The sequence below is a fragment of the Staurois parvus genome, unplaced genomic scaffold (genome assembly GCF_062004578.1).
Source record: "Staurois parvus isolate SC_StPar_1 unplaced genomic scaffold, SC_StPar_1.0 ptg000003l, whole genome shotgun sequence".
In the NCBI taxonomy this organism is placed as follows: domain Eukaryota; kingdom Metazoa; phylum Chordata; class Amphibia; order Anura; family Ranidae; genus Staurois; species Staurois parvus.
This window is the reverse complement of record NW_028317799.1, coordinates 3,348,423-3,492,601: the sequence shown is the minus strand read 5'-3', so window position 1 is coordinate 3,492,601 and position 144,179 is coordinate 3,348,423.

The following is a 144,179-nucleotide window of genomic DNA, read 5'->3' as shown; positions in this document are numbered from 1 at the left end:
GCATGGAATATTTTTTTCACCTTTGATATTGTCTTGTTCACCTATGGCATATATCATTTATGTATAATTTAGACACCATTGTATGTGGCCAATATTCTGTTTTCACGTATATATATATTCTGTTCATTATATTTGATTTATGCACTATATATTTAGTTTCCTAATGTGTGTTATTTAGCTATTTTGGTTGACACTATTTTTTCTTTTCACTAGAGGGAGTCAACACACATTTATTATATATAGTGGTCACTTTGATTTATAATTACACTATATGGAGATACATGATTGTATTCATGTGATACAAGCGCTTCACTAATTTTTAATTTTATAAAAGACAATATGTTTTGGGGGGACACATTGCTCCCTTCATCAGGGCTATAACACAAAAAGATGATTGTAGATCAAAATAGCCTGGCTCTTTCTATGGAAGCATTGGTCTCTCTGAAGAGATCTGACAGGCCACCCGCTGATTCAGACCTATAGCTCTACAATGTCAGGCAGCCTGAGCCATGCTGTCTCTTCTCACCAAGAGAATATTTTTTATAATTTTTTTTAACAAAGGATGCATATAAATATAAATTTAAAAAATACATATCATAGACCTACAAACTTTTAATAAATAAATAAAATAAAATAAGATTGACCAATACCATTATAGTTTCCCTTTAAGGACACCAATCAAGAGGAAGCATCTTGGTAGATGAATGCACTTTTTTAATTAAAAAAAGAGATATTAAAAAAAGAGAAGAAAAAGGAGGAAACAATGCCAGTGGGTTAGTGAATTTAAACTTGGCAGTGTAGATTTCACAGACTGAATTGCTGCTGGAAAAGAAACAATTTACAGACTTTTGAAACATGCAAGCCCACCATTGCCACTATCAAACATATAGCAGAACTTAACTTTGTCTGTTTACGACAGAACATTTCTGCCTTCACTAAATAAAGTTGTCAGAACCTAATAATTAAAGTTATTCTGCATTCATTATGATGATTTTAACATTATGGCACTCTGTCATCGTTTTTCAAGATTTGTATTTCGCACAGACCAGACGGCTGATAGGGAGCCCAACTCTACACTTTTGGCATCAAACAGATAAATACATAGCTGCATTCTCAATGCCCCATCTGGCTGGAGGAGAAAGCAAAATGTTGTAATGAATAAATTAATAGGAAAAAAAGAAAAGCATTTATGTAAAATCTGTTACACATTTTTGTGATTGAAGACAGGGTCGGTTAAATGAAATTTGTTTTGTTGTCAAATAGGCAGCTAATGAAACCTTCTTGGTGTCCTCTACTGCTAAAACAACAAATAAAAAAAATCAAGTGTAAAGCATAACTTAAGCAATACATACAGTATGTATAATGTATATATATATACTGTATGTCTATCTATCTATCTATCTATCTATCTATCTATCTATCGCACTACCTCCTTAGGAGTCACTGAGTTTTGGGTCCCTCTAAAGCTCTGCACAGTCAGGCAACACACATTTTCTTCCATACTCAGAGTCAGTAAACAGTCCTTGCGCTTTATTTTGTGATTTTATTAGGAGGTTTAGAACTTGGATGTGGTTGAGGGGTGTATGGGATGCCCAAGCACCTGCAAACTTGAGGACAAATTCATTAGCAACTATGTACAAATGTGGACAAAATAGTCCCTCCTTTGAGAGCCTCCCAGCTATCTGGTGTACCTCCTCAGGCCCCAGATAAATCCTCCTCTTCACCCATCTGTGCTGAGGGTATTCTATGGGCAAGGCTGTTACTCAGCATCTGCCTAGAAAACAGCCAATTTAGCACAGCAGTCCTGGATGATAAGTTAGTTGGGTTTTCCATCTGACTGCCCTCTCCGCTTATGCGGCCCATGGGGTGTAAGAGTACACTGTCTTCCTGATAGCTTAATGGGTTGGTTCATGCCTTCAGGCCTTTTGCTGGGCTTCCCTGCTACTCAGGATATCCTTCCTTGAAGATGGTGGTACAATGGAGATCCTCTTCTCCAGTATCTTCCTCTCCCAGGCTCCACACTCCAGCCTCTCACTCCATCTTCCACCTCCTGCTACTCCCAGGCTCTGTGATTCTTAAGGGTTATCTTGGTCAACCTCCTGCCGGGGATTGGCCAGGTCTCTTAAGCATGAAAAGTCTGAGCTTCCTCCTCTCCTCCAGAAAGCTCTCAGATTTCTGGACAGGTGGGAGGGTTCCAGAAGATCTGACCTTGGAACCTTCCTAGCCTGTCCTACCTCACTCCTGCCTCGCTCTCAGGCTGACTGATTCCAAGCTGTTACTCAGCCTCTGCCTAGAAAAATAAAACAATAAACTACTATCTAGCCAAGCTAGATCTATCTATCTATCTATCTATCTATCTATAGATTTAGGTATTCACCCCCCCCCCCCCGGGCTACTTAGTATCATTTTATTTATATATTTATTTATTTTTCTGGATTTTGTTTTATTAATAAACAGAAGTGTGATTAAATGTATAAAACATATTAAATATACAGAGCTATCTAAAGAAATCTCAGAGGCACTTTCATATTATTTCTACATTATTTCAGTATGAATATTCTGTTCTTTCCTTGCTGTTTACATCAGTTTCAGTGTGATGACTACAAAGAGACCATGATTCAACTTATTTAGAAGGGTCCAGGTATAGCACCTTCCTAGAGCAGTGTAGGGATCTTTAGTTGGCTTCTCTGTAATAAGAGAAGCAGGGGTTGTTTGTTTAGGCCTGCTCAGTGTCTCACAGGCTGCTGCTCTGATTACTTCCCCCTATATTCAAGAGGATTCTGGAATTCTAGTGGGATGAAGAACAGAGTGGGGAGCCTGAATATTTATGGAACTTCAGCCAATCCCTGGGGAGATGTGCCCAGTAGGTGGTGGGAGAGCCCATAGATAGTCTGAAGCCTGAAGCAGGGGGCTGAGTGTTCCTAGCTGTGGTGCCTATTTGCAAGCTTAGTCCTCAATTCAATTTGGGCCAGGAGTGAGCTCTTTGGAGAGCCAGGAAGACATTGGGGAAATGAGTGTCTAACTGTCCTATGGTGGTGTGAGTCTACATCTTCACCGTGAATATCCTGATGAATATCGGAAGGAGGCAACCGATGATCCTGTGGATGCGTGCGTAGATGGTCCATGTGCTAGAGTCAGTGACTGTGTGTAGCTTTTGGTCTTGAGGAGAATTCATAGTCACCATCAGCATTAGAGATTCTGTGGGACAGTTTTTAACAGTGTAACAAGATAGTTAGGGAGCTCCCCGAGTGTTCAGTTTTTCAGGACTCTGGTATCCTATGTTCCCTCACACCATCCAAGTTCTATGTTTAAATTAAACCCTAAAAAGACACCCCTAGACTATTCCTTTTAGCCAGTGCAAGAGTAAAGAGGAGTAAAGAACCTCCTAGATTGTAAGCTTGAAAGAGCAGGACCCTCGAACCCCTCGTGTATTGTTTTGTTACTGTATTGTCTCATGTACTGTCCCCCACTATAATGTACAGCGCTGAGCAAACCTTTTGGTGCTATATACTGTATAACAATAATAATAATAATAATAATAAATAAAATGCTATGTGCTTGTCTGTCTGTGCTCCAACTGGGGGAATAAGGCTAAGTTTACTAGCGGCTCTCTAGGGGATGTGCTACACCAAGCAACCTAAATTTTAATCTCACTCAGTTTTCAGTAGTCAGTCTCTCCCTGATGATGTCGGGCATGGACTATATTTCTACTACCGGGCAGAGGTTACTCCACCTGACACCACTGCCTTCATTTCAGTGCTGAGTGTGGCCATGCACTACTTACCAACACTATATTCTGTTGACGTTCCCAACTTCTCTTTCCAGAGTCATTAGTCTTTTCTGGGCTGATTGATGTCCAGTGTCATGCAATCCACTTCTTGTGAGCCCAGACTACGCCATCACACAGTCTCAGGCTTACAGTACTCCTGGACTAAATGGTGCTTACGTGTCATTGCATTCTGTCAAGGAGGGATGACTGCCCAAAACCAAGAAGACAGGCCAGCCTGAGGTTTAAAGGCTGTCCACATAGACAAAAAGTGATTGAAAATCCAAAATTGTAGAGTTGCCACCAGAACAAAAAGCGAACGAAGAATCCTGTAATGGGAACCTGTTCCTATGACAGCTCAATAGGATTTGAATTCCATTCATTTTGGAGATATTTTCTTTACTTTTTGGTTGCATCTCTATGACAGGACGTTTAGGATAATACTCACCAATACCAACAAAATGACCTAACAGGTTACTTAACCCTGCACTATTGAATTTAAAGTGGTTTGAAAGCCTTGAGAATTTTTACCTTAATGCATTCTGTGCATTAGGATTAAAAACCTTCTGTTTCAGTGGATCTCCCAGCCCACCATATACTTTCCTGAACCCAATTTCGATCCAGCTCTGTGTCACGATATAAGGTCAGGTTCAGAGACCAGTTGCTACAGCAGTTTGTGATTTTACCAGCAGGATTGGTACACCAGCGGCCCACCCTGGGAATGACGCAGGCTCACCTGAGGTGCGGGGTCTAAGCATCCACCGGTCTTCCCCAGAGCTCCTAATGGTGGAGATGGATTTGGCTGTGTGTGAATGCCAGGTCGCAGATCTCAGGATCACCCCACCAGGGAATGAGTAGGCTGGAAACCAAAAGAGGATCAAACAGTTCAGGGATCAAACAGAAGCGGAGTCAGTCACAAGCCAAGGAACGGTCACCAATGGTAGTAGATAGGATGAGGCAGAATCGTAGTCAGTAGCAAGCCAAAGGTCGGTAACGTAGATGAAGACAGCAGCAGGAACAGTAAGCGGGATATTGGCTGGTAAGGCACAATAATATGGCAAGGAGGAAGTGCATGGACATGGCTTTTATAAGGAAGTTCATGGGAGGAGCAAGGAGTTCAAGGTTCAAGAGAAATCAAGGCACAAGGCAGGATTATCCAAGAATTGTCAAGGGAGCTGTCCAATATTCCAGACAGCTCAGTGAGAAGAGACATTGCCTCCCACCGCAGAAGGACCAGGTTCGATCCCAGGCTCTGACACTCTGTGCATGAGAGCAGCAACTCTCCATGCTCTTTCCCTCCTCACAGGGAAGATTGGTAGCAGTGGGAGCCATTGGCTGCCACTGCTGTCAATCAGTTTCTGTGATGAGTGTGACATGCAACAGTGCACAGAGTGCAGTGGTCAGGAGCAAAATTAAAATACAGTCCAGCACATAAAGTGCAGTGGTCGGAAATACATATTGTACAGAATTTAGGAAGCAAGAGTGTGTTATGTATAGAGTACAGGGGTCAGAAATATGTAATGTAAAGAGAGCAAGGGCTATGAGTACATGGATTGATAGAATGTTATGTAAGGGTGCAGGGGACAGGAGTATGTAATGTACTGAATGCTGGGGTTAGGTGTTTTTACGATACTTAATTCAGGGGTGTGTTATTCAAAGAGTGCAAGGGTGAGGTGTATGTAACATACAGAATGCAGGGGTCAGGAGTATGTATTATACAGAATTTAGGAATCAAGAGTGTGTTGTGCACATGGTACAGAGGTCAGGGATATGTAATTCACAGATAGCAGGGGCCATGAGTGTGTTAGAAGAGTTCATGGAATGATAGTATGTTATGTAAGAGTGCAGAGGTCAGAAGTATGTAATGTACTACAGCGGTTAGGAGTATTTACTATACTTAGGTCAGGGGTGTGTTATGTGCAGTGTGGGGGGTCAGGGGTATGTAAAATACATAGTGCAGGGGTCATGGGTGTGTTTTGCATAGAGAAAAAGAGTCAGGTGTAAGCAAAATACGGAATGCAGGGGCTGGGAGTATGTATCATACAGTTTGTAGAGATCAGGCATATAGAACAGACTGCAGTGGTCTGGGATGTGTTATGTATAGAGTGCAGGGCTCTGGTGTGATAAAAAGGAAATGTATTGTATTGAAATAAATAGATACTCACAAACCAATAGGTGTAAAAACAGAGAGAGAGCCATAATTAACGGTCCCAGGTAGCGGGGATCCTGTAGTGGAAAATTCAAATGTGTTTCAGGAGTCGAGCTCCCTTCCTCAGAGATTTATTTTGTTTACTAACACTTCTCCTCCCTGTCAGCTCGGGCACACTGCTCTGGATGGCTGTGCACAGCACAGATATCCATAGCAGTGTGATTACAGTAAAGCACACAGACACCACCCCTTAGCAAAACACAGTTCACCCTTTGATCGCCACTCATGTTAACCCCTTCCTGCCCAGTGCCATTAGTACAGTGTCAGTGCTTTTTTTTAGCACTGATCACTGTATTGATGTCACTGCGGATGTCAGTGACACCAAGTGAGTTCCCCCCCAGTGTCACAATGTCAGCCGAAGTCCTGCTATAAGTCGCTGATCGCCGCTATTACTAATAAAAATAAAAAATCCCAGTATATATACCGCCATTTGTAAATGCTATAACTTTCTTGTAAACCAATTAATTTACACGTATTGGGAATTTTATGTAGCAAAGACATGTCGCAGAATACATTTTGGCCTAAACTTATGATGAAATTTTATTTTTTTATTTTTTTACTGGACATGTTTAATAGCAAAAAGTCAAAAATACATTTTTTTTCTCAAAATTGTTGGTCTTTTTTTAATATATAATAAATATAAATACCGCCGAAAGAAAGCTCAGTCTGTGGGGAAAAAAAGATGTAAATTTCATTTGGGAGCAGTGTTGCAGGACCGCGCATTTGACAGTTAAAGTAACACAGCGCTGTAACGCAAAAAATGGCCTGGTCGGGAAGGGGGGTAAATTCTCAGGAGGGCAAGATGGCCCTGCCTATGACCATGTATTTGTTGACTTTATGAGTAAAGGAGGAATAAAGGAGGAATAGACTTGTCCCTTCCACCTCCCCTAATGCAGTTTAGTTTATATATTCCATTGCCACACTATATAGGTTTACTCAGGGGCGGACTGACTATTTGGAAACTCGGGCACAGCCCGAGGGCCTGGGGTCAGTAGAGGGCCCCATGAGAAGTCCCTGGTACCTTTTTCATAGGCTTTTTTGAGTTTGGGCAAAGACACAGGGGCCCCATGATCCCCTATTGCCCGGGGGCCCCATGAGTTGTCAGTCCGCCCCTGGGTTTACTGTAATCAGAATATTCACTAAAGCACAATATTGTAACCTAAACCGAAGGCCCTAAAAGGCTTATTACACTTCGTCAGTGACCCACATAAACAAGCTGAAGATCACACCATCAGATTTCAGAAGAGAAAATAGGCGGGGGATCACTGCTGCCAGCTCATCTTACATTGCTACCTCTGCAAATCTTCCTATAATAGCCTAGTATCATAAACGTGGGATGTGAAAAAACACTGCATTAATTAGGAGCACCTTGTTAAGTTCCTGGATTTCAAATACCAATTCAAATACAATATACATATTCATAGAAGATCTTGTCTTACATATATCATTATTTTCTATGACTGCAGTGATGAGAAGTAAAACTTCTCAATAATAATAATAATAATAATAATAATAAATATCTACAAATCTATTATTATTAAATCTAAATCATTAAAAAAAAGTGATTCACTGTATTTTTTAGTATGTTTTCATTGATAAATTCAATGTAATTACAATTTTTCCCCAATATAATTATTTCCTTAAATACTCTCAGTATTATTATTATTATACAGGATTTATGGCGCCAACAGTTTGCTCAGCACTTTACAATATAACTGGAGACAATACAGCAACGATACAGTTCAATACAAGAGGGATAGGAGGGCCTGATCCTTGGAGCTTACAATCTAAGAGTAAAAAAGATAATTGCAGAAGACAGTACAGACATAAATTGCATTACTTTAAAAGTCTAATGGATTGCTACAGGACCCCTAAAAATCAGGTTGCTATAATTCTCATGTATTCACATTGACTGGTAGTGTCAATGGCTAGCTTGCTTCCTTCCACCTAATGTACCTACCAGGGGCGGACTGACAACTCATGGGACCCCCGGGCAATAAGGGATTATGGGGCCCCCGTGTCCTCACCCACACCCAAAAAAGCCTGTGAAAAAGCCATTGAAAGGTACCAGGGGCATCTCATGGGGCCCTCTACTGACCCTGGGCCCTCAGGCAGTGCCCGAGTGGCTAAATGGTCAGTCCGCCCCTGGTACCTACCTATTTATCCATCACTCAAATGAGTAGCCTCATTGGCCTTTAACCCCCCTGGCGGTATTCCCAAGTGTAGTTCGGTTTAAAGTTTCAGCACCACAAGCGGTAACCCCGAGCTACACTCAGGAATACACTGCAGCGCTGCTCCGGGATCTTTTCTTCACTTACCTTGTCCTGCGCTCCCGCGATGTCCCTCCTGCAGTGTCCCCTGTAATGTCCTCCGGCAGATGCCGGCATCCGTCTTCTGGGTTCCGTCCCCTGCGACGTCGAGATGTACGGGGGGATGGAACGGCGGTAAATTTGAGGGTTAGGGACTGATGTGAATGTACAATATATATGTAAAGTGCTGCGTAAATTGATGGCGCTATATAAGTACCTTAAATAAATAGAACAAGGGCTATAGAGACTGATTTACTAAAGGCAAATAGGTTGTTCACTTTGCAAGGGTATTTTCCCCAGAGCTTAGTGAATGTGGTGAATCTCTGCTGACTTCCATCATCCATTTACATGCAAGCAAAAATACTGTTTTTTTTTTTTCCTTGCATGTCATTGGGTATTTATTGCAAAGTGAAATTTCACCATATTCACTAAGCTCTATTCACTGGCAAAGTGCAACTTCCATTGATAATATAACAATGATGTGAATGTACAATATATATGTAAAGCGCTGCGTAAATGGACGGTGCTATATAAGGACCTTCAATAAATAGAACAAGGGCTATAGAGACTGATTTACTAAAGGCAAATAGGTTGTTCACTTTGCAAGGGTATTTTCCCCAGAGCTTAGTGAATGTGGTGAATCTCTGCTGACTTCCATCATCCACTCACATGCAAGCAAAAATACTATTTTTTTTTAATTTTGCTTGCATGTCATTGGGTATTTGTTGCAAAGTGAAATTTTACCATATTCACTAAGCTTTGTTCTCTTGCAAAGTGCAACTTCCATTGATAATATAACAATGATGTGAATGTACAATATATATGTAAAGCGCTGCGTAAATGGACGGCGCTATATAAGTACCTAAAATAAAAAGAACAAGGGATATAGAGATTTATTTACTAAAGGCAAATAGGTTGTTCACTTTGCAAGGGTATTTTTCCCAGAGCTTAGTGAATGTGGTGAATCTCTGCTGACTTCCATCATCCACTTACATGCAAGCAAAAACACTGTTTTTTTTAATTTTCCTTCCATGTGATTGGGTATTTATTGCAAAGTGAAATTTCACTGTATTCACTATGCTCTATTCTCTTGCAAAGTACAACTTCCATTGATAATATAACAATGATGTGAATGTACAATATATATGTAAAGTGCTGTGTAAATTGACAGCACTATATAAGGACCTTAAATAAATAGAACAAGGGATATAGAGATTGATTTACTAAAGGCAAATAGGTTGTTCACTTTGCAAGGGTATTTTCCCCAGAGCTTAGTGAATGTGGTGAATCTCTGCTGACTTCCATCATCCACTCACATGCAAGCAAAAATACTGGTTTTTTTTTCATTTTCCTTCCATGTGATTGGGTATTTGTTGCAAAGTGAAATTTCACCATATTTACTAAGCTCTATTCTCTTGCAAAGTGAAACTTCCATTGATAATATTACAATGATGTAAATGTACAATATATATGTAAAGCGCTGCGTAAATGGATGTCGCTATATAAGTACCTGAAATAAATAAATAAGAACAGTTTGTTTGTACTCAAACATGAAGGAAAAATGTAATCAAAAGACAAAATTGTCAAAAAATGGTTGACTTATATTCCACTATTAATAAATGAAAAAAATAAAATAAATAAAATAAATGAAAAAAATATTGAATCTCCTTTGCTTTTGGATTGATTTCACTTCAAATTGTCACGCCGTGTATGCAAAGGAAAAAAAAAAGTCATTGCAAATGTGATTTGTGTTTCCTAGCTTATAACCATTGATAAATATACAAGTTTGGTGTATACGGGTGCAATGTCTCCTAAATCTTGTATCTGGGATGCTATATGGAATGCTTTCCTGTATAAAGTAGCGGCAGCACCCGCTTTATATTGCAGGGTTGTGGTGTGCTGGAGGAAAACTTATTGAGAATTTGATTTGTGTTTCCCAGCTTTGCTTACATATAACCTATAACCATCAATCAATGTACAAGCCGGGGGTGTAAGCGTGCACTGTCTGTCAGATATTACTGCTTGGAGATTTTTTTACTAATCCTTTTTCTCTGTGGTCTGTAAACTATGGGACTTTTATGAGGATTCTGAAATTTATGAAATATCTGGAGCACGAGAAGATGTTCCGCACTACAAAAACTCCAAAAGTTTCCAAAGCTTGTTGTGCATCCCATTTCAAAACTATGGGCATTAAAATGCAGCTTTTTGGTTAATGGTAATAGAAAGCTCCTGGCCCCTTTGTTTTTATTTACCTGGGAGCTGTCAGTTGCAGCGTCAGGGGCGGACTGACAGCTCATGGACCCCTGGGCAGTAGGGATTATGGGGCCCCCACAGGGGCGGACCGACAACTCATGAGGCCCCCGGGCAATAGGGGATCATGTGGCCCCTGTGTCCTTACCCAAACTCAAAAAAGCCTATGAAAAAGGTACCAGGTGCATCTCATGGGGCCCCCTTGACCCCAGGCCCTCGGGCAGTGCCTGAGTTTCCAAATGGTCAGTCCACCCCTGGGTCCCCATGTCCTCGCCCACACTCACACTACACCCAAAAAAGCCTATGAAAGGTACCAGGGGAATCTCATGGGGCCCCCTTGACCCCAGGCCCTCGGGCAGGGCCTGAGTTTCCAAATGGTCAGTCCACCCCTGGGCCCCCATGTCCTTGCCCACACTCAAGCCACACCCGAAAAAGCCTATGAAAGGTACCACGGGAATCTCATGGGGCCCCCTTGACCCCAGGCTCTCAGGCAGTGCCTGAGTTTCCAAATGGTCAGTCCACCCCTGGGTCCCCATGTCCTCGCCCACACTCACACCACACCCAAAAAAGCCTATGAAAGGTACCAGGGGAATCTCATGGGGCCCCCTACTGACCAAGGGCCCTCGGGCAGTGCCTGAGTTTCCAAATGGTCAGTCCACCCCTGGGCCCCCATGTCCTCTCCCACACTCAAACCACACCCTAAAAAGCCTATGAAAGGTACCAGGGGAATCTCATGGGGCCCCCTACTGACCCTCGGCCCTCGGGCTGTGCCCGAGTTTCCAAATGGTCAGTCCACCCCTGGGCCCCCATGTCCTCGCCCACACTCAAACCACACCCAAAAAAGCCTATGAAAGGTACCAGGGGCATCTCATGGGGCCCCCTACTGACACCGGGCCCTCGGGCAGTGCCTGAGTTTCCTAATGGTCAGTCCACCTCTGGGTCCCCATGTCCTTGCCCACACTCAAACCACACCCAAAAAAACCCATAAAAGGTACCAAGGGAATCTCATGGGGCCCCCTACTGACCAAGGGCCCTGGGCAGTGCCCGAGTGTCCGAATGGTCAGTCCGCCCCTGTGTGACATGGAGTCTGTTGGGATCGGATCGACCCAAGCAGTTGCCATTTTTTCTTTCGATGGGTTAGTGGGTGTCATTCGTTGTTAGCCAAAAGTGAAAGTGAAAATCTCTGCACAACCTTCAATAAAACTATACACTCAGTGCCGGTCATATGGAGCTGCCAAACTGTGCCTCCGCAAGATGCAAATCCCCCCCTAAAAAAATCAAACATTAACCTGCATGCAAACCCCCTAAGTATAAATTCCCTCTCCTCCCAGTACAAATCCACCCCCTTTACTGAAATGAAATCCCCCTCCCAGCACAACTCTTTTGCCCCATCCCATCCTCCAGCTCAAATCCTCTCTCCCCATATGCCCCAGCACAATCCCCCCCAAAAAAGTACCCCTCCTTCCACAAATATTTTACCGTCAAGTTTCCGCTCCAAGAACAAATCCTCCCCTCCACTCCAAATCCCCCCTCCCAGAACAAATTCCCCTCCCACAAATCCCATCCTAGCACAAATCCCGCCCCAATTTTCCCTACTAGTACAACCCCCCCTCCTACAATTTCCCCTCCTAGCACAAATACTCCCCAATTATCCCAGCTAGTACAATTCCCCCCCTACAATTTCCCCTCCTAGCACAAATGCTCCCCAATTATCCCTACTAGTAAAATCCCCCCCTGAAAAAAAATGTCCCCTCATATCACAAAATCCCCCCCACCACCACACCATATCACTTTTCTAGCACAAACGCCCAGAGTCCTCCCTTATAGCACAAGTCCTATTCCCCCTCCCCCCAAAAAGTCCCCCTACTTGCACAAATCCTGTACCCTTCAAATTTCCCCTCCAAGCACACATCTTCTCCACTCCAAATCCCCCCTCTCAGCACAAATTCCCCTCCCCCGAACCCCACCCTAGCACAAATCCCCACCCCAATTTCCCTTCCCAGCATAAATACCGGCCAATTATCCCTAGTAGTACCATTTCTCCCACCTGAAAAAAAAAAATTCTCTCCTAGCACAAATTCCCCCCCCCCCACACACACACACACCATATCACCTTTTCTAGCACAAACCCCCCAGTCCTTCCTTCTAGCACAAATCCTATTTCTCTCCCCCAACACAAATCCCCCCCCCCAAATCACTACTCCTAGCACCACCCCAAATTCCCCCTCCTAGTACAATTCTTACCCCATGCTCCTCCCAAAATTTCCCTCCTAACACAAATTTTCTTCCCCCAATCTCCTTGTGGTTCCCTCCCCCCCACCTCACATGATACCACAGTGCCTATGGCAGCTTCCCCCCCGCTCACCCCTTGTCCCGACCCTGCATTCACTACTATACAACCTATGAAATCTCCCAATTTACTAAGTGTTGCTGCAGGGCACTCAAATATGTTCTCACATCAACAACTGAAATAAATTCTGGTCAAAGTGTTGTGCTACATCAAATCATAAACGTCACCTAAAAAACTCATAGGGGGTTATTTACTATAACTGGAGAGTGAAAAGTGACGCTCTATATAGAACCCAATCAGCTTCCAGGTTTTCTTACCAAAGTTTAATTGAACAAGCTGAACTTAGAAGCTGATTGGCTACCATGGACAGCTGCACCAGATTCTGAGTGCTCCAGTTTTAGTAAATCTCCCCCATAATGACACATATTGAACCTAATAACAATATCTTCTGTCATAATATATGCATGTAAACTTAATTCAATGTGTCCGATATGCGTCAGAGGGCAGCTTGATGACGTCACCAGGAAGGAACAATCTAAATACTGGAGTTTGGTAATACTGTGATCTTTCCTTTAAGGGGACATAAGGGGAGCTCAACCACAACCCAACAAAACCTGCAACCCGGCAATTTAAATGGTATTTTATATTCTCTGTAAATGTCAATGTTTCTGTAGTAGGCTGTGTAGATTGTACCAATGTGCACCTTCACAGGTACGTTTAGGGCATCCTCAGGAATGCTATTTAAAAAAGAAAACATTAAAGTGATTCTAAAGGTGTTTTTTTTTTTTGTAAATATAAACATGTCTATACTTACCTGCTGTGTACAGAGTAGCTCAGATCCTCCTCTTCTCCGGTCTCCTACCAGCGCTCCTGGCCCCTACCTCCTGTTGGGTGCCCCCATAGCAAGCAGCTTGCTATGGGGGCACCTGCTGCTCTGTGAGTCCATTCACACAAGGAACCGGATGCCAGCTCCGACCCTTCTCATTGGCTCAGTGGCTGTGATTGACAGCAGTGGGAGCCAATGGCTCCCGCTTCTATCTCAGCCAATGAGGAGAGGGAGTCCCGAGATAGCCGAACTCCAGTGCACATCGCTTGACATAGAGTGCGCTTAGTTGAGTATTAGGGGGTCTGGGGGGGATGCTGCACAAAGGTTTTTTACCTTCATACATAGAATGCATGAAGGTAAAAAACATTTAGAACCACTTTAAGCATTTTTAATTCAACTTTTTGCAGCTGAATGGATTTTTTTTTAAGATGGTCTCTTAGGGCATTGCTCAACTACTCATGTCATTTGTTTGATTTGGGGGATCAACATGCCATTTTTAACAAAAAATGAAAAAATAAAAATCCAACAGGGAGACAATCATTTAGAGGCAAATGGTATTTACTTGTATTTGTGCATGTTCCTTTAGCTGTAGTACATTCTACAAATGCACTGCAGATTACAGTTGAACGGAAATTTATTTATTTTTTCTTTTTACATTAGTACATGTCCTCCAGGTCTGTACCCAGCTCTGCACCCCATGCTATTTATTTGGCACTCCATTGTCTTGATAATGGCCAGAATAGATCTGAAAAAATTGGCTAATAGCCTTGAAAATGGCCAAAAGTAAGTTTAAAGATTTGGTTCCCTTTCACTTCAATGGGATTCAGATTAACATACAAATTTAGGAGCGGTTCAGAAAACCTCTCACAAACCAAACCCTGGTACATTCGACTCATCGCTAGCTGTAACAGCCTCCACTCTTGTGGGTAGGCTTTTTACAAGGTTTTGGAGGGTGCCTGTGGAAGGTTGTACTCGTTCAGAGCATTTGTGTGTAGCACCCTCATTAGATAGGTTGCCAGGTTGGTTCAGTAAATTAAGTTATTTTAGGTCCTCTGTAGCCAGCAGAGCAGTTAGTGATTGTTTTGGACTGTTCTGGGCTTTACTGGTTTCAGGTTTGATTGTTTCTCCCTACCAGGGGTGGACTGACAACTCATGGGGCCCCCCGGGCAATAGGGGATCATGGGGCCCCTGTGTCCTTGCCCAAACTCAAAAAGCCTATGAAAAAGGTACCAGGAGCATCTCATGGGGCCCCCTACTGATCCCGGGCCACCTTACCCTGCTCTAAACTTGGAAAAGAGCCTTTGGCAAATCAGAGGACCATTTTGGGGGGTGAGTTCTACGTGTGAGATCAGGTAGTCATGTTGGATGATAAGACGTAGCTCACATTTCAATTTTCCTGAAGGCATTCAATAGGGTTGAGGTCAGAGCTCTGTGCAGGCCTTCTCAATATAAAACTTGTTAAACCACGTCTTTATGAAGTCTTTACGAAGTCCAGCTGGCTATACCAATTATAACCTTGGCTTCAACAGGGGTAACGTAAAAGCAAAGTTCATTCCATTCTGCTCACTCCAATTATTTAGCAAAAGAAGAAAAATCCTGGAGGAACGGCCCTACATTAATTGCTCAGAGTGATTTAAAGGAAACCTGTAAAAGAGAGAAATGTGTAAGCAGTAGATTTAGAATCATTGACTTGTTAAAAATATGCTGTATTGATGCTAGAAGCTCAGTATGACAGCCATGTAACTAACGCTTGTGAATCAAGGTTTTCTTTAGGATGTGTAGCACAGTCTGCATCCAGGACCGATCAATCTCAGGTAATTGCCTCATAGTGATTACATGCGAGCGGCTGCAATTAGCTGCAGGATCCAGTAGCTGCCCATTACCTTCACTGGGGCTGGCCGTTCACTCCGCAAGGATTAAATGTTCATTAGGTTCAAGAGGAGATGAGATCGCTGCATTACTTACCTTATTCCTTTGCTCAGGCCAGCTTCAGCACTCTCCTTCTCTCCATCCTGCGCTCCAGTCTGTGGCTGGTCCTTCAGCCTCATCACATACAATACAGGTGTGTTAAATTGTTACTAAACCCAGGACCCTGCATTCACTATATCTGGTCTCCCCGGACCCTGCATTCACTATATCTGGTCTCCCCGGACCATGCATTCACTATATCTGGTCTCCCCCGGACCCTGCATTCACTATATCTGGTCTCCCCGGACCCTGCATTCACTATATCTGGTCTCCCCGGACCCTGCATTCACTATATCTGGTCTCCCCGGACCCTGCATTCACTATATCCGGTCTTCCTGGACCCTGCATTCACTATATCTGGTCTCCCTGGACCCTGCATTCACTACATCCGGTCTCCCTGGACCCTGCATTCACTATATCTGGTCTTCCTGGACCCTGCATTCACTATATCTGGTCTCCCAGGACCCTGCATTCACTATATCTGGCCTCCACTGACCCTGCATTCACTATATCTTGTCTCCCCGGACGCTGCATTCACTATATCTGGTCTCCCAGGACCCTACATTCACTATATATGGTCTCTCCAGACCCTGCATTCACTATATCTAGTCTCCCAGGACCCTGCATTCACTATATCTGGTCTCCCCGGACCCTGCATTCACTATATCTGGTCTCCCAGGACCCTGCATTCACTATATATGGTCTCTCCAGACCCTGCATTCACTATATCTAGTCTCCCCGGACCCTGCATTCACTATATCTGGTCTCCCAGGACCCTGCATTCACTATATCCGGTCTCCCAGGACCCTGCATTCACTATATCTGGTCTTCTCTGACCCTGCATTCACTATATCTGGTCTCCTCGGACCCTGCATTCACTATATTTGGTATCCCCGGTCCCTGCAATCACTATATCGTGTCTACCCGGACCCTGCATTCACTATATCTGGTCTCCCTGGACCCTGCATTCACTATATCTGGTCTCCCCGGACCCTGCATTCACTATATCTTGTCTCCCTGGACCCTGCATTCACTATATCTGGTCTCCCCCGGACCCTGCATTCACTATATCTGGTCTCCCCAGACCCTGCATTCACTATATCTGGTCTCCCCGGACCCTGCATTCACTATATCTGGTCTCCCCGGACCCTGCATTCACTATATCCGGTCTTCCTGGACCCTGCATTCACTATATCTTGTCTCCCCGGACCCTGCATTCACTATATCTGGTCTCCCAGGACCCTGCATTCACTATATATGGTCTCTCCAGACCCTGCATTCACTATATCTGGTCTCCCAGGACCCTGCATTCACTATATCTGGTCTCCCCTGACCCTGCATTCACTATATCTTGTCTCCCCGGACCCTGCATTCACTATATCTGGTCTCCCAGGACCCTGCATTCACTATATATGGTCTCTCCAGACCCTGCATTCACTATATCTAGTCTCCCAGGACCCTGCATTCACTATATCTGGTCTCCCCGGACCCTGCATTCACTATATCTGGTCTCCCAGGACCCTGCATTCACTATATATGGTCTCTCCAGACCCTGCATTCACTATATCTAGTCTCCCCGGACCCTGCATTCGCTATATCTGGTCTCCCAGGACCCTGCATTCACTATATCTGGTCTCCCCGGACCCTGCATTCACTATATCTGGTCTCCCAGGACCCTGCATTCACTATATATGGTCTCTCCAGACCCTGCATTCACTATATCTAGTCTCCCCGGACCCTGCATTCGCTATATCTGGTCTCCCAGGACCCTGCATTCACTATATCTGGTCTCCCCGGACCCTGCATTCACTATATCTGGTCTCCCAGGACCCTGCATTCACTATACCCGGTCTCCCAGGACCCTGCATTCACTATATCTGGTCTTCTCTGACCCTGAATTCACTATATCTGGTCTCCTCGGACCCTGCATTCACTGTATTTGGTATCCCCGGTCCCTGCAATCACTATATCGTGTCTACCCGGACACTGCATTCACTATATCTGAACTCCCCGGACCCTGCATTCACTATATCCGGTCTCCCAGGACCCGACATGCACTATATCTGGTCTCCCTGGACCCTGAATTCACTATAGCTTGTCTCCCTGGACCCTGCATTCACAATATCTGGTCTCCCAGGACCCTGCATTCACTATACCTGGTCTTCCAGGACCCTGCATTCACTATATCTGGTCTCCCTGGACCCTGCATTCACTCTGTCTGGTCTCCCCTGACCCTGCATTCACTATATCTGGTCTCACAGGACCCTGCATTCACTATATATGGTCTCCCCGGACCCTGCATTCACTCTACCTGGTCTCCCAGGACCCTGCATTCACTATATCTGGTCTGTCTGGACTCTGCATTCACTATATTTGGTCTACCCTGACCCTGCATTCACTATATCTTGTCTCCCTGGACCCTGCATTCACTATATTTTGTCTCCCCTGACCCTGCATTCACTATATCTGGTCTCCCTGGGCCCTGCATTCACTATATCTGGTCTCCGCAGACCCTGTATTTACTATATCTTGCCTCCCCGGACCCTGCATTCACTATATCTGGTCTCCCCTGACCCTGCATTCACTATATCTTGTCTCCCCGGACCCTGCATTCACTATATCTGGTCTCCCAGGACCCTGCATTCACTATATATGGTCTCTCCAGACCCTGCATTCACTATATCTAGTCTCCCAGGACCCTGCATTCACTATATCTGGTCTCCCCGGACCCTGCATTCACTATATCTGGTCTCCCAGGACCCTGCATTCACTATATATGGTCTCCCCTGACCCTGCATTCACTATATCTTGTCTCCCCGGACCCTGCATTCACTACATATGGTCTCTCCAGACCCTGCATTCACTATATCTAGTCTCCCCGGACCCTGCATTCACTATATCTGGTCTCCCAGGACCCTGCATTCACTATATCTGGCCTCCCCGGACCCTGCATTCACTATATCTGGTCTCCCAGGACCCTGCATTCACTATATCTGGTCTCCCAGGACCCTGCATTCACTATATCTGGTCTTCTCTGACCCTGCATTCACTATATCTGGTCTCCCCGGACCCTGCATTCACTATATTTGGTATCCCCGGTCCCTGCAATCACTATATCGTGTCTACCCGGACCCTGCATTCACTATATCTGGTCTCCCCGGACCCTGCATTCACTATATCCGGTCTCCCAGGACCCGACATGCACTATATCTGGTCTCCCCGGACCCTGCATTCACTATATCTTGTCTCCCTGGACCCTGCATTCACAATATCTGGTCTCCCAGGACCCTGCATTCACTATACCTGGTCTTCCAGGACCCTGCATTCACTATATCTGGTCTCTCTGGACCCTGCATTCACTCTGTCTGGTCTCACAGGACCCTGCATTCACTATATATGGTCTCCCCGGACCCTGCATTCACTCTACCTGGTCTCCCAGGACCCTGCATTCACTATATCTGGTCTGTCTGGACTCTGCATTCACTATATTTGGTCTACCCTGACCCTGCATTCACTATATCTTGTCTCCCTGGACCCTGCATTCACTATATTTTGTCTCCCCTGACCCTGCATTCACTATATCTGGTCTCCCTGGGCCCTGCATTCACTATATCTGGTCTCCGCAGACCCTGTATTTACTATATCTTGTCTCCCCGTACCCTGCGTTCACTATATCTTGTCTCCCCGGACCCTGTGTTCACTATATCTTGTCTCCCCAGACTCTGCATTCACTATATCTGGTCATCCACAGTACACAGAATGCAGGGTTCGTGGTTCAGTAATACTTTAAATATTTGTATAACTGGTTCTCCTTGAAGAAATGTTTACTTTCCTTAGAGCCTGATCAGCTTTTCCTTTTTTTTTTCTGTTAGAATTTATTTGCATAAAATGATGTTTTCAGTCTTTTTTGCAAATATTCTGTACATGTTTCTGTGAACAGTACATGCCAGGGGAAGCAGAGGCACATTCATCTTGGTCAGATTATTTTATGCTCCATACAGCTCTCACTATCTTCACGCACAGGGTATAGTTGTATATGACCCCCCTCTACTGTCTCCAGCGGAGCTGAAACACCGCTGTGAAGGTTACTGCAAGAGAAATCCTTACTGACAGGCAATTGAAGTAAAAATATGATGAAGATCCAGCCAGCCCTATGTGCTTATCAAAACATATTGAAATTCATATGTGGATTCATATCATATTCATATTCTACATGGCCGTGTTCTATGTCTCCATCACATTTGTTATAAGTAATGTATACTGTCCTTTTTTCCCTTTCATGTACAGTATGTGTGAATTTCATCTGCGCAATAAAAAATATGTATCTTTAAAGCAACCCTGTCAGGGTGGAAAAAAATGGAAATAAAGTTGCCTTGCACATGAAGAGCTTTTATACTCGTCCAGGTCTCTTGCTTTTGCTTCGTTCAAGTGCTGCTGGATATGTATCAACACATCTAATAGATGTCTGCGTCCCCAGCCATGGCCTATGGTTTCATCTTCCAAACCCTAGATCACGTCTGGATCCTGTAGTGATGTAGGGGGTCAGAGAAAGGAAGCATGACACGCAGTGCTAAATCAGACATCCAACACTCCTGGAAGCCTTGAATCTATTAGTTCTAAAGTGGTTCTAAAGGTTTGATTTTTAAAAATAATAAACCCACTATACTTACCTGCTTTGTGCAATGGTTTTGCACAGAGCAGCCCCAGTCCTCCTCTTCTCAGGTTTCCTGCTGGTGTTTCTGGCACCTCCTCCTTTCAGTGTGCCCCCGGAGCAAGCTTCTTGCTCTAGGGGCACTAGTGTGTTCTCACTCCTGAGCCAGCTCTGTATATCCAGAAAAGAGATAGCTCAATCCAGCAAAGAGATAACCTAATATAGCAAAGAGACATCCCTATCCAGCAATGAGACAGCCCATCCAGTAAAGAGAAATCCTCATATAGCAAAGAGACAACCCAATCCACCAAATAGGCAGTCTGATCCAGCAAAGAGACATCCCAATCCAGCAAAGAGACAGCCTAATCCTTAAAATAGACATCCCATCCAGAAAAGAGACAGTCTAATTCAGCAAAGAGACAGCCCAATACAGAAAAGAGACAGCCCCATATAGCAAATAGACAGCCCAATCCAGCATAGAGACATCCCATCTAGCAAAGAGACATCCCAGTATAGCAAGAATACAGCCCCTCCACCAAAGAGACAGCCCAAAAATATCAGCTCAGATCACAGGTATAAGATTTGTGCAACAGCACCTATACATTCAATAGACAGGCAGGTCTACATTAGCTCCCCCCTTCCTCTTTGCCGCCACTGACCAACTAAGCTCCAATTCCAGCTTAGTGATGCAAGATGAGATCCTTTTCTCAGTTTGACTGAACCACCAGCCTTGTGACACCGATGCCCCACCACCTGCTGCTGCTAGCCAAACAAAGAAAACGGTAGCAGAGCGGGCAGCTCAGGACAGGAGTAGTGCAGTCAAGGAGTGCTCAGGCTGATGCTCAGAGTGAATGCACAGCACACTCAGGAGTTGGGACGGTGGGCGCAGAACAGTGAATGGTCTGACAAAAGCCCATGTGCCAGGATGCAATTTCTAGTCACCATGGCAACCTGGCACCTGGGATTTGTTGATCCCTACCCTAGCAGAATTGCTATACAGACTATAATACCACTATGGGTCACAGAAACAGTGGGGTCCAGCAGTAGCATGCCACGTAGTGAGTGAAGGTAGCAATACCACTTTGCAAATACATTTGAATAAATGAAAGTATATACAGAATGTCCACCTTGCAACAATGGGGTCCTTGGCTCGAATCTCCACCATGACACTTCCTGAATGGAGTGAGCTTGTTTGCCCTGTGTGTGTGGAATTTATCTAGGTACTCTGGTTTTCCCCCATATTTCAAAGACATGCTGGTAGTTTAATTGGCTCCTTTTTAAATTGGCCTTAATATGTGTATACAAATTGGCTATGCATGTGTGTATTATAGTCTGTATGATGGTCCCAAGGCCTGAACAATTGGCAAGGGTTGTGGCAAGGGTTGAGGAAAGAGTTTGGGGACCTACCACATAAAAAGTTCAGTAGAAAAAGTCTATTGAAAAGACTCTCAAGTATTTCATACATGGTGCCCAAAGAGCTGGCCCATGAAACCACCAAAAGTTGGACTAAATAGATGAATACATACATGGATGATTAGTATAAAAACAATTGGAATTCTGTATCCTTACCATAAAGGCTTTTGCAAGTGAAAGACAGGGAAGCCCCTTTGATATGGAGCCACATTGCACTTAGTCACTCAGGGTGACAGCGCGACCTGGAGATAAGTGTTTCAAGCACTGGGAACCATCGGGAGGAACCAACAAAGGCATTCCTACTCTACCCATACCCTAAAAGTTGGGAATTTTGACAGGCTCTGGTATCACTTTCAGAAAAAAATTTCTAACAAAAAAAACAAAAAAACAAGATGGCACATTAGGGTAACTACTATACTAATTAATACATTTTTCCTAGGACAGATATACAAAAACACCAATTTTCTAATAAGCAAAGCTTTTTCAGATTCGGAATACTTTATTAATCCCAAAGGGAAATTATTAAGATACATTTACATTTAACGAAGACAACACAAGATCTCAAAAACGAACCGAAACAAGACACAATGACAAAATAAAACACCAATAACAGCAATTAGTACCAAATAAAAGTAAATTATAACTTTACATTAATAAACCATCCATCCTATTAAAATATTACACAGAATAAATAACACAGTTTGAATAATAACAAAAAAATCAAACTACCAAAAAGCAAACATTACACCACTTTCTCTAGCATTACCCAACATACCGTAAAAACCACATACAAATCCAGATCAAAAACCAGATTAAATCCTCACATTCAGCACTCACAGAGAAGAATTATAAAATTTGATTTCCATGGGCAAAAAATAATTTTTTGTGCCACTCTGTGGTGTATCATGGTCGTAACAATCTGTCATTGATGGTACACCGCAGACTGACCAGCGTATTGTGGAGTGGGTGGGAGGAGTTGTCCATGATTTAACGTACCTTGAACAACATTCTCCTGTCCAACACTGTGTTTAAAGATTCCAACTTCAATCCAACAACTTCACTGGCCTTGTGAATCAATCTATTGAGTCTGTTGGTGTCAGCCATGCAGCTAAGCCTGCTTCCCCAGCAAGTCACAGCATACAGGAGAGCAATGGCCATCACAGAGTAAAAAAAAAAAATCTTCAGGATCGTCAGGCAGATGTTAATAGACCTCAGCTTAAAAAATAAAGGTGACTCTGGCTCTTCCTATTGAGCGTCTCAGTGTTCTTTCTCCAGTCCAGCATGTTATCTATGTACACCCCCAGATACTTGTAATTCTTTACTACATCCACTATTCGGAAGGAGACAGGGGTCACCGGGGCCTTCCTCTGCCTTCTCAAATCCACAGTCAGCTTTATCTTAGTCACATTTAGATACAGATGAATTTCCTCACACAATGTGACAAGGTTTTCCACCACAATCCTATAGTCAGTCTCTTTCCCATCCCTGATACATCCCACTACCGCAGAGTCATCAGAAAACCTCTGAAGATGGCAAGACTCTGGTAGCTGAAATCAGTGGTATAGACAGTAAAAAGAAAGAGAGAGAGAGAGGTGGAACCCCAATATTGCTGATCACCTTATCTGACACAAAGTCTTGCAATGCACCTACTCTGGTCTTCCTATCAGGTAGCCTACAATCCATGACACAAGGGAAGCATCAACCGTATTGCTGCTAACTTCTTTCCCTGGCCTGATAGTATCAAAAACACTGGAGAAGTAAAAAAAACATGACCCTCACAGTGCTTGCTGGCTTATCCAGATGTAAATACATGAGATTTAGCATGAAGACGAAAGCGTCCTCAACTTCCAGTCTTTGCTGGTAGGCAAACATCAAAGGGTCTAAATATTTACTAACCATGGGCCATAACTAATGCAAAGCAAGCCTCTCCAAGGTCTTCATAATGTGGGAGGTCAAAGACACTTGTCTTGCAATTCTTACAGCCACAAGAACGCAGTATCTTCAGCACAGGAACAAGGAAAGATGTTTTGCACAACACAGGTACCTTTCATAGACTCAGGCTCAGGTTAAAGAGACCATGAAGGACACTCCCAGCTGCTCTGCACATGCCCTTAGCACCCTGGGGCTAACGCCATCATAGGTACACTTTGAAGGAAACCAGTCTTAAAGGATACCTGTACTGGGAAATAGTGAAGGCTACTACTGACCCTCTATACCAGTTCCTCACCTATATTATTTGCTGGTGGCATTATGTGCTTTTTTTTATAGGACTCAGTTAAATACTATCTGGTTCCCTGGTCTCTTGCCTATGTTCAGCATTCGAGTCTCCTATGTCCACCCCCCAGATTATATACTGCTGGCTGCTGCATTCCTATGTAAGCCCAGTGAGAAGCACCTTTTGTTTATTACATGTATTATGCATGCTACTGTATATAATTGATTGTGAATATATTGTTTGCTTTTTCTACATTCCATATACTGTATAGTAGTATTGCTTTCCCTTATACAGAAGTTACAGTCCTGAGGAAGCCAGATGTATAGGAGAAACGCATTGACCATTTTCTGACCTTCTACTCCATTTTTGGAATCAGTATCCATGTTATAGGTGATATGTGTCATATGCAAGGGATAGGCAATGTACTAATTTTTTATTCCCTCCTGTTGTGTCTGGGGTTTATGTATGTATTTTTGGTTTTATAAATCATTTTGTGACTATTTTATGTCAATAAACTGCTATATTTGTATATGATAGTGTGGTCTTTCATTGTGCCCATAAAATCCACTAGTTTGGCCGTACAATTTTTATCCAGCAACCTTTTTCTTCCAGTTCCTCAGCTGTTATGCTGATCCAATTTCTTTAGCACTTATTGAGTCACTGACCTGAAAGTAAGCAGATCAGGAGCATTGACTATGTTCTACCTTCCTTGATCTCCCTGCTTTCTCTGGATCAGCATTCCACAGTTGAATCCAGAGGCAGTCAGGTAACTAGCATTTACGGAGCTTTTAAAATGGCAACAGTCCTACTTTTCTCAATACAGATTTCAGAGTTATTGACCTGGGACTGCTACACATGAATGGAAATCAGGATGATGGAGGAACTCCTTCTCTGCATACTTGTTCACACTTTACTAATCCAGGGGATTTCCATCACAGCCAGACAGCTATAATTTTCAGACTGATGTCATCTGTGGCAGCCTTTGTATTTCTCTTTATTTGTCTTTAAAGTAAAACACCAGAAAGATATACACTATATTGCCAAAGGTATTGGGACACCCCTTCAAATCAAAGGATTCAGTTGTTCCAACCACCTCCATGGCCACAAGTGTATAAAATAAAGCACCTAGGCATGCAGACTGCTTCTATAAACATTGTGAAATAATGGATCGCTCTCAGGAGCTCAGTGAATTCAAGATTGGTAAACGCTTTCATGATAGGTTGCCACCTGTGCAAAAATTCCATTCGTTAAATTTCCTTGTTACTAAATATTCCATGGTCAAATGTTAGTGGGATTATAACAAAGTGGAAGCAACTGGGAACAATAGCAACTCAGCCATCAAGTGTTAGGCCACGTAAGATGACAGAGCGGGGTCAGCGCATGCCGAAGCTCACAGTGCGCAGAAGTCGCCAACTGTCTGCAGAGTCAATAGCTAAAGACCTCCAAACTTCATGTAGCCTTCAGATTAGTACAACAACAGTACATAGAGAGCTTCATCGAATGGGTTTCCATGGCCGAGCAGCTACAACCAAGCCTTACATCACCAAGTACAATGCATAGTGTCGTATGCAGTGGTGTAAAGCACTCCACACTGGACTCTAGAGCAGCGGAGACGTGTTCTCTGGAGTGACCACTCACTTCTCTATCTGGCGATCCGATGGACATATCTGGGTTTGGCGGTTGCCAGGAGAACGGTACTTGCCTGATTGCATTGTGCCAAGTGTAAAGTTTGGTGGAGGGGGGATTATGGTGTGTGGTTGTTTTTCTAAGGTTAGGCTTGGCCCCCTAGTCCAAGTGAAGGGAACTCTTAAGGCGTCAGCATACCAAGACATTTTGGACAATTTCATGCTCCCAACTTTTATGGGAACAGTTTGGGGATGGTCCCTTCCTGAACAAAGAACAAGCTCTGAAGAAGAAGGTTTGTCTCCCGAAATGCGTCAGCTTATCCCCAATTGGGGCACAGCATTGCATTGACTGCCATTGTGGACATTTCATACTGCTTTTATTATCCTTCGGTTTGTGAGTATATATCTATTTGATTACACAATAAATACATGGTGTACTACGGTAATGCACGATAAGAGTGCGCCCTTTTTTGTTCTTTGTTCATTAGTACCCAGATTTCTCGATCTTTGAAGGGCTGCACCTCTTCGTTTGCCATTGTGAATTCCTTTTAGTCTGCATGAAGATCTGAGTGCTGGTTTTGTTTGTTTGTCTTTGGATTCCATGGGCCCCTTCCTGTTCTAACATGACTGCGCACCAGTACACAAAGCAAGGTCCATAAAGACATGGATGAGTGAGTTTGAGGTGGAGGAACTTGACTGGCCTGCACAGAGTCCTGACCTCAACCCCATAGAACACATTTGGGATGAATTAGAGCGGAGACTGTGAGCCAGGCCTCCTCCCCCAACATCAGTGCCTGACCTTACGAATGTGCTTCTAGAAAAATGGTCAAACCTTCCCATAGACACCCTCCTAAACCTTGTGGACAGCCTTCCCGGAAGAGTTGAAGCTGTTATAGGTGCAAAGGGAGACTGTGAGCCAGGCCTTCTCACCCGACATCAGTGCCTGACCTCACAAATGTGCTTCTGGAAGAATGGTCAAACATATACAGTATGTGGTGGTACCATAATCCTAATGGCACCCCAATGCACTGGAAACTGCAGCACGGTTTCCTGTACTGGCAACTGCACTGCACTATGCAGTTTCTTTGCGGCTGCGTTTTTGGAAAAGGTTCAGGGACCTACTTCCTGCAGTTTCAGTGGGTACAAGCAAACACAGCCACTAGAAACCCCACAGATGTAAACCTGGAGGTTAATCTTCTCTAGAGACAGGGGTGAACATTATCAGAGCATATAAGGAAATAGTTTAGGGTAGAGGGTAACTAAATAAAGGAGGATGAAAGAATAGGGTGGGATGGATGCTAGCAGAAGTTGTTACATTCAACGAAGACGACACAAGATCTCAATAACAAACAGAAACAAGACACAATGACAAAATAAAATACCAATAACAGCAATTAGTACCAAATAAAACTAAATTAAAACTATACTATAATATACCATCCATCATAGTACAATACTACACAGAATAAATAACACAGATTGAACAATAACAAAAAATCTGCCAAAATGCAAATATTATACCACTTTCTCTAGCAACACCCGCATTCATACCAACCCGGGGCGGACTGACCATTTGGAAACTCGGGTCAGTAGGGGGCCCCATGAGATGCCCCTGGTACCTTTTTCATAGGCTTTTTTGAGTTTGGGCAAGGACACAGGGGCCCCATGATCCCCTATTGCCCGGGGGCCCCATGAGTTGTCAGTCCGCCCCTGATACCAACATACCAAAAAAAACACATAAAAATCCAAACCATAAACCAGATTACCGTAAATCCTCACATTCAGCACTCGCAAAGAAGAATTATAAAATTTGATGGCCACAGGCAAAAATAATTTTTTGTGTCACTCTGTTGGTGTATCATGGTTGTAACAATCTGTCATTGATGGTAATAAATAACACAGATTGAACAATAACAGAAAAGCAAACTACCAAAATGCAAATATTACATCACTTTCTCTAGCAAAATTATTTACCCAAAATAATAATCAACCTTATACCAACATACCATAAAAACTTCATACAAATCTGGATCATAAACCAGTTTAAATCTGGGCATGCAGCCCAGCTGACCAGGAAAGGGGGGGACAAGCAAGAGCCCCCAACTGAACCATATCAGGCCACATGCCCTAATGGTGGGGGTTGCCTTAGGAAGGGACACTCCCCTCCCCCCCAAAGCACCTTGTCCCCATGTTGATGGCCTCTTCTCCACAACCCTGGGCGATGATGGTGAGGGTTTGTGGCAATCCAGAAGCCCCTTCAAAAAAAAGGCCCCCAGATCCCCCCTTCCCATGCGAATAAGTATGGGGCACATAATACCCCTACTCATTCACCAAAAAGAAGTGTAAAAAGTAAAAAAAATACATGGACAGTTTTTGACAAGTCCTGTAATAAGCCCCCCCCCCCTGGAAAAAAAAAAATGAAGTCCCCTGAAAAAGATCAAATGTCAATAATGATAAATGCTGACCTGCACAAAAAAACATCACCCACTGAACACAATTTGTCCTGTCCAGGGACACACACCGAACGACGAGTAAATTTGGGACGGGGTCACCTGGTGACATCTCCGGGTGACTCTGTCTCCATGTCTACCTGTTATTGGGTGAGTGTTTCTAAATGGGACATGTCACTCGCCAATTGACAGGTAAACATGAAGGAAGGGTCACCCAGTGACCCCACCCCCATGTCTGCCTTGCTAATTGTTTTTTTTTAACTTTTAACGAGCACTTCTTTTGTTTACATTTTGCTGACTGCAGGTAATCCCGCTAACAGCAGATGAGTCCTGGTTGTTAAGGACACGGTTGTCGCCTGCCCCTTAACAACCACAGCTATTCACAATGAATTTGGAACATTTTCAAATGAATTTGAAAATGACATCAACTGAATGAATAAACTATTGCATTCTTTTTTTTTTATTATAACTTTATTAGGATTCGTTTCCATTCTTTTCCATGTCCATTCAGAAATTTGGATGCATCCGAATCACCAAAAATGAAATTTTCGTACAAAAAATTAATTGAAACAAACCGAATCTCACATGCCTACCTGCAACTAAGAAGAGTCTTAGGCCCATAACATAATCTAATGCCAAATGCCTATTCTGTTAGGTTAAGTAACTGGGGAAATCACCAACGTTGACAAGGAGCATGTTGATGAGAGGAGAGAACAATGTGACAGAGCAATGGGCTGCTACTAGATTATTGACCACCCTAGTACAGGCTGGGTGGTAAGCAGGTGACCTATCTTTAGTGCCTAACTACAATAGAGAATAGTGTTGTCCCCAGCCTGTAGTTCCAGTATATTTGGATTCCCCCGGTCCATTTGAGGGCAGCAAGGTGTGCATGTTCCAGGACATTCTTAATGTGGTTGTAGCATCGAGTCCATCCCCAAGCGCAGGAGCATTTGTGTTTGCTGGTTCTTTGTAGTTCCCCTACATACAGGGGCGGACTGACCATTTGGAAACTCGGCACTGCACGAGGGCCCGGGGTCAGTAGGGGGCCCCATGAGATGCCCCTGGTACTTTTTTCATAGGCTTTTTTGAGTTTGGGCAAGGACACGGGGGCCCCATGATCCCCTATTGCCCAGGGGCCTTATGAGTTGTCAGTCCACCCCTGCCTACATATATTTTCCCAGCATATTTATCAGTTTGCCTGGAGCCTTAATTTAAAGCCCCATTTGAACTGTTATTGTTCTACTAAAGTTCTACATATGAAAATGTCCCTTTAACATATGCGAGATGGAGCTTTAAATGCATAAATCACTGTCATAGAGAAATCAATTACCTTATCTGAGAACTGCCTAGTTAAGACTGTTCCTAGATCCTCAATGCTTGGATTGGAATGGTGCAGGATGGGTAATTTAAGCCAAGGAAGAAAATAGGTTTCACAGAAATGATCTGAATCTTTCAGTCTGTAATGAAAAAGATGAGATCTTCCTAAATGGCTTGCATGATAAAATATTTTTTTTAAAAAAAGACCAAGGGAAAGCGCCATGGTGTAAGTGATTAGAAAAACACTGTTTTAATTAACAGATAGCGGTTGCAATTCTATTGCAAATAATAGGACTTAGTCATTGTAAAGGCGACCAAAATACTTCATATACAAGGTTATACGCAATGTGAACAATCTATTTAAATATGCAATACATGTAGCAACCCTACCCCATGCAGTTGTGTCTCTGTCTAAATTTAGTGTGTGTTGCTACTAGGATGTAACTAGTCTAAGCTGATATTTACCTTGCCTGGGTTATATAGGTTTTCCCTAAGCCTGGTGGGTTGATTGCTTCAGCTTGTTGCCGGATGGAGATTCCAGTAAGCAGTGTGGGAAGAATTACTACTAGGTCATGAATATTTATCTGGGACTCAGTTAATCCTTGATGATGTGGTTCAGAAGTATCGTCTGGGGAAATGATCAATGTTTGGGAGCACCTTTCCAGAACTCTCGCTGAAGCTTTTGACTGTGTGAAAAATTGCTGTCAGGGCATGGCCTTAGCATGTGCCATCAAGATTTGATGGTCTTTATCAAGGCATCACATAGGTTTCCCATAACATATCATCGTAGTTCTAAGAGTTTCAAGTGTCTGAGCCCTGAAGAAGGGGGAGGTCATTCCTCCGAAACATGTTGGTTGTATTTGATGCTCTTAAGCAATCAACATTTCAAAAAGATTGCAGCCTGTTGCCGAAAGGAGGCTCCAGTAAGCTGTGTGGGAAGAATTAGCACTAGGTCATGAATATTTATCTGTGACTCAGGCAATCTTTGATGGTGTTGTTCAGAGGTATGGTCTGAGGAATTGATAAATATTTGGGAGCACTGTTCCAGACCTTTCTTCCCATGGAGCTTTTTCCTGAGAGAAGACCAGTGTAAAGTATTGCTGTCAGGGCATGGCTTTAGCAAGTGCCGTTAAGATTTGATGGTCTTTATGAAGCCCTAATATAGGTCTTCTATTGCATCTCATCCTGGTTATAAGAATAGCCAATGCCCAAGTCCTGAAGAAGGGGGGGGCATTCCTCTGAAACACGTTGATTGTATTTGATGCTCTTAAGCAATAAACTTTTTAAAAAAGACTGCAGCTTGTTGCTGGAAAAAGGCTCCAGTAAGCAGTGTGGGAAGAATTACCACTAGGTCATAAATATTTATCTGTGACTCAGCCAATCCGCGATGGTGTTGTTCAGAAGTATGATCTGGGGAAATTATAAATATTTCTTTCTCAACCTTTCGCACCTTTCTCAACCTCTCTTCCCCATGAAGCTTCTGCCTGGGAGAAGGCCTGTGTGAAGAACTGCTGTAAGGGCCTAGCTTTAATATGTACCATTAAGACTTGATGGTCTTTATCAAGCCCTAACATAGGTCTACTATTGCATCTCATCATGGTTCTAAGAATATCCAATGCCCAAGTCCTGAAGAAGGGGGAGTCCATTCCCTAGAAACACATTGGCTATTTTGATGTTCTTAACCAATAAACATTTCAAAAAGACCTCTGAGGGATATCACCTTTTGTACTAGTAGCTTCTAGAAACCCATCCCAAAGTTTTCATCTGCTGAGCACATTTTTTTTGCAATCAGAAAGGTAGCAGCTTAGGAAGGTCATAAATATCTATCTGTGACTCAGCCAATCTTCGATGGTGTTGTTCAGAAGTATGGTCTGGGGAAATGATAAATATTTGGGAGCACCTTTCTCAACCTCTCTTCCCCATGGAGCTTCTGCCTGGGAGAAGGCCTGTGTGAAGAACTGCTGTCAGGGCCTGGCTTTAATATGTGCCATTAAGACTTGATGGTCTTTATTAAGCCCTAACATAGGTCTACTATTGCATCTCATCATGGTTCTAGGAATATCCAATGCCCAAGTCCTGAAGAAGGGGGAGTCCATTCCCTCGAAACACATTGGCTATTTTGATGTTCCTAACCAATAAACATTTCAAAAAGACCTCTGAGGGATATCAACTTTTGTACTAGTAGCTCCTAGAAATCTATCTCAAAGTTTTCATCTGCTGAGCACCTTTTTTTTTGCAATCAGAAAGGTAGCAGCCTAGGAACAGAACAAACTCCACCTACGCTATGCCTTCATTAATTATCAAATCCTTTCAAGGAAGACACACCCCATTGTATATCCATTGGATACAAGCCTTCTATTAGTACAGCACTATCACATACCAATCTGGCCTAAGCAGGGGCGGACTGACCATTTGGAAACTCGGGCACTACCTGAGGGCCCGGGATCAGTAGGGGGCCCCATGAGATGCCCCTGGTACCTTTTTCATAGGCTTTTTTGAGTTTGGGCAAGGACTCAGGGGCCATATAATCCCCTATTGCCCGGGGGCCCCATGAGTTTTCAGTCCGCCCCTGGGCCTAAGTTTGAGCCATGTACTAAAGGCCCTGGCCACCAGGTCACTAGCTGAAGTGCATGCCTAAAGACTGCTGAGTTGAAACTTGATAGTCTTGCATGAAGAAAGTGCCACCTGAACCTTGGAAGAAAGATCTTCTCTTAGGGATTCAGCCATTTGTGTCTGCTTACAGAAGGACAGAAGTAAAATTCAGGAGCAAAGAAACAATGTGACTGCTCTATTGGGTTCATTTTATTATCTGGCTGTCCACTGCCCCTTAGAATCTTTTATTAGTGGTTGCTCTCACAGGTCACTGCAGATTCAGTATACTGTATCTATCCTTCTATTTTGTGTTATTTTAGGTATACCGCAAACCTCTAAAACCTTTCTCCAGTTTGAGTACTGCAATGAATGTTAAAAAGACCCTAGTTACTGCAGCTAGATGTTTATCAGAGGTTTGTTGGTGAGCTATTCCAGATACAGGGAGGTAGTCAAAGGACAGGTAGGAAAACTCAGTTATTTTCAGTGGCTCCCTAGGGAGTCATCATTAGATACACATGCTGCATAGTTTCCACTGTGATGGATTTGGTAAAATGCCTATTTGGTTTCCGTGAGGACGTCGATGACGAAACGCGTAGGGCGGAGCTTGATCGATGTGACATCATTACGTTTCCCACGAGCTACTGCGCATGTGCCGAGTAGCTGGGTCTGTTTTGCTGTGATTGCTGTTGACGCTGGTGTCGGCTGGGACACCCTTTGAGCTAAGTGCAATGAGTACTTAAATAAAGAAGTTGTTTTAATAATATTGCACCATGAAGTTCTTCTGTTTCTTCCGAGTGTCTGGCATTTCCCTCCTTGGATACGTTTAAAGGTGGCTTTCTTGAGAAGTGGATTTCCTTGATGATAATTGATCTGAAAGCATTTTGCTCCATCTGAAATTGGTCTATGTGGATCTGGGCTCTGCAGAATACTATTCCTTGAAGATACATCTATGAATGACTTATCATTTATTAATACTATTGTTCCCAAAGCAATACATGGTTTAAAATTTTTTTAGCTCTGGTGAGTTTATTCATATTTTTGGTGGTGGTATGGTCACATTTATTTATTTATGTATTTTTTGGTACACGTTTTTTGTGTCACATATTTTATAGTGTGGACTTTTTGTATTTTTTTGCACCATTTATATATTTGATTTATGGATATAATTTTATATTTACTAGCGCAAATTATTTTTTTGTGTTATTTGCTACACCTTATTGATTTATGGTGATTTTTTGCAGCTGGTATATTATAATAAGTGATTTATAGACATATATATAGATATATTTCTTCCTTTTTCCATAGGCGCCATTATATATATTCTTTCTATAAAGCTGGCCATACATTAGTAGAATTTAGCACATCATTTTGAATTTTCTCATCATTATTGGGGTCAAATCAGAAAAAAGATCAAACATTTATCTCAAACAAATTTCTAATTCTAAGGCACCCCAGAAGATGTCAATTATGACACAACTCGTTGGGAGGAGCCGTATGCGTGTGTGTGTGGTTTACACTTTATTTTAATTTAATAGCTTTCACAGTTTCTTAATTTATGTGTAGAGCAACAGATAATATTACTAAAATAAATTGCTAAGAATGTATGTATTTTCTGTTTGGGAAAGTCTGTTTATTCCAAAATCGAATGTAAAAGGTAAAGGGAAATGTGAAGTGTTTCTGAACAACAGAAACATTTTCCAACTTGTCAGTTGTCCGACAGAAGTTGACCAAGTAATTTACTTTTATCTATGGGGACAGCCACACACTGATCGAAATTCAGCTTGTCCCTGAAACATTTCGATTAGTGTATGGCCAGGTTAGAGGTACTCCGATTTGCAATCCCAACACTAATCTTCCCTGTAACACAGAGCCTCCTTGTAATGTTAACACTATTCCTCCATGTAACCCTAACACTGACCCTCCCTGTAACCCTAACACTGACCCTCCCTGTAACCCTAACACTGACCCTCCCTGTAACCCTACCAGTGACCCTCCCTGTAACCCTAACACTGACCCTCCCTGTAACCCTAACACTGACCCTCCCTGTAACCCTAACACTGACCCCCCCTGTAACCCAACACTGACCCTCCATGTAACCCTAACACTGGCCCTCCCTGTAACCCTAACACTGACCCCCCCTGTAACCCTAACACTGACCCTCCCTGTAACCCTAACACTGACCCTCCCTGTAACCCTAACACTGACCCTCCATGTAACCCTAACACTGACCCTCCCTGTAACCCTAACACTGACCCTACCTGTAATGTTAACACTAACTCTCACATTAATCATGTCTGTCACCTTTTAACCCAACACTAACCCACCCAGACATTGTAACACTAATCACCCATTTAACCCTAGCCCTAAAATTAGCACTCCCTGTAACTAAAATTATCCATTTCTGTAACCACAATTCTAACTGATGACACTAACCCTCTTAACCCCCTTACTCTCCATGCAACCCTATCACTCACCCTCCCTGTAACCCGAACACTGACCATTCCTGCAACTAGGGCCATCTTTAACACAAGGCAAAAGGGGCTGCTGCCCCAGGCCCTGTACTTGTTGCGGTGCCCGTTGAGCCTGCGCTGTGGCTGCCCATACTTGTCAACTGTCATAGATTCTATTAGGCTGCCTGTCTTGCCATGCTCTTGTCCCCAGCTGCCTCTCGGAAATCAGAGCCAGCTACAGCCTTTTTACTCATTGCTACATGTCCGCACATTGCGGATTACAGTTCAGTATTAGGTATTGCTTCCTGTCCACACATCGCAACTGAAATCTCCACTCCCTTTACCCCCCCCCCCCTACCTCACTCCCCCAGCAGATTTTCAGTTGCTCTCGCCACTCTTGCAGGACTAAAGGAACATCCCCAAGGTGGAGCCTCCTGGCTTCTGCTGTTTGAGTGGGCTGGATGAGGATGTGCCTGACCTCCAAAAACATTCCCACCTGGAAGAGGGTGGTATGACAGTCAGCTGAGCAGAGTGAGGCGAGCGAATGTGCCTGAAGGTAAAATCATCTAGCAGTATATCATGGATTAACTTGCAGGAACCTCTATGTTAAGTCTGCTGTTTAGCATAGAAGTACTGTTAGCTGGTAAATCGGAAGATGGCATCTCCTTTTTCATGTAATGCTGTGAGACATTGGGCTCATTAAAGCATTGTCACTGCCCCCAGGTTATCACTTCCCCCTGGTGTGTAATCTCTTGATCCCCCCTCTGGTGTGCACCCTCCCGACTTCCCCTGGTATGTGCCCTTCTGACCCCCTCCCTAGTGTGTTCCCTCCCCCCTGGTATGTTCCCTCCTGATCCCCCCTGGTGTGTGCCCTGTCAACCCCCCCTGTTGTGTGCTCTCCTGTCCCCCATACTGATCCCTCCTGACCCCCCTGGTTTGTGCCTTCCTGACCCCCATTCTGTGCCCTCTGGGCCCCCCTGGTGTGTGCCTTCCTGCCTGCCATACTGTGCCCTCCTGACCCCAGTGTACTTTGTCCCCACTCCCTGCACCGTGCCCTGTACTCTCCTTACCCCCTTTACTGTGCTGACCCCCCTGTACTGCTTCCTCTTGGCCCCCTATCTTCTGCCCTTGTAATGCCCAATCCTCTGCCTACTGATCCCTGTGCACTGTACTACGTTCTAATGACCTCTGTACACTGTCCAGTTGCTCTCTGCCCTGCTGACCCCAATCCTCTGCCCTATCAACTCCTCTCCTCTGCCCTGCTGACCCCAATCCTCTATCCTGACCTCTATACACTGCCCTACATCATACTGATCTCTATACACTGCTCTACATACTACTGACCTCTTTACACTGCTCTACATACTACTGACCTCTTTACACTGCCCTACATCCTACTGACCTCTATACACTGCCCTACATCCTACTGATCTCTATACACTGCTCTGCATCCTACTTACCTCTATACACTGCCCTACATCCTACTGATCTCTATACACTGCTCTGCATCCTACTGACCTCTATACACTGCCCTACATCCTACTGATCTCTATACACTGCTCTGCATCCTACTGACCTCTATACACTGCCCTACATCCTACTGATCTCTATACACTGCTCTGCATCCTACTTACCTCTATACACTGCCCTACATCCTACTTACCTCTGTACACTTCCCTACATCCTACTGACCTCTATACACTGCTCTACATACTACTGATCTTTGTACACTGCTCTACATACTAATGACCTCTATACACTGCCCTACATCCTACTGACCTCTATACACTGCCCTACATCCTACTGACCTCTATACACTGCTCTACATACTACTGACCTCTGTACACTGCTCTACATACTAATGACCTCTGTACACTGCCCTACATTTTATTGACCTCTGTACAGTTCCCTACATTTGTTTGACCTCTGTACACTGCCCCACATCCTACTGACCTCTGCACACTGCCCTACTGTATACTACTGATCTCTGTCACACACGGTCACACTTGAATGGACTGCTGCCCTTGCATTTTCCATAAAAAAAGGTGCCTATTTCAAAACGCAGTAGCAGGAAAATTGCAAGGTGCTTTTGTGCCTCTGATTTTCCCTGTAATTCCCACACCTGTAACCACCCACTAATGTGAACGTAGCCTAATACCCATAAACTTCCAGTAAACAGTTTATCACACACATATATATATATAAAATGATATATTGGTATGTTGTAACCATCCCCCCTTAAGTGCCTCTTCTTCAGAGTGAACAATTGTATATTATGTAATTGATCCTCATAGCTGAGGTCCTCCATCACCCTTATTAATTTTGTTGCTGTTCACTAAACTTTTTCTAATGCAAGTAGTCATTCCTGAGGACTAGTTACCAAAAGTGAACTGCATATTCCAGATCAGAGGGAACCAGTGTTTTGTAAAGAGTTAGAATAATTGATTTCCCTCTGGAATTTATGTCCTTTTTTACTGTATGGTAGTAGTCTGCTAGCTTTGTTAGCGGCGGCTTGGCATTGCTTGTTATTATTAAATCTGTAATCTGTGACATGTTTCTGGTGTATCAGTATGGTACTGACTCTACAGTATGTCTGTGGACATGTATCTGATATGTCATTATGGTACTGACTCTATGTCTGAATTGGTGTTTGCAGGCGTATTTCTGGTGTGTAAGTTTGGTACTTATTTTGTGTCCGCTGACATTTTTTATGTCCATAAGTATGGTACCTATTGTTTCTCCACAGGCATGTGTTGTAAATAAATGGATGATAAAAAAATAAGTAATTGATAAAAGGCTGTAACCTTCAGCAACCAATTAGTAAGCTGTTATGATGTGCAGTAACCTCTAGCAACCAATCAGTGAACAGTAGTAATCTACTGTAATCTCTAGCAACCAATCAGTGAGCAATAATGATGTGCAGTAACCTCTAGCAACCAATCAGTTGGCAATAATGATGTGCAGTAACCTCTAGCATCCAGTTAGCAGTAATGATGTGCAGTAACTTCTAGCAACCAGTTAGCAGTAATGATGTGCAGTAATCTCTAGCAACCTATCAGTGAGGGGTAATATTGTGCTGTAACTTTTAGAAACCAATCAGTGAGCAGTAATGATAGGGCAGTAATCTAGAGCAACCAATCAGTTAGCAGTAATGATGTGCAGTAACCTCTAGCAACCAATCTTGTAAGTTTGGTATTTATTTTGTGTCCGCTGACATGTTTTATGTCCATAAGTATGGTACCTATTGTTTCTCCACAGGCATGTGTTGTAAATAAATGGATGATAAAAGGATAAGTAATTGATAAGAGGCTGTAACCTTCAGCAACCAATTAGTAAGCTGTTATAATGTGCAGTAACCTCTAGCAACCAATCAGTGAACAGTAGTGATCTACTGTAATCTTTAGCAACCAATCAGTGAGCAATAATGATGTTCAGTAACCTCTAGCAACCAATCAGTGAGCAATAATGATGTGCAGTAACCTCTAGCAACCAGTTTGCAGTAACCTCTAGCAACCTATCAGAGAGGGGTAATATTGTGCTGTAACCTTTAGAAACCAATCAATGAACAGTAATGATAGGTAGTAATCTAGAGCAACCAATCAGTTAGCAGTAATGCTGTGCAGTAACCTCTAGCAATCAATCAGTGAGCCCGGACCAATCAGTGAGTATGGACCAATTTTATGTGTACATTATTAAAGTTTTACGAGATAAGCCTATCTGTGTGTTTGTTTGTTTGTTTTTGCGGATGTTGGGATGAAGATCGAAATTGTATGGGAAGACCCAAGAAAATATTTGCCCAGGGTCCAATCAATATTACAGACGGCCCTGCCTGCAACCTTAGCACTGGCCCACCCCGTAACCTTATGTGTAACCAGGGGTGGACTGACAACTCATGGGGCCCCCGGGCAATAGGGGACCATGGGGCCCCTGTGTCCTTGCCCAAACTCAAAAAAGCCTATGAAAAAGGTACCAGGGGCATCTCATGGGGCCCCCTACTGACCCCGGGCCCTCGGGCAGTGCCCGAGTTTCCAAATGGTCAGTCCGCCCCTGTCTGTAACCCCTACACATTAATCATTACTGAAACCCGAACTAACACTAATGCCACCTTGGAATCCTATCTATTACTGTCCCTCCATGTTCAAGTTATAGGAGGTAAGCCCCCATAGTTCTCTAATGATGAGTTTGCTATGAAGAACTGATGGGATTTTAAAGCCTACATATTCTTTTTTTTTTAACTGGTGAATTTGATCCTCTCTGTAGTTCCCCTTCAAACGATATGACATCTATGGGAATGGATACATTGTTTACTGATGAAACACACATTATACTCAGCCACTGGAATCAGCATTTTTCAATTTGTTCAAACCTGGAAACTTGTGAACGGGAACATTGTGCTGCATTAATTGGTGCTATGTGCACAGAAGGGGGATTCAAAGTGAGATGGGTGATGACATGCAAAAAATTCAGTAAGGACTTGTGAAATACTAAATTAGCCTATTTTAGCAGATGCTAACTTTCTGTCCCTGAGCATTTCATAGCTAATACCTTTCACAAAGTTTCTGAGAAAAGTGTCATTTTTTTCCATAATGCCATTTCACTGGGGGGAGAAAATGGAAAACTTAGCAATTTAGCTATGGTATGTCAAAAATGATTTCAAGAAAAATTCTAACTCCTACTGTTTTCTGAAACCATACAAAAGCAGAAAAACAATCAAAATAGGCTGTCTGACACCCATCTCTGGTCAAATGCAGGTAAAGCTGAATTCCAGATATGGCAATTTTTACATAGTTACATTGGTCCAGCTTAGACCGATGTATGTATGTGCCATACCTTTGGAGTCCCCCTGCAAGCTGGAAATCACTGCAGTAGGCGCGGCTACTACAGTGATCACCGTTAGCTTCTGGATTAGCTGCATATTGAACCCAGGAGGTCACCACAGGTACCAATCAGATAACACTTTCAATTTTTCCAAAGAATATAAATTGTATTTACTGACTGGATGAGGTGGTGATCATCACCGCCCCACCTCTCCACCTTGTCTAATCGTGACATCATCGCCTTATCACTTCACCTCATCCAATCATGACATCACCGGCCCACTTTGTCTAATCATGACATCACCACCCCAACTCTCCACCTCGTCCAATTGTGATATCACTGCCTCACCACGTCACCTCATCCAATTGTGACATCACTGCCCCACCACTCCACCTTGTCCAATCATGACATCACCGCTCCACCTCTACACCTAATCCAGTCAAAGAAAGCTTTGTATAAAATGAGAGAATGCAAAATGTTCTCTGAATGGCACCCATTCCAAATAAGAGACCAATCATGACATCACCACCCCACCTCTCTACCTCATCCAATCATGACATAACTGCCTCAACACTCCAAATTGTCTAATTGTGACATCACCACCTCATCTCTCCATCTCATCCAATTGTGACATTACCTCCTTAGCACTCCACCTCATCCAATCGTGACATCACCACCCCTCCTTGTCCAATCATGACAACACCACCCCACCTCTCCACCTAGTCCAATAGTGGCATCACCACTTCACCACTTCACCCCTTCCAATTGTGATATCACCGCCCCACCTCATCCAATTGTGACATCACCACCCCACTTTTCCACTTTGTCCAATTGTGATATCACTGCTCCACCATTCCACCCTGTCCAGTCATGACATCACTGCACCACCTCTATACCTAGACCAGTCAAATAATGCTTTGCATTTATTGAGAAAATGCAAAGTGTTTTCTGAATGGTTCCCATGCCAAATGAGAGTCCAAACGTGACATCGCCACCCCAAGTGAGAGACCTTCTGTGTTCAGTAAGCAGCAGGCAGACACTTGGCACGGGACCTGAAATCTAGTGGAGATTACTGGAGTAGTGGTGCCTACTACAGTGGTTTTCATGAAACACAGTTCTGTGCAACTTGAGGTTCAGATGCACCGACAGCGTCTGTCTTAGAGAGCTTAATGTGATCTGGCCAGTCTGGACCCAATGGGGAGGATTCCATTGCAGGATGGTGTGTCCCTAGCCTGTCTCTACTCATCCAGAATTTCTCCGTGCCAATATCACTTTCCCTGACAAACGGGTGTTCTTTCCATATCCTATCTATTTTGAAAATGAGCACCAAAACCCTGGAGGCAGGCACTCAAAAAATCTCTGCTGACCCAAGATGGCTGCTAGGGGATCACCTGAATGCAGCGTAGCCAATCGGATTGTTGCCTCAGGAAACCACAGAGCAACCAGGTTTCTCCTGACTTCCTCTCCAGCTGCAGTACCGCTCTGGTCGAGTGCCACCTACAGTGGAGAAAGCGGACTGCACCTGCCTACACACGCATGACTGTTGGGAAATTCCAACATTGTCCAATATAAATATAAGAAATTATCTGTGCTGCCCTTCAGAGCCAAGCTGGACAGGAACCCCCACTTAAATGAACCAATCTCACCCCAAAATTTGAAGAACCTTGTGGTTCAAAACACAACAGATTTTCAATAGGGTTAACAAATGGTCAACATATTGTCCTTGATCCAACAGAGCAGCCTTCAATCTTCTTGGATAAACCTCCTGTTTCCTTCATTGTGCTCATGGTTTCCATTTTCCTGTAGGGTTCATTAGCTGTGGATCTGAAAACGTGGATGCGCACTGCTTCACCAAGCAACAGCTGTCTTTCCTCTGCACATTGGATACTTTGCAGTTCATGGCTGCCTCTACTTTTCTCCCGGATTCTTTGCCATTATAATTATGGGATGACCAGCGACTGCCTTATTTCACTTGTGGGTAGGTACAGTGTGGTGCCACGGCAGTAATTAAACAGTGCCTATCTCAAAGGGTGTAAGGTGGTCTGGCTGGTCTGGACCCAATGGTGAGGATTCCATTGCAAGATGGTGTGTCCCCTAGCCTGTCCCTACTCGTCCGGAATCTCTCCTTGCCACTATCACTTTCCCTGACAAACAATGTTCTTTCCCTATCCTATCTATTTTGCAAATGCACACCAAAACCTGGAGGTGGGCCCTCAAAAAGTCTCTGCTGATCCAAGATGGGTGGTAGGGGTCACCTGAATGCTGCTTAGCCAATCAGATCTCTACCTCAGGAAACCACAGAGAAACCAGGTTTCTCCTGACTTCCTCTCCAGCTGCAGTACCGCTCCGGTCAAGCGCCATCTACATTGGAGAAAGCAGACTGCATCTCAGGGGCGGACTGACCATTTGGAAACTTGGGCACTGCCTGAGGGCCCGGGGTCAGTAGGGGGCCCCATGAGATGCCCCTGATACCTTTTTCATAGGCTTTTTTGAGTTTGGGCAAGGACACAGGGGCCCCATGAGCCCCTATTGCCCGGGGACCCCATGAGTTGTCAGTCCGCCCCTGCTGCATCTGCCTACACACTCCTGGAAGGTGCACTTTAAAATGTTCATTTTAAACACATGGAAACCAGTAACCAGTATGATCAGGTTACTTCGGTGGTCTGTGACCAAAATCGCCAAACCAGCCAGAAGTAGTGTAGGCATTAGTTTATGCGGCTCCCTTAGCAAATATGCTGATTTGCTTTGCTTGGTTCTCCGAAGACACATTTTAATATTCAAAAATGGCATTTTCATTCATTAGACAATCGAAAGGCTGCCTGCACAGATTAACATAATAATTATACTACATCCCATTAAAATTCTTGAGAAATTTCAATCTTCCGTAGGTCAAAGGCGACAAGGACGATTGCTGTGTGGATGTGTGTGTGACTGGAGTGTTCTAAACACGACAATACTGGAAATGAACAGAATGCTTTTACAGGTGAGAATTGTTTATCCTCCATTATCTATTTATAGACAGAAAGGGAAGACAACTAACAAGGACATTGTCACCTAACAATAGCTCGACATGTGGAGCGCGTCGTTCAATAATTAGCAAAAAAGGTGCAGATTCACAGACGGCAGACAACAAAGAGTACAAAAGTATGACGAGGGAAGAGAAGAGGGTCCTACTCAAATGAAGTACAAGTTTAAAGCTCAACTCACGGGAAAAAAAAGGTAAAAATAATTTTTGATAGTATGTTTGCAGTTAAAAAAAGATTCTAAATGCAGGTAGTATAAGTACATACTGTTAGGCCTCTTATATGTGGCAACTGAGCCGGTATTTCGCTGCCCCCCCCCGACCACCCACCTAAAGAGGAAAATACAGCAAAAGGAGACTGCTCAGTTGACAAGGCTAAGGCAAATTTAAAGAATAGGTAAACCCAACATTTCCTATTCCTGATATGTGCCTGCTGTAACATGTACTAGTATGGAAAATTATCCTGTTCTCTTTGTATTGCTTCCTTTTTGTGAGGTACCTGGTGATCCTGCCAGTTCCTCCGATTTCCAAATAAAAACTGACCACACTAGGCATGAGGGCACGCCCTGGTCAGTTTTCTAGCTGTGCTGAGAGCTCACCCTGCTCTCTTCCAATGATCAGACTTGTGCGCACAATCCTCTCCTGCACAGCCATTCACTGGAAAAAAACAGTTTGCTCACTTTTAACCCCCCTGGTGGTATTCCCGAGTGTAGCTCGGGGTAAAGTTCCAGCACCACAAGCGGTCACCCCGAGCTACACTCGGGAATACACTGCTGCGCTGCTCCGGGATTCCTTCTGCACTTACCTTGTCCTTCACTCCCGCGATGTCCCCCCTGCAGCGTCCCCTGTAATCTCCACCAGCCGATCTGTCTTCCGGGTTACGTTCCCTACGACGTCAAAAAAGTCTCAAAAAGTGACATTCACTAAATTCACTAAAATCACATAGTATAACATTCCTGTATCAAACCATTTCACATACATTTTGTCCCTAGTGCTTTGTCCGGCGCCCTGCCTGCATTTTTACTGTTCTTTCTGCCTGGAAACTGAGAAAAGTCCATGGCGTCCAAAAAGCGTCCCTTTAGGTCAAAAGCGGTTTTAGACCGGCTAGAGAACAGCGATAGTAAATCAGAACCACTTGCAGAATTGAGTGATAATGATTGGTGGGGGAAATTTCGTCATCAGACACTGAAAACGATTTTGCGACTTTGCTCAGTGATGTGCGAACTTGGCGCTATATTTCACATTTCAGTGTTTTTGGTTTGATAATATTATTGAATTACATTATTATATTATTATTTATGGTTATTTATTAAATTATAATTTATGATTTTGTGTTTCAAATTTTATCATACCCGGGATGTTTACTAGACTCTTGTTCGGACAGATTTCAGAGAGTTATTCCTAAAAATTACAGGCCTACAATAAAAAAATACATATTTCCATGCAAAAAAGTGTACCACCTTGAGCACAGAAATATGGAAATAATCAGACTTCTAGGGAGGCTACAAAAAAAAGGGAAACAAGGTGTTTATAATTTTTTTATATCTATACACAAATGTTTTCCCTTTCATTTCTATTTTAACCACTTCAATACTGGACACTTTCACCCCCTTCCTGCTCAGGCCAATTATCAGCTTTCAACGTTGTCACACTTTGAATGACAAGTGCACGGTCATGCAACACTTTACCCAAATGACATTTTTTATCTTTTTTTCACACAAATAGAACCTTCTTCTAGTGGTATTAAATCACCAATGGGTTTTTTATTATTTGCTAAATAAACAAAAAAAAAGACAGAAACTAAAAAAAAAAGTTAAGTAATCTTTCTTCATAAATTTAGGCCAAACTGTATTCTGCTACATGTCTTTGGTGAAAATAACCCAAATCAGTGTTTATAATTTAGTCTGTAGGAAAGTTATAGAGTCCACAAGCTATGGGATATACAGTATATCAAAAAATTGATCAATCCTGATGTACTGAAGGTCAATCTCATTTTTTGAGGCCAGAAAATGCCAGGACAGTACAAATATTCCCCCCGTTTTTGGAAAGTGGATAGCCCAAGGTATTTAGTAAGGGGCATGGATAGTTTTTTTGAAGTTGTATTTTTTTTTGTCACCATTTTTGGAAAATGGAGAAATCATAATGTAATCATATTGGTAACTGGTGTGGTGGTGTTCAGAAACAATGACAGGTGACATTATAATAATACATATATTGAAAAAAAGTGTATATATATATATATATATATATATATATATATATATATATATATATACACACGTTTTTTCAATTAAAAAATATTGTTTTTTTTCTGCATACTGTGACCAGAGCAATACGGGGTGTTTTTAAGGTGATAAACACTGTTAAAAGCAACCATTTTGTTTTTAAAAAATCCATTAATCCAGTGTGTAATATTGTGATTAGCTGTGATTGGCCACAGCTAATAACATAGTACAGATGGGCTGTGATTGGCCCTGTCTGTACCATGTGATCACTGTGACCAATCACAGCTAGCAACACAATTGTACACAATGAATGGCACGAAAGGAAGCCATCCATTGTGTAAAATTGTCATGTGATCTGCTGTGATTGGTCACAGCAATCATATGGTGCTGGCAGCGGCCCAGTACACTGATCTGTCATCCACTGGACACAGTGGGTGCCAGATCGCAGCTTGGTCTGAGGTGCAGTCCAGGGAGGATGTCATATGACATCCACCCAGGATAACAGTGCTCCCTCATGGCAGTCATATTACAATAGGCCCGACAGGAAACAGCTAAAATGTTGGCATCACCGGTACACAAATATGCAGCCTTTTTGAAGGTGAGCCTTAATGCCAAGAGGCCGCATATTTGCATGTACCGAGAGCGCGTACCTTGCAATCTTCTAGCACTGTTGCCGGTAGTCATGTGACTGCTGTGACAGCCAATCACAGCGGTCATATGATCATAAACCCAACCCTACTTTCTGGCATCATAAACCCCTTAAAGGACCGGGAGGAGCAGTGCCAAGGGGTTAAATTGCATCATGGATACTTTTTTTAGGAGTATTCTTTAACATCCATTTTGGAAACATTATTTTAGTTGTGTATGATGACGTGAAAAAGCTACTGAAATGAAAATGGAATGAAAAGTAGACTGAAAGGTTAGATAATATTTAAAAGAATAGCAGTGATTGTTCTTATTAAAGAGATTTACACTGCCGTCATCTCCCTGATGCTATGCAAGGTTACCAACAAAGACAAACAATGCAATTACAGCAGATTAATACAATACAATAGAATGCAAAGCAATACAAAAAAATACAACATAATGTAATACAATACAAATAATACCATACTAGACATCTCTGCTCCTACAAAGCTAACAACCTGGCAGTGGAGTTTTAAAAACAAGAGGTATAAGGATTAGTAAAGACATGTAAGGTGACAGGGCTGCCTTGTGGGTACAAATGAGTACAAAAGTAAGGGCATGTGAGTGCCAGAATACCACATAATCAGGATGTGGGGCATTATGCAAGTTCTTTGTTCCATGTAGCTGTAATTATCCTAATATCCCTAGGTTGAAAGATCTGTTATCTTTGAATATGAACTCTATGGTCTATTTAAATAAATACATTGTTCTTCTGTGCAAAAGTGTAACTAGAACCTTCAGGGTCCCCGTGCAAGAAACAATGAAGGGCCCCCTGACTGGGGGCCCTTCCCTCCGAGCCCAGTGGCGGACCACCAGGGCCATCCTATACGTGCGACCTTTGAAACCCTGGTAGTTCCACCAGAGGTGTCAATTTTTTTTTTTTTTACAATATTCTTTTTTTACAATTCTTTAGGAGCCCTGTTGGGGGACATTGGTAAGATAACAGTGGTCTAAACAGACCTTTTTGATGTTTCACCTTTGAGATGGAGAAAGAGACTGAGGATACAGCCCTCAATCTCCATCTCTGCAGCCTAAGCTGCACTGAATAAATGGCCAGAATTAGCTTTGCACAGAGCTTCCTGTTCATTCACAAACTGAAGCATAGTAAACAGTTTGTTATGCTTTACTTATATATGGACAGTGTCATTGATAGGCACCGATCACTGACTCTGTCATTTCAAAGAAGGAAGGGGCTGGTAAATTACATATTTACCGGTCCCTACTCCACTCTCCTTCCTGACAGATCCCCCACAGCAGCCGGCTGGTGATGAAAGGGGGGAACTTGGCAGCACTGCAGGGGGAAAAAATGGGGCCAGAGATGGTACAAGGAGGACTAGAAGAGAGGACGGGGGACTGGAGAACATCAAGGGACCAGGGAAGAACACAGGGGCTGGAGAACAGAAGGAAACTAAGAACAGCATGGGACTGGAGAAAAGCATAGGGCCAGAGAACAGAAGGGAATTGGAGAACAGCAGGGGACTGGAGAAGAGCAGGGGGCCAGAGAACAGATGGGAATTGGAGAACAGCAGGGGACTGGAGAAGAGCAGGGGGCCAGAGAACAGAAGGGAACCGGAGAACAGCAGGGGACTGGAGAAGAGCACGGGGCCAGAGAACAGATGGGAACCGGAGAACAGCAGGGGACTGGAGAAGAGCACGGGCCAGAGAACAGATGGGAACCGGAGAACAGCAGGGGACTGGAGCAGAGCAGGGGGCCAGAGAACAGATGGGAATTGGAGAACAGCAGGGGACTGGAGAAGAGCAGGGGGCCAGAGAACAGAAGGGAACCGGAGAACAGCAGGGGACTGGAGCAGAGCACGGGGCCAGAGAACAGATGGGAATCGGAGAACAGCAGGGGACTGGAGCAGAGCACGGGGCTAGAGAACAGATGGGAACTGGAGAACAGCAGGGGACTGGAGCAGAGCACGGGGCCAGAGAACAGATGGGAATCGGAGAACAGCAGGGGACTGGAGCAGAGCACGGGGCCAGAGAACAGATGGGAACTGGAGAACAGCAGGGGACTGGAGAAATGCACGGGGCCAGAGAACAGAAGGGAACCAGAGAACAGCAGGGGATTGGAGCAGAGCACGGGGCCAGAGAACAGATGGGAACTGGAGAACAGCATGGGACTGGAGAAATGCACGGGGCCAGAGAACAGAAGGGAACCAGAGAACAGCAGGGGACTGGAGCAGAGCATGGGGCCAGAGAACAGATGGGAACTGGAGAACAGCAGGGGACTGGAGCAGAGCACGGGGCCAGAGAACAGAAGGGAACCAGAGAACAGCAGATGAATGGAGAAGAGCATGGGGCCAGAGAACAGCAGGGGTTTGGAGAAGGGGGATGGGAATTCAGGAGAGAGCACAGAAGTTGCTGGGGAAGATCACAGGAGAGAGCAGAGGGGCCTGCGGGCAGCAGAAGGAAGCTTAACAGGAGGGATGGCATATAGAGGAACCAATTCCCTCCATGTTCCTCCTGCAGCCCCTGAATGCCTACGGGAGGGAGAGGAGAAGCAGGCATTCAGTGGCCCCACGGCAGATACGCCCCTGTTTGGGATAAAGGTTTTACATAAATAAAAAAAAAATGATCATTGTAAGTACTCTTGTCATTGTTGGTTTATCATCCCTGTAGCAGCAGTACAGGAGCAGCTGCAGATGGCACGCTGGCAGTAGTGCAGGAGCAGCTTGCGGATGACATGCTGACAGTGGTGCGGGAGCAGCTGGCGGATGACATGCTGACAGAGGTGCAGGAGCAGCTGGTGGATGACATGCTGACAGAGGTGCAGGAGCAGCTGGTGGATGACATGCTGACAGAGGTGCAGGAGCAGCTGGCGGATGACATGCTGACAGAGGTGCAGGAGCAGCTGGTGGATGACATGCTGACAGAGGTGCAGGAGCAGCTGGCGGATGACATGCTGACAGAGGTGCAGGAGCAGCTGGCGGATGACATGCTGACAGAGGTGCAGGAGCAGCTGGCGGATGACATGCTGACAGAGGTGCAGGAGCAGCTGGTGGATGACATGCTGACAGAGGTGCAGGAGCAGCTGGTGGATGACATGCTGACAGAGGTGCAGGAGCAGCTGGCGGTTGACATGCTGACAGAGGTGCAGGAGCAGGTGGCGGTTGACATGCTGACAGAGGTGCAGGAGCAGCTGGCAGATGGCATGCTTGCAGAAGTGTGGGAGCCGAATACCGGCAAGGATCAGCTGGTTCGGTTGCAGGAGGCAGAGTAAGGTAAGACAGTCGGGGTCGGCAACTAGCAGGCAGGACAAGCATAAATAGTAGGCATAAGAATAGTCAAAGGGCAGGCCGGAGGTCGGTAAAGGCAGCGTTCAGGCAGGGTCAACAAAGGATCAGATCGGCAACAGAATCACAGGTAACAGGATGCACGGGTGCTTAAAGTGTTACTAAACCCCGGACCCTGCATTCACTATATCTGATCTCCTACAGTACACAGAACAGTACTTGTCTGTTAATTCATCGGATTTATTTATATATATATTTTTTTTTTATGTTTTATTTAAATATATAAAATATATATATATATATATATATATATATATATAAATAAATCCGGTGAATTAACAGACAAGTACCCACAGAACATGGGAATGCAATTATTTTTAGTAAATATAAACTGCTGAATACCTTTTCTCATCAGCAGTTAGATCAGTCTTGTGACTTCAGCAGAGCATTGGTTAAAGCTTGTAGGAGGAGTTTTCTTTCTGCTCTAGCAGGATGTGAAACCTCTGACCCTCTGTCTGGACAGTGCTAATTGGCTTTGTGCTGATCACATGCACTCTCCCAAAAAAAAAGAAACCTCTCTAGCAATACACACCAAAATGTGCATGTGCATGTGACCAGGGGTTTAGTCTGTATCAGGTGGTCATTTCAATAAGAGGAGGAGCGTAAAAGAAAGGATCAAACAGTCTTTTTACACAGTGCAGAGGATTAACCCCTTAGGTTCCACAGTGGTTATAACAAGTATGCTTTATTGCATCTACAGACTGATTTTACTGTTGTGGGTTTAGTAACACTTTAAATGTAATAGACCAAGAGGCACTAATGCAAGGCACGAGCCCATCTTAAATAGGCCGCTTGGCGCCAATGCAACAGCGTTGATGTGCACTTGCGTACGTGATCGCCACATGCTAATCGGCCACAAGCAGGGCTTACAAGGGTTCTGCTCCTGTGCGTAGATATGCACATTCCCTGACAGATAGTTTTTAAAACCAGCTGCTGAAACATTTTTCTGGAGGAAAGAAGTGAAATGGTCAATCTACAAGTCCATTCATTATATCCTGTAAAACACATTGGAAAGTTGACTTTGGACTTCCAAGATACAATAAACACTTATGGACTCCCAAATCTTTGGTGTAGCACTCTTGTTTTCTCTGCACATTTTTTGTTTTCAATCAAGACACTAGACATGTGCATTGCGTTCTGTTATGAATTGAAATCCGGATGAAATTTTTGTTATTCAGAGATTCAAATGTATACAAAACTCCAAATCACAATAGCAAGGAATTTCAATGAGTCCGAAATAAATTATGAAACCAAGTTTACTTGTATTTATTTATTACATTTGGATGACATGGTGTTTGTAGACATAACGAATGATCCAAATGGATTCAGATCCATTTCATGTTCATTTTGCATGAACATTTTCATTGTTATACAATGCACTATATATGAAATGGAAACATATTGCAATAAATACAGTAAGGTATAAAAGAGAACTAAGATGTTTCCTACTTATTGTGTTTGGGTTGGATGAAGGGGGATCCATCATGAATCTCCAAATCATAACAGCAAATTAATCTGAAATGAATTTATTACTTTTGGATGCATGCTACTCCAGTGGATAACGTCCAATCAGCTCATTACATTTCTCTTTGTGGCTTGGACTAGCAGTACTCAAAGTTCATAAAGTAAGCTCCCGAAATACTGAAATAACATGGTAAAGTGAATATAGCCACTCTTCTAAAATAGCCTTCAAAAATACAATTGAGTACTGTCCGTGATACTTTTTTTATTTGCACTAACATACAATTTTGAGGACAAGTTTTCGGGGAATGTCCCGTTCTTCAAGGTCTAAGCAGTACTACTCACAAAGTTAGCAGAATGTTAGAAGAGATGAAAGAAAAAAAAAAAGAAAAAAAAAAAGAGGAGGCTAGAGATAAGATGCAGTCAAAGCGAGGGGGGAGGGGAGGATACTACACTCACACAGAGGGAGTCAAGCTACAGCTAATAGTCATAAAAATGTTGGATAATGATTGAGGAATCCCATGTCCAAATTACTACAACATTGATTTGGAACAATGAATATACAAAACAAATCCGAATATGCAAAATTAATTCCAAAAATGAATCATTCTAACACAATGAATCTGACGAAACAAACTGATTTACCTAACAAATACATCTGAAACGACACAAATTTTTCCATCATGCACATCTCTATGGAGGACCTTTTGTCTTTAGATTCTACAATGTGGACTTACTGTCAGGGGCGGACTGACCATTTGGAAACTCAGGCACTGCCTGAGGGCCCGGGGTCAGTAGGGGGCCGCTTGAGATGCCCCTGGTACCTTTTTCATAGGCTTTTTTGAGTTTGGGCAAGGGCACAGGGGCCCCATGATCCCCTAATACCCGGGGGCCCCATGAGTTGTCAGTTCGCCCCTGCTTACTGTATCTTCACAATGAGAAACCAAAACAACTTTGGATCCAGAACCTCCTAGCCTCACGTCTTGAATTCAAAAACCCAAAATGGAAATGGATGATGAGCAGTCAGAACATGCAAGATCAGAAAGCAAACTGGACTTCCACAAGGCAACTAGGGGATGCAATTTTAAAATCCTTTTCCTTGTAAAATTAAGTAAAATCGTATTTATTATTATGGAACTGAAACCTATATTATCCGCATTTTACTTTTCTTTCCCATACCGTTTCAATGCATATGTTAGTAAAAAAATGTTTTTTTAAACATACAAAAGAGGAAGAAGTAGGTATAATTTTCATTTTGTATTGCTGGACAAAAGGTCTACAATACTTTTTTTTGTTCTTCTCTGTGAAATGATTACTAGTTGCTAAGGAAACAACCATTTATATTCTTCTGGTGAAAAAAATATATGTTTCCTTCAGAGAGGAAGTTTAATAAAGAGCAAATTGTTAGCAGCACATACTGTAAATATGGATACATCAAGAAGATCAACATCCAACAATGCTATGTGGTGCTCCAAACTATTGATATTCTAATTTAACACTTAGGTTTCTAGGTAGGCTTAAGAGGAAAAATTGGTATTGAGTAAAATGGACAAGTTATACACTTTCTTAAAAGTAAATATCAACCAAAACTGACCAACAGCATGTACATAAGGGGTGAAGCATACTGTCCCAGAGGTCCAGGTATTTAGCTAAGCAGAACTGTAGGACACTGGACCACTACCCTCCAGAGAAAGCATTGTTGCTGGTAATCTGGAGTTTGGGGACACCATATCTTGCCAATTTTAAAGATGGAGATAGGGTGTTTCCAATTCTGCCAACTGAGATCTAGAGATGCGCATGACAAAAAATGTTTCTAGTTTTGTATTCATTCATTAACCACTTCAAGTCCGGACACTTTTACCTCCTTCCTGTCCAGGCCAATTTTCAGCTTTCAGTGCTATCACACTTTGAATGACTATTGCACGGTAATGCAACGCTGTACCCATATGAATTTTTTTGAGGAAGATAAAACTTTATTTTGGTAGTATTTATTCACCACTGGGATTTTTTTTTTTTTGCTATATAAATGAAAAAGTTGAAAAATTTTGAAAAAAGTGGGGTTTTTTTTGCAAATAAATAATCTTTCTTCATAAATATTGGCCAAAATTTATTCAGTTATCTTTTTAGTTAAAAAAATAACCCAAATTAATTTATAACCAAAAATTATAATTTTTCAAAAAAATGTTTTACATTTTTATTTGATTTCTTTATATTATTTATTTATTTATTTTTAAACATACTATCACCCTAGCAGTACAGTGTCACCATAGTGACACTATACTACTTGTAGGGAGTGATGAAGATTTTTTTTTTACACTGATTGCTTTTATACCCTTAAAGGCTGTAAAAGCAATTATTATTATTATACAGTATTTATATAGCGCCACAGGGTATGCTCAGCGCTGTACAGTAGCAAGGGGGACATAACATGAGACAAGACAGTAACAATACACTACACGAGGGGTTCGAGGGCCCTGCTCTTTCGAGCTTACAATCTAGGAGATCATTTTTCCTTCTCTCTGACCACATTCTTGCAGCCATTGAGAACTACTGTGTGAGCTGTGATTGGTCACAGCTTGTCACATGGTACAAGGCTGTTGTGAATAGCCTTGTACCATGTGATCTCTGTGATCAGAATTCACAAGTAGTAAGCATTGATGTCAGAAGTGACATCTTGTTTACTACTGTTCCTGTGATCACTGATTAGCTAATCAATGATCACATGAATTGGGACCTCACACAGAGGTCCCATACAGCGATCGGAGGACACAGCGGGCACTGGAACCGCGGTGCCGCGCGCTCCCAAGGAGCGCGCACAGGCTGTAAATGCAGGCTCTGTTTATGAACTGCAACCCGCTCCTGTACTGCGGTGGTTAAGCTAATAATTTTGTTTCATCATATTCGTTATGTTAGAATGATTCATTTTTGGGATTTGTTTCATATATTCAGATTTGTTTTGAATGTTCAGAGTCATTTAATATATTCCGATTCCGTTGATATATTTTGGAAGATTGACTATATTCATTTTAACATGTTAATTCGTTATTTTGGGAGATTACTTCTGCACTATGAGTCTTCCCTGCTAGTCCAACCCACAAAGAGAAATGGAGTGATCTGATTTTTTTTTTTTTTTATAATAATGAAAAATGTTAATGCAAAATAAAAACGGATCTGAAAGAACAAATAAACAAAATTAATTTCAGATTCATTCGTTATGCTATGATTTGGAGATTCTGATGGATCCACCTCCATCCAACCCAAGCACAATAAGTAGGAATCACTATTTTATTTCAAGTTTATACCTTACTGTATTTATTGCAATATGTTTCCATTTCATATGAAGTGCATTTTTAATAACAATGAAAAATGTCAACAGAAAATAAAAATTAAATGGATCCAAATGAACGAATGGAACAAAATGAATTTAGGATGTTGTGTTGTTACGTTATTTTTGATTTCTCAAACATTAACAAAAGGCCCAAACTATCGCATCATGTCATGCAAGTGAAACAAATACACTCAAATTAATTCATTGTTTTGTTATAATTTAAATCTGATTCCTTGAAATTCGTTACTGTTGTGATTTGGAGATTTGTATACATCAGAATCTCTGAATTACAAAAATCTTGTCTAAATTTCGATTTGTAATGTAAAAAAAAGTGCACGTCTACTGAGATCTAACCTTTTTAGGGTGGGGGATGGAGGAAATAAAAAAAAAAAAAAAACGATTGCTAGGGAATGTGAAATTGAGATGGGTTTTGGTGATTGGTTATGGTTCAGTGGGCTCTAAATGGTTCCTGAGGGTTACAGGAGCTCCTCAACTCTCCTGTGCCTGTACACAAATGGCCTCTCATTACCTGGTGACATGACTTTTCACAATATTTCAATCACTGTCTTTTATAATGACTGTCCTTCTGTTGTCTGCCTATTGTAGGATTGCCTATTTTTTATATGTGTATTGTATTTTTTGCCTATTTTTTCCTTGTATATTGGCCTCACATTGGCATCACATATTGGCATTGGTTTTCCAAGCAACATGGTAATTTTTACATAGAAGTAGATCTACACAAGCCTAATAATAGTGAAATAGGGAGCTAATTTTGTCAAAATCGCTTCGCTCATCCCTAGTCATCATGATATCATCCTCAGTGCCATGGTCTTCTTCTTTCAGCCCAATGTAGATAACATGACTGGTTTGATCTTCCCATTGGGGTTGATTCACTAAAAGCAAATAGGCTGTTCACTTTGAAAAAAAAAGTTGCCCCAGAGCTTAGTGAATTTATTGAAATTTCACTTTGCAAAGAATACCCAATTGTGTAGAAGGATATGTGCGCATGATTGGACGATGGAAGTCAAAAGAGCATCACCTCTTTTACTAAGCTCTGATGCAACTTCCATTGCAAAGTGAACAGTCTATTTGCTTTTAGTAAATCAACCCAATTGAATAAAATGGAGAAAAACCAGGCAGCACATGAGTTATGCTCACACATAGTTCTGTCTTCCGGACAGGGGTGGACTGACAACTCATGGGGCCCCCAGGCAATAGGGGATCATGGGGCCCCTGTGTCCTTGCCCAAACTCAAAAAAGCCTATGAAAAAGGTACCAGGGGCATCTCATGGGGCCCCCTACTGACCCCCGGCCCTTGGGCAGTGCCCGAGTTTCCAAATGGTCAGTCCACCCCTGCTTCCAGACAAAGTGGTCTAGGAGGCAATGGTGACCTCCTGTTTACTTAATCTGTTGGTTGTCAGTATTCTTTCCCCAACTGCAACAGAAGAGATCTTCTATTCTCTAAATTTGTGTTACGCATCATGATCTAGGCGCTGTTAATCTCACCATGGGATTTTCCCCATGTTAAACTCCTGACAGTTTCTCGGGGGCTCTGTTGGTAAGATCTACTGAGTTTTGGGGTTTACACACTGCCTGTACTTTCTTTCTTGAGTCTTTGACCCAAAACAAGCATGAAAATCAGGGTTTTTTTAGTTTACTTGCATATTTGTTCCAAATCAACCAAGTGACTATCAATTTTCAATCAAGAACAAGATCAGCAATGGCAGTCCATGACAGGTCCCCTTTTTTCCTATTAGTGTGTCTAAAAATTGGAAAGGACATTTGTCCATTTCAAATAACTAATTTCTCCACTCATTTTGACTGAAAATATATTTGTTTTTTTTTCCAAAAAAGCAAAAGCTATTGCCCATAAGTAGGTTTTCCAGATTATAATTAAGTCCATAGGTTAGGACTTGAAAAACGTGAGAGCAATAAATTATTAACGGCTTTAGGACAAAACTGTAGCCTCACATTTATTTTAGACTGGTGTTGCCCAAAGCAAAATTCTCTCAGATACAAATAACATGATTACATATTGAATTTCTTTTGAACAGATCAAATAATAAAACATGCACTGGAAACAAAAACAAGGTTAGGGCACTAATTACCCAGCTTGTTAACATTGCCTTTTTACAACACTTGTAAAACACTTGAAGTACATTACAAATTGCCCGGGATGTGTTCTTCTACATAACAGACTCTGATACTTTTCATATTCATAAAGTAGACCCTCTGTACCAGCCTTTCTCAGCATGGGTTTCATGGAGTCCTAGGGTTCCCTCAGAGGTTGTTCTGAGTTCCTTGAGCAATCAGCAATTTCTGCCTATCAGATAAGTAACCTCTGAAACTAATAATCTTTTTGACTATTTTTAAGGGGTAGAGGGAATAATTACCATGACATCTTCTCATCTTCCCATTACCCATCAGGCTAAGGTACCATGAGCTGTAGATATTGTAAGGGGCAGGGGTGGACTGACAACGCATGGGGCCCCCGGGCAATAGGGGATCATGGGGCCCCTGTGTCCTTGCCCAAACTCAAAAAAGCCTATGAAAAAGGTACCAGGGGCATCTCATGGGGCCCCCTACTGACCCCGAGCCCTCGGGCAGTGCCCGAGTTTCCAAATGGTCAGTCCACCACTGGTAAGGGGTACTCTCTTCAAGACCATACAATTATTTCAAAGGTTCCTCCATGTTAAAAAGGTTGAAAAAGACTTCTCTGTACTGTTCAAATTTTCAAAACTTCCTCTCCCTCTCTCTCTCTCTCTCTCAAGGTGCTCATTGCCCTCTTTCAAGAGTTTTCGCCATTTTTTCCCCCCATTTCTTTGCATCTTTTACATCCATCCATGCCATCCATTGTGTCCATGCCATCTATTGTGTCAATGCCATCCATTGTGTCCATACCATCCATTGTGTCCATACCATCCATTGTGTTCATGCCATCCATTGTGTCCATGCCATCCATTGTGTCCATGCCAACTATTGTGTCCATGCTAAGTCTTCTTCTCATCTCAGTTAAGAGCTTCCTTTTTAAGCAAGTTTCTGCAAGCTCAGTTAAAGTGTATCTAAAGCCAAACTTTTTTTTATTTGTGCCAGGGAAGGCTTGCCCATAATACAGGTGAAAGTTTGTGGCACATAAATATGTGTATGCGCACACCAGCAACTGGCCAGGTGGATGTGCATGGACTTGGGCACGCAGGCGAGTGCCTGTCACTAATCCTAGTGCCAAATGGGCTATTTAAACAGGCTGCAGTATTATCTCATTGCTGTTTGGTCTACAGCTTCCGTGTTTTGTTCTTGATTCTTGTGCCTGACCGGGGGCACTCTTTATGTCTGGAGTAAAGGAAATTTAATCTCCAAACACGGAAAAGTTTCTTCACAGTGAGAGCTGTGAAAATGTGGAATAGACTCAAGAGTTGGTTCTGGCCAGCTCAGTAGATTGCTTTAAAAAAAGTCCTGGATTCTTTCTTGGATACACAGAATATAACTGGATATAACATTTATAGGTAAAGTTGATCCAGGGAATATCCGATTGCCTCTCGGGGGATCAGGAAGGAATTTCTTTCCCCTGCAGGAGCAAATTGGATCATGCTTTGCTGGGTTTTTTTGCCTTCCTCTGGATCAACTGTGGATATAGGATTATAACTTTCTTTTTTTTTAATGGTTGAACTGGATGGACTTTTGTCTTTTTTCAGCCAGACTAACTATGTAACTTGATCCACGGAGTATCCGATTGCCTCTCAGGGGATCATGAAGGAATTTTTTCCCCTGCAGGAGCAAATTGGATCATGCTTTGCTGGGGTTTTTTTTTGCCTTCCTCTAGATCCACTGTGGGTACAGGATTATACCTTTTTTTTTTTAATGGATGAACTGGATGGACTTTTGTCTTTTTTCAACCAGACTAACTATATAAATCATCACTATATAAATCAATTCTGATACTGGCTCAGCTGGTGCCTGACCTCCACTTGTCTGCTCCCTGCCCTGACCCTGGCTTGTTTTCGGATTCTTCTTCTGCCTCCTGTTTCCGTCTGATTGATCCTCCGCTGCTGACTTGGTGGTCAGCGATTATTCTGCTTCCTACCATCTCTGCCTAATCTACCTGACTTACCGACACGGCTCATCTAACCTTACATCTTTAGTCTTGCAAGCAGGGGCGGACTGACAACTCATGGGGCCCCCGGGCAATAGGGGTTCATGGGGCCCCTGTGTCATTGCCCAAACTCAAAAAAGCCTATGAAAAAGGTACCAATTATTATATAACATATATTAATTAATTAAATTTTTTTAATTCAAAACAACATGACCCTATAATCTTGACGGTGAGGGGTGGTATTCTGACACTGAAGGATATGAAAAAAAGCATTGCATCTGTAGAACTGTTTATACAGACATGGGTTATATAGTAAATGTATACAAGGTCAAGATTATGATGTCTAACCTCTTATATAATGGAATGCCGTCCCTTTTCTAACTTTTGCTCTCTATTCTTCATTTTCTGTGAATGTTAATGAGCGTTGTATGGTATGGTCATTCATTAAACCCAAAGATAATCAACTGAGATTTTATTACCCAGCTGGGATACTAAGCACATTAGACGTTGCACTTAAAGGGTGATAACTCCTCAGTTTGACCCCATTTTAATTAAATAGTTGACGTGGATCTCAAAGCTGTACATATATAGTCAGAGATTTATTAAGTGCCTAAGCAAGCAATTAAGGTATAGCTGGATACAGCCATCAAGCCAAGTGAAAAGTTGCTATAAGGAAAGATTGTTCATTGGCCAATCTGAAGGCTTATGTACCTCTGGTTCATAGGGAGACTAGACTGATCTTATTTATTTATTTATTTCAGTTACTTATATAGCGCCATCAATTTACGCCGCGCTTTACATATATATTGTACATTCACATCAGTCCCTAACCCTCAAGGGGAGCACAATCTAATGATCTTGCATTTAAATGAAAAAAAAAATGAGACAATTTAAATTTTAGAAAATAATCCTATTATGTGTTAATTTATAATAAACATACATTTCAACATTAAACTGTTACTAAACGCCTGACCCTGCATTCACTATATCTGGTCTCCCCAGACCCTGCATTCACTATATCTGGTCTCCCAGGACCCTGCATTCACTATATCTGGTCTCTCTGGACCCTGCATTCACTATATCTGGTCTCCCAGGACCCTGCATTCACTATATATGGTCTCCCCGGACCCTGCATTCACTATATCTGGTCTCCCCGGACCCTGCATTCATTATATCTAGTCTCCCAGGACCCTGCATTCACTATATCTGGTCTCCCAGGACCCTGCATTCACTATATCTGGTCTCTCTGGACCCTGCATTCACTGTATCTGGTCTCCCAGGACCCTGCATTCACTATATCTGGTCTCCCAGGACCCTGCATTCACTATATCTGGTCTCTCTGGACCCTGCATTCACTGTATCTGGTCTCCCCGGACCCTGCATTCACTATATCTGGTCTCCCAGGACCCTACATTCACTATGTCTGGTCTCCCCGGACCCTGCATTCACTATATCTGGTCTCCCAGGACCCTGCATTCACTATATCTGGTCTCTCTGGACCCTGCATTCACTATATCTGGTCTCCCAGGACCCTGCATTCACTATATCTGCTCTCCCCGGACCCTGCAGTCACTATATCTGGTATCCCAGGACCCTGCATTCACTATATCTGGTCTCCCCAGACCCTGCATTCACTATATCTGGTCTCCCCGGACCCTGCATTCACTATATCTGGTCTCCCCGGACCCTGCATTCACTATAGCTGGTCTCCCCGGACCCTGCACTCACTATATCTGGTCTCCCCGAACCCTGCACTCACTATATCTGGTCTCCCCGGGCCCTGCATTCACTATATCTGGTCTCCCCGGGCCCTGCATTCACTATATCTGGTCTCCCCGGACCCTGCATTCACTATATCTGCTCTCCCCGGACCCTGCAGTCACTATATCTGGTCTCCCCGGACCCCGCATTCACTATATCTGCTCTCCCAGGACCCTGCATTCACTATATCTGGTCTCCCCGGACCCTGCATTCACTATATCTGGTCTCCCAGGACCCTGCATTCACTATATCTGCTCTCCCCGGACCCTGCATTCATTATATCTGGTCTCCCACAGTACACACAACATGGAAATGCAATTATTTTAATAAATATAAACTGCTAAATACCTTTTCTCATCAGCAGTTAGAGCAATCTTGTGACTTCTATCAGTGCCCAGCTAAACACTGGTTAAAGCTTGTTGGAGGAGTTTCATTCTGCAGTAGGAGGATGCAGTACCCCTGACCTCTGTTTGGACAGTGCTGATTGGCCCTGTGCTTTTCACATGGACTCTCCCAAGAAAAAAAAAACTATCTAGCAATACACACCAAACTAAGCATGTGCAGAGTGACTCCGCATGATATGTCTTATCAGGAGATGAGAGGGCCAACGAGAAGATGGGGAGGATCAGAAAGGACAGGATCAAACAGAATTTTTACACGATGTAAAGGATTAACCCCTTCGGTTCCACAGTGAGGATATCAAGCATGCTTTACTGCATATACAGACTGATTTTACTGTTGTGGGTTTAGTAACACTTTAATGGAAGACTCCACACTTAAAAAATGATATAACCTATATAATTGTTACATAAGTCATTTTGCAATTTAAAAGTTATAGTGGTTGTAAAGCTCAGACTTGAAATATGAACAAAGCATATCCCTCTATAGTGTGTACTTGTCTCAATCCAGAGCACTGGACAAGTACACATTTCAGCCTGCTGCCTTCCTCTGCTATCAGTATAAGTAATTTCTGAGTTTTCCTAAAACCAAGGAAAAATGGTAACAAGGGAGGGAACTCCAGCAGATTGACAGCCTTAACTCTGCTCCTGTGAGCTGTGTGAAGGGGTGTGTGTCCCTTCCCTCCAATCAGCTCTCAGAGCTCTCCTCACTGAGCATAACTTCAGATCTCCACCCCCTGCTTTTCAGAGCTGAGAGATTCTGTGTAAATTCTGCACTTTGATTGGATGTAGGGGCAAAACGGCTACAGATAAACAGGTACAACTTATGTAAAAGGATTTGTTTCATCTCTGTGTATCACCTGAGGCCATTCACTTTACGGAGTATATGGGAGGGTTTACAACCACTTTAATTAAACCAACAAACATCAAGTAATGTGTGCCAGCTTACCAGTCGCTAGATATGGTAGCTTCCTAAGCTTTTATTGTTCAGGCCACTTTATTAGGTACACCCGTTCAATTGCTTGGTAACACACATTGCTAATCAGCCAATCACAAGGTAGCAACTCAATGCCTTTAGGAATCTAGACATGGTGAAGATGACTTGCTGAAGTTCAAACCGAGCATCAGAAAGGGGAAGAAAATGGATTTATGTGACTTTGAACGTGGTATGGTTGTTGGTGCCAGGCGGGCTGGTTTGACCATTTCAAAAACTGCTGATCTACTGGGATTTTCACACCCAACCATCTCTAGGGATACAGAGAATGGTCCCAAAAAGAGAAAATATCCACTGAGCAAGTTGTGTGGACAAAAATGTCTTGTTGATGTCAAAGGAGTATAGGCAGACTGGTTTGGAATGATAGAAAGACAACAGCAAATCATGTCAATTTGGACCAAAATCTCTAAGGAATGTTTCCAACACCTTGTTGAATCTATGCCATGAAAAATTAAGGTAGTTCTGAAGGCAAAAGGGGGTCCAACCCAGAACTAGCAAGGTGTACCTAATAAAGTGGCCTGTGAGTATACTGTATATCAGTGGTTCTCACCCACTGGGTTGCAGCCCACTGAAGAGTTGTAGCAAAATTCTTAACCTCACACAGAGCCTCCTGACTCCAATATTGCCCCCCAAACCTCCCATAGTGGCCCACAGGGTCCCAAGGCCCTCTGAGAGCCCTCAACCACCATAGTGCTCTCCCAGCTTGCTGGGTCTCCAACCCTCTATAGTGCTCCCAACCTTCTACAGTGCACGTCAGCTTCCTCCAAAAACCTCATAAGCCCACAGGGCCACCAAGTGTGCTGAAGAGTCTCCTAACCCCCACCCACAGTGACACCCATCCTCATCCAGAGCCTTCAGCATTTCAATACAGGTTTTGTATTCCCATACTTGTATATTGTGAGTACAATCCTTATATTTTACTGTTGGGGCATGGAAGGACATAGAAGGTCATGGAAGAATTTAATAAACCCTGGTCCCAACAAGACTGAGAACCTCTGCTCTATACAACTTTTACTCCACCTGCTTTCAAAGGGAGCAAACCTAGCCTGGAGAAAACCTTGATTTGTTCAATCATTTTGAATATTGAAGGGAATTGGTAATTAGATATTCTTTGGTGGCAATTAGAGATGAGCGAATCGAAGCATCCGAAGTGGAATTCGAGTCGAATATCGGAAAAATTTCGATTCGTGCCGAATCCGAAAAACAGCCTAATTCGTACGCGCGAATCGAAATTTTTCCGAAAATGGCGGCTGACATGTGCGGCGACGGAGCGGGGATGTCGGGGAAGGCGCGCAGACAAGGCGCGCTGCCCCATAATGCATTCCTCAACGACATGTGATCGCATCAGCCAATCAGCAGCCAGCCAGCCAGCACTGTGTAATGGTCGAGGTATATATAGCGGCCATTTTGGAAATCTTCATTTGCCTGCAGTCATTGAACAGAGGCAGACCGCTCTGTACTAGGGACAGGGACAGAGTTAGGGCCACAGAAACGAGAATTGGGGACAGAGAGAAGTTACTTAGGGACAGAGAACCATTACTCAGGGACACAGACTTGTTAATGAGGGCCACAGAATCGTTATTTAGGGACAAAGAAACGCTAGTTAGGGCCACAGAATTCATACTCAGGGACAGACAGAATTGTTACTCAGTGCCAGAGAATTGTTACTTAGGGCCACAGAAACGTTATTAGGGCCACAGAATTTTTACTCAGGGACAGACAGAATTGTTACTGAGTGCCAGAGAATTGTTACTCAGGGACAGACAGAATTGTTACTGAGTGCCAGAGAATTCTTAGGGCCACAGAATTCATTCTCAGGGACAGACAGAATTGTTACTCAGGGACAGACAGAATTGTTACTGAGTGCCAGAGAATTGTTACTCAGGGACAGACAGAATTGTTACTGAGTGCCAGAGAATTGTTACTCAGGGACAGACAGAATTGTTACTGAGTGCCAGAGAATTGTTACTCAGGGACAGACAGAATTGTTACTGAGTGCCAGAGAATTGTTACTCAGGGACAGACAGAATTGTTACTGAGTGCCAGAGAATTGTTACTCGCACAGACACAAAATTGTTACTTGCACAGACACAGAATTGTTACTCGCACAGACACAGAATTGTTACTCAGGGCCACAGAATTCATACTCAGGGATAGACAGAATTGTTACTGAGTGCCAGAGAATTGTTACTCAGGGACAGACAGAATTGTTACTGAGTGCCAGAGAATTGTTACTCAGGGACAGACAGAATTGTTACTGAGTGCCAGAGAATTGTTACTCGCACAGACACAAAATTGTTACTTGCACAGACACAGAATTGTTACTCGCACAGACACAGAATTGTTACTCAGGGCCACAGAATTCATACTCAGGGACAGACAGAATTGTTACTGAGTGCCAGAGAATTGTTACTCAGGGACAGACAGAATTGTTACTGAGTGCCAGAGAATTGTTACTCAGGGACAGACAGAATTGTTACTGAGTGCCAGAGAATTGTTACTCGCACAGACACAAAATTGTTACTTGCACAGACACAGAATTGTTACTCGCACAGACACAGAATTGTTACTCAGGGCCACAGAATTCATACTCAGGGACAGACAGAATTGTTACTGAGTGCCAGAGAATTGTTACTCAGGGACAGACAGAATTGTTACTGAGTGCCAGAGAATTGTTACTCAGGGACAGACAGAATTGTTACTGAGTGCCAGAGAATTGTTACTCAGGGACAGACAGAATTGTTACTGAGTGCCAGAGAATTGTTACTCAGGGACAGACAGAATTGTTACTGAGTGCCAGAGAATTGTTACTCGCACAGACACAAAATTGTTACTTGCACAGACACAGAATTGTTACTCGCACAGACACAGAATTGTTACTCAGGGCCACAGAATTCATACTCAGGGATAGACAGAATTGTTACTGAGTGCCAGAGAATTGTTACTCAGGGACAGACAGAATTGTTACTGAGTGCCAGAGAATTGTTACTCAGGGACAGACAGAATTGTTACTGAGTGCCAGAGAATTGTTACTCGCACAGACACAAAATTGTTACTTGCACAGACACAGAATTGTTACTCGCACAGACACAGAATTGTTACTCAGGGCCACAGAATTCATACTCAGGGACAGACAGAATTGTTACTGAGTGCCAGAGAATTGTTACTCAGGGACAGACAGAATTGTTACTGAGTGCCAGAGAATTGTTACTCAGGGACAGACAGAATTGTTACTGAGTGCCAGAGATTTGTTACTCGCACAGACACAAAATTGTTACTTGCACAGACACAGAATTGTTACTCGCACAGACACAGAATTGTTACTCAGGGCCACAGAATTCATACTCAGGGACAGACAGAATTGTTACTGAGTGCCAGAGAATTGTTACTCAGGGACAGACAGAATTGTTACTGAGTGCCAGAGAATTGTTACTCAGGGACAGACAGAATTGTTACTGAGTGCCAGAGATTTGTTACTCGCACAGACACAAAATTGTTACTTGCACAGACACAGAATTGTTACTCGCACAGACACAGAATTGTTACTCAGGGCCACAGAATTCATACTCAGGGACAGACAGAATTGTTACTGAGTGCCAGAGAATTGTTACTCAGGGACAGACAGAATTGTTACTGAGTGCCAGAGAATTGTTACTCAGGGACAGACAGAATTGTTACTGAGTGCCAGAGAATTGTTACTCAGGGACAGACAGAATTGTTACTGAGTGCCAGAGAATTGTTACTCAGGGACAGACAGAATTGTTACTGAGTGCCAGAGAATTGTTACTCGCACAGACACAAAATTGTTACTTGCACAGACACAGAATTGTTACTCGCACAGACACAGAATTGTTACTCAGGGCCACAGAATTCATACTCAGGGATAGACAGAATTGTTACTGAGTGCCAGAGAATTGTTACTCAGGGACAGACAGAATTGTTACTGAGTGCCAGAGAATTGTTACTCAGGGACAGACAGAATTGTTACTGAGTGCCAGAGAATTGTTACTCGCACAGACACAAAATTGTTACTTGCACAGACACAGAATTGTTACTCGCACAGACACAGAATTGTTACTCAGGGCCACAGAATTCATACTCAGGGATAGACAGAATTGTTACTGAGTGCCAGAGAATTGTTACTCAGGGACAGACAGAATTGTTACTGAGTGCCAGAGAATTGTTACTCAGGGACAGACAGAATTGTTACTGAGTGCCAGAGAATTGTTACTCGCACAGACACAAAATTGTTACTTGCACAGACACAGAATTGTTACTCGCACAGACACAGAATTGTTACTCAGGGCCACAGAATTCATACTCAGGGACAGACAGAATTGTTACTGAGTGCCAGAGAATTGTTACTCAGGGACAGACAGAATTGTTACTGAGTGCCAGAGAATTGTTACTCGCACAGACACAAAATTGTTACTTGCACAGACACAGAATTGTTACTCGCACAGACACAGAATTGTTACTCAGGGCCACAGAATTCATACTCAGGGATAGACAGAATTGTTACTGAGTGCCAGAGAATTGTTACTCAGGGACAGACAGAATTGTTACTGAGTGCCAGAGAATTGTTACTCAGGGACAGACAGAATTGTTACTGAGTGCCAGAGAATTGTTACTCGCACAGACACAAAATTGTTACTTGCACAGACACAGAATTGTTACTCGCACAGACACAGAATTGTTACTCAGGGCCACAGAATTCATACTCAGGGACAGACAGAATTGTTACTGAGTGCCAGAGAATTGTTACTCAGGGACAGACAGAATTGTTACTGAGTGCCAGAGAATTGTTACTCAGGGACAGACAGAATTGTTACTGAGTGCCAGAGATTTGTTACTCGCACAGACACAAAATTGTTACTTGCACAGACACAGAATTGTTACTCGCACAGACACAGAATTGTTACTCAGGGCCACAGAATTCATACTCAGGGACAGACAGAATTGTTACTGAGTGCCAGAGAATTGTTACTCAGGGACAGACAGAATTGTTACTGAGTGCCAGAGAATTGTTACTCGCACAGACACAAAATTGTTACTTGCACAGACACAGAATTGTTACTCGCACAGACACAGAATTGTTACTCAGGGCCACAGAATTCATACTCAGGGACAGACAGAATTGTTACTGAGTGCCAGAGAATTGTTACTCAGGGACAGACAGAATTGTTACTGAGTGCCAGAGAATTGTTACTCAGGGACAGACAGAATTGTTACTGAGTGCCAGAGATTTGTTACTCGCACAGACACAAAATTGTTACTTGCACAGACACAGAATTGTTACTCGCACAGACACAGAATTGTTACTCAGGGCCACAGAATTCATACTCAGGGACAGACAGAATTGTTACTGAGTGCCAGAGAATTGTTACTCAGGGACACCTAATCGTTGAATTAAATAGTATGTCAGACAACATGCAGAGGAGTGGCAGAGGAGGCAATGTTTTAGGAGCGAGCAGACGTGGCAGCAGAGGAAGGGGTCGAGGCAGCAGTATTCGCAGCCAGAGGCCAGTGCTCCCGGTGTCATCCAGCGGTCGTGTCTCCACCGACAACCCTGCCGTCATTGATTGGTTGGCTCGGTCGTCTTCCTCTTCCCAGGTCACCTCTGACACCTACAGCCAACGGTCGGTGGGTACGTCAGACACAACCGTTAGTTGGCATGGCCCGGGACCAAGCCCACTGAAATCACGTGTCCTCTACCTGCCCCTGTCCTTTGCTGTTCCCTCACCAAGCGAAGTATCGCATGCTGTGGGCTCAGCCCCACTGTACAGTGAGGAAGAGCTAACAGAGGGCGGTCAGGAACGGGGGGAGACATCGGCCTTTTCAGCAGCCAAGCGAACAAGTACTGGCGAGGAGAGTGGCTCGGTAGCCGGTCTAGAGACAGGTCTGTCTCCTGACCCAGACGCAGCCGAGGGGGCTAGTAGTGAGGCGGAGACCCTACTTGATGATGAGGAGGTTGATCGCACTTGGCAGCCTCGTCGTCATCAGGCAATTTCTTCCGCATCATCAGGAGAAGAGGGTGGCAGCTTGGCAGCGAGCAAAACAGTCGGTGGGTTGCCCAGGAGACAGCAGCAGGGTCGCATCAGTGTCAGTGGAGCCAAACGTCCACGGAGTAGAGCACCAGCTCCACTGCAGCCTACCACCACGGCCAGTAGTGGTGCCGTTGCGCACGGAGGAAGTAGCAGTCAGCCAGTGAAGAGTAGCGGGGGCAAAGTTTCCTACTCGGTGGTGTGGCAATTTTTCCTCAAGCCGCCCGAGGAAGTAAACGTAGCCGTATGTCGACTATGTGGCCAGAAATGCAAGCGTGGCCAGGGGGCCCATGTTGGGACTACAGCGTTGCGTCAGCATATGCAGCGTCACCATTCGGTGGCCTGGGAAAACCGTGATAAACATACGGCGGTTCTGCCTGCCCCAGCCCCCGCTCCATCACCCGCTCCGTTACTTGCTCCGTCACCCGACGTCGTCAATCGCCCTCTATCAGCCAGTCAAGGCTCCAACACCTCTGCTGAGGGGAGTTGTCGCTCATTGGCATCTTCCGCTCGTTCAGATGCTCCTTCTCCTGCTACTCCTCTTCTCGGATTCCGTCAACAGTCTTTCTTGGAATCCGTATCCAAGAGACAACAGTTTGCGAGCACGCACCCGACGGTGCAAAAGCTGAACGTCCTCCTGTCCAAGTTGCTGGTGCTGCAGTCCCTCCCTTTCCAACTGGTGGACTCAGCACCTTTCCGAGAAATGATGGCTTGTGCCGCGCCGCGGTGGAGAGTGCCAAGCCGTCATTTCTTTGCCCAAAAGGCAGTGCCAGCCCTGCATTCACATGTAGAAGAGATGGTGGGCCAGTCTTTGAGCATGTCGGTCTCTGCCAAAGTGCACGGCAGCGCCGACGTGTGGAGCTGTAACTACGGTCAGGGACAGTACATGTCATTTACGGCCCACTGGGTGAACGTGGTGCCGGCACAGCCGCACCAGCAACTTGGACAGGTCACGACGCTTTTGCCTCCACGTTTGCACGTCCTTGGTCCAGCAAGCATGTCCGCCTCTACCACCTCTTTTTCCGCCGTGTCCTCAGCCGCCACCCCCGTGCCAAGTCCCATTACCCGACCGGCATATCACATGTGCAGGGCGCAACGGTGTCACGCTGTGCTGCACCTGGTATGCCTTGGCGAACGTAGTCACACAGGGGAGGAACTGCTGAGTGTAATGAACAGAGAAATCGACAGATGGCTGTCTCCGCGCAAACTAAAAATCGGAACCATGTTGACTGACAACGGAAAGAACATGGTGTCTGCTCTGCGTCAAGGAAGGTTGTGCCATGCGCCATGCATGGCTCACGTGTTCAATCTGGTTGTCAAGCGGTTCCTAAAATCCACCATCCCACTGCAAGACATCCTTAAAATGTCACGTAAACTGTGCATGCATTTCAGCCATTCCTACACCGCAAAGAACACCCTCATTGAGCTGCAGCGGCAGAACGGAATTCCACAGCATCGCCTGATCTGCGACGTTGCAACAAGGTGGAATTCAACCCTACACATGTTAGACCGCCTTTACGAGCAGCGAAAGGCCATCACCGATTTCCTGATGTTACAAGCGGATAAAGGTACTCCCCTGTGTAACTTAGATGTCAGCCATTGGCAGCTCATGCGTGACACCTGCCGCTTGCTCAGGCCCTTTGAGGAGGCCACGCTATTCGTGAGTCGGCAGGACTATGGGATGAACGACGTCATTCCTCTGTTGCACGTCCTGGAACAAATGCTGTTAACAATGGCTGGTCAGGGTGCGGTAGACGTGGCGCACAGATCTCAACGCCACATGACCCCTGTGGGGGCAGGACAGGAAGAAGAGGAGGAGGTAGAGGAGGACATTTGTGCTCAGGAATTATTGAGTGAAATGGGTGGTTTTTCCACTCAGCGGACAGGAGTGGAGGAGCAGGAGCATCTGGTAGAGGAGGAGGAGGAGACAGAGGACCCAGACGCACCGTGGCAGTATGCTGTGGAGATGGAGGCAGGGAGTCCCTCGCATTCCTTGGCACAAATGGCCCATAGCATGCTCGGTTGCTTGCGTAGCGACAGCCGAATAATAACCATCAGACAGAGGGATGACTTTTGGCTGTCCACCTTGTTGGACCCTCGCTACCGGTCCAAAATGGTGGCCTTTTTCACACCTGCTGAGAGGGAGGCCAAAATTACGTACTATAAAAACCACCTATGTAGTCAGTTGGTCTCTGCCTTTGTGCGCCAACGTCCATCCTCAGACACTGTGGGCCCTGTGCGCTCGCGTTCCGCTGGCATGGCAGCAGGGGAGGGGTGGGGTGGTAGGAGCAGTGGCAGCTCCACCAGCAGCGGCTGCCTCAGTCTGCAGTCGATGATGAGTAGCTTTCTTCACCAGCGCAGTGAGGAAACTACTAACCAGCCGCAGCAGCAGCAGCAGCATCAGGTGGACCTGGAGCAGGAGCTCAAACAACAGGCTTGGGCCTACTTGGACAGCACCCTGCCAACCGAGGTAGACAATCCCCTTGACTACTGGGCAACGAAACTTGACCTTTGGCCCCAACTAGCTGAATTTGCCCTTGAAAGGCTGTCATGCCCGGCCAGTAGCGTGGCATCGGAGCGCGTGTTTAGTGCGGCAGGAGGTATTGTAACTCCGCGGAGGACACGACTGTCCACCCAAAGTGTGGAGAGACTCACGTTTGTGAAAATGAATCAGGCGTGGATTAGTCTGGATTTCAAACCACCAGTTCCTGACACAACTGACTAAATCCGCCATGAATCATGCCTCAAACATGTGCCACTTTCAGGTCTCCTCACACTGCTGGTGTGTTTAATTTTTTGACATAGGGTGCTGGCAGATTACGGGCCTCCTATAGCTGCTGCCAGGCCCCTAATCTGCCATAGGCCCCTATATACCGCCTCCTCATGCTGCTGCCAAGTCCAGAGTCTGTCATGGGTCCCTGTATGGCCTCCCATTGCTGCTGTCTCCATCGCCACACTCTGCTGCCATGTGCCACTTTCAGGTCTCTTCACACTGCTGGTGTGTTAAATTTTTTGACATAGGGTGCAGGCAGATTACGGGCCTCACATAGCTGCTGCCAGGCCCCTAATCTGCCATGGGCCCCTATATACCGCCTCCTCATGCTGCTGCCAAGTCTAGAGTCTGTCATGGGTCCCTGTACGGCCTCCCATTGCTGCTGTCTCCATCGCCACACTCTGCTGCCATGTGCCACTTTCAGGTCTCTTCACACTGCTGGTGTGTAGAATTTTTTGACATAGGGTGCTGGCAGATTATGGGCCTCCTATAGCTGCTGCCAGGCCCCTAATCTGCCATAGGCCCCTATATACCGCCTCCTCATGCTGCTGCCAGGTCCAGAGTCTCTCATGGGTCCCTGTACGGCCTCCCATTGCTGCTGTCTCCATCGCCACACTCTGCCATGTGCCACTTTCAGGTCTCCTCACACACTGCTGGTGTGTAGAATTTTTTGACATAGGGTGCTGGCAGATTATGGGCCTCACATAGCTGCTGCCAGGCCCCTAATCTGCCATGGGCCCCTATATACCGCCTCCTCATGCTGCTGCCAAGTCCAGAGTCTGTCATGGGTCCCTGTATGGCCTCCCATTGCTGCTGTCTCCATCGCCACACTCTGCTGCCATGTGCCACTTTCAGGTCTCTTCACACTGCTGGTGTGTTAAATTTTTTGACATAGGGTGCAGGCAGATTACGGGCCTCACATAGCTGCTGCCAGGCCCCTAATCTGCCATGGGCCCCTATATACCGCCTCCTCATGCTGCTGCCAAGTCCAGAGTCTCTCATGGGTCCCTGTACGGCCTCCCATTGCTGCTGTCTCCATCGCCACACTCTGCTGCCATGTGCCACTTTCAGGTCTCTTCACACTGCTGGTGTGTTAAATTTTTTGACATAGGGTGCAGGCAGATTACGGGCCTCACATAGCTGCTGCCAGGCCCCTAATCTGCCATGGGCCCCTATATACCGCCTCCTCATGCTGCTGCCAAGTCCAGAGTCTCTCATGGGTCCCTGTACGGCCTCCCATTGCTGCTGTCTCCATCGCCACACTCTGCTGCCATGTGCCACTTTCAGGTCTCTTCACACTGCTGGTGTGTTAAATTTTTTGACATAGGGTGCAGGCAGATTACGGGCCTCACATAGCTGCTGCCAGGCCCCTAATCTGCCATGGGCCCCTATATACCGCCTCCTCATGCTGCTGCCAAGTCTAGAGTCTCTCATGGGTCCCTGTACGGCCTCCCATTGCTGCTGTCTCCATCGCCACACTCTGCTGCCATGTGCCACTTTCAGGTCTCTTCACACTGCTGGTGTGTTAAATTTTTTGACATAGGGTGCAGGCAGATTACGGGCCTCACATAGCTGCTGCCAGGCCCCTAATCTGCCATGGGCCCCTATATACCGCCTCCTCATGCTGCTGCCAAGTCCAGAGTCTGTCATGGGTCCCTGTATGGCCTCCCATTGCTGCTGTCTCCATCGCCACACTCTGCTGCCATGTGCCACTTTCAGGTCTCTTCACACTGCTGGTGTGTTAAATTTTTTGACATAGGGTGCAGGCAGATTACGGGCCTCACATAGCTGCTGCCAGGCCCCTAATCTGCCATGGGCCCCTATATACCGCCTCCTCATGCTGCTGCCAAGTCCAGAGTCTGTCATGGGTCCCTGTATGGCCTCCCATTGCTGCTGTCTCCATCGCCACACTCTGCTGCCATGTGCCACTTTCAGGTCTCTTCACACTGCTGGTGTGTTAAATTTTTTGACATAGGGTGCAGGCAGATTACGGGCCTCACATAGCTGCTGCCAGGCCCCTAATCTGCCATGGGCCCCTATATACCGCCTCCTCATGCTGCTGCCAAGTCCAGAGTCTGTCATGGGTCCCTGTATGGCCTCCCATTGCTGCTGTCTCCATCGCCACACTCTGCTGCCATGTGCCACTTTCAGGTCTCTTCACACTGCTGGTGTGTTAAATTTTTTGACATAGGGTGCAGGCAGATTACGGGCCTCACATAGCTGCTGCCAGGCCCCTAATCTGCCATGGGCCCCTATATACCGCCTCCTCATGCTGCTGCCAAGTCCAGAGTCTGTCATGGGTCCCTGTATGGCCTCCCATTGCTGCTGTCTCCATCGCCACACTCTGCTGCCATGTGCCACTTTCAGGTCTCTTCACACTGCTGGTGTGTTAAATTTTTTGACATAGGGTGCAGGCAGATTACGGGCCTCACATAGCTGCTGCCAGGCCCCTAATCTGCCATGGGCCCCTATATACCGCCTCCTCATGCTGCTGCCAAGTCTAGAGTCTGTCATGGGTCCCTGTACGGCCTCCCATTGCTGCTGTCTCCATCGCCACACTCTGCTGCCATGTGCCACTTTCAGGTCTCCTCACACTGCTGGTGTGTAGAATTTTTTGACATAGGGTGCTGGCAGATTATGGGCCTCCTATAGCTGCTGCCAGGCCCCTAATCTGCCATAGGCCCCTATATACCGCTTCCTCATGCTGCTGCCAGGTCCAGAGTCTCTCATGGGTCCCTGTACGGCCTCCCATTGCTGCTGTCTCCATCGCCACACTCTGCCATGTGCCACTTTCAGGTCTCCTCACACACTGCTGGTGTGTTACATTTTTTGACATAGGGTGCAGGCAGATTACGGGCCTCACATAGCTGCTGCCAGGCCCCTAATCTGCCATGGGCCCCTATATACCGCCTCCTCATGCTGCTGCCAAGTCCAGAGTCTGTCATGGGTCCCTGTATGGCCTCCCATTGCTGCTGTCTCCATCGCCACACTCTGCTGCCATGTGCCACTTTCAGGTCTCTTCACACTGCTGGTGTGTTAAATTTTTTGACATAGGGTGCAGGCAGATTACGGGCCTCACATAGCTGCTGCCAGGCCCCTAATCTGCCATGGGCCCCTATATACCGCCTCCTCATGCTGCTGCCAAGTCCAGAGTCTCTCATGGGTCCCTGTACGGCCTCCCATTGCTGCTGTCTCCATCGCCACACTCTGCTGCCATGTGCCACTTTCAGGTCTCTTCACACTGCTGGTGTGTTAAATTTTTTGACATAGGGTGCAGGCAGATTACGGGCCTCACATAGCTGCTGCCAGGCCCCTAATCTGCCATGGGCCCCTATATACCGCCTCCTCATGCTGCTGCCAAGTCTAGAGTCTCTCATGGGTCCCTGTACGGCCTCCCATTGCTGCTGTCTCCATCGCCACACTCTGCTGCCATGTGCCACTTTCAGGTCTCTTCACACTGCTGGTGTGTTAAATTTTTTGACATAGGGTGCAGGCAGATTACGGGCCTCACATAGCTGCTGCCAGGCCCCTAATCTGCCATGGGCCCCTATATACCGCCTCCTCATGCTGCTGCCAAGTCCAGAGTCTGTCATGGGTCCCTGTATGGCCTCCCATTGCTGCTGTCTCCATCGCCACACTCTGCTGCCATGTGCCACTTTCAGGTCTCTTCACACTGCTGGTGTGTTAAATTTTTTGACATAGGGTGCAGGCAGATTACGGGCCTCACATAGCTGCTGCCAGGCCCCTAATCTGCCATGGGCCCCTATATACCGCCTCCTCATGCTGCTGCCAAGTCCAGAGTCTGTCATGGGTCCCTGTATGGCCTCCCATTGCTGCTGTCTCCATCGCCACACTCTGCTGCCATGTGCCACTTTCAGGTCTCTTCACACTGCTGGTGTGTTAAATTTTTTGACATAGGGTGCAGGCAGATTACGGGCCTCACATAGCTGCTGCCAGGCCCCTAATCTGCCATGGGCCCCTATATACCGCCTCCTCATGCTGCTGCCAAGTCCAGAGTCTGTCATGGGTCCCTGTATGGCCTCCCATTGCTGCTGTCTCCATCGCCACACTCTGCTGCCATGTGCCACTTTCAGGTCTCTTCACACTGCTGGTGTGTTAAATTTTTTGACATAGGGTGCAGGCAGATTACGGGCCTCACATAGCTGCTGCCAGGCCCCTAATCTGCCATGGGCCCCTATATACCGCCTCCTCATGCTGCTGCCAAGTCTAGAGTCTGTCATGGGTCCCTGTACGGCCTCCCATTGCTGCTGTCTCCATCGCCACACTCTGCTGCCATGTGCCACTTTCAGGTCTCCTCACACTGCTGGTGTGTAGAATTTTTTGACATAGGGTGCTGGCAGATTATGGGCCTCCTATAGCTGCTGCCAGGCCCCTAATCTGCCATAGGCCCCTATATACCGCTTCCTCATGCTGCTGCCAGGTCCAGAGTCTCTCATGGGTCCCTGTACGGCCTCCCATTGCTGCTGTCTCCATCGCCACACTCTGCCATGTGCCACTTTCAGGTCTCCTCACACACTGCTGGTGTGTTACATTTTTTGACATAGGGTGCAGGCAGATTACGGGCCTCACATAGCTGCTGCCAGGCCCCTAATCTGCCATGGGCCCCTATATACCGCCTCCTCATGCTGCTGCCAAGTCCAGAGTCTGTCATGGGTCCCTGTATGGCCTCCCATTGCTGCTGTCTCCATCGCCACACTCTGCTGCCATGTGCCACTTTCAGGTCTCTTCACACTGCTGGTGTGTTAAATTTTTTGACATAGGGTGCAGGCAGATTACGGGCCTCACATAGCTGCTGCCAGGCCCCTAATCTGCCATGGGCCCCTATATACCGCCTCCTCATGCTGCTGCCAAGTCCAGAGTCTCTCATGGGTCCCTGTACGGCCTCCCATTGCTGCTGTCTCCATCGCCACACTCTGCTGCCATGTGCCACTTTCAGGTCTCTTCACACTGCTGGTGTGTTAAATTTTTTGACATAGGGTGCAGGCAGATTACGGGCCTCACATAGCTGCTGCCAGACATGTAATCTGCCATGGGCCCCCGTACCGACTCCTCATGCTGTGACGTTGCAACAAGGTGGAATTCAACCCTACATATGTTAGACCGCCTTTACGAACAGCTAAAGGCCATCACAGATTTCCTGATGTTAAAAGCGGATAAAGGTACTCCCTGTGTAACTTAGATGTCAGCCATTGGCAGCTCATGTGTGACACCTGCGCTTGCTCAGGCCCTTTGAGGAGGCCACGCTATTCGTGAGTTGGCAGGACTATGGGATGAATGAGGTCAAATCGGCCATGGGCCCCCGTACCGCCTGTTCACGCTGATGCTGGTCCCACAGTGTGACCTGGGTCCCTGTACGGCCTTCCATTGCTTCCACTCTGCCATGTGCCACTTTGAAATCTCCTCACACTCCTGCGGTTGTCCATTTTGTCATAGGTTGCTGGCAGATTACAGGCCTTCCATAGGTGCCACCAAGCCCCATATCGGCCATGGGCCCCCGTACCGCCTGGTCACGCTGCTGCTGGGCCCATAGTGTGACCTGGGTCCCTGTACCGCCTCCCATTGCTCCCACTCTGCCATGTGCCACTTTCAGGTCTCCTCACGCTCCTGCTGGTTTCCATTTTGTCATAGGTTGCTGTATGGCCTCCCATTGCTGCTGCCTCCACCGCCACACTGTGGCTCCAAACACTGGTTTTGGCCCCGTGACTGGCCAAAGGAGTGAAGTGTGCAGTGATTCTAAGATCGACGGCACTCATCTGCATGTCATACTGACAGACAGTATTATTTCTCTTCCCCAGCAGACTCCAAGGGCATTTAAATTAAAGGTACAGTGTTCTGCACTAATATTAAGTCTCTCTGAAGCCTAGAAACACCCTTTTTTAAGTTAAATTCACAGCGAATTTATTCGACTCGAATCGAATATTGTCCACGAATTCGCCGAATCAGTCGAATCGAATTTTTCATTTCTTCGCTCATCTCTAGTGGCAATGCCTTTCTTTTCCTGTGTTAGACATACGACTGAAAATTGAGGTTAACTTCCTTCTTAGGCCATTATTACCAGAACAAATGTCTCCTTTAGAAGATGTAGAAGATTTACCCTCTGCTCCTGTGCCCTTGACAACTCTAAAAGAAAAGTTTTGTCTTAAGACATACTGAAACTTTAACAAGGAACTCCTAAATGACCCGACCATTGGAACATGGTGAGGTGGGAGTAATGGCGTGCTTTCTACTTTGTACTTCTGATCTAGTCATCTTTGTCTACGAAGTTTGAATCATAGCACAGTTCTGCTTTTTGCAGACTTCTCTGTAACCTGAATTAGTTGTCATCTTTCTATACTGCACGTCCACGGAGATTTTCCTGGAAATGCAATATCAGTCTGAAGCTAAGAAAGCTGCTTTTATATGGAAGCTTCATCATTCTGGTCTCCAGGGATTACTGAAAATGTATGTTTTCCACACTTCTAGGAAAGCATTGTTTTACTAATTAGTGTGACAGTTCAGTAGAAAACACATGCTAATTATGTCACCTGTAGTGACCATAACTGGAACTGAGCATCTCTTTGCATTAATCCAGGTGCAGGAGCATCATTATTTTACCACGGTATAACCATAATGATTGGGAGTCGTTATTATTCAATGCTAAACTCCAAGCTAACAGCTAAATACACATAGATGGGAGCCGTTTTACCTGCCAAAAGATGTGTATTTATTTCAATCCTTTCCTGAGATTTAATAAGCTCTGCCACATAGCATAGGTCAAGGGAGCACTGGATTTTGCCCTTCTTTTGCTGTTTTTGCAGCCACTGCCACAAAAATGCCCGGTGAGGTGTGTCAAGGTGTTGTCAGGCATATTGTAACCAAGCTTTTTTGTTGCATTGGCACAGTAAAGGCTTCTTTCTGGCACCTTGACCATGCAGCTCATTTTTAACCTCTTCACTCCGGCCACACACAAGTGTGCAGCCTCCCGGCGTCTGGGCCTAGATGCTGAGTGGCCACACATTTGTGTGCAATTAAGAAAAACATATGTGCTGAGAGCGTGTGCCCTGCGTGCTCTCAGCACGCATGTCCAATACTCACGGAAAGGTCCCGATCTCCTCTTTCGATCGGGACCTTTCCTGATCATGTGACCACCATGATGGTGTGTCACGGCAGTCACATGACCCTAAACCCTGCCCCGCCTCCTGGCTTCTGAAACCCTTAATGGGCCGGGAGGCACCGGCACCAAGGAGTTAAGTATCATCGTATCATGCTCCTTAAAAAAAAAAACGCAGTCTTTTTCCAAAGCAGCCTGTATTTCTCCTGAGGTTATCTGTGGGTTTTTGTTTGTGTCCTGAACAATTCTTCTGGCAGTTGTGGTTGCAATCTGTCTTGGTCACCCTGACTCAGGGGCGGACTGACAACTCATGGGGCCCCCGGGCAATAGGGGATCATGAGGCCCCTGTGTCCTTGCCCAAACTCAAAAAAGCCTATGAAAAAGGTACCAGGGGCATCTCATGGGGCCCCCTACTGACCCCGGGCCCTCGGGCAGTGCCCGAGTTTCCAAATGGTCAGTCCGCCCCTGCCTTGACTTCTCATTTCTTAAAGCAGAGTTCTAGTGAAACTGTAAAAAAATAAAAGTCAGCAGCTACAAAAACTGTAGCTGCTGACTTTTAAAAAACAGCCACTTACCTCTCCCTCGATCCTGTGGTTTCCTCTCTGCAGCCCATTTCACCGCCCGCCCTGTGTTCCGGCATCTTCAGTTTGGGCACCCGCCTGTGACAGTTTGCGGCTTCACAGCTGGGTGCCCACTATGCATGCGCAAGTAGCTCTGAGCTTTCTGAATGGTCCCATAGTCTTCTGGGACCTGTCCCAGACTATGGGGAGGGAGGGATGGGGGGGGAGGACAACTTCCACTTCTGATTGCCAAGGCAATTGGAGCGGACGTGAGAGTGGCAACCTGTCAAGTTTGGGTACCTGCTCTCCCCAAAGGTAACAATCCTTAACAGGGAGCAGGGGACCAGTCCTTAAACTGGAACTTCCCCTTTTGAGTGGACCTCTGCTTTAATAAGTGACTGAACCGTACTGACTGACATATTCAAGGCTTTGGATATCCTTTTATATCCTTTTCTGTATTTATAAAGTTTCCTTACCTTGTTACTCAGGTCTTTTGACAGTTATTTTCTGCTCCCCAATGGCTCAGTGTGTGGCCTGCTCAGTGTATCAATGTGATAGCTAACTCATTGATTATTTACACAGAGACACTAATTGCAATTTAAAAAGTCACAGATGGGGGAAACTAAGCTTTAGTTGCCATTTTAACCTGTGTGTGTCACCTTGTGTGTCTTTTTCGATCGGGACCTTTTCCGATCACATGACCGCCGTGACGTCGAATCACAACGGTCACATGACCTTAAAACCCCGCCCCGCCTCCCAGCTTCTGAAACCCTTAAAGGGCCGGGAGGCGCCGGCGCCAAGGGGTTAAGGAGTATCACCATGCAATACATCACAGGTGTCAAGTCCCATGAGGCATTGCAAGATTGACAGTTACAAGCATGACTCCCAATGGAAGAGACATGATGGGACTTGTAGTTTCCTAACAGCTGGAGGGCTGCCATTTTGACATCCCTGCAATATGCAACTGGACAGATCACAGTCATCAAGAGTATGCTCCTGTCTATCTTTCTGGGCTTCAATGTTGCAATAACAGTAAAGGTTAGCAACCTGCAATTTTGATCAGCTGAACAAGTCTTTTTGCATAAATCCTAATTATTTTATATATGCCCATATAAACCAAAAATATGAGTAACGGAGACATGAGTGGGCTACAAGAATACATATACTACAAATACTAGCTGTGCCTTCTATTTCTGACTATTACATCTACAAAAGCCATAATTCTCTGCTGGGTGGAGAGGTCATCACTGGCTGACCTGTCTTATGATAAGAGAAAAATTATCCATCCTTTGCAAGCTCAATATTTCATCATCATTTAAATAAGTTACAGGCCCTCTCTGTTATTCCCAGCTCGTGTGATTTTCATTGCATTGGGCTACATAGGGAAAACGTTACGGAGTCTCAGACTCATTCCAATAATACAATTTAGAATAAATGTTAAAAACAAATCATCTATCAAACGAACAGTATAAATCCACATGATTATATTTCTCTATGAGGTGAATTTTATTAAGCATGAATTACCATGAAAAAAAAAAATCACTGATTTGATTAAGAATAATGGGCAGTATAGCTCTCTGCTGGGTTGGAGATATGACTGACAGTGTGGGCCTATCCCACATTTCCAAGTATGAAACTGAATGGAACAGTTCATAGCCTATGTGCAATTTCAGCACTTCCACTATTTTATTTAAAAAAAAAAAAAAGTTTTAAAAAGTTTTTTTTTATATTAATTTTCTTCAATACAAAAAGCGTATTTAATGCACACAAGAATAAAAAGAACTTCACCAATACATAAATTCCATTTGTATCATCTTATCCCCTGTCCCACCCTTCCTCCCCCCCTCCAATTACCCTAGTCCATATCCAAATTCCTAGTTTCTACCCCTTCTCGTGATTATCTATCTATATCTGTATCCCTTCCCTTCTATCTCCTTCTCTCTGTCAAGTACTCTATTAGAACTCCCTCTAATACTCTTCCACCTATGTTCCAGCCAGTTCCAGATATCTTTCAGATGTCTTGAAAATTAACCAGCTACTCCATGTTTTCCAAAATTTCTCTATTCTATCTTCCTCAGTATGACACAACTCCTCCATTCTGTAGATATTTTCCACTCAGTTATACTTGGTGGATCTCGGGCTAACCAGAATTTGGGAATCAAGCTCTTAGGCACACTGTATACATGATATAGTACCTTGTTCTTATGTAGTTTTACTAAAGGTTCAAATGTATAAAATAAAGATGTCCACTGGTCTCTCTGTACAGTAATCCCAAAAATTTCATGAATATATTGTAATATTCCCTTCCAGTAATCCTGTAGTTTCAGGCAATCCCATCAAATGTGTACCATTGTTCCCTTTTCCCCACATCCTCTCCAACATAAAGGTGAAACATCTACTTGTTCTTTATGTGCCTTATTCAGTGTCTATCCGTACATTTGTAAATCATTTCAACTGTGCTCATATTTGTCACCTCATGTATTAAATTTGAATATTTAAAAAAAAAAAAAAGCTTACATTTGTATGTCACAGTCCACTTCCAGATGGTATCTACCTAGATGAAATATTTAAATAATTACCGCGCTCTAATACCCTCAAAAAGTGCAATCAAAAAGTGCAAAGTGCTTATGAAATAAATATAAATAAAAATAATTAATATAAAGTGAACAAAATATTTAAATTACCGCGCTCTAATACACTCAAAAAGTGCAATCAAAAAGTTCTTATGAAATAAATATAAATAAATATAATTAATATAAAGTGACTGATGTAAAAATAAAAAAGGTATACAAATAAAATAAATTAATACAATAATATCATACTAACAAATCACTGTATGTGTTGTTAGTATGATATTATTGTATTAATTTATTTTATTTGTATACCTTTTTTATTTTCACATCATTCACTTTATATTCATTGTTTTTATTTATATTTATTTCATAAGCACTTTGCACTTTTTGATTGCACTTTTTGAGGGTATTAGAGCGCGGTAATTATTTAAATATTTTGTTGATAAACGCACATCATATGAGAGTGGGCATATTAACCAGCGACCTAATACTCATATTTTCCAAGCATACCCTCAGTGGCTCACAAGTTAATTTGTTTTTATCTACCGTATTTTCCGGCGTATAAGATGACTTTTTACCCCTTGAAAATCTTCTCAAAAGTCGGGGGTCATCTTATACGCCGGTATAAGGCATACTGACACTTTTTAGGGGGGCGGCGCGGTGCCACCGCTGCCCCCCCCCTTCCTAAGTACAGTACACTAAGTACAGGGGTGGGCAGGGGCTGTTTCTTACCTGGCTCCGGTCCCACGACGATCCGGTCCAGGAAGCGCGGCTGCTCCTTCAGTTCGGCCACTGGATGTTCGCGCGGCTGTTCGGCTCCGCCTCCTCACCGGTGATTGGCCGCCAGAACTGTAGCTCAGGAAAGGCACACAGGCGGCCAAACACCGGCGAGGGGGCAGAGCCGAGCGGCCCCGTGAAAATCGAGTACAGGAGCAGCAGGTAAGTGTTCAGTGTAGAGGTGCTGCTGCAACCACATATGCTGGCTGCAGCAGCACCATACTAGAACAGGGTCAGCAAGTGTAATTGGTGTCAGTGGGAGGAATAGTGCCCCATCATTGGTGTCACTGATACCAATGATGGAGCACTATTCCTCCCACTGACACCAATGATGGGGCACTATTCCTCCCACTGACACCAACGATGGGGCACTATTCCTCCCCCCCACTGACACCAACAATGGGGCACTATTCCCCCCCCCACTGACACCAATGATGGGGCACTATTCCCCCCACTGATACTAATGATGGGGCACTATTCCTTTCCCTGATACCAATGATGGGGCACTATTCCTGCCACTAATGCCAATGATGGGGCACTATTCCTGCCACTAATACCAATGATGGGGCACTATTCCTCCCACTGACACCGATGATGGGGCACTATTCCTCCCACTGACACCGATGATGGGGCACTATTCCTCCCACTGGTGTGCATTGGAAGAGGGGTAGTCTTATACGGCGAGTATAGCCCGAACACTACATTTTAGCAGGAAAAGTAGGGGGTCGTCTTATACGCCCAGTCATCTTATACGCTGGCAAATACGATACCTAGTTGAGATTCTGACAGGTCCCTTAGGTGAAAGCTGTGACTATTAAATAGGAGCTGCTGACTTCTTATTAAAGGTACGGGCTTTGGGTTACCAGTCTGATCCTAGCTTTATGCTGATGAAGGAGTCCTGAAACGTTGCCTTGCTGTAACTATGTGATCATTCAATAAAACTTTTGGACCCATATTGGTGATCCTCAGTGTACTGGTAACATTCTTCCTTGAGAAGCACGGGAGACATCAGCGGTTGGTAAGGCTTTGAAGGGTTCTGCTGATTCCTTACCATTAAATCGACAGCTGGAAGCTGTTGCAGCCACCCACTTGAAGGCCTGAAACGTTTGGCGTTCAGATGAACATCTGCAATTACATTTGGGCCAAACACTGAGCTCATCACTACCAGGTACTGACCTGAGTTTAGTTAGCGGCTCGGACAAGCAGATGTTTTGCTTGCTTTATGCAATGGACTTGGTATGCAAAGTTCTCATAGACACACGTAATAGAATTCTGCCTGTTCATAGACTTTCTAAAATGAAAACAGAGTTATTGTATGCAACAAATCCAGATTCAGACAGTTTTTAGCACACCAAAGACTGGGCGGATGAACAATAGCATACTTAGAAAAGTGAGCCACGCAGTTCAGGGTAAAACAACTGCACAGAAGGGAAGCACTAAGGACAGCTACACAAAGGGAAGAGTACCGATAGGCTGTAGTCATTATAACAGCTTGAAAGGAGATTTTTGTTTTTTTTTTTGGCTTTAAAGTTATACTCTAGTCTAACAGGAAAAGTGTATTCAGTTAAATTGACTCAGTGGATAAGATCTGTCTGTCGGGAGACTCTCGTTACTATCTTCCTATTTAACTTGTGCAGATAGCTGTAATGCAACATCAAGTGAACCTGTCACAAACATGGGGGGGATCAAACTGAGAGGATGAATTAAAAAAAATACATGAACATGGGTTATTTTATTTATTACAGGTACTTTTATAGCTCCATCAATATACACAGCACTTTACATCTATATTATACATTCACATCGGTCCCTAACCCTCAAAGAGCTTACAATCTAAGGTCCCTAACTTGCATTCATAGGCCAATTTAGATAGGAGCCATATAACCTACCAGCATGTCTTTGGAGCAGGGGTGGACTCACCATTTGGAAACTCGGCACTGCCCAAGGGCCCGGGGTCAGTAGGGGGTCCCATGAGATGCCCCTGATACCTTTTTCATAGGCTTTTTTGGGTTTGGTCAAGGATACAGGGCCCCCATGATCCCCTATTGCCCAGGGGCCCCATGAGTTGTCAGTTCGCCCCTGCTTTGGAGTTTGGGAGGAAACCCACCCAAGCACTGGAAGAACATGCAAACTCTAGGCAGAGAGTGCCATGGTTGGGATTCAAACCAACAACCATAGAGCTGCTAGGTAGAAGTGCTAACCACTTAGCCATTGTATCCAGTTAATCATTGGCTTTCATGAAGGGCTGAATGGTGATGGAACCTTAGGTGGATACTACTTGGTTTGATCAAAAACCTGTTACTTATCCCAATAGTGCATTTGAGTCGTATGTAGGTTGCTTCTGTACGCTGAGGATCTTCTTAAGAAACCTCGGGTTATAAACAGGGGCGGACTGACCATTTGGAAATTCGGGCACTAACCGAGGGCCCGGGGTCAGTAGGGGGCCCCATGAGATGCTCCTGGTACCTTTTTCATAGGCTTTTTTGAGTTTGGGCAAGGACACAGGGGCCCCATGATCCCCTATTGCCCAGGGGCCCCATGTGTTGTCAGTCCGCCCCTGGTTATAAACACAATGGGGGAGATTTACTAAAACTTTAGCACTCAGAATCTGGTGCAGCTGTGCATGGGAGCCAGTCAGCTTCTAACTTCAGCTTGTTCAATTAAGCTTTGACAATAAAACCTGGAAGCTGATTGGTTAATATGCAGAGCTGCACCAGATTTTGCACTCTCCAGTTTTAGTAAATCCTGCCCAATGTTTCAGTCAGAAGGTTGGAACACCAAAACAAAATGTTTAATTTTAGAAAAAAAAAAGATTTTATTACAAATCTGAAACACACTTGTAGTCAAAGTGTGTGCCTCATTCTTGCCCCTTCATCAGGGCTTAGGAGAATAACCCTGACTGTGGATAAAATAGAATTATATAGGGTCCCGATCCCCTGTAGAAGATGGTGTGTGATCCCTTAACCCCTTTGTGCCGATACCTCCAGGCCCTTTAAGGGGTTTCTGACGTTGGGAGGCAGAGCGGGGTGTAGGGTCATGTGACTATCGTGACTGGCTGTCACGGCAGTCATAAGATCGGAAAGGAGAGATCAAGACCTTTTCATGGGACGCCGACACGTATGCAAATATGCGGCCATTCGGCATCAAGGCCCAGCCGCTGAGAGGCCGCATATTTATATACAAATAAAATATAAATAGTAGAGATGAGCGAATCGAACCTGGCGAAGTGGAATTCGTTTCGAATTTCAGGAAAAATTCGATTCGCATCGAATCCGAATTTTAGCAAACTTCGGGTGCACAAATCGAATTTTTCCTGATCAGCCGGCAAAAGTGTCACTGCAGAGAGCTCCGCTATTTCTGACAGTTCTGACAGTTCATTTACAGCGGTTGAAACATTGTATCTATTTGTTTCCATTTAGGATACAGATGTTTTTATTCGGAAATAAATAGATACAATGTTTCAACCGCTGTAAATGTGAAGGAACTGTCAGAGAACTGTCAGAAATAGCGGAGCTCTCTGCAGATACACTTTTTGCTGTACTGGAATACTTCTTCTTTTCATTCTTCCGCTTCTTTTCATTCTTCTTTTCATTCTTCTTCTTCTTCTTTTCATTCTTCTTCTTCTTCTTTTCATTCTTCTTCTTCTTCTTCTTTTCATTCTTCTTCTTCTTCTTTTCATTCTTCTTCTTCTTCTTTTCATTCTTCTTTTCATTCTTCTTCTTCTTCTTCTTCTTCTTTTCATTCTTATTCTTCTTCTTTTCATTCTTCTTCTTCTTTTCATTCTTCTCCTTCTTCTTTTCATTCTTCTTTTCATTCTTCTTCTTTTCATTCTTCTTCTTCTTTTCATTCTTCTTTTCATTCTTCTTCTTCTTCTTTTCATTCTTCTTCTTCTTCTTTTCATTCTTCTTTTCATTCTTCTTCTTTTCATTCTTCTTCTTCTTCTTCTTTTCATTCTTCTTTTCATTCTTCTTCTTTTCATTCTTCTTCTTCTTTTCATTCTTCTTTTCATTCTTCTTCTTCTTTTCATTCTTCTTCTTCTTCTTTTCATTCTTCTTTTCATTCTTCTTCTTCTTCTTTTCATTCTTCTTCTTCTTCTTTTCATTCCTCTTCTTCTTTTCATTCTTCTTCTTCTTCTTTTCATTCTTCTTTTCATTCTTCTTCTTCTTCTTTTCATTCTTCTTCTTCTTCTTTTCATTCTTCTTTTCATTCTTCTTCTTCTTCTTTTCATTCTTCTTCTTTTCATTCTTCTTTTCATTCTTCTTCTTCTTCTTTTCATTCTTCTTCTTCTTCTTTTCATTCTTCTTTTCATTCTTCTTCTTCTTCTTTTCATTCTTCTTCTTCTTCTTTTCATTCTTCTTTTCATTATTCTTCTTCTTCTTTTCATTCTTCTTCTTCTTCTTTTCATTCTTCTTTTCATTCTTCTTCTTCTTCTTTTCATTCTTCTTCTTCTTCTTTTCATTCTTCTTCTTCTTTTCATTCTTCTTCTTCTTCTTTTCATTCTTCTTTTCATTCTTCTCATTCTTCTTTTAATTCTTCTTTTCATTCTTCTTCTTTTCATTCTTCTTTTCATTCTTCTTCTTCTTCGTCGTGCCCCGTCACTGCCCAAATGAGTGAAGTGTGCGGTGATTCTAAGATCGACGGCACTCATCTGCATGTCATACTGACTGTCAGTATTATTTCTCTTCCCCAGCAGACTCCAAGGGCATTTAAATTAAAGGTACAGTGTTCTGCACTAATATAAAGGCTCTCTGAAGCCTAGAAACCCTTTAAATAAGTTAAATTTGCGGCGAATAAATTCGCATCGAATCGAATTTCTCCCGCAAATTCGGCGAATCGGCCGAATCGAATTTTTGAATAATTCGCTCATCTCTAATAAATAGATAGGCGCTACATTTTCCCAAACAATAAACTTCATATAGTGCAATAAGTACAAGATTAGTACTTCCTGAGGGTTATCTCAACTTTGGTCCATGCAAAAAATTTTAGCCTACAGCACTTGGCATTTCCATGCGGTCTCCTATCCAGGTACTAACCAGGTCTGACACATATACTGGAATGGTGGCGATCAGTGACTTATAGCGGGACTGCGATATTGCGACGGAAGCTTTGTGGGAATCAATGACACTAATACAGTGATCAGTGCTAAAAATATACACTGTCACTGTATTAAATGACACTGGCTATGAAGGGGTTATCATCTAGGGCAGTCAAAGGGTAAATATGTGCCTAACCAGTGTTTTACTGTGTGCTATGTGCTGTTTTTACTAATAGATGTGCTGGATTGCATGCCCTGCTTTGTATGGAATGACAATCCAGCACATCGCTGGATACAGGACACAGCTCTACCTTGTTTACATAGGCAAAACTGTATCCTGTCATAATCCTCGACAATCAATGGGTGTCGGCGCCAGGGGCGGACTGACAACTCATGGGGCTCCCGGGCAATAGGGGATCATGGGGCCCCTGTGTCCTTGCCCAAAAAAAGCCTATGAAAAAGGTACCAGGGGCATCTCATGGGGCCCCCTACTCACCCCGGGCCCTCGGGCAGTGCCCGAATTTCCAAATGGTTAGTCCGCCCCTGATCGGCGCTCATCCATTGGATGGCAACTGTTGATCAGCTTCTGCTGTGTCAAATCACAGCAGAAGTGGTGATCTGGGAGTATGCACGCACCCCCCACAGGGGAAGTGCAAAATCATGATAATATATGTGATTGTGCACAGAACGTCCGCCCTGTAGCAGTAAATCTGCTATAGGGCGGACATCAAGTAAGCCACCTATTCAGAAACACTTGATTTAATGGAATGGTCACCATAAGCCTGTTATAACGGAGATAAAGTTTCACTTATACTTTTTCCATTTTTCATGCAAAAGTTGATGTTAATTCCCAGCTCCAGATTCCTGTTGCTCATTTTCTACCAACTATGCAACGCATGTGCTATTTCTTCTACTACTCCGTAAAGAGTCAACTAGTTTGTGACCCCGTTGAGTGCAAGTTAGAGCAAGTCAGAATACATTCAAGTGAGAATGGCTGTGAGACTCCCCACCAAAGTGATAGGGATCAGGCATTCTGGGAATTAAATTGTCACACCTTGTACATGAGTTTACACAGCCATTTATGTCAATGACAGGCTGTACGCTGCTGTCAGACACCGCCCAGCGGGATCTCTAGTGATCCACAGAATGGGATTCCCCAGGACGCGAAGTCTAAGTCCCAGTCTGCCTTTTCACCAGAGCCCCTGATGGTGGGGATGGACTTGGTGCGAGACTGAAACCAGGTCGCGGCCCCTGAGTGCACCCAACTGTGGTAGAGGGGTCCCTGCTGAGGGTATGTGCCAGGGGTGAGCCTGAAGTGAAGAGGCTGACAAGTCCAGGTCCCGAGCGGGATGGATGGATGACAGTCAGGAGTGAGAGTAGTCAGACTAGCCGAGTCGGTAACAGTGGAGGCGGGTAGGTACCAAACAGAAGACAGAGAGTAGCCGGGTCACGAGCCAAGGTTCAGCAATGGGAGGTCCAGTAATAGTATAACAGGCAGAAGAGTAGCCAGGGATGAGCCGGGGGTCAGAGCAGGAGAAGGTCAACACAATTCAGGACAAGCAGGATCAGAAACAGGAACGTACTTCAGAACACAGGAACAGGAACTAGACCATGCGGCAACCTGATCACTGCCTGGCCAGTTTAAATAGTGCGCCCTGCACCGTCATTGGTGCCAGGCATGCGCCCGCGTGCACGAGTGCGCATGCGTGGCCGCAATTGCCGCCGCGGACGCCCAGGTCCCAGTGCCTGCACATTAGTGCGCCTAGGCAATCTGCGCATGCGCAGATTGTGCGCCGCGGCAAGACCCGCAGTCCCTGACAGCTGTACCTGGGATGCAATAAGATGGTGTTCTGGACACATACTGGTCATCCCTGGGCGCACACTATCCTAAATGTTAGTACTGCTCAGTGGACCGTCCAGCCACAGAAGCTATCAGCCTCTCATAGAGTTTCCTGTTTGTACTGGACTGACTGGATCAGTCACTGGTCGTAGGTGGGTGGTTGCATGGGTGGGTAGGGAGAAGGCCCTCGAGTCAGTTGTACCCAATGGTGGATATTGGTGGTAAACCCTCTTAGGGTTTGGGCTGCTGCCTTTCTGGTATGCCTTTCTGGTATGGCCTTGAGGTCGTTTCCTCATGTATACTTGGAATAGTAGAAAAGAAGGAATGCCCTATATCCAAAAGAACTCACTTTGATGGTAGATTAGGAAGCATTTATTGAGAGTAACAAGATGTACATCAAAAGAACAGAGGTATGCCACTCAGGAAAACAATCCAGATCAATCCACAACAGGTGCAGGCTCTGGCTCACAACCACACACGATGCAATAGGAAGAAGGGTCATCCGCACACTGGAGGATAGATGAATATAGTGTGTATTTATTGATCCATAAGACACACAACACCAGGACAAGAATACAGGACCTGTCACACAATCTCGTGCTTAATCATAACAAAGAAAACAACAAAAGTTCTGTCTTATATATATATTAGTTCATAAAGAACACCTGTCCTAAAAAATGTAAATAATAATATACAGAAAAAAAATACAATAAAAGCATTTCTACTTGGGATAAAGTACAAAAATCACAGAAAAAGCACAAAAAAATACATATTCAGACATAAATATATCAAAACAGCAGAAAAAATATATATCAAAAGTGACGCATCAAAAAACAAAAGCAACGCATCAAAAAACAAAAAGAAAAGAAAATCCCAAAGGGAAAAGAAAGATGGTGTTATGAACCACCTAGCGGGGCCTCTAGCAGTCCACAGGACAGGATTCCCCAGGGCGTGGACTCTAAGCCCCAGTCTGCTTGTTCACCAGGGCCCCTGATGGTGGGGATGGGCTTGGAGCAGACAAGGACCAGGTCGCGACCCCTGAGTACCCCCGTCCGTGGTAGAGGGACCCGCCAGAGGTATATGCAGGTAGAGAGCCTGACGTGAAGAGGTGGAAGACTGGATCCGAGCGGGATGGATGGATGGATGGCAGAGTAGTAAGCGTGGTCAACGAGCCGGGTCAGTAACAGTGGGATCAGCGTACTACAAGGCGGCAGGCAGAAGAATAGTCAGGTCACTCGCAGGGGTCGGCAACAGGAGTTCAGATCAGGTATGGGAATGTGCAGAAGAGAGGTCAGACTAGCTAGGGGATCAGAGCAGGAGAAGTCAGCGGAGGTCAGGTTCAGGCAGGGTCAGCAACAAATCTAGGAACACAGGAACACAGGAGAAAAGACCATACGGCAATGGATGTCAGTGCAGGGCAGGTTTAAATAGTGCGCCCTGCCCTGCTATTGGTGCCGGGCGAGCAACCGCGATCGCGAGTGCGCATGCGCGGCCGCCGCCGTACAGGTCTCAGAGTCCGTCGGATCATATGGATCGGTGCTCTGCGCATGCGCGGAGTCACTTGCCACCACGATCCCTGACAGATGGTATTAAAGATGTGTGTCCTATGGTTCAATAAATATACACTATATTCATCAATCCTCTGGTATGCGGCTTACCCTTCTTCCTGTAACAAGTACATCAAGCCAATGCGTTTCAGGAGAAAACACTCTCCCTTCTTCAGGGCCGTTGCTGTATGCCATTAAATGGGAACATTTTCCAATGTCGGTTATATATTTTCCAGGTTTTAGAGGAAAAAATGACGGAGTGATCACTATCATTTCATTATCAGGCTGCCAGCAGTGATCCTAGGTGGTACACTTACACCTAAACACCCGAGCCTCATGCAGTAAATGCCCAGTGAGTATGGAGCCTTAGGGCTCGTTCACACGACTTTATTTCTAACTCTTGTCAAGCGCCCCTATAGCATTTGACAGGCGTTAGACAGGTGTTTGGGAAGCATTTTTAACGCTCCCCAAACGCCCTATGCGCGGTTTTGAGATGGCTGATAGGCGTTTGCCAAGCGTTAAAACTGCACCACAAATGCCTATAATGAAGTTAAATGGTATTAACGCTCCGCAACTGCCTCGCAACTGCCAGGCGTTTGCGGAGCGGCACCATAGACTTGAATGGGAGGCTTCAACTCCTCCTGACTCCACACGAGGCATCACTTTGGCCGCGACGCAATGCTAACGCTTCAGTGTGAACAGCACTGTGTGCTGCCATGTGCAGAATATTCATAGGGGTTTGACGCCTGCTGACATAGCTAGTGTGAACTGAGCCTTAAACCCTTGGCACTGGACCCTCCCGGCCCTTTATAAGGTTTGCGACAACGGGAGGTCGGGTTTAGGGTCACGTGATTGGCAGCCCCATGATCGGAAAGGTCCTGATTGCAAGTAGTGATCGGGACTTTTCCTATAGCGTTTGACAGGCGTTAGACAGGCATTTGGGAAGAGTTTTAACGCTCCCCAAATGCCCCAGGCACATTTTTTAGGCAGTTGATAGGCATTTGCCAAGCATTAAAACCACACCACAAATGCCTATAATGAAGTAAAATGGCATTAACGCTCCGCAACCACCTCGCAATCGCGTCACAAATGTCTGCCAGGCATTTACGGAGCAGCACCATAGACTTGAATGGGAGGCTTCAAATCCTCCCGACTCCACACAAGGCGTCAGTTTAACCACAAGGGAAAAAGTCACCAGCACACCGAGGATCACCAATATGGGTCCAAAAGTTTTAATGAACAATCACATAGTTACAGCAAGGCAACGTTTTGGAGTTTCGCAGGACCCCTTCATCAGGCATGTAACAAATTGTGACAGAAACTGGAGAACTATTTAAGAAAACCATCCACCAATCAGAGTGAAGTGAAATGAGTCAGTTTTGCCGCGACACAACGCTAACGCTTCAGTGTGAACAGCACTGTGTCCTGCCATGTGCAGAATTTTCATAGGCATTTGAGAAGCGTTAAAAACGCTTCCCAAATGCCTGTCTGACGCCTGCTGACAAAGCTAGCGTGAACTGAGCCTTAAACCCTTGGCGCTGGCCCCTCCCGGCCCTTTATAGGGTTTGCGACGATGGGAGGCAGGGGCGGGGTTTAGGGTCACGTGACCATCGTGATCGGCGGTTACATGATCGGAAAGGTCCTGATCAGGGGCGGACTGACAACTCATGGGGCCCCCCAGGTATTAGGAGATCATGGGGCCCCTGTGCCCTTGCCCAAACTCAAAAAAGCCTATAAAAAAGGTACCGGGACATTTCATGGGGCCCCCTACTGACCCTGGGCCCTCGGGCAGTGCCGAGTGCTCGAATGGTCAGTCCACCCCTGTTCCTGATTGCAAGTAGTGATCAGAACTTTTCCTTGAGGAGCCGTTAAATGTGCTGGGAGCTCTCGGCACATGTTTACTTTTGGTACGAAAATATGCGACCGCTCTGGCGTCAAGGTCCAGCTGCCAAGAGGCATACTGTCGGTGTCAACCGGTTAACCCTTTGAGGACCGTAAGGTTTTGGAACGCCAAAAGAATCAATTTTTTGGTTTTTAAAGTTCGTACACTTCAGTTGCTGTAACTAAGCCAGTGTTTCTCAACTCCAGTCCTCATGGACCCCCAACAGGTCATGTTTTCAGGATTTCCCTCAGATGAAACAGCTGTGGTAATTACTAAGGCAGTGAAACTGATCAAATCACCTGTGCAAAATAATGGAAATCCTGAAAACATGACTTGTTGGGGGTCCATGAGGACCGGAGTTGAGAAACACTGAACTAAGCCATTTCATGAAATGATTGGCAAAAAGCTAGATCCATTTGTTGTTTGTTGATAAGAACTAATATTTTGACTCAAACCAAAAAAAAAAAAAGAGTTTTAAGTTCTTAATCAGATGATACACGGAATTAAAAACATGGGACAAATACGTCCCTTGGTCCTCAAAGGGTTAACCTGTGCAGATCTTTGCAGAGCAGAGCATTGCCGTTGACAATTATTGGAAGTATGGACCTCTCCGCGGTAATTGGACATTATCAACCCAGTTTTGCTTAAATTATTTTTTTACCAGCAAACTTTGCAGCCAGAGAATTGTGCTAAACCCACTCAACTGCTACATTCATTAGTGCAAAAATATCTAAAATACTGCCGAGACTTCCACTAATGCATTATTTAGAATCTTCCTCCCAACCAATGGCCTGGCAGCCACGAAGGCAACGCTACGTAGCATCACATACAGTGTACCGGCAGTTATCATCATCAGCCCTACAGACGGCTGTAATTCAAAAGCACTCAGGGTTTAGGAAGGCTGCGCTGTGGGGGGGGCGGTGGGGATATTTTTCAGTTAAATAAAAGTAAACGTCTGCATTCCATTACTGTTTTTATTGATGACCTTGATTATAGAGAACATTTTGATTGATTATTGTGCCACCGACTTAAAGATCATTTAAAGGGAAAATTATAGCTCACCTACAAGAATCTTGTGCATGAACAATAAACCCCATAAAATATAGTTATCAACTGGCAGATGCAAGAAGAAAGAGCACTTTAGGCGATTGCTAGTGTTGTGTATGCGTGTATATTTCGGTATATAGATAGTTTTTTTCTCCCTTTTGGTTCTCTTCAATATACCATTGAAAGCATTTTCTTATATCTCTTGTAAGTGTGAAATAACACCTGTTGATTCCATAGGAAATCCTTTTTTTAGTCTGAACCTTAAAGGGATTCTCTGAACCTTAAAGGGATTCTCTGAACCTTAAAGGGATTCTCTGAACCGTAAAGGGATTCTAAACGTGTTTTATTTTTCTTTAAAATAACTAACATCTCTACACTTACCTGCTCTGTGTAATGGTTTTGCACAGAGCAACCCCGATCCTCCTCTTCTCGGGTCCCCTGCCAGTGCTCCTGGCCCTCCCTCCTGCGAGCTGCTTGCTATGGGGCACCTGAGCAGGCTTGCTCCCAAGCTGTGTGTCCATTCACACATGGAGCGTGGCTCAGCCATACCCCCGCTCTCTCCTCATTGGCTCACTGGCTGTGTTTGACAGTAGCAGAAGCCAATAGCTCCAGCTGCTGTCTCAGTCAATGAGGAGGAAGAGACCTAGGAGAGCTGCTGCTCTCGTGCACATCACTGGATCGAGATGGGGCTCAGGAAAGTATTGGAGGGAGGGTTACTGCACACGGAAGGTTTTTTACCTTCAGGCATAGAACGTCCTAGAAAAAACTTTGAGCCTTTACAACCACTTTAACTATTACCCTTTATGCAAATGCTCAATCTAGTCTCTATTACAGGGAGCGTAATTAGTTTCCCTGCTTAAAGAGACCCTGTCACCAACTTGAAAACATGCAGGTAAACGCACATAAAAATCAAGTAATTTAAATGTGTACTTGCAGGATTTTTCCTTTCAGTAAATAATTTATTTATTTAATTTATGAACCTTAAAGGGATCTCTGAACCTTAAAGGGATTCTAAACGTGCATTATTTTTCTTTAAAATAACTAACATCTCTATACTTACCTGCTCTGTGTAATGGTTTTGCACAGAGCAACCCCGATCCTCCTCTTTTGTTCTCCTTTTGAGGGAACTCAAGGAGGCTCGCTCCTGAGCTGGCTCTGTGTGTCCATTGACACACACAGAGCAACTTAGCCCCACACCTAACTCCTTCCTCACTGGCTGTGAATGACCGCTGTGGGAGCCAATGACTCCCACTACTGTCTCTGAGCCAATGAGGAGGGAGAGAGAAGAGAGAGCCTCTGCTCCCATGCACAGCGCTGGATCGGGATCGGGCTCAGATAAGTATAAGGGCAGGCTGGGGAGGAGGAGCTGCATGCAGAAGCAGTTGTAAAGGCTGAAGGTTCTTTTCCTTCATACATTCTATGCATACAGGTAAAACACCTTTGTGCAGCAGCCCTCACCAGCCCCCCAGTACTTACCTGAGCCCCATCGTGGTCCAGTGCTGTGGCTCTCCAGGGACTCTCCCTTCTCATTGACTGAGACAGCAGTGGGAGCCATTGGATCGGAGTCAATCACAGCCAGTGAACAAATGAGGAGATAGAGGGTGCGGGGATGAGATGTGGCTCTGTGTGGTAATGGATAGACATAGCAGCAGCTCAAGAGTGAGCCTGCTTGGGTGCCCCATTACCAAGCTGCTTGTTCTGGGGGTACTCAGCAGGAGGGAGAGGCCAGGAGCACTGGTGGGGGACCAGAGAATAGGAGGATCTGGACTGCTCTGTGCAAAATCACCGCACACAGCAGGTAAGTATAACGTCTATTATTATAAAAACATTTTCTTTAACTTCTTGGTGCCAAGCGTATGTAAATATGTGGCCCCGATGGACTGGGCTTTTTTTCTCTGGGGCCACATATTTGCGTACCTATCTTTGTTCTGAGAGTGCACTGCATGGGTCTCACAGAGAGATCTGGGTCCCGTACTAACAATTGGGACCAGGAACTCCTGATTCCAGATCACCTGATCGCTGTGATAGCCTCTGATTGGCTATCAGTGACTGATCACCCACCCCCATGTTTTCTCTCACTGAATGGAGGAGAGAGATACAGTGTATTTTTCTCTCTCTTTCATTGCAAAGAGGAAAAAAAGGCAACAGTGTGTAAAAAAATAAAATAATAATAGTAGTAAAGAAAATTAAAAAAGGTTTGATCTTGGTCAATGCCAGGGTTAGCAATCGGGTCAAGGTCAAGGTCAGGATCAATTTTTTTAAATTAGTATCAGTGCCAGTTAGTGTCAGTGTGTTTTCGGTAGGATAAAAAAAATAAAGATGTGAAAGAAATTGTTCCAGCTAACATGCACCTATGTGGTATTGCTGCGATCGTCAGGAGCAGAAGAATTGTTTTTTGTGGTTGTTCTTTTGGTGATATGTTATGGTAGTAGCAAGAAATATACAACTAAAGATTTTGTTACTATTTTTCTTTCCTATATTCCTTTGATAACAAAAAAAATAAAACATCAAGAGATGTCCATTACTATTTACCACCAAATGAAAGCCTTATTTGTCTTAAAAAAAAAAAGTATAATCCACCTGGATGCACAAAGTAGTTGTGATGATACACACGGTTTTATTAACACATGTCAAAGTTGCAAAATTGTGCTTAGGCATTAACATTTGTTTTACCCTTAGGCTCGAAGGGGTTAATATCACTTTGATGGAGAGAATACATTAACCGCTTCTGTGCCGCACTATAGCAGAAATACTGCTACAGGGAGGCACGGGTGCACAAAATCACGTATATATACGCCATTCGCGGCTTCGGCTGTCAATTACTGGGTCCTGGCAGGTAATTACTCACCGGCACCTGGTGTCACCGATGGGGGAGAGACTTGTGTATAAACAACACAGATCTCTCCCCTGTCAGCTCCTGAACACTGCTTTGTATGGCTCTCCATAGCAGAGCCATACAAAGCAGCGTGCTTACAGTGAAAAGCACTGACACAGCACAATGTAAAACAGCACACAGTTAACCCTTTGATCACCCCACATGTTAACCCCTTCCTGCTCAGTGCCATTAGTACAGTGTCAGTGCTTTTTATTAGCACTGATCACTGTATTGGTGTCACTGGGGATGTCAGTGACACCAAATCAGTTTCCCCCCAGTGTCAGAATGCCCGCCGCAGTCCAGCTATAAGTCGCTGATCGCCGCCATTAGTAGTTAAAATAAATAAATAAATTCCAATATATATATACCGCCATTTGTAAAAGCTATAACTTTCACGTAAACCAATGAATTTACACGTATTGTTTTTTTTTTTTTAGCAAAGATATGGAGCAGAATACATTTTGGCCTAAATTTATAATGAAGTTAGATTTTTTAATTTTTTTTACTGGGCATGTTTAACTACCTGCCGACCGCAGATAGCCGAATGACGGTTACACTGCGGCCGGCCAGTTCTGAGTGGCGTCCTCCCAGAACGCGCTCTCCTGCGCGCCCCAGGGGGCGCGCACCCGGTGATCTCCGTGATCGCTGTGTCCTACGGACACAGCTGATCACGTGATGTGGTAAAAGGCCAATCACAGCGGCCTTTTACCACGTGATCAGCAGTGTCCAATGACACGCTGATCAGAGGGAAATGCAAGTGCCGGTTCTCGGCTGCACTTTCCTCACGCTGTCAGATCGTGAGGAAAGTACTGCCGAGAACCGGCAGTTGTCAGAGCGGGGATCGGCACCGATCATCAGGGCACTGATGATCAGTGCCCTGATGATCGGTGCCCAGCAGTGCCACCCGCAAGTTCCGCCCACCTGTGCCCAGCAGTGCGCCCACTAGCTCCGCCCACCTGTGCCCAGCAGATCACCCACCTGTGCCCAGCAGTGCACCCACCTGTGCCCAGCAGTGCACCCACCTGTGCCACTCTGCAGTGTCACACACCTGTGCCCAGAAGTGCCACCTACCTGTGCCCAGCAGTGCCACCCACCTGTGCCCACCCACCTGTGCCCACCAGTGCCACCCACCTGTGCCCACCCACCAGTGCTGCCCATCAGTGCAGCCCAGCAGTGCTGCCAGTCAGTGCCACCAGTCAGTGCCCAGGGGTTGTGCCAGTCAGTGCCGCCAGTCAGTGCCCAGCAGTGATGCCAGTCAGTGCCGTCTATCAGTACCCATCATCAGTGTCACCTTTTATAATAGAAACAAAGAAACTTTTTTTTTTTTTCAAATTTTTTGCACTTTTTTATTTATAGCGCAAAAAGTAAAGCGCCCAGCGGCAATTAAATACCACCAAAAGAAAGCTCTATTTGTGAAAAAAAAAATGATCAAAATTTCATATGGGTACAATGTTGCATGACCGCGCAATTGTCAATCAAAGTGCGGCAGCGCTGAAAGCTGAAAATTGGCCTGGTAAATAAGGGGGTATAAGTGCCTGGTAGGCAAGTGGTTAATAGCAAAAAAGTCAAAAATACTGTTTTTTTCTCAAAATTGTTGTTTTTTTTTATAGCATAAAAAGCACACAGGCGATCAAATACCACCGAAAGAAAGCTCTATTTGTGGGGAAAAAAAGGCCATAAATTTCATTTGGGTGCAACGCTGCATGATCGCACAATTGTCAGTTAAAGTAACGCAGCGCCGTTTCGCAAAAAATGGCCTAGTCAGGAAGGGGGGGAAATCCTCAGGAGAGCAAGGGGTTAAGGTAAAAAAAGTCAGCCTTTACAACCCTTTTAATGCACTTTCATCCTGTGTTGAATTGGGGGTGCTCAAACACAGGAGGTGTGTTACTGGCCAGATCAAGAAGTGAAAAAAAAATGAAAAAAGAAAACTATGCAGCCACCACATCTAAAGATTGGTTAGCTGCAATATATTACAATTTTGGTTTTGGGCTTAATATTGCTTTAAACCCTCAATTTCAGCAGCTATTTTAGTCACTTACTGAATATGCAGCTTCTTTATATTTTAATCCTTGCCTATGTTCCAGTTTAAGTTGGGACCAGGGGCGGACTGACCATTTGGAAACTCGCGCACTGCCCGAGGGCCCGGGGTCAGTAGGGGGCCCCATGAGATGCCCCTGGTACCTTTTTCATAGGCTTTTTTTAGTTTGGGCAAGGACACAGGGGCCCCATGATCCCCTATTGCTCAGGGGCCCCGTGAGTTGTCATTCCGCCCCTGGTTGGTGCCATGACTGCTGCCCTAGTTTCCCTAGTTCAGGGTGGCTCCTTTCTCTTGCATCATTCTATGGTGCCATCATTTCATTCAGGGACTGGAGTTGAGTCCCCCTACAATGTGTGCATCCATAGAAACACACAGCCCCATTCCTCCTCCCCCATCTCTTCTCCAAGCTAATCAACTGTCTGGGGACGGCAAAGTCCACTGTTAACTCTTTCCTGTGAAGCCTGAAAGTTCAAAGAACAGGAGCCAAGCAGAATTAAAAGTTCTAAACTGCTGGGGTAAGAGTTTTAACAAATTGTTTTCCAGGAAACGTTTATTTTATTGTTCTCAATGTGCTGAGTTAAAAAGTCAGAAAGAGCTTAAAGCTGAACTCCGGCTTTTGTTACACTTTACATAGTTGGTTGGGCCAAGCTGACCCAAAGGAACTATGTCCTTCACTAACATGTGAGGCTGTTGGATGTGCTGTATATATTGTATATAGCTGAGGCTACATATAGTATACAGCACTGTTTTCCGGGTGCGAGCCGAGATTTTCCTGTCTGTGAGCGGCGCTCAGTCATTCATAAAAAACAATTCAGAGGTTGTGACATCATCAGCCCGCCTTTCTGACTTAGCCAATCAGAGGAATCTTTTTGTTCATTGATAGAATACATCTCTTTCTCTTGTGTTCTAGGGCTGAGATAGGAAGGTCTTGGTTCTCACTGGAACACGGTATATAGCCTCAGCTCCATATAGTTCATACAGCACATCCAGCGGCCATTACAGCCAGCTTGGTAACAAAAGCCTGAGTTCAACTTTAATACTACTTTAACTTTGAAATGTATCAATTTCTCATTTGTGTTAACATAGAATTTGCTCTTAAAGTCTAACTCAATCTTTTATTTTTAATTAAATGTATTTATTTTTTATTATGTATTCATTCATGTATTTATGTATTTATGTATTTTTAATTTTCTTAAAAAATTTAAAATACTTTTATACTCCAGGCTCCAGGCTTGGAAGAGCCCTTTCTTGTTTGCCCTTTTTCCCCATTGCAGCACCCCCAACCCTTCCTTTATTAAAAAAAAACAAATCTGTATGCATGGCTTTTTTTTATAGGTGTCTTCAATCCATTTACTTGATGTTACAGGTCCTCTCGCCCAGGGGCGGACTGACCATTTGGAAACTCGGGCACTGCCCGAGGGCCCAGGGTCAGTAGGGGGCCCCATGAGATGCCCCTTACCTTTTTCATAGGCTTTTTTGAGTTTGGGCAAGGACACAGGGGCCCAATGATCCCCTATTGCTCGGGGGCCCCATGAGTTGTCAGTCCGCCCCTGATCTCGCCCTTTTCTTCCAGGGGAATGCTGTCACATTATCTTGCCATACAAGCTGCTGACAAGTTCTGTGCTTGCAATTCACACTGGAAAAAATACCATTGTAGGTGCAGCTCACTTCTGGTTTGTTCACATTGTTGTATGTCAATCTCTGATAAAAAAGGGTGCTCTTGGACTCCTGAAACACGTTGGATAACATTTGGATTTTATGCCTTATTTTTATCAGAACAATTTTGTATCTGAACCTCTGAGTCCAGGAGGGGGGTTGGAGGGTGGAGCCTTGACACCTGGGCTCACAGAAAGTGGGTTGAATAATACTGGGCGTTATTCAACCCTGGAGAGGACAAACACTGGTTCGGTGAATGGGTGAGTTGGGGGCCGTGCCTGACATAAGGTGAGTATTGCAGCCAGAGATATTTATTTTTATTGTCCTATGCCCTATTATAAAGGGTACTATTGGACACCTCAAAAGTGTTGGGTAGTAATTTGGATTGTGTGCCTGACTTTTATCAGAATACTTTTGTATCCGGACCTCTTAGCAGTGGGATGGCGCTTCGATTTCACTTTTTGTTAAATTCTCCAGAGTCCAGGGTGGGGGTGGGAGGGTGGAGCCTTGACACCTGGGCTCACAAAAAGTGGGTTGAATAATGCTGGGTGTCATTCAACCCTAGAGAGGACAAGTACTGGTTCGGCGAATGAGTGAGTTGGGGGCCGTGCCTGACATAAGGTGAGTACTGCAGCCAGAGATATTTATTTTTATTGGCCTGAACCCTGTTATAAAGGGTAGTCTTGGACACTCGAAACATGTTGGGTACTAATATGGGTTGTATGCCTGACTTTTATCAGACTAATGTTGTATCTGGACCTCTTAGAAGTGGGGTGGTGCTTCGATTTAAAATGTTGTTACATTCTCCTGAGTCCAGGAGGGGGTTGGAGGGTGGAGCCTTGACACCTGGGCTCACAGAAAGTGGGTTAGATAATGCTGGGTGTCATTCAACCCTGGAGAGGACAAGCACTGGTTCAGTGAATGGGTGAGTTGGGGGGTCGTGCCTAACATAAGGTGAGTATTGCAGCCAGAGATATTTATTTTTATTGGCCTGAACCCTGTTATAAAGGGTAGTCTTGGACACCCGAAATGCGTTGGTAATAATTCGATTGCGTGCCTGACTTTTATCAGAATACTTTTGTATCCGGACCTCTTAGCAGTGGGATGGCGCTTCGATTTCACTTTTTGTTAAATTCTCCAGAGTCCAGGGTGGGGGTGGGAGGGTGGAGCCTTGACACCTGGGCTCACAAAAAGTGGGTTGAATAATGCTGGGTGTCATTCAACCCTAGAGAGGACAAGCACTGGTTCGGTGAATGGGTGAGTTGGGGGCCGTGCTTGACATAAGGTGAGTACTGCAGCCAGAGATATTTATTTTTATTGGCCTGAACCCTGTTATAAAGGGTAGTCTTGGGCACCCAAAACATGTTGGGTACTAATATGGGTTGTATGCCTGACTTTTATCAGACTAATTTTGTATCTGGACCTCTTAGAAGTGGGGTGGTGCTTCGATTTCAATTTTTGTTACATTGTCCTGAGTCCAGGAGGGGGGTTGGAGGGTGGAGCCTTGACACCTGGGCTCACAGAAAGTGGGTTAGATAATGCTGGGTGTCAATCAACCCTGGTGAGGACACAGCATTGGTTAGTTGGTGGTCCATGCCTGAAAGAGATACTTATTTTTATTAACCTGAGCTGGGGAGTTATTTTTTTAAAAAATTTTTATTGAGCTTGATTTATTTGATTTTATTGAGCATGACTGAGGCTTTAAGCAGATTGGCAGATGGATCTGCTGCCGCCCATCCCAATTTTTTTAAAGGGAATAAAAATCTTTAATCTCTTTATTTTTACTTTTATATATTTTTTTAATCCCTTTACCAATACAAAAATAGTTTGTGAAAATGTGAGAATGCATTTTATAAAACCTTGCCCATTTTGCACTGCTAAGTAGCGCCAATGTTACTTTCTAATTAGATGTTTGTTTCTCTAGCAACACGTTGATATATTTTATGAAGAAAAACGTTCGACTTTGTGTCACATTTATATGTGAGTTGTTGGAGTTTAATTTGTATAATTGCTGCGGCTTAATATAAAAGTGACTCACATGACGGATTATTAAGCCAAGTACTATTTAATAAGCCACCGAGAGCTATAGAATTTCCTTACTGTATTCAGCTCCAATAAAACAAACAATTTTTTCTCTCCTCTTCATTATACCGTAATTTGGCACACTTGATACTTATTGCAATTATCTGCAAGAGGACAAAAGATATCGTTTACCCATTAAATCACACGCAGTTGCTAAATCGGGTTGCCTAGAGCACTAGAGTTGGGCCTAGACCTTGAATGGCGATGTGCCGGTTATTAAAGCTGAAGGACCTTTTGTTTGGAAAAACATTCTTTAACCACTGCAACAGCGGTATGTTATGCCCCCCTTTCCTGTCCAGGACGATTTTTAGTACTGTGATACTTTGAGTTACAATTACTCGGTCATTGTATCCAAATAGATTTTTAATCATATTTTTTTTTTATTTTCTTTTGGTGGATATGTGTTGGATCATTAGAAACCACTGTTTAATAATTTATATAGTTAAAATAAAAAGGGCACAAAAGTTTTGAAAAAAAAAAAAAGATGGGTTATAAAATAAAAATGCCAAGCCAATGCAACCTCCTCCCCCATATTTTTGGCAAATAGGCACCATAAGGCAATTCCAATTTTGCCACAATTTTTTGAAAATGAAGAAACATGCTGGTATTCAGGTGGTTAAAAAATAAATGAAGGCAGTCGTATCCTTCAAAAGTCACCCATTGAAGCCAAGATCAAGTTTTGCGTTATTAGAGGAAGAAAGTTCCTTGGAGGATTAAATTGCATTTGAAATTACATTGCTCGCATATTGTGGGCTAGGTGTAATGGATAAACCCAAAGCACTTTAACTACCCCTCCCAGCAAAAAAAAAACAATCACTTAACAATCCACCATCCCCAAAACAATCCAACAATCATAGGTGGTCAGTGGCATTTTACACCCCGCACCACCACCATTGGTGGTCAGTGCCATTGTAAATCCCCCCCCCCCCAAAAAAACCAAAATATTGGTGGCCGTTTTAAACTTTCCCCACTATCAATAGCAGCCTTATCTGCTGCAGCCAAAAAAACCTGATGAATGGGTCCATTAAATCCTCTGTTGTTCCCTTCTTCTGTTGTGAGAGGAAGGTGGGGGCTCACCAATGTACACAGTACTAGCATGTAGCCCACTCCCTACAGAGACGCTTGTGAATTTGGGCCTATGTCTACCTTTCGAGCACACACAGCCAGGCACACAGCATTTTTAGCACTCTTTATCTGGCTCAAAAAAGTCTGTAGTTTGTTTTATTTTGGTTTTTATTGAGAAATGATGAACTTGGATAGGAGGCACAGGATTCCCTGGAACTGAAGAAACTTGAACAACTTGAGAACTGCTAAACTTCCAGCTGCTCTGCACACCTTTTGAAGGGCTGGCACAACTTTGGCTGCACTGTACAACTGCCTGCAAAGTCCCATGGAATCTTCAGACGCTTGTGACCTGTACTTCACTCAAAGTCCCAAGTCCCTCATTATCACCCTTGCAGCCTTCAGGTCTTGTACAAACTAAGCCACCAGGATCATCAGTTGTCTCTTGCCAATATCCCTCCAGGCTCTTCCCAGTGATGGAGCTGTAGACTCACACTGCCTCTGAACAACCTGGGTTCTTTCCTACAGCTTCCTCTTGGCTCTGTCCTGTGAGCTCTCCCCTAACCCTCTGGATTCTTGGTTTGGCTTCATGAATAGGCCTCCTCAGCTAACCCTAGCTGGGACCCCAGTGGATTCCTTCCACAGCTTCTGTCCAGGAGGGCAAAACTCCTCAACAGGGGTCTCCTTCTGCAGGCTGGACTCAGGAACACTGTCCTATGCACACATGCTGAAACCTGATCCTGATGCTCTGTCCCCAGGATAACTATAGGGTCTTCCCCACCTTCTGGACACACTTACCCAGGGATTGGCTCAAGACCCATAAATATTCAGGCTGCAGGCTTTGCTTTCCTTCTATGTTCCAGAACACCTTGGAAAACACGGAGAGACCCTGAGCAACCCTAATTAGTCAAGCTCTGCTAAATTTACTTAGCAACTTTAACTTAGGAGGGTGTTAGATCTTTTTGATCACTGTGATTGGCCATCACAGTGGTCGCATGGCACAGAGCCACTCCAATTGGCTCTATACTCCCTGCTGTCTAATGACAATAGGAGCATGGACATTGTGTGTGCGCCGGGCAGACAAAGTTTATAGGTGGCCTTTCAGAACAGGAAGTGCTGCAACTGGCCATTCTACTACAATCACTGGTCCTGAAGTGGTTAAACATGCAAAAGTGTACATGTTTATGCATCAATCACATGAGAAATCAAGTATACCTCACCCAGGTCACAATAGGAAGGAAAACCTTATTGGCACAAAGTCAAGGCTTACCTACTTGGCCTCTAGGGGAAGGGTCCAGGCCAACAGAGCCGTGACCTTGTTTAAAAACAAAGAAAGTTTTACCAATGACCGTGACTTATGTTTAGCTCAAATATTTTCTCATATGGTGGATGTATTAAAGTGTATCTAAACTCAGTGCTTAGTTTTATTTTTCAACCTAAAATATTTTTATCAGGTTCAAAAAATACCTGTTGATCCTGCCAGAAATCAAACATTCTTGTCACTTTCTGTGAGCTAAAAATAAAACACTTCCTTATATTTCACGTGTAAGCTACTGACCCCATAAATCCATATTGTACTGGACATGAGCAAAGGCAGACATGTTTGAAGTCCAGCTTGGATGGCAACCATGGCCCCCTTCAAAGATGCAGTAGGTATAAAAGTGGCCACTATATCTAAGTACAATTTGAAAAATATGACATTTTTTAGGGTTTACATGTGCTTTAAATGGGCATGAGCTGAGTAGTAGACATAATGTGGTGAGAGGGTGGAACATTTCTGGAGAGACCTGGAGTAGAACTATTTGGAATTTTTGCTTTATACCTATGAGGATGGAGCATTCAGACACTCAATTGTTTGCTTATTTGTAAAGTAATTTTGATTTGCCAAAAATGTCTACCAAGCTTAACCTCGGTTTTCACGAAACAAAATAGCACCACGCCAGTCCTAAATGCTGGAGGAATAATCCATCTAATAGTTTCTTTTACTCTCGGGGACTCTATTAGTGAGATCTGTTGAAATACCAATGTTGCACATCGGTTGGGCACATTGTAATGGACTTCCACCATCCCTGCTGGATTTAATATTTCATATTATGGAAAATGTAACAGGAGGAGCTGGAACACATAAAGATGGATGGGAACACCCAAAACTTCTGATGGGATGGGAACAGAGTTGGGACAGGGAGATTTCACTGTTGGAGCATGCAAAGCATGTAAGAAGCCAGAGGCTGACCATTGGACTCCACCTATTCTTAACAGTACACCTTTTGGTGGATTGACCTCTAAATGGTTCACAACTTGAACCAGAAATTGTACAATTACACCTTACCTAAGGCATTTTGCTGCAAGTGTTGTTTAATGGGAATCAAACATCGTCAAACACATCCAAGCATCAGCCAACATGTTCTTTCACTTTTCCTCCACGTAGGAGGAAACGTCACCCTGTGGATGGCAAAAAGCATTAAAAAGAAAAGGTGATGGGTGTTGACTGATCCCTGGATCCCTTATAACTAAACATATAGTGAAAACTTTTAAGTATGGCTTCATTGTTGGTCTCTTGATTATTTCCTTTGAGGCATGTCAGCTGAGGTTATCTGGTGCAGGTGCGGACTGACAACTCATGGGGCCCCGGGCAATAGGGGATCATGGGGCCCCTGTGTCCTTGCCCAAACTCAAAAAAGCCTATGAAAAAGGTACCAGGGGTATCTCATGGGGCCCCCTACTGACCCCGGGCCCTCGGGCAGTGCCCGAGTTTCCAAATGGTCAGTCCGCCCCTGATCTGGTGTAGTCTGATTGGCATCTATAGATCTTGTGTTGATGGGCTTTAAGTGGGAATTGTATTCTTATACAAATCTATGGAAATGCGAAACTCACTTGAAGCAAGTCAAATGCAGGTCAGGAGGAGGTCAACTACTGGACAGGTGCACCTGTCAAATTATTCTGAAAGATTTCAGAAGCATTTGAAATTGATGTCAAACTATTGTTATTGACACAAGCCCAAAGCAAGTTGACACAGACCTTTAGTCACCGAGTGACCAAAAGAAAGCCGCTACATTGGATAATGATAATCTCATGTCTAGGGGTCCATTTAGACATTCTGTCTTTTATTTTATAGTCTAGTGATTTAAGGTTCCAAGGTTGAAAAAACACTTTTGTGTGATTTTATAAATCAATCCTTAAAGTGTATGTCCAGGCATCACTCAAATTTACCCCAAACCTCCCTCTCCCTCATCTTCTCCCTCTCTAACGAGAACCCCAATTTCTTTGTTATATTTTTATCTTCATATAGAGGTATGCATGACTGCCAGATCTATATCTCCCAAAAGCCATTTTCCTAACCTAATGTATGGCTAGGCTTTTGGAAGCCAAGACAGTTTTGCAGTTTAACTGGTGTGTGCTTGTGTGTGTATGAATGAGTGTATGTATGTATGTAGGTGCAAGTGTGTGTGTGTTGTTTAAATGTTTCATAGGGGGTACTGGTGTGCTTTGAATAAGGGAGGTGCTTTGTGCTAGGATGCAGGGGCGGACTGACAACTCATGGGGCCCCCGGGCAATAGAGGATCATGGGGCCCCTGTGTCCTTGCCCAAACTCACAAAAACTATGAAAAAGGTACCAGGGGCATCTCATGAGGCCCCCTACAGACCCAGGGCCCTCGGGCAGTGCCCAAGTTTCCAAATGGTTAGTCTGCCCCTGCTAGGGTGTATACACTCCTGGCCCCTGTACTATGTACATTACATACTCCTGACCCCTGCACTCTGTATAAAACATACTCTGAATGTTATATTCTTCTGACCCTTACACTCGGTATTTTGCATGTTCCTTATCCCTGCTCTCTGTATGTTATATACCCCTTACCTCTGCACTCTGTATGTTGCATACTCCTTGTCCCTGCACTCTATATGTTACATATTCCTTACCCCTTCACTCTGTATGTTACATACTTCTTACCCCTACACTAGGAACGGTACATACTCCTAACCCCTGCACTCCGTATGTTGCATACTCCTTATCCCTGCACTCTATATCTTAAATATTCCTTACCCCTGCGCTCTGTATGTTACATACTTCTTACCCCTACACTCTGTATGTTACACACTCCTGACCCCTGCATTCTGTATGTTACACACTTCTGAACCCTGTACTCTGTATGTTACACACCATTGACACCCGCACTCTATACATAATGCACTCCTGACCTCTGCACTTTGTATATAACACACTCCTGACCCCTGCACTCTGTGCATTACATACTCCTGACCCCAGCACTCTGTGCATTACATACTCCTGACCCCAGCACTCTGTACACTATACTGTACATTAGTATAGCTCTTGGTCACTGTACTCTGTGCCCAGGGCTCTATATTATTTTATCAAAAACGTTAAAGAGCATTTTACTGGCACACATGCCATGGTATTTGTGTCTAGTACATGCATCAAGTAAGCTCTTGACTGGTGTAAATATACCCCTCCCACTGACTTTACCATGACCACTTCTTGCCACCTCCTTTATGTGCCCGAGGTCTTTCACAATTCTAGTAATGCCTCTGTTATGGAATATGTCAAGCACTAATATCCTTATGTGTACAGAACATTTCTGTAGGCCATTATAAACACTGTTGTTTCTATACAAAGCAATCTGCTGAAATCCAGGCTTGTTAGGGAAAATCCATTATGCACAGCAGCTTTAAACAACATCTTTTCCCTCCGGGTGGTACAGTCATATTAGATAACTGCTTTAACACTTTTATTTCACGACGGCAGAGCATTGTATAGGAATATATTCCAGTGTATAGGAATGCAGAGTGTTTTATACAGATTTTCTTTAGATTGTTCAAGATTAAATAATCCAAATAAAAAAATACATTCAGCAAAATATGAAATATTTTTTAATCATATTTCAAATGTATTGTTTCCTGCCAGTGCGTACAGCTATTTCCCCTCCCTGTAGGGTGCACTAAAGGCAAAGAAGGGGTGGTTAGGCAAGTACAAGGTGGTATCAAAATGTTTTGAGACTAGTTTTGTAACATGCCAACAGATGGCAGCACAAGGCTGCACGCACAGTCACAGACCTTCATAAGTCAGTGTGCCAAAAGACATCGTCCTGTGCTCCCTGTGACTGTGTGTGCAGCCTTGTGCTGCCATCTGTTGGCGTGTTATAAAACTAGTCTCAAAACTTTTTGATACTACCTCGTATAAAGATGAGAAGGTTAAAGAGATGGACCAGGCAGTACTGGGGAGAAGGACAGGTGGAGAATGGCTCGACAACCAGAATCTATTCAAATGTCATCATGAAGGAATAATTATTCCGGCAAAACCAGGTAGAGTGGAACTTGTCATCAGTATCCTTCGTGAGGAGCTTTGAATATGTTTATTGTTGAAGGCTCTCCTTATGTTTTAAACCAGTGGTCTCCAAACTATGGCCCAGGGGCCGGAGTGGCCCTTTGCTTGCCTTTATCAGGCCCTTGGGGCACTATTCCAACTACTGATACAAGGCACTATTCCTTCTAATGACACCAACAATGGGGTATATTCAGGGGCGGACTGACAACTCATGGGGCCCCCGGGCAATAAGGGATCATGGGGCCCCTGTGTCCTTGCCCAAACTCAAAAAAGCCTATGAAAAAGGTACCAGGGGCATCTCATGGGGCACCCTACTGACCCCGGGCCCTTGGGCAGTGCCCGAGTTTCCAAATGGTCAGTCCGCCCCTGCCTTGACTTCTCATTTCTTAAAGCAGAGTCCTAGTGAAACTGTAAAAAAATAAAAGTCAGCAGCTAATTACTGTTACTGATACCAACAATAGAGCACTATTCCTACCAATCACACCAATGATGGGGCACTATTCCTACAACTGACACCAATGATGGGGCACTATTCCTCCCACTGATACCAATGATGGGGCACTATTCCTCCCACTGATACCAACAATAGAGCACTATTCCTACCAATCACACCAATGATGGGGCACTATTCCTACAACTGACACCAATGATGGGGCACTATTCCTCCCACTGATACCAATGATGGAGCACTATTCCTCCTACTGATACCAATGATGGTACACTATTCCTCCCACTGATACCAATGATGGGACACTATTCCTCCCACTGATACCAATGATGGGGCACTATTCCTCCCACTGATACCAATGATGGGGTACTATTCCTCCCACTGATACCAATGATGGGACACTATTCCTCCCACTGATACCAATGATGGAACACTATTCCTACAACTGACACCAATGATGGGGCACTATTCCTACAACTGACACCAATGATGGGGCACTATTCCTACAACTGACACCAATGATGGGGCACTATTCCTACCACTAACACCAATGTTATTGAACTATTCTTCCCACTGACACCATGAGGCACTAATCCTTTCCCTGATCCCAATGATGGGGCACTTGGAAGGAATTTTTTTCCCTGCAGGAGCAAGTTGGATCATGCTTTGCTGGGGTTTTTTTGCCTTCCTCTGGATCAGCTGTGGGTATAGGATTATAACTTTTTCTTTTTTTTTTAATGGTTGAACTGGATGGACTTTTGTATTTTTTCAGCCAGACTAACTATGTAACTTTTTTTCTCCTACTACAAACAATGGTTCACTATTCCTCCAATCAATACCAATGTTGAGGCATTGTTTACTCCCATTGACGTCAGGACATTTTTTACTCACACTGGGCACAGTCCGGCCCCCTCAAAGTCTGAAGGACAGTAAACCAGACCTTTGTTCAGAAAGTTTGGAGACCCCTGCTCAGGGGCGGACTGACAACTCATGGGGCCCCCGGGCAAAAGGGGATCATGGGGCCCCTGTGTCCTTGCCCAAATTCAAAAAAGTCTATGAAAAAGGTACCAGGGGCATCTCATGGGGCCCCCTACAGACCCTGGGCCCTCGGGCATTTCCCGAGTTTCCAAATGGTCAGTCCGCCTCTGCCCCTGCTCTAAACCTTCCTATTGCAATTTAAACATCCATCCAAATAATTGATCCTTATTACTACACGATGTCTACAAGCAAGGACAAGACTATTGCTGTCTCACTCTTGACCTATGAATTACCACGTTTTGGAATGGCTGTGAGCACAGAGCAGAATATGATCTCCAACTGCTCTTCCACCCTCACCTTCTCTAAGCAACTATAAGTCAATGCAGATAATGTCTGTTTCTGACATTTTTGTCTGTTCTTGGAAAAATGTCCTCCTAGGGGCACAACACGCTGATCTTCGTCTCAGGTATGTCCTTTATATGTCTTTACAACTTCCTTTGGTTTACAACATACACATTACAATGAGGGGGTTCTGCCGCTTACATATCATTTCAGAAGAACATAACGCATGAACAGTGCGTTAACAATGGATCTCTTAGTCTTTAATGCAGCTCAGAAAACAGTGATCTATCGAGTGGTGTTCTACAATTACATGGCCCTTTTATAATCTGATTTTTAGCAGGTTTCCAACCATCCTTTTATTTTGTGCAGAGGGAAAGTGGCAGTTGTTCTATTGCACACTTTAACCTGACAAAAAAAATACTGATTTATTGTTGCCCTTAGTATGTCTTGTAAGCCTGTGCCTTCTTACATTTGGTTTACTTGGCGATAGGGTCTCAGCACTGTACTTGTATGCAGGTGTGGGCTGCAGTATATCCACAAGCCTGAAGGTGGCACTGTGTCATTTACTCAGGCTGGCAGGAGACCATTGAGGACTAATTTGTCTCCTGCTATGGGCTCCAAGAAGCCATCTTGGAGAGGATAGCATTCCTATTGGATATCCTTATAGGGTATCTGTTTTCTGGAACAGTCTTCCACTGACAGCAGGATATCTTCAGGGACATTTGGGGATCGCAGTGTGAGCAAACATTATCATAGCCCCCTCTAAAGGAGGTGCTCCTTTGTTATTCTGTGGGCTGTAATTGCCTGATATATTACTAATGCACAGTACCTTGCCCATTTATTTTTACCTGGTGATCTTACCAGTACCACACTCCTAGTGCTAGGGTGACAACACTCACTGTGCTCACTGTACATCTTTGTCACCTTAGGTCTATAGAACTTTCTGCTCACTTTGTCCTCTTCCCTTGTCAGCAAATGTGCATGCAGGGGAGTCTGACTGGCTCCCAGTGTTGCTTTTCCTCTCCAAAACTAAAGGATTCTGTACAGGAGATGAAAGAAAGCTGATGTCAATATAGATTTTGATACTAGCTGTGTTGAGTACTTGGCCGCATTCTGGGCAGCATCTCTTCCTCATGCACCAACAACACCCACTCCCTTGAATCTACTCCTGCCGTGTAGATTAGATGCGTCCATATAGATTGGTCACCTTAGACTTGTTGGGTACCATGGGCATGGGATCCTTTCTTGGTACCCTCTTTGGTTTGACTAATATGTGAACATCCCCCAGTAGACCCCTGGTTTGACCTAACCAACACCACCAATAGTTCATCCCTGCTCCAGGCCTTACGACAATGGAACCCAATAACAACCTCAACCAACAACAGTTCATTTCCAGAAGAAGCTCCCATATTGAGGTTAGGAGATGGAAGAGTCCACACAATGGAAGCCTTGTCACAGTTTATTGAAATACAGTTATTTACGTGTTTACATCCTTTCAATCAACCCTATGGTGATGGCACATTCTTTAAATTGCAATCTAATCTCATGAACAAGAAAATGAGAAATGAGAGTTGAGTCAAGCCCAAACCTTAAAGTTCTGTATCCAATGCAAAGGGAATATGAGAAGTACCAACAGTGCGGCACATCTCCACCCTTGCTTCCTCTGTAGGGAGAAGCTCCCAGAGACTAGAGCCTTAAGGATTACATCTTTGCTATGGCTTGATTGTTGCGTAAACTTTCATGACAACTTTCCCCTCCCCCCCACAGTCAGAATCCTATCAGACTAACTATGCCAAGCCCACCATTCCAAGATTCCCCACACTGGCAGGGACAAGGCTGGGACTTTCTCTCTATCTATGATCACTTCTCTGGGGGCTTCCAGGGGCTATCTATGCAACCACACTGCCTACTCTCACTATAGGAGTCCTTGACCTTAACTATGGCAGCACACAGTGCCAAATTTGGGAACTACACCAGGAACCTCCATGCCCTTATCCTACTGCTGAATGTAAAAATAAATGTAAAGTGTTTCTAAAGCCAAAACGTCTTCAATTGTGGAGGAACTGTCACCTGTATCCCACTGGAAAGATTCCTCCCACCTCTCGTCCTTTAGACAAAACAGGAAATGAAAGGAAATATTTACAGCCAATTGTTACTGGAACAAGTGTCTCCATTGGAAGATTTACCTTCTATTCATATTTTGGTGACCACTTAAAATTTTGTATTTCAGGATGGTCACCAGCAAAAATTGAAAGGGTGAATCTCCTCAGCGTGGACACAAACAGCAATAAAAACCCCATCACCACTCCATCCAAAATGTTTTCAAAAAATTGGCTTTAGATGTGCTTTAAAGTAGTTGTAAACCCTTCTATATACCCAGCGAGGTAAATGAAAACAAACAAGGGCGCACTCTCATCAGAGCTCTGAGGAAGGGGGTTCAGCCCCCGAAACGCGTCACCTTATCCGCATCATTAGACACAGTTGTATTGTGACTGTTTTTGTGGACCACTCATACTGCCTATAATCACGTTGGTTTGTGAGTATACATCCTTTTTTATTTAATAAATTACGTGGTATACCACGGTAATGCACGATGAGAGTGCGCCCTTGTTTGTTTTCATTTACCAGTGGTCAGGTTCCCGATCTGAGAAGGGCAGCACCTCTTCGATTGGCATTTTGGCAATTCCTTGGTTTGCATGAAGATTGGAGCACTGGTTTTGTTTGTCCATACCCAGTGAGGTGACTGGCCTCAGGTGATACACAGAGATGAAACAAATCCTCCTACATAAGTTGTACCTGTTTATCTGCAGTATTCTCTTCTCTAAATCTATTTATAGTGCTGAATTTATAAAGCTTGCCTGACAGTCCAGAAAAAAGGGGCAGAGCACTGAAATTACACAAATTGTAGAGTTCAGTGAGGAGAGCCCTTGAGAGCTGATTGGAGGAAAGGAACACCCCCCCCCCTCCACACAGTCCGCAGGAACAGAGCTGAGGCTGTCAATCTTATGGAGGTCCCTCCCCTGTCACCATTTTTCTTTTGCTGTCAGAAAAACTTGTCAGAAGTGACTAATGCAGATAGCAGAGGAATGAAGCAGTAGACAGAAATGACACTTGGACTGAGACAAGTACACACTATAGAGGGATATGCGTTGTTCATATTTCATGTCTGAGGTTCACAACCACTCTAATGATCTTGAGGGCATACACAACAACATTGTTTTTTTTTTTTTTTTATTTATTTTTAATCTGCATTGAGTTCAGCTTTAATCCATTGTTCTTGTGCACCAGACCTGAAGATTTGGCTTTCTTTCTGCAGCCACAAACCCCTTTGTTCAAGTGCCAATAAAGTCTGCTATAACCTAATATTATGTGAGAAACAAACGCACATAAACTAACGTTTCATCATGTTACTGGTAATGTTTATGTTTAATGGAGATGTCCTTTAAGCTGAAGAGTAAACAAATAAATCCAAAGTGGACATGGCATAAGGCCATTTGCCGTCATTACGAGCTGACGGCCTGTATATAATTAACCAAGGCAGATTTTTTTTTTTTAAAAGTCCATTTGCTGGTATTATGAGTATCTTTGAAAATAAAGTTCCGAGTCTTTATTTAAAGCTTTTATGCATGAAAAAAAAAGAACATAAAAAAACCCACACACATCTGAGAAATGTTTGCGATAAAAAGGAACCGAGATAGAAATATATGAATATTAATGTTGGGCTAAAAAAGACGCTTTGGCTGTATGAGGCTTGACGTTAAAATGGAATACATACACAGAAGCCATATCTAAGAGATGTGTGTTCTATAAAACTGAATTACAGAATTTCAAAAGATTTTTATCATGTCCTTTGAGTAGTTTTGCCATCCAGGAGCTTCAAGCTTGGTCTTTTGATGGGAATATTCCACCTACAGCAATGTTACGTTGTTAAAAGATAGAATGGCAGGTGCAAGTGCTTTGAGCAAGGGTTCCCCTCAGCTATCTGGGGGGGACTAAAAAAGACGATATACTACCTCTGCCTGTAATGTCGAGTCCTTGAAACGGAACCTAGGCAGAAAATGACTTTAGAAGTCTGAGTGCATTATACACAGTAAAGCACTGTACATTATATGTTGGCGTAGCAGAGGTGCGATATGTATACTTTAATTAAGTAACTGACTTGAATACATAATTTTAATGTTTTTATGTTATCTGGCAGTGAATGTTGCTGTAATACCAGCAGTGAATATTGAGTATGTGGGGTCCCTTAGTGAAGCAGAGGTCATTTTAATTGGCTTTTTTTTTTTTAACACAATTTTACAATTTTGCTCAAACATGCCAAAAGAAAAAAAAGAAAAAAAGAGACTGAACAGTTTGTGTGCAATGCGATCCTGAAGCAGTGTTACGCATCTCTTTTAAAGCCTAACTCCAGACATTTCTTTTTGTGTTTTTTGTAGAGGAATTGGAAGTAAAGTTGTCATGTGCCCAAATATCATTTTCTTGTATCAACATGCAATTAAAAATGTTTCAATCAAATATTTTATTTTTAGGAAATACCTCTTTTGAAACCCAACGTTGTCATCAATGGTTATGTCTGCTGGTCTTCAATCCAAGTGTGGCTAGAGGGGCCATAAGGCTCCTTTACATGTCATGGCACCTTGCTTTAGATCTTCTTTAAATTGTTACGAAACCCACAACAGTCAAATCAGTCTGTATCATGGGCGGACTGACAACTCATGGGGCCCCCGGGCAATAGGGGATCATGGGGCCCCTGTGCCCTTGCCCACACTCAAAAAAAGCCTATAAAAAGGTACCAGGGGCATTTCATGGGGCCCCCTACTGACCCCGGGCCCTCGGGCAGTGCCCGAGTTTCCAAATGGTCAGTGCTCGAATGGTCAGTCCGCCCCTGCTCTGTATATGCAGTAAGGTATGCTTGGTATATTCACTGTGGAACCTCCGCATTGTGTAAAAATGCTGTTTGATCCTGACTTCTCTGATCCTCCACTTCTTCCAGTGCCCCCCTTTTATCCCCTGATAAGACATATTGTGTGGAGACACTATGCACATGCTCAGTTTGGTGTGTATTGCTAGAGAGGTTTTTTTTTTTTTCCCTTGGGAGAGTGCATGTGTTCAGCACACGGCCAATCAGCACTGAAGTCAGGAGTTCTGTAACCTCCTAGAGCAGAAAGAAAACTCTTCCTGCGAGCTTTAACCAGTGCTCTGCCAAACACTGATAGAAGTCACAAGACTGATCTAACTGCTGATGAGAAAAGGTATTTAGCAGTTTATATTTACTAAAATAATTGCATTTCCATGTTCTGCGGGAGACCAGACATAATGAATGTATGGTCCTGGGCAGGGGTGGACTGACAACTCATGGGGCCCCCGGGCAATAGGGAATCATGGGGCCCCTGTGTCCTTGCCCAAACTCAAAAAAGCCTATGAAAAAGGTACCAGGGGCATCTCATGGGGCCCCCTACTGACCCTGGGCCCTCGGGCAATGCCCGAGTTTCCAAATGGTCAGTCCACCTCTGGTCCTGGGTTTAATAATACTTTAAATAATTTACTGCTTCCCTTACATTATATGAAAGAACATCCCTTTAGACATGCATGCTCTTCCTTGCTAGCCACTGTGTCCTACAGACTTTAGTTGTGCACTTTGTGGCTCATTTACTTGAGCATGCATATCTAAAGGGATGCTGGAAATGTGTTCTCTCATAAAACGCTCTGGGAAAAAATGACTGAGGGTAGACACAGTGAATAGCATTGCGAGGCAGACCATGACAATACAGATCAGAGAGATGGGGAGGGGGGTTGATGAACCAATGGAACAGTTCAGACAGAAAATGAAAACAGCTTCAGGATGGCTGTTGCTTCTTCAAAAGGTTTTATTGTGTAGATGCAAATTTGTGAATATTGAGAATAATCATTGCAGGACAGGATTTGCTGCGAGTGTGGGAAAGAAAGGAAAGGATGTTTTGGTTAGATTTCTATTCCTACTGGTGATCCCATTAGGGGAATTTTCCATCTCTTCCTCTCCTGATGACACCTATACAAGAAATATGTGGAGGCACAGACAGCAATAAAAATGTTATCAAAAGTTCCAACTCTTCATAACTCTACTGTAAATGTGTTTGGGATTTTTTTGTTAAGGATATAAGATCATCAATTAACTGAAGATATGATAAAATCCATACCAACCAGACCTGAACCAGGTAATGTATCACACACTCCATACTCACTATATATATATGTACATGCTGTCTACCACTGCTGGTGGCAATTTGACAAAAGATGGCAACCATGGGTTGAATGGTACTTGTCACGATCGCACGATCGCCGCCACCAACATGCGACAATCGCACGACCGCGACCAACAATAATACGTCACACCCGCGGCGTCAGACCCCAGACATTCTCACCAAACTCGTGACCGAAGGACCGGCCGATCTAAAACCGCGGTGTGACACGCGTAACAAGGCCCCACCCAGCTGCACCCTGCACAGCGATTGTCCAGCTAATGGGCTACAATCGGTGCCTGCAGCCTGAATGCGCTTGTTACTGGGTCGGGTTAATTATGCAACTAACCCTCTACTGCCACCACCACTTTTGTCGGAGACTGGGAAACTCCCGTTATCAAATATACACTATAATGATTGAAAAGTCGCCTGTCCAATACGGTCACCGACTGGGCAGAGGATTAAACAAACACAGTAGCATCTCTTCAAAGGCAGGAATTTGTGAATTGCAAGTAAGCGCTTAGAAACAGTTTAACACTTTCAGAAAGAAAGATTTATTACTAAAAGAGTCAAACAGGTGCAATAAAATATTTACAAAGAATATGTAACTATATATATATATATATATATATATATATATACACACATATATAAAGGTACAGCAAAGAGATAATAGGAAGGAAGTTACAGGGTTAAGGTACGTGCCAATATGCCTTGGTTTGTAAGCAGATCCAAGTTGCAGAGCAGGAAGGGTCTTTGATCTCCTCTGTTACGATGTTAAGATCAGGAGATGTGTTTAGCTCTCCTAGGCCTGTCAGCCTGTCTTTTTAAAATCCCTCTGCAAAGGGGGGGGGGTGGTGGCTCTAAACACTGGCCACTACGCTGTTTTGGGAGGGGTCAGTCGGGAGAACTCTGAATTAGAACCAACATCTGTCATAATCCATGACATGAAACATAGGGGAAAAAACCTGACTTGAGGAATGTTCATTTCACTCTGTCATCTTTAACTGTTAGGTTTTGTGAGGTTAAGATCCCTTTCAATTCCGGGGAGAAACTGCCTTATCTGTTTTATGATGGGTGAGCCTACACAAGTTTCTCGGGTCAGTGCTTCCCAATTCTCTGAGAAACTTTCTTCCTTTTTTCTCTGTTCAGTGTATTGCACAATAACTTTGCAAATGTCATATCTGCCAGTTTAGTAATACTAGTCACTTAACGCTGATTTTAATAACTTCTCTTTTATATATATATATATATATATATATATATATATATATATATATATGGTGTATCACTATGTTTATTATCTAATGAGAATTGTTTTTCATCTGTAACATCAAAAAAGGTGCCTGTCTGCATCTACTGTTAATTGTTCTTTATTGTAATGACATGCTTTCAATAGAAATTATTGAAATTAAAAATGTAAACTTATACTGTATATTAATTTCCACATCACATTTCAATTATTTCTAGCCTACTCCTATGAATCTGAGCAATCTTGAAGTTTGTAAACTTACTTTGTGATGATCCCCACACATTGACTTCCTTGAATTTGGTAACACATAGATACTATCAGGGCTTTTTTTCTCAGAGGAAAGGTGGTGGAACTCCCCCACCCAAACCTGGCTACGCCCCCATCAAACCCTAGGACCACCCCTTTAGAGAACAGGAATGCAAGTAAAATTTGGGAGGGGCTATAAAAGTAAATGTATGGAATTAACACCGCCCCCCCCCCCACATTAGTAAGAATAGCGAGTAACACTGCCCCCCCCCACATTAGCAAGAAAAGCGAGAAAAATTGTATCGCCGCTCCTTACCTGATGCTGACGATCCGCGCTATGGTAGGATCGACGAGCAGAGGGCGTGATGACGTCAGCGCGCACCGCCGGGTGTACTAAGATACACCTTTCCTATGGGGGTGGCCGCGCGCCCCCGATGTTTACACGCTGGCGGTAGAGGGGGGGGGGTGAAGCGTGCATGTCCCCGCTCACCGGCTGTGAGCAGCGGCAGTGACAGGTGCCGGGCACGCGCAAGCATGACATAAACAAGCCGCGTCCGGCACCTGTCACTTTCGCTGCTCTGCATAGCTTGTCAGCTCTGCAGAGGCAGTCGGTGAGCGGGGACAAGAAGAAAAAGGTGGCGGAACGCAGTACCGCCGCGTTCCGGCAGAAAGAAAGCCCTGGATACTATGCCCTACGAGTAGGCACTGCTGTGTCACACATTTCACAGAACCACCCTTCTGAACTATGGATGTGCTAAGAGGAGGAATTTCAGGAGGCGGAGTCAGCACAGGAATCACTGCTTGCAGGCAGCAAGGCACCATGGGATATGTAGTCCTTAGAAATGGAAGAGAACAGCAGTGTATTTATTCCTTGTGCTGCCCTAGGCACCCCCACACCGCCAGTAAACCCCCCTTCCAACCCCCCGCCAGTAAACCCCCCTTCCAACTCCTCGCCGCCACCACGATTACTAGCTTCCATCACTGCCGCCCACCACTGCTACAACCCCCATCCCCCCTTCCCCCCCCATCACCACCACCCGATTCAAGAACTAACCTTAACCAGAATGAAAGAAGCATCCGGCCAGGGGTGGGCTGACCATTTGGAAACTCGGGCCCGGGGTCAATAGGGGGCCCCATGAGATGCCCCTGGTACCTTTTTCATAGGCCTTTTTGAGTTTGGGCAAGGACACAAGGGGCCCCATGATCCCCTATTGCCCAGGGGCCCCATGAGTTGTTAGTCCGCCCCTGCATCCGGCCAACCTCCAGCAGCGTGCAGCCTCCTGGAGGAGCATGTCAGAACTCAGGCAGTGCCTCACCAGGTCCCCATCTCTGTCACTTGAGTCACTTCTTCTGAGGGCAGCACCTCCCCCCTAAAAATTGCTGCCCCAGGCAAACGCCTTGTTTGCCTGGCGGTAAATAAGCTGCTGGAAGAGAAGCTTCAAAATATGCACGGAATCCAGGAAGATGTGGAAAGAGATGGCCAGCAAACAAGCAGCACCCACAACATGAAAGTAGATTTTTCAAGTTATATTATATTGTCAAATATAACTATTGCTTGTATTGTTTTTACAATGCTGATGTTATAAAATGAAAGCGTGGCCATAGAGCTAATTTAACTTTTTTACTTTTTCTACAGGGAATATTTTTTATATTTTTTTAATCTGGCAATAGAGCTCCCTTAAATAAATACTGGGACTGTAGACATTTCTAATAAAACACTGGGACTGATCAGGTGGTATAGCAAAGGCAGACCCAACCACATAACAGTCAATTTCAGAACATCCAACATCAAAGTCTAAAGCTGCCCATACATAGGTCAGTTTTTTTGTTCAACCTTTGGATTAAATGGAAAAAAGTAATCCAGTTGCAATATTCCCAATGTACATGTTCCTGAAGATGGCTGTTTAGTGTTGGTGAATGCTGTAGTGACGACATGTTGGGAACCATAGACATTAAATGCAAAGAAATGTCACAAGCACACCAAGGATTCCTCAATGGGTCCAAAGCTTTATTTAGTGGTCACATGCAGGGCTGGGCCAAGGGGTGGGTGGGAGAGGTGGCTGCCATGGGCGCAATGGTTTACTGTAGGGATGGAGGTGCCTTTATTCTGTTACAAAGCTGACAGGAGTAGCAACAGTGGCATTAACCACTTCCCGTCCGGCCCATGTATATAAACAGCTGGATGGGAGCAGTGCAGGGGCGAGTGGCCATTTATAAACGTCGTCACCGCGTCCTGCTTGTGCGTGCTCCCTGGGAGCGCGCAGCACTATGATCCGGTGCCTGCTGTGTCCTCCGGACACAGTGGAACACCGATCGTTGTACGGGACCTCTGTGTGAGGTCCCGATCATGTGATCACTGATTGGCCAATCAGTGACCACGTGAAGAGTAGTAAGCAAGATGTCACTTCTGACATCATTGCTTACAACTAGTGAAATCTGTGAATGATCACAGCGGTCACATGGTACAAGGCTATTCACAACAGCCTTGTATCATATGACAAGCTGTGATCAATCACAGCTCACACAGTATTTCTCAATGGCTGCAAGAATGCAGGCAGAGAGAAGGAGAAATGATTGCTTTTACAGCCTTTGGTGTCACTGTACTATGGTGACACTGTACTTCTGGGATGACGGTATGTGAAAAAAACATAAATAATAATATAAAAACATAAAATAAAATTTTAAAAAATTTAGAAAAATTATAATTTTTAGAAACTAATTCAGGGTTTTTTTTTACTAAAAAGATAACTGAATACATTTTGGCCAAGTTTTATGAAGAAAGATTATTTATTTGCAAAATTTTATAAGAAAAACATTTTTTTTCAAAATTTTTGGTCTTTTTGATTTATATAGCAAACCAAATACAAATCCCAGTGGTGAAAAAATACTACCAAAATAAAGTTTTATCTGCCTCAAAAAAATGCTAAAAAATTCATATGGGTGCAGTGTTGCATGCCCGCGAAATTGTCATTCAAAGTGTGATAGCGCTTAAAGCTGAAAATTGGCCTGGACAGGAAGGGGGTAAAAGTGTCCGGACTTGAAGTGGTTAATACTCCTGTCAGCCCAGTGCTGGGAGTAGCGAGGAGAGAGCCCAGAAGTGGTGCAGGCTGTGATCTCTCTCCCCCTTCTTCCTGCCTCTAGTGGTGGGACTGCGTTGGAAAAACTGTACACTTTCAAGTCAATGCAAAACCTGAGTGACAGATCAGGAGCTACACAGTGATTTTGACAATTGACAGCTGTGCATGGAATCCCCTAAGCTTGTACATCAAGAAGGAAGGTGGGGGGGGCGCATTTTGGCATCTTTGCCTTGGGCACTGGATGACCATGTCCCAGTACTGGTCACATGGTACATACAAAAGCAATGTTTCGGAACTACACAGGACCCTTTCGTCAAACAACTTAAAACTGACCAGATTCCCCCATTCACACATTCATTGGATCGATCAACTTCTGTCCAATCACAGTTGCCACACCTGGATCGAAATTTGACTGGTCCCTGCTGAGTTGTCTGAATTTGGATCCATGTATGGTCAGCTTAAAATAAATAGTTGGTTTTCTAAAATATTGGCTGTTTAAATTGTTCAGAAATATGTCAGGAGGTGAAGCTGACTTGCCTAAAGCTCCTTTAAATCTACCAACAAATTGTAGACCAAGGATCTGCCTGATTGGACAGTTCAGGTAGGTCCTCATATCACATCATCTAAAGCTGAGCAGATACATTTGTTTCCACTTATGAAAAGTTTAGCTAGCAACAGATTGTTATTTTCTTCTTTTAACATTTTGACCAAAGTGTATAAAATTATGACTATCCCTGCAGAGTTGCCTTCGTGCCAAAGCTATAAGTGGCAACATAGAGATGTAAATAGCTGCTTTATGCACGCAGATGCCTGACTATTCTCTCCAGGTCTAAAAGATCTTTCATTCTAAAGTAAGGAAAAAGATTAATGTTCTTTGCATAACTATAACTCCTTGGAAATATATTTCGCAAAATATACTCTCAAAAAAGACAATTATTGTGACAGTAGAAGGTAAAGTTGGCCATACATCAAGCAAATTCCTCATGAACCGGCCATAGGTGGCCTTCTTGGTACCTTCCCACCCAATATCCTTCAACTGAAAAATCAAAGAAGCTGGGTGGAAAATTGTTGGCAAAACAGGGTATTCAGTCAGACGCAGGCGCTGCACTGGCTGCCAGAATGCAATAGCCACAGTGGATGAAGTGGGCATACCTCCCAACTTTTTGAATTGATAAAGAGGGACACCTTTTAGCAAACAGTATGTATGCAGAGAACACGGCCCCTGTTACACGGATGACAAAGATCAAGATATGCAAAAAATGATTGTCTATACCACGCAACTGCTTTTTTTACCCTTATTTTTCCTATATATTGGCTTTTCAAAATAATAAATACGGTAATAGAGTTTGGATCAAAGGTTTATGCATTTGGTAGTAAAATAGTACATTTAATATTGTGATGTACACATCAGGCCAAAAAGTGGGACAACTCAGCCTGCACGAGGGACCAATGGATTTGGTAACAAAAATGGGACAGTCCCTCCAAATGGGGGACAGTTGGGAGCATTAGTGGGGAAGGGTTAGAATCTCTCTTGGCTTTTTATTGCTGCCTGTATTCTCATTGGGAAGTTCCCCCTTTTTGTATGTCCTGATGACAAGGGCACAAGGCTCAGTAATGAATAAACCTCAGAGTACAGGGCTCAAGAGAGAAGATCCTGCAGGACACAGGGCTCAGGAGTGTGTACCACACAGTACACTAGCCTCAGGAGTGGGAGATCCAGGCCAGTGAATAATAAAAATGACCTACCCTCTCAACCCCCTCACCTATGGAGCTCACTATCCCAACCCCCCAGGAAAAAAAGTACCCCCCCCAACTTCCCACTACAGAGTTAACCCCTCATGAGTACAGAGCTTGCTCAGAGCTCGCCCCTACTCCTCCTCTCCCCCATACAGAGTTCTCCCACCACCCCCCTTCCCTGAAAGTACAAAGCTCCCCCTCCCACTGTACAGTGATCTCCCACCATTGCCTTTCCCCCAAATTAGGAAGTTTCACCACTCAGAATAGAGCCCTCCCCCACTTACCTGAGTGTGCCAGGGATACATCCTTGTCAAAGACTTCGGAAGGAGCAGACTTAAAGAGGCATGCTGTCATTAATAAACACAGAAGCTGGCAGAGGCAGTGATTAGTATAGAAAACGTCTAGCTTCTGTGTTTACCAGTGACAACAAGGTGAGCACAGAGCAGCTCAGGAGGTGGTGGTATGCAGTATACATAATTCTTGTTTGAGAGTATAAATTATGAGCTCTAACTTTTTGTTTATACAAATTCCAGCTGGAGCTACTGAGCTCTCATGTTTCAGCACAAATCAAGGAAAAACAGGAAAACATGTAAAACTACTGACTAAACATAATAAAAGATCATATGCAATGTTTTTATATAGTTCTCACCTCCAAAGGAACCGTTGGGAATATAAAGGTCTCCCTTTCCTGTTCAGAGGCTGCCAGCCCAGGTACCAGCCCCAGAAATAGAACAATTTCAAGCTCAGTCTAGGGATGTCTTTGGAAGTTTTATTGCAGATCTTGAACATAGGCAAGAATGAGGGATGAGGGTGCCGGATATTCAAAAACACACGCAGGTCTTGGGGGAGAGATTCTTAACCACTTCCTGTCCGGACACTTTTACCCCCTTCCTGTCCAGGGCAATTTTCAGCTTTCAGCGCTATCACACATTGAATGACAATTGCGCGGTCATGCAACACTGTACCCAAATTAATTTTTTACCATTTTTTTGAGACAGATAAAGCTTTATTTTGGTGGTATTTATTCACCACTGGGATTTTTTTATTTTTTTTTGCTATGTAAATGAAAATGTCCAAGAATTTTGAAAAAAAGTGTTTTTCTTATAAAATTTTGCAAATAAATAATCTTTCATCATAAATATTGGCCGAAATGTATTCCGTTATATTTTTAGTAAAAAAAAAAATAAGTCAAATTAGTTTATAACCAAAAATTATAATTTTTAAAACTTTTTTTTTATTTTATTATTTTATATTATTATATATGTTTGTTTTTTTTTACATACTGTCACCCTAGCAGTACAGTGTCACCATGGTGACACTGTACTACTTGTGGGGGGTGATGAAGATTTTTTTTTTTTACAGTGATTGCTTTTACACCCATATAGGATGTAAAAGCAATCATTTCTCTTTCTCTGTCTGCATTCTTGCAGCCATTGAGAACTACTGAGTGAGCTGTGATTGGTCACAGCTTGTCACATGGTACAAGGCTGTTGTGAATAGCCTTGTACCATGTGACCTCTGTGATCATTCACAGATTTCACACGTAGTAAGCAATGATGTCACAAGTGACATCTTGCTTACTACTTTGCATGTGATCACTGATTGGCCAATCAGTGATCACATGATCGAGACCTCATACAGAGGTCCCGTTCGACGATCGGTGTTTCACTGTTTCCAGAGGACACAGCAGGCACCGGATCGCGGTGCTTTGCACTCCCAGGGAGCGCGCACAGCTAGAAATGGCAGGTGCCGTTTATGAACGGCAACCCGCCCCTGGAGTGCCACCGTCTTGCCGTTTATAAACAGCAGGTGGACACCAAGTGGTTAAACAAACTCCTGGTTCAGCAGTATTGGACCCTTCAATAGCAGTCTCCAGGTAATGCTGGAGGTAGTGGGGACAGTCGGTCAATCTGAGACCCTATGTGAGCAGTCACAGCCCTTAACAGAAGCCTTTTACATATCACCCTCAAACACTTCCACACCTGGTGCTATAGGCAAAAGGTGCTACTCACAATGTCAAGGAGCAGCTCCCAACCAGCTCTCTGAAACACTTTTCAGTGAAAGGGGTCCCTTGCCTGCCCAGCTGCTACAGGTAGTGGTTTCCAGAAAGTTTCCTTAAGTCCAGCTTCCATCAAACCCCCAGCCATAGCACATGCTGAGGTTTAACAGCAGCAGTTCCTCTGTATCACACACAGGCTGACTCCCACGGAGGGGACCCCAGGAGAAGGCTCTAATTAGACATTCCTAAACATTTATCTTCTCCCCAGCCACACTTTCTGGGCCAACCCAGGGATTGGCTAAGATCAGATATATATTCATAATCTAGTGACTGACCATCCTACACTAGTAATGGCCCAAACACCTCCTCTGTTCTATTCGAGGTTGAACAGTTGAACCTAACAAAAGTTCGACTGTGAACTTCGAACAGAGGGGACAGTTCACTAAGCAGTATCTTACCGCATGTGAGTATACAGTAAGATACTGCACAGCTACTAAAAACATTCTTTCATGTTTCAGCTGGCAGTAGGATTCCCCGCTGACAGGTGAATGTAAAAAGAAGTGCCGTCATTGCCAGGCAATTAAAAAAAAAAATGTGTGGGGTCCCTTTCCCCATCCATTCCAAGCCCTTTGCATCTGGTATGGATTTTGAGAGGAACCCCCACGCCAAAATGTAAATGGCGTGGGGGTCCCCCCCAAAACCCATACTAGACCCTTATCTGAGCATGCAGCTAGGCACATCAGGAAAGGGGGGACGAGCGAGCACCCCCCCGAACCATACCAGGCCACATGCCCTCAACATGGGGGGGTGCTTTGGGGGCAGGAGGGGCTCCCTCCCTCAAAGCATCTTGTCCCCATGTTAATGGGGACAAGGGCCTCTTCCCCACAACCATGTCCGGTGGTTGTGGGGGTCTACGCCCCCCCCATGTGAATGAGTATGGGGTACAAGGTACTGTTACCCATTCACACAAAAAAAGTGTAGTGTAAAAAATGACAGTAGACAGTCTTTGACAAGTCCTTTATTAAAAACAAAAATAAAAAATGTCCCCTGAAGTACATCCAACCCTAACCACAATGCCCGCCACCACTGCTGACTCAAAAAAAGAAGAAAAAAAAAGCTCCGCTCTCGACGTTGGCTCCTATCTGTCTGACTTAAATACAGTGATGAAGTCCCAAGGGGGTAGGGTGGTCACTGTGCGCTCCTATTGGCCAAAGTATTACACCTGATCTGTGGTCAGGTGCATTGCTTTGGCCAATCACAATGCACTGTCAGGGCGCAACACACGAACGCTGAACACATGAACAGCAGATGTACGAGTCAAACTTACGTTCAACTCGAACATTCTAGCCTAACATTATCCTACACTATCTCTAGAGCATTCTTTCAGAAGAATCCTGAAGCAATCAGCCAACGGACTTAGGATTGCTACATATACCTGCTAGAGTTAAAAAAATAAACTTTTTTATTCTGTTTTTCAGTTTTATTAATAATAAACCACTTAAAAAGTGTAAAACCGGAGTACATTTCCTTTAGAAATGATTGTGGTTATAAAGAAAACGTTCTAACTATATTGACTGAGTAAAATTTGGTTGCAGATAAATATGGCTGCGACTTCCACATCCATAATTAATGACATGAAAAGCACAGATGAGAAACCTGGAATCCATATAGAATTTTCTTGTAAAATTGCACCCCTAGGCTTTAACACCAACGCTGAAAGGTTTTTATCACCATAAAGAAATATGACTTTATGAGATTACTATAAGTGAAAATGTCACAGCTGTCAAGAAATAATTATATTATCAAATGTGGTGCCCCTACTTTAAGATGCAAGGTACATGCATAGATTCAGCAGGTAAACATAAAAATCCTTACAGTTTAAATGTTTAAATTACTAAGGGAACCAAAAAAATACGACCTTTCCCTTTCTCCCTTCCTTTCCCCTTCCTCTTTTCCCTTCCCCTTCTTCTTTCCCCTTCCCCTTTCCCCTTTCCCTTCCCCTTTCCCCTTCCCCTTTCCCCTTTCCCTTTCCCCTTTCCCTTTCCCTTCCCCTTTCCCCTTCCCCTTTTCCCTTTCCCTTTCCCTTCCCCTTCCCCTTTCCCTTCCCCTTCCCCCTTTCCCTTTCCCTTCCCCTTCCCCTTTCCCCTTTCCCTTTCCCTTCCCCTTTCCCTTTACCTTCCCCTTCCCCTTTCCCTTTCCCTTCCCCTTTCCCCTTCCCCTTCCCCTTTCCCTTTACCTTCCCCTTCCCCTTTCCCTTTCCCTTCCCCTTTCCCCTTCCCCTTTCCCTTTCCCATTCCCTCTCCCTTTCCCATTCCCTTCTCATGGGCTAGGGGCAGATCCAGGATTACCTGAGCTCAGAGGGAGTGGGTTGAAAGATGCTGCCTATCTCAGTGATGACATCTAGTGGTAGAACAAATCACTGTGTGGGAATTCTAAGCTGAATACTGCGCCAAAAGCTGGTTTTGTTATTTTATCTTTTGATGAACTTTTTATTTATTCACTACAGGTATTTATATAAAGCCAATCATTTATGCAGTGCTTACACACTGCGCAGTCACCTCAGTCCCTACTTCACAAGTACAGGGCATCGTGCAAACTCCATGCAGGTAGTGTCCTGGGTTAAATATGTGCCTAACCAGTGTTTTACTGTGTGCTATGTGCTGTTTTTACTAATAGATGTGCTGGATTGCATGCCCTGCTTTGTATGGAATGACAATCCAGCACATCGCTGGTGACAGGACACAGCTCTACCTTGTTTACATAGGCAAAACTGTATCCTGTCATAATCCTCGACAATCAATGGGTGTCGGCGCCAGGAGCGGACTGACAACTCATGGGGCCCCCGGGACAATAGGGGATCAGGGGCCCCTGTGTCCTTGCCCAAATTCAAAAAAGCCTATGAAAAAGGTACCAAGGGCATCTCATGGGGCCCCCTACTGACCCCAGGCCCTCAGGCAGTGCCCAAGTTTCCAAATGGTCAGCCTGCCGCTGGTCCTGATCAAGATATGAACTGGGGAGCCCAGTGCTGTAAAGCAGATGGATTTTTCTCCTGCTGTAAGTGATCTGGTGTGGAACCCAAGATTTCCAACACTAGCAGACACATTATACTCCTTTTAGGAGCGAACACTCTGGAAGACATGGAACAAAAAGTTCCCAGTGCATACAGGCTTTTTATGCTCTTGCTAGGAGTGAGCGCTCTGATGTGGAAATCAAGGTCCCCACTTCCACCAGATTTGTAATACTATTGTTGGCATTGAGCACTCTAACGTGGATCCCAATATCCCCAACACCAGCAGACTTGTTATACTCTTGTTGGCAGCAGGGGCGGACTGACCATTTGGAAACTCAGGCACTGCCCGAGGGCCCGGGGTCAGTAGGGGGCCCCATGAGATGCCCCTGGTATCTTTTTCATAGGATTTTTTGTGTTTGGGCAAGGACACAGGGACCCCATGATCCCCTATTGCCTGGGGGCCCCATGAGTTGTCAGTCCACCCCTGGTTGGCAGTAAACACTCTGAAGTGGAACCCAATGTCCCAAAGCTGGCAGAATTGCTATGCTCCTGTTGGGAGTGAGCATCCTGATGTGGAATTCAAGGTCCCCAAACCTGGCAGACACATTATACTCTTACTTGGAGTGAGAGCTCTAACATAAAACCCAAGATCTCTATTTCCGGCAGTTGTTATACACCTATGGGTAATGAGCACTCTGAAATGGAATCCAATGTCTTCAACACTGGCAGACTTGTAATATTCATCCTGGGAGTGAGAGCTCTAACATGAAACCCAAGACCCCAATGCCAACAGACTTGTTATAGTCCTTTGGCAGTGAGTGCTCTGAAGTCGAGCCCATTGTCTTCAACACCGGCAGACTTGTTATACTCATGCTGGGAGTGTGCACTCTGACATGGAATCCAAGATCTCCAAGACTTGTAAATACAGTAGCCACTGGTGTAGGTAGGGTCTCTAATACTATTAAATAGGACCCCTTCATTCTAGTTAGGCCCCCATAGTTGCCATTGATCTGTTGGCCTTGATTGATTCTGTATTGTTTATCACTGCATTTTGTTTGCACAACCAACATTTTCTTTACAGGGTTTTACCTGTTAATAAAGTCCATTTCAAAGGTTACAGGTGTGTCTGTATCAATTAGGTACAGGGCAAGTCATCACTGGAGTAAGACAGGAGGAATCAAACAATTCAACAGCTCCTCTGGGTGTAGCGCTATAGATAGATAGATAGGATATAGGGGATAGATAGATAGATAGATAGATAGATAGATAGATAGATAGATAGATAGATAGATAGATAGGTAGATAGAGAGAGAGAGATAGATAGATAGATAGATAGATAGGATATAGGGGATAGATAGATAGATAGATAGATAGATAGATAGATAGATAGATAGATAGATAGATAGATAGATAGATAGAGAGAGAGAGAGATAGATAGATAGGATATAGGGGATAGATAGATAGATAGATAGATAGATAGATAGATAGATAGAGAGAGAGAGAGATAGATAGATAGATAGATAGATAGATAGATAGATAGATAGATAGATAGATAGAGAGATAGATAGATAGATAGATAGATAGATAGATAGATAGATAGATAGATAGATAGATAGATAGATAGATAGATAGATAGATAATAGATAGATAGATAGATAGAGAGATAGATAGATAGATAGATAGATAGATAGATAGATAGATAGATAGAGATAGATAGATAGATAGATAGATAGATAGATAGATAGATAGATAGAGATAGATAGATAGATAGATAGATAGATAGATAGATAGATAGATAGATAGATAGATAGATAGATAGACAGGCAGACACTGCTGGACAAAACGTATTCAACAGAGGATGTATTAAGTCCTCTAAAGGCACATAGATTATAACTTTATATGTTATTCCTTCCAGGCCTCCCGATACAAATGTTATTACAATACATCATTGCCTTGCACTTTGTTTTATTATCAAAAAACATTTGCTTAGAGATTGCTCTAAAAGCTACAGCAAAGCATAGATAAAGGGAGGTCTCAGCTTAGGTCTTTGGGAAATTTAAGGGAACTTTCACAAATAATTTTTTCACACAGCAGATAATTCATAAATGATAACACAACAATGAATAATGTCAATGCTTTACAAGCTAGAAGTCTTACTTTAGGCTGATTTTGAGGATGAAAGGCATCTGGAGGCTTGTCCTATATTATTAGCTTCAAGATATAATAGATTAAGGGATAACTCTAGACAAAACAATAAAAAAAGAATCTGTTAGTGCTAAGTTTGTGTCAGAATGTCCATTCAGTGTATCTCTAATCTGAGTTAATGCATGTAGAACCCATCAAAGCCTGACTCAGCAGGCTTTTCCTGGTGCCTCTAGGAATAATTACAATTTCTTTTACATGCTTCTGTGCTTTGATTCTTTTTCTAGTTGTGCTTTTTCCTGCATGTTGCTGGACAGTTAACTCAATACCATCTTGACCAAAGATGTCATTGAAGCTTAGATGCCCAGACCAGTTCAGCAATGCGTCATTATGAATAATAATCCTATGAATAATTTGCTTGTGTAAATAATTTTACAGTTTTAGTTTTCACTGGAACAGGTGTAGAGAGGAAATCTTCCAATGGGGACACTTGCTCTGGTGACAACTGTTATAGAAAGGAATTTTTGGTTTGAGAAATTAAGGAAAATCTCTCAACAGAAAATAGGCCGCAGAAAAAAAAAACTCCCTGAAGTTTTAACCAATCTCTACTCTATCCAAAGGAAAGAAGACATTTTAGGGTTTTAGGGTTTAAATGTACTTTAAGAAAGTATAAGGATTTTAATTAGCACACTGTTTAAAAAAAAAATCAATAATTTTATAAATATTTGCAAGAAATTTTAAAAGTAACCTCCCACAGGCCTGGGCAATCCAAACTAAGCACAAAACAAATTTCAGTAGAGGTCAGCTTCTCCGGGTACAGAAATGAAAGCAACTGAAGTCACATGTCAATATTATTCCCACCCACCCCATCCCTGGGGTGGGTGGGGATAAGCCTCCCTGCTGGTCAGTGAGGTGGCCTCCCTGTTGGTTGTGAGGTGACATTTGTGTTGGTCAATGAGGTGGCCTCTCTTTTGGTCATGAGGTGTTCTTTCTGTTGGTTAGTAAGGTGGCCTCCCTGTTGGTCAGTGAGGTGACCTTTCTATTGGTCAGTGAAGTGGCCTTTCTGTTGGTCAGTGAGGTGACCTTTCTGTTGGTTAGTAAGGTGGCCTCCCTGTTGGTCGTGAGGTGACATCCATGTTGGTCAGTGAGGTGACCTTTGTGTTGGTCAGTGAGGTGACCTTTCTTTTGGCCAGTGAGGTGAACTTTCTGTTGGTCAGTGAGGTGGCCTCTCTGTTGGTCAGTGAGGTGGCCTCCCTGTTGGTCAGCGAGGTGGCCTCCCTGTTGGTTAGTGAAATAACCTTTTTGTTGGTCAGTGAGGTGACCTTTCTGTTGGTCAGTGAGATGGCCTCTCTGTTGTTCAGTGAGGTGGCTTCATTGTTGGTCGTGAGGTGACCCTTCTTTTGGTCAGCGAGGTGGCCTTACTGTTGTACAGTGAGGTGGCCTCCGTGTTGGTCAGTGAGGTGACCTCTCTTATTGTTGTGAGCTGACCTCTCTGTTGGTCAGTGAGGTGGCCAACCTGTTGTTCAGTGAGGTGACCCTTCTTTTGGTCAGTGAGGTGGCCTCTCTGTTGGTCAGTGAGGTGGCCTCCCTGTTGTTCAGTGAGATGGCTTCATTGTTGGTCATGAGGTGACCCTTCTTTTGGTCAGCGAGGTGGCCTCCTTGTTGGTCAGTGAGGTGGTCTCCATGTTGGTCAATGAGGTGAACTCCCTTTTGGTTGTGAAGTGACCTTTCTGTTGGTCAGTGAGGTGGCCTCCCTGTTGGTCAGTGAGGTGAACTTTCTGTTGGCCAGTGAGGTGACCTTCCTGTTAGTAAGTGAGGTGACCTTCCTGTTGGTCAGTGAAGTGCTCCATCATAATAGAGCAGAACTTCAGTCTGCAGCACACTAAATTTGTGTTATTCCTCTGCTTGCTCTTTTTTACCTTATTTTAAAGTTTATCTGAGGTTTTCTACCTTAAAAATGATTACCCAATGGTCACATGATTATCTATGCTTCTTCTTCAGCCAGAGTCAGCACATCACTGAAGTTATGCCAACAGCAACAACGATTGACATTTTGCAGGCATCATACATATTTAAGCCAACACAAACTGTTTTGCCTACATGTGAACAGTCAGTAAACCAATTAATGTGTGTTACATGTGCTTGCAGTCAAGATTCCATTCCACTCCACAAAGAAAAATGCTAGTCCAGCCATTATTAACCATGGTTCCTCCATAGGTGGCCAATTACCCTCCCATCTGGTGTTTCTATAGTTCTGGGTCTAATTCCACCTGGCAGTGCCAGCATATGATCTTTTTAATTGTATGTAAGGGTGGCATTCTGACCACAATTGCAAGATGAGCATTCTTCTCAATGACCATCAATGTAATCGGCATTTTCACAAATGCCCCTGAAAAATTGATGAATGACCTGAAAAATATTTTATGGATTCCTCTGGGGTAAAAAAAGGTTGAGAAAGCTGCTCTAGCCTGAGCCATATACCAGCTGCAACAGTGGAATGCCTGGGTCCCAGAATTCAGAGAGCATGGGAAGGGGGCAGACCCATCAGCTAGTTCTTTATCAATCAGATGAAAAGGACACAGCAGTCTGGAATGACACATCTTGACAGGGGCAAGGAGGCTTACCTGTGACAGTCAAAATGTCTTTTGGGCGGTTGGTCATGATACAGTCAGGAATCTCCTTCAATGAAAATTTGGAAGGAAGAGAAGGGGGTATTTTAAAAAGCAACACAGAGTAAAGTTCAGGAGTATAGCACCTTGGGATCATGTGCAAAGCTGTTTATCTTAAACATAAAAGTCTTTATTTTTCTTTAAAGCAAACAAAACAGAGCTTCCAGGGCTTAACTTCAGAAAACACAACGCAAAAGTTCACTTGTCTTCAGCACAAACAAAATATAAGACATGCAAAGCCCTTTGATAACGTGCTCGTGCATGAAACGCGTTAGAGAGGAGCCAGGGTGTGACATTACGGGCCATGTGTCAGGCCGGCGGCCATCTTTGATTCTCTGGTCATACTGTGAGTGCTTTATGTCTTACTGGATATGCTTTTACATGGCAACTTTTTTACTACTACACTATCAGAAATGTCTGTGTGGGCTCGTTTGATTGCAAGCTCCCCCCCCCTAAGGTGGATTTTGCTACTGCTCTGTCACCTGCCATTGAGAGAGGTCCCCCTGGTGGCTATTCATGATACCTGGTACCTGGAGTGTGATCCCCCTGGTGGATGGCTGAGTGATTCCTGATCCCTGGAGGCTGATGACCTTACGATTACTGGTCCTTCTGCTGGTTGGCCAGTTGATCTGTGGATGTTCCTCCTTCTATACCCAGAGGACCAAGACTCAAATGCGAATATGATTACGCTGTCTGGTGAGTGCAATCCACTTATTTATACATCACTAGAGTCATGATCTGCACTTCTATATGGAGTTGGGGACTTATGTGCTTATCTGTAACACTATAATATTGAAGTTCAGTACCTGCACAATATAACGTCCGTAGACGTTCATTGCACTTGAATTTAACTTCAGCGCCTCACAGCGCTAATATATCAGGTTATATCATTTGTGGTATTTGAATTTTAGCGCTGCATATTTATTATTGACACTGCAAGTCAATCCTCTCCTCTATGCTCAACTGTCCTGGAACCTATCACCCTGCACGGGTGAGAACACCTGAGTACACCAACCATTTCCCTTAAGGGGACCATAACCCAAATATGGGCAACCCGTCCATGACCCATCCTCGGCATCCTGTACAACAGTTTTCTGGTTAGCATCAAAGGAGGCTGATGATGCAGAAACAATTGAGGCTGAAATTCTGTTTTAACCTCCCTAACAGTATTCCCGAGTGTAGCTCGGGGTAAAGTTTCTGTTCCAAAAGCGGTAACCCCGAGCTACACTCGGGCTTACCATGCGGCGCTGCATAGGGAGTCCCTGCAGCACTTACCTTGTCCTTCGCTCCCGCGATGTGTCCCCTGCAGCGTCCCCGACCATGTCCTCCGGCCGATGCCGGCATCCGGCTTCTGTGTTCCGGTCCCTGTGACGTCGGGATGTACGGGCGCCGCCAGCAGCGGGAAATTTGAAAATTTAAAAAAAAATTAATGTTTTTCAAAACGATTTTACATAGTAAAACATTGCTGTTTCAACCCATTTCACATACATTTTGTCCCTAGTGCTCTGTCCTGTCCCCTGCCTGCATGTTGAATGTTCTTTCTGCCTGGAAACTTAGAAAAGTCCAAAAAGTGTCCCTTTAGGTCAAAAGCGGTTTTAGACCAGCTATAGAACAGCGATAGTAAATCAGAACCACTTGCAGAATTGAGTGATAATGATTTGTGGGGGAAATTCCTCATCAGACACTGAAAACGATTCTGCGACTTTGCTCAGCGATGTGCGAACTTAGCGCTATATTTCAAATTTCAGTGTTTTTGGTTTGATTATATTATTGAATTACATGTATTATTATTATATTATTATTTTTTATGATTATTTATTAAATTATAATTTATGATTACGTGTTTCAAATTTTATCATACCCGCGATGTTTACTAGACTCTTGTTCGGACAGATTTCAGTGAGTTATTCCTAAATATTACAGCCTAAATAAAAAATGACATATTTCCATGCAAAAAAATGGTACCGCTTTCAGCACCAAAAATCGGAAATAATCATACCGCTAGGGAGGTTAAAGCACCAATAGGAAGAAAAAAAGGTAGAAAGGAAAGGGAAAAGTTAAGGTTGGTATACAAATTCAGCAGCCATTACCTTAGGCTTTGCTGATTGTTATGGCATGCTGTTTAAATTAAAGTTAAGTTCTTCTTAAGTATTTCTTTCATTAATTCCTCCCTTTCATTGCACCAAAACTAAAACAGGTTTACTTTTAAATGGCACAACAGTTAGGCAAAAAACATATGCAAAGTGTAGTAATTTAGAGAAGCCAGTCACGTCTCATATTTCTTCAAAGTAAACCTCTCGTGCTTTTAAACATACTAAACCAAAGTAACTGCTGAAATAGTTGTGGACAGCAGGAACCACAAGCTGCCACATCATACCCATCTTCTTACAATTAAGTTCTAGACAGATTGTCCTAAAATATTAAAATGTTCAAGGTATGGAAAGGCTTGACTGACTTATTACCAGCCCCAAGCACTGTGCTATAGAGGGGAAAAATAATTGTAGCACTACCCCCTTAGGAAATGCTGAGTTTTTGGGTCCTCCTACAGTCCTGCACAGGCTGGCAACACACATTTTCCTCCTCCACAGTTGCACACAGAGACAGTAACCAGTCCTTAGGCTTGTTATTGTGTTCTTATTAAGGGGTATTGAACTTGGATGGGGTTGGAGGTTACGTGGGATGCCCAAGGAACTGTGAAGTGCGAGGACAAACTATGTAAAAGTCTATGGGCAGGAAGAAAAATATGTCTCTTCTTTCAGAGCACTCAAGCTCTCCAGTGTACCTCCTTAGACTCCAGATGAATCCTTCACCCAGCAGTACTAAGGGTATTTCCCTGGGCAAGGGGATCCAGAAGCTGCCCAAAAATCAAAAAGTCCTAGCTAAAGAGCTAGTTAGGTTCTCCACCTGACTGCCCTCTCCCTTACCCAGCCATGGGTGTATAAGGTTACTCATACTGTTCTTCCTAAGAGCTTTCTTGGTTGGTGACTGCCTTCAGGCCTTCTGCTAGGCTGGCTCCTTCCCTGCTGCTCAGGCTGTCCCTCTTAGTAGACAGTGGCACAATTGAGGTCTCTTCGTCCAGCACCTACAGCATCTCACAGAAGTGAGTCCACCCTCACATTTTTGGAAATATTTGATTCTCTCTTTTCATGTGACAACACTGAAGAAATTACACTTTGCTACAATGTGACGTAGTCAGTGTACAGCTTGTATAACATGTAAATTTACTGTCCCCTCAAAATAACTCAGCACACCGCCATTAATGTCTAAAACTCTGGCAAGAAAAGTGAGTCCACCCCTAAGTGAAAATGTCCAAATTGGGCCCAATTAGCTATTTTCCCTTCCCGGTGTCATGTGACTCATTAGTGTTACAAGGTCTCAGGTGTGAATGGGGAGCAGGTGTGCTATCGCTCTCACTCTCTCATGGTCAGCATGGCACCTCATGGCAAAGAACTCTCTGAGGATCTGAAAAAAAGATTTGTTGCTCTACATAAAGATGGCCTAGGCTATAAGATTGCTAAGACCCTGAAGCTGAGCTGCAGCACTGTGGCCAAGACCATACAGCGGTTTAACAGGACAGATTCCACTCAGAACAGGCCTCGCCATGGTCGACCAAAGGAGTTGAGTGCATGTGCTTAGCGTCATATCCAGAGATTGTCTTTGGGAAATAGACGTATGAGTGCTGCCAGCATTTCTGCAGAGGTTGAAGGGGTGGGGGGTCAGCCTGTCAGTGCTCAGACCATACGCTGCACACTGCATCAAATTGGTCTGCATGGCTGTTGTCCCAGAAGGAAGTCTCTACTAAAGATGATGCACAAGAAAGCCCGCAGCAAGCAGATCCCTTTGAGAATGTGTGTGTGCATGAAACGCGTCAGTGAGGAGCTTACCTGCTAACATCTCGCCGCCGAGTCCAAGCGATGGTCTGGCAGCCATCTTTTTGAGTGTATGTTTTTATGTTCCACATGACTGCTTTTTGATTTTAATAAAATACTACACTGTATGCAACTGTCTCTGGGCTCTGTTATGTGAGCTCTTTCCTAGGATGGGCCATATTTGGATCGATCTCTGACCGACGCAGGGGAGGTTAATTTGCATGAGTGCACATAGAAGAGCCCATACTGTAGTGGATGCCATCTGGGTATTTCCCTATTTCCTGCAGTGGATGGATACATCTTTTGGAGGGATTTCTATACAGAGCCTGTTTATTTCTTGCTTCTGGTGAGTGCATAGTGGTGGAGGATTGTCACAGAAGTCACTTTACATCGCTGGTCACCATTGATTCACACAGTATTGTTGGACACTGCAATATTGGACTTTATGATATTGAATAATATTCACACATTTGTTTTTTGTTCATTTATTAGCGCTGCACCTTTATTTATGTTTTCTATGTAGTGGAATAGGAGGGTTTGCCACTTTGTGCTAGCTGCTCATTTATATTTTTGCACTCGCTACACATTTAATTTTTTCATGTTAGTGTAACGTCCACTTTTCTTTTCTTTTTTATTTAAAACTAATAAAGGTTTTGGCTGTGCACTTTAAATTCTGAATAGGTTGCAGTAGCTTCTCAAATCTCTTACATTTTTTATTATTTTTATTGAAAAAGCATCCTAAACAGCTTGATTAAAAATTAATAGAGTAAAAATTAACAGCAAAAAAAGGAACACACACATGTACAAGGTGGTATTAAAAAGTTTCAAGACTAGATCTGTTTACAAGAAAGTGAATGTAAAATATATGTATACATATACACATGTAAAGCTCTGCGTAAATTGATGGCGCTATATAAGTACCTGATTTAAAGAAATAAAATAAATAAATATTTATCTACGCTTACACACTATCATCTTCAATATAGTCCCCCTGCACAGCAATATAGCGCTCCCACTGTCTACTGTAGTATGACCAGTCTCTGACCATCTACTGTAGTATGACCAGTCTCTGACAATCTACTGTAGTATGACCAGTCTCTGACCATCTAATGCAGTATGCCCAGTATCTGACCATCTACTGTAGTATTACCAGTCTCTGACCATCTACTGTAGTATGCCCAGTCTCTGACAATCTACTGTAGTATGACCAGTCTCTGACCATCTACTGTAGTATGCCCAGTCTCTGACAATCTACTGTAGTATGACCAGTCTCTGACCATCTATTGCAGTATGCCCAGTATCTGACCATCTACTGTAGTATTACCAGTCTCTGACAATCTACTGTAGTATGACCAGTCTCTGACCATCTACTGTAGTATGCCCAGTCTCTGACAATCTACTGTAGTATGACCAGTCTCTGACAATCTACTGTAGTATGACCAGTTTCTGAATATCTACAGCAGACTATTTTCTGTGGCAGTGCATACACTATATGTTATTTGCCATCCCTTGGCGATGTTAGAATCTGTACACTAGTGCTGGGCTAGATGTTAGACGTTCGACTCAAACATCGGCCGTTCATGTGTTCAGTGAACACACGTACGATAAGGGCGTTCGGTGGGCTATTCATCCGCAATGCCCCGCAATGCACTGTGCCCTGACAGTGGATTGTGATTGGCCAAAGCATTGCACCTGACCACAGGTCAGGGGCAATGTTTTGGCCAATCACAGCTCATGATGATGTCACAAAGGAGTGGGGGTTACCCCACCCCTTTGTGACATCATCACTGTATTTAAGATCTGTCATCCCGGTGCAGCTCTCAGATGGTGGCAGCCAGTGTCGAGAGTGGAGCTTTTTTTTTTTTCTTTTCCGGATCGGTGGTGGCAGTGGGCATCAGGGGCGGACTGACAACTCATGGGGCCCCCGGGCAATAGGGGATCATGGGGCCCCTGTGTCCTTGCCCAAACTCAAAAAAGCCTATGAAAAAGGTACCAGGGGCATCTCATGGGGCCCCCTACTGACCCCGGGCCCTCGGGCGGTGCCCGAGTTTCCAAATGGTCAGTCTGCCTCTGGTGGGCATTGTGATTGACGTTGGATCTACTTCAGGGGACATTTTTAAAATTTTTGTTTTTAATAAAGGACTTGTCAAAGACTGTCAAAGCCACCCCTGCCCCAAAGCACCCCCCATGTTGAGGGCATAGATTGTAAGCTCGAAAGAGCAGGGCCCTCGAACCCTCGTGTATTGTATTGTTACTGTCTTGTCTCATGTTATGTCCCCCTTGCTACTGTACAGCGCTGAGCATACCCTTTGACGCTATATAAATACTGTATAATAATAATAATAATATGACCTGGTATGGTCCAGGAGGGGGGGCACTCATTCATCCCCCCATTTCTTGACCTGCCAGGCTGCATGCTCGGATAAGGATCTGGTATGGATTTTGGGGGGGACCCCCACGCCATTTAAAAAAAAATGTGGTGTGGGAGTTCCCCTCAAAATCCATACCAGACCCTAAGGGCTTGGTATGGATGGGGGGGGCTCCACGCATATTTTTTTTTTTTAATTGTCGGGCAGTGCCCGCAATTCTTTTAACAAAGACAGGGGGGTGTTCGGCCCATCACTGCTGTACACGAGCCGGTCTCTATCAAATAGGTTGTCCATCACTGTTCCAGATAGACTGTGAAAGGATTAGAACCTCTTTTAGATGTCTATTTTTGTCTATATCCCCGGGAAATTTCCCCTCACTTCCTGTCCGGGTGACAACAATGGCAATTTAAAACTATAATACAATTTTGGCTTGGTTATGCTTTACAAATTAAAATATAGGTATTAGGAACCTTTTATATTAACTTGGAGAAGAGTTCATGATCATGGCAGAAATTTTACAGATGCTGTTTTTGCATGGAAAACATTCAGAGGCAAAAACCTATTACACTTCTGATCTTCGGATCCACAGCTTGTGACTGCTAAACACATAGTGGAGTCTGATGTGATTTGACAATCATTTCACAAGCAGTTAATTACTGACCAGTATGGGAAACTCAAACTAAGCTAAGTGTAAACAGAATAGCGCAGCTCCAAAGGTCTTCGCTGCACTAATTGCTATATAATTAGTTTTCTGTTTCATAATTAGATGTCATCACGTATCCAAGAAAATAGATATCCATTTGTTGTACTAATGCGCTTTCTTTTCACCACTTTGCAAACTTTAGAAAGTCGTTATATGCATAACATCTCCGGCAAATTAGTTCTGTGAAAAGTTTTATCGAAGAGCTACAGGAAAAACACAAAATTCAACCAATAAAAAAGCCATAAAATACTGTCTTGGATTCTATGGTTTGTGCCTCACCCCCAATTGACAGAAAAATGAACGCAGATCTCCATTTTTTTTTAAACTAATTATCCAACTGTTTTAAAAATAAAGAATGTAATGTTCACTACAATAATGTAGAAATTGGGTGCCAATTAAGTGTAGCTTTTTGTTCTACCTTTTTGCCATTAGAGCGCTTCTTTCTCTAGGGGAGTAACCTTAGACGTTCCTGATACTACACATTTGAATTTTATCCAGATTGTGCAACATTTATGTGTCCCCTTTATATGATTTCTGGACATTTATTTTTCTGTGCCTACATAAGACCTTTTCACTAGGGCTGAGTGATTTTACCCCTTATGCACCATATTTTGTCTATAACCTCCACTACAATACTCACCTTGTCTTTGTCTACTGCACATGCTCCACTCTTAAGAGTTGAATGACATCCAGTGTTTTTTAACCCTTTGAGGACCAAGGGACGTATTTGTCCCATGTTTTTAATTGCATGTATCATCTGATTAAGAACTTAAAACTGTTTTTTTTTTTTGGTTTGAGTCAAAATATTAGTTCTTATCAACAAACAACAAATGGATCTAGCTTTTTGCCAATTATTTCATGAAATGGCTTACTTACATCAACTGAAATGTACGAACTTTAAAAACAAAAGAATTGATTCTTTTGGCGTTCCAAAATCTTACGGTCCTCAAAGGGTTAACTCATTACCTGTTAGCACATGCTGTCATGGACATGCCCTCTGGGGGTATACTATCATATTGGCCTGGGCTCACACTACATCAGCACCATTCCCTGTAGTACTAAGGACCTTAGGTAGAATAGGAAGAAGACCCATCATGCAGGCTATCATGCTAGAAGTCTTTGGTGGGGTTTTCCTTTAATACACTAATCCAGATATTGGCCTTCTATGTACAGTGCTCGGTATAAATAAGTACACCCCTTTTGAAAAGTATGATTTTAATCAATATCTCAATGAATACAAGAACAATTTCCAAAATGTTGACACAACTGAGTTTTATAGAACATTTGTTTAGCTCATTACATAAAAGTAAGCTTAAAAATATAACTTAAGATGACAAAATCTTCAGTTTTACTCAAATTAGTTGATGCAAAAATGAATACACCCCACAACAAAAACTACTCCATCTAGTATTTTGTATGACCTCCATGATTTGTAAGTCTTCTAGGCATGGGATGAACAGGTTGACAAATTGCAACTTCAATCTTTTTCCATTCTTCAAGAACGACCTCTTTTAGAGCCTGGATGCTGGATGGAGAGTGATGCTCAACTTGTCTCTTCAGAATTCCCCATAGGTGTTTGATTGGGTTCAGATCAGGAGACATACTTGGCCACTGAATCACTTTCACTCTTGTTCTTCTTCAAAAATGCAACAGTGTCCTTAGAGGTGTGTTTTGGATCATTGTCATGTTGGAAAAGTGCACGACCACCGAAGGCACAGAGTGATGGTAGCATCTTCTCTTTCAATACAGAGCAGTACATCTGTGAATTCATGATGCTGTCAATGAAATGCAGCTTCCCGACACCTGCAGAACTCATGCAGCCCCACAGAAGGACACTGCCACCACCATGCTTCACTGTAGGCACCATGCATTTTTCTTTGTACTCCTCAAAGCCATACAGTTTTGAAGCCATCAGTTTAAAAAACATTATCTTGGTCTCATCACTCCAGAGTACAGAGTCCCAGTAGTCTTCTTCTTTTTCAGTATGGGCCCTAGAAAATTCTAGACAGGCTTTTTTGTGCATGGGCTTTAGGAGAGGCTTCCTTAGTGGATGGCACCCATGCAGTGTATGCCGTATTGTGTCACAGGAAACAATTAGAGATGAGCGAATCGAAGTATCCGAAGTGGAATTCGAGTCGAATATCGGAAAAATTTCGATTCGTGCCGAATCCGAAAAACAGCCTAATTCGGACGCGCGAATCGAAATTTTTCCGAAAATGGCGGCTGACATGTGCGGCGACGGAGCGGGGATGTCGGGGAAGGCGCGCAGACAAGGCGCGCTGCCCCATAATGCATTCCTCAACGACATGTGATCGCATCAGCCAATCAGCAGCCAGCCAGCCAGCACTGTGTAATGGTCGAGGTATATATAGCGGCCATTTTGGAAATCTTCATTTGCCTGCAGTCATTGAACAGAGGCAGACCGCTCTGTACTAGGGACAGGGACAGAGTTAGGGCCACAGAAACGAGAATTGGGGACAGAGAGAAGTTACTTAGGGACAGAGAACCATTACTCAGGGACACAGACTTGTTAATGAGGGCCACAGAATCGTTATTTAGGGACAAAGAAACGCTAGTTAGGGCCACAGAATTCATACTCAGGGACAGACAGAATTGTTACTCAGTGCCAGAGAATTGTTACTTAGGGCCACAGAAACGTTATTAGGGCCACAGAATTTTTACTCAGGGACAGACAGAATTGTTACTGAGTGCCAGAGAATTGTTACTCAGGGACAGACAGAATTGTTACTGAGTGCCAGAGAATTCTTACTCAGGGCCACAGAATTCATTCTCAGGGACAGACAGAATTGTTACTCAGGGACAGACAGAATTGTTACTGAGTGCCAGAGAATTGTTACTCAGGGACAGACAGAATTGTTACTGAGTGCCAGAGAATTGTTACTCAGGGACAGACAGAATTGTTACTGAGTGCCAGAGAATTGTTACTCAGGGACAGACAGAATTGTTACTGAGTGCCAGAGAATTGTTACTCTCACAGACACAAAATTGTTACTTGCACAGACACAGAATTGTTACTTGCACAGACACACAATTGTTACTCAGGGCCACAGAATTCATACTCAGGGACAGACAGAATTGTTACTGAGTGCCAGAGAATTCTTACTCAGGGCCACAGAATTCATACTCAGGGACAGACAGAATTGTTACTCAGGGACAGACAGAATTGTTACTGAGTGCCAGAGAATTGTTACTCAGGGACAGACAGAATTGTTACTGAGTGCCAGAGAATTCTTACTCAGGGACAGACAGAATTGTTACTGAGTGCCAGAGAATTGTTACTCTCACAGACACAAAATTGTTACTTGCACAGACACAGAATTGTTACTCGCACAGAGACAGAATTGTTACTCAGGGCCACAGAATTCATACTCAGGGACAGACAGAATTGTTACTGAGTGCCAGAGAATTGTTACTCAGGGACAGACAGAATTGTTACTGAGTGCCAGAGAATTGTTACTCTCACAGACACAAAATTGTTACTTGCACAGACACAGAATTGTTACTTGCACAGACACACAATTGTTACTCAGGGCCACAGAATTCATACTCAGGGACAGACAGAATTGTTACTGAGTGCCAGAGAATTCTTACTCAGGGCCACAGAATTCATACTCAGGGACAGACAGAATTGTTACTCAGGGACAGACAGAATTGTTACTGAGTGCCAGAGAATTGTTACTCAGGGACAGACAGAATTGTTACTGAGTGCCAGAGAATTGTTACTCTCACAGACACAAAATTGTTACTTGCACAGACACAGAATTGTTACTTGCACAGACACACAATTGTTACTCAGGGCCACAGAATTCATACTCAGGGACAGACAGAATTGTTACTGAGTGCCAGAGAATTGTTACTCAGGGACAGACAGAATTGTTACTGAGTGCCAGAGAATTCTTACTCAGGGCCACAGAATTCATTCTCAGGGACAGACAGAATTGTTACTCAGGGACAGACAGAATTGTTACTGAGTGCCAGAGAATTGTTACTCAGGGACAGACAGAATTGTTACTGAGTGCCAGAGAATTGTTACTCAGGGACAGACAGAATTGTTACTGAGTGCCAGAGAATTGTTACTCAGGGACAGACAGAATTGTTACTGAGTGCCAGAGAATTGTTACTCTCACAGACACAAAATTGTTACTTGCACAGACACAGAATTGTTACTTGCACAGACACACAATTGTTACTCAGGGCCACAGAATTCATACTCAGGGACAGACAGAATTGTTACTGAGTGCCAGAGAATTCTTACTCAGGGCCACAGAATTCATACTCAGGGACAGACAGAATTGTTACTCAGGGACAGACAGAATTGTTACTGAGTGCCAGAGAATTGTTACTCAGGGACAGACAGAATTGTTACTGAGTGCCAGAGAATTCTTACTCAGGGACAGACAGAATTGTTACTGAGTGCCAGAGAATTGTTACTCTCACAGACACAAAATTGTTACTTGCACAGACACAGAATTGTTACTCGCACAGAGACAGAATTGTTACTCGCACAGAGACAGAATTGTTACTCAGGGCCACAGAATTCATACTCAGGGACAGACAGAATTGTTACTGAGTGCCAGAGAATTGTTACTCAGGGACAGACAGAATTGTTACTGAGTGCCAGAGAATTGTTACTCTCACAGACACAAAATTGTTACTTGCACAGACACAGAATTGTTACTTGCACAGACACACAATTGTTACTCAGGGCCACAGAATTCATACTCAGGGACAGACAGAATTGTTACTGAGTGCCAGAGAATTCTTACTCAGGGCCACAGAATTCATACTCAGGGACAGACAGAATTGTTACTCAGGGACAGACAGAATTGTTACTGAGTGCCAGAGAATTGTTACTCAGGGACAGACAGAATTGTTACTGAGTGCCAGAGAATTGTTACTCTCACAGACACAAAATTGTTACTTGCACAGACACAGAATTGTTACTTGCACAGACACACAATTGTTACTCAGGGCCACAGAATTCATACTCAGGGACAGACAGAATTGTTACTGAGTGCCAGAGAATTGTTACTCAGGGACAGACAGAATTGTTACTGAGTGCCAGAGAATTGTTACTCTCACAGACACAAAATTGTTACTTGCACAGACACAGAATTGTTACTCGCACAGAGACAGAATTGTTACTCAGGGCCACAGAATTCATACTCAGGGACAGACAGAATTGTTACTGAGTGCCAGAGAATTGTTACTCAGGGAAGACAGAATTGTTACTGAGTGCCAGAGAATTGTTACTCAGGGACAGACAGAATTGTTACTGAGTGCCAGGGAATTGTTACTCTCACAGACACAAAATTGTTACTTGCACAGACACAGAATTGTTACTCGCACAGAGACAGAATTGTTACTCAGGGCCACAGAATTCATACTCAGGGACAGACAGAATTGTTACTGAGTGCCAGAGAATTGTTACTCAGGGACAGACAGAATTGTTACTGAGTGCCAGAGAATTGTTACTCTCACAGACACAAAATTGTTACTTGCACAGACACAGAATTGTTACTTGCACAGACACACAATTGTTACTGAGTGCCAGAGAATTGTTACTCAGGGACAGACAGAATTGTTACTGAGTGCCAGAGAATTGTTACTCAGGGACAGTCAGAATTGTTACTGAGTGCCAGAGAATTGTTACTCAGGGACAGACAGAATTGTTACTGAGTGCCAGAGAATTGTTACTCGCACAGACACAAAATTGTTACTTGCACAGACACAAAATTGTTACTTGCACAGACACAGAATTGTTACTCGCGCAGACACAGAATTGTTACTCAGGGCCACAGAATTCATACTCAGGGACAGACAGAATTGTTACTGAGTGCCAGAGAATTGTTACTCAGGGACAGACAGAATTGTTACTGAGTGCCAGAGAATTGTTACTCAGGGACAGACAGAATTGTTACTGAGTGCCAGAGAATTGTTACTCAGGGACAGACAGAATTGTTACTGAGTGCCAGAGAATTGTTACTCGCACAGACACAAAATTGTTACTTGCACAGACACAGAATTGTTACTCGCACAGACACAGAATTGTTACTCGCACAGACACAGAATTGTTACTCAGGGCCACAGAATTCATACTCAGGGACAGACAGAATTGTTACTGAGTGCCAGAGAATTGTTACTCAGGGACACCTAATCGTTGAATTAAATAGTATGTCAGACAACATGCAGAGGAGTGGCAGAGGAGGCAATGTTTTAGGAGCGAGCAGACGTGGCAGCAGAGGAAGGGGTCGAGGCAGCAGTATTCGCAGCCAGAGGCCAGTGCTCCCGGTGTCATCCAGCGGTCGTGTCTCCACCGACAACCCTGCCGTCATTGATTGGTTGGCTCGGTCGTCTTCCTCTTCCCAGGTCACCTCTGACACCTACAGCCAACGGTCGGTGGGTACGTCAGACACAACCGTTAGTTGGCATGGCCCGGGAC